The 143,541-nt window shown below is 39.6% G+C and overlaps 1 protein-coding gene across 1 annotated transcript; it reads right to left on the bottom strand.

Moving 5' to 3' along the window:
* Positions 1-21,938: 21,938 nt before the first annotated feature.
* LOC136874258 (uncharacterized) lies at positions 21,939-104,744 on the bottom strand. The gene is made up of 5 exons (XM_068227711.1): positions 104,623-104,744; positions 87,172-87,448; positions 47,449-47,707; positions 45,731-45,862; positions 21,939-22,144 (listed from the first exon to the last, which is right to left on the bottom strand). Exons 1-5 carry the CDS (start codon positions 104,742-104,744, stop codon positions 21,939-21,941), a joined length of 996 nt encoding a protein of 331 aa, XP_068083812.1.
* Positions 104,745-143,541: the final 38,797 nt, after the last annotated feature.

The following is a 143,541-nucleotide window of genomic DNA, read 5'->3' as shown; positions in this document are numbered from 1 at the left end:
TCGGGGCAGGTTTCACAAACATGCTTACATAAGAAACAAAATCCTATAGAAGGGGCAGAATGCCTTAAAAGTGAAACTCAAAAAAAAATATAACCTTCATATCCTTTCAAAATAATATGAAGCAAGTTAACACAGAAATTACACCGGTTTCACCTGGGACAGGTGAACCCTAAATATCCTCTCGGTGGCTGGATTACTTAGCAATAAGGTAACCGGCGTAAGAAAATCGAGAATGATACAAGGCCCATGAAATCTGGGGGCAAGCTTGCCCGCGGGAACAAAATTTTTGACCATAACCTGGTCGCCTACCTTCAAAGTGGTGGGTCTCCGTCCACGATCATACCTTTCCCTAACCTTTTCATGAGACACTTTAAGATTGGCTTTAGCCTTCTTCCAAAGATCTTTAATGTTATCCGGATCTATTGTCTCGGGTAGAATGTCATTCAAAGACCAGAGGTTAGAGAGCGGCGAGTTGGGAACAAACTTAAACATTAAAGAAGCTGGAGTAAACTTGTGAGATTCATGAACCGCCGAATTCAAAGCAAAAGCTATCCAATGCAGGGACGTGTCCCACCTGGAAGGATCTTCATGATGATAGGCAATGAGTGCGGACCTGAGATTACGGTTAACCCGTTCAGCCAGAGATGGTTGAGGATAATAAGCAGATGTAGTTACATGAGAGATGGACAAGTCAAAACAGAATTTACGAAATAAATTTGATGTAAAAGCCTTAGCATTATCAGATACAATATATTGACACGGACCAAAAGAAGCAAAAATAGAATTTAGGCAAGTAATGGTGGACTGAGCGGTAGCCAGCTTAGTCGGAAATAACCAGGAAAATCTTGTAAAACCATCTACACACACAAAGATGAACTTGTTGGCATTACCCTTTGACTGGGGGAAGGGTCCCACATAATCGATATACAGGCGTTCCATGGGGCGCGACGCTTGATGAGAAGACAAAAGGCCTACTTTAGTGGACATGGTGGGTTTACTGATCAAACAAGATTTACAAGCTTTTACAAGTTCCCGAATTTCACCGTCCATACCTTTCCATATGAACATTTCACGAATCTTTTCACGAGTTTTAAAGATTCCAAGATGCCCCCCCAATGGGGTCTCATGATAGTATTTGAAGATCATAGGTACAAGAACCGCTGGAACAACAACTTTCATCAACTTATCATGCCTCGAAGGGCAACATAGAACACCATTCCTCAGAACATAAGGGACAGCATGTTCCCCAGAAGAAAGGGTTTCCATTATCGGAGCCAGCGTCGGATCTTCACGTTGGTATTTCTCAATATCCCTAAAAAGCATGGGAGCATCTGTTAAGATGGCATTAACACCAGATAGTATGGACTCGGAAGGTGATGAACTGTCGACCGGTTCGTGGGTCTCTACGTCGTTATGAAACATACGGCTGAGTCCATCGGCAACAACATTTTCAGTACCTCTGATATGCCGTACATCGAATTGGAAGGCAGAAATACGGATGGCCCAACGGGCTATACGACCTGTACGACGCGGCCTACCTAAGACCCAGCTTAAGGCTTGATTATCTGTCTCCAGATCGAATTTGACGTGTTCCAGATAGAGACGGAACTTTTCTAAGGCGAATAAGACTGCCAAACCTTCAAGCTCATATATGGAGTACTTTGCTTCTTGAGCTGACAATGTCCTAGACGCATAGGCGATGGGTCGCCTCCCTAGTTCAGTTTCTTGAAGAAGAACTGCAGCTACTGCTGACGACGATGCGTCGGTTTGGACGATGAATTTCTTCGAGAAATCAGGCATAGCGAGTACAGGGGCATTACAGAGAGCTAATTTCAGATCTTCGAAAGCGGCTTGTTGAGAAGGTCCCCACTCGAATTTGATGCCTTTCCTACGAAGAAGGTTTAAGGGCGCCGCTCTATTAGCAAAGTTAGGAATAAACTTCCTGAAGAAATTCACCATACCAATGAATCTAGCGATACCTTTGATGTCCTTAGGAGGTTTAAAATCACGGATGGCCTGTGTTCTAGAATGATCGACAGCTACCCCATCGGGTGACACAATATGCCCTAGGAATGACATAGAGGGCTTAGCAAAGGCAACCTTGGACAACTTGACAGTTAACCCAGCCTTACGAAGGCGTTTCAGAACTTCTCGCAGATGATCTAGATGTTCTTCAAAAGTCTCGGAAAATACGACGACATCATCCAAGTAGTGATATAAGTACTCAAATTTGATGTCGGAGAAGACCCTATCTAGTAGCCTAGTGAGCACAGCTGCCCCCGTGGGGAGCCCGAAAGGCACGCGGTTGTATTCGTATAAATTCCAGTCCGTGGCAAACGCAGTAAGATGTTTAGACTCTTCGGCAAGGGGAATTTGATTATAGGCCTGATTCAAGTCCAAGATGGTGAAGAACTTGGCCTTACGAAACCATGAAAAGCAAGAATGAAGGTCGGGAAGGGGCACAGATTGCAACACCACCTTCCGATTGAGAGCCCTGTAATCAATGACAGGCCTGAAGCCTCCTTGGGGTTTCGGGACTAGAAAAATAGGCGAAGAATACGCTGACTTAGAGGGCCTAATAATACCATCCTTCAACATCTGATCGATGATTTCTTTCAGAGCCTTCATTTTAGGTGGAGATAGTCTATACGGTGGAAAGCGAACAGGAATCGAATCCGTGACCTCGATTTTGTATTCAATAAGGTCAGTAACACCAAGAGTATCAGAGAACACCTCGGGAAACGACTGACACAGTTTCCGAATACTATCAGCCTGCTCCTCAGGTAGATGTCTAAGGTCTAACAACATCTCATCCTGGGTAGGCGAAATAGATGAACATGATACAGAATTACACTTTAACAAGGGAATTCTACAATTGGACGCAAATTTGAATGTGCACGACCTACTCTGGAGATCGAGCACAAGACCAGTGTGAGAAATGAAGTCCGCTCCCAATATGATGGGGCAAGACAAACGCTTGGCCACAAACAATTTGATCTTCCATGTAAATTTAAAAACCCGAATTTTGACATGTAAGGAACCTAGAATTTCTAATGGAGATGAATTAGCCGAAACATATTTAACAGGAGATGAGTCATAGTCAGGGAGTTTACAAACCGATTTCAATTTAGAATATCAATCAGCCGAAATAATGGAACAAACACTGCCTGAATCTAAGAGAGCTGTTATAGGCTCGTTATTTAACTCAATCTTAAGAAAAGGAACAGGTGCGGGGGTATCCGCCGCAATCCTAAGACACTCTTTAGGGCATTCAAAAGATGAATTTGAAGGCTGGTCGTTCCCTGCATTTACAACCTGTTTACTAGGGGCTGAGTTTCGGGAATATGGATTAGTCGGCTCAGCCGACGCCACTAGTCACTTTTTATTATTGGCATAGCTGGAATTTGCACCAGAAGTTGAGCAGGAGGGGGTGCTATTTGAGTTTGGGCAATTCTTGGCGATATGTGAGAAGGCCCCACACTTAAAACAGCCTTGTGATGACCCTGCTCCATTCCTTGTCCCACTTGACTTGATCAGAGGACACTTATTCCGCAGATGGTCAGGCGACCCACAAGCATAACATTTACGGGGATTGACTGGTCGGCGAGGTGGGGGCCGAGTGCTACTAAAGGAAGGCGGGGGTTCTTTCGCCACACGCAAGGAATCGGCATACCTAACTCCTTCCGCAGAGACGGCTAATGCTTCCAGTTCAGAGAAGGTTTGCGGGCACGCCGCGAAACACAAATATGACCTGTAGGGTGGTGAAATCCCTTCGACAATAGCTTGCACGATCTGATCCTCAGGGAAGTGGAGAGCAAACACCCTAGTATAAAACTTAATATCTTGGATGAAGTCTGCCAGGTTTTCATCCAAGCGCTGTACCCGATAATAGTATTTCTGAATAAGGGAGGACCTGGCCCTAGCCGGGATGAAGTTAGCTAGCAAATGGGCATGGAAATCCTCAATAGAAGATTGCTCGGCAATGGCTCTAACTATTTTGTCAGATAGAACACCAATAGCATAAGGATAGATAATTTGCAAAATTTGACATGGGGAAAGAGAAAACACAAGGGCATGATCCTGAAATTCCACTAGAAATCTTAAAAATGAAATTACGTCACTGGTGGTGTTGACGGAAAACTTAGAGATACCTCTAAGCAACATTGCCAACGGATGAGGCAAGCTGCTGAACCCAGGTGACATAGTCGTTAAAGGTTTCAATGGCAAAGAAGTTAATTCAGAGCGGATGTTACTCAATGACGCACGGCGTTCAGATTCGTTGTTCGATGGGGCAGAGATAGTTTGAGCAGCAACGGTTATCCTATTGACTTCTCCCTGAGGAGGCTCTTCCTCGTTACCTACATTCACCGTGGCGGGTTGATCAGTTTTGGGAGGAACTTCGCCGGTTAGCAATTGAGTGACCTTATTAGACAATTCAGAAATAGTTTCAAGGAGCGTATTAGCGTCCTTCCTCTGGACGTCATTCACCTTTAGAGACAACAGATCATTAACTCTATTTGCAAAGTGATACAGCCTGCCTTGCACACGCTTAATTTGATTAGGAGACGGATCGTTTTCATCAAAAAAGCTGACTACCGATGCTAGCCCAGTAATATTCTCGACAATCGTGGAAAGAGAGTCATCAATTTCTTTCTCTCCCAAATTGGGGATGGAAATGGGCAAATCAAGGGACTCTCTAAGCTTGTTAGTATCTATTGCAACCGTGCCTCCAGATTGAACGTTTCTGATAGTTAACTCATATATCAACTCCTCTTTACGCAAGTAGTTAAGGAGGAGAACATCGCGAGGGCCGGGCATGATGACAGAACAATTTTGAAAAACTCAAAAATTCCAGCAACTAAGAAAATTGTTAGAGTTCGAATCAAAGCAATGTTTAGCCGTCAAAAGGGGCTAAATTGAGACCCATTCAACCACGCTCTGCTGCCACTTGTTACGGAGATATCCGTGGTAGGTAGAGGTGAAAGAAGGTGCGGGTGTGAATGGGTTTCAAGCTACGAAATTATAGTGCATGTAAAATTAACTTAAAATTTAACAAGGTTATATTTTCTTTTCAAAAACAAAGCAATAACAGACATGGCAGGTACAATGTAGCAAAACAAGGGGAGTTACAAAATTTACAGGTTTTGGGCTTCACGCCCTAACTTCAGCGATCAGCTCAGTTTTACCACAAACACAAGTTTTAACAGAGGGGCAGAAAACCCCGTTCATCCCTAGGAGCCCCTGGCTCCGAATTACACAGAAAAGCCTCCACGAGGCATATGACACTCCATTTCAAAAGAGCGATCCGCTCTCAAAATTTAAGCCTCTCAAAGGCCACACCAAACTCTACCTTCGAGCTGTCCTCTAAGGACGTATTTACAGGGGTAAAATACCCAAACTACGGAGGTCTATTACATGAAAAGAAGGTTGATTACATGACCTCTAAAATAACAATTTGAGAGGAGGCGAACTTGCACTCCTAATACACTTTGTTTTTAAAACCTAATCTGGCTCTGGGCCGCTAACGCAAGGGCTAATCCCATACTACAGAGGTGACTTCAGAAAATAACAATTTACATTACATCACGGAAGAATTGGTTTGAAAAATAAGTCCACCTCAAAACAATATGAGTGGGAACTCGAGAGGGTTAGCACTCTCTATCCCAATATGTGGTTTAGAAGATAGGATAGGTACCAGTAGTCTTTACATTTTAAAGGAAGGTTACATGGTGGAAGGCCTAGAACCCGCCCCGAAGATTAAACTGCTGAGCAAGCAAAGAAAGAAGTTATTACTTGGCCATTACCTTGTTGTAGACGCCGCCGAAGAAAGAGGCGCTTCCCGCCTCCTGCTATGTACTTAATACACTGAAAGATGGAACAGAAATGGCCCGGAGACCCCAAAATCAGCAGTTTATATCCTCTCGCGGAAGATTCTAGGCGTTAGGGGAAGGAAAACACCCTCCCACAAAATCTTTATTGGTTCGGGAAAAGAAACCCCTACATAGAGGAAGAAGAAACACATTATTGGTGGAAAATTAATTAAAGAAATTCGGGATTGGCTAGATCCAAAATAAGGGGAAAAAGAGGGGTATACAGCCAACTTAAACCATGACAGAAAGAAATTTAACAAAGAACAAACTCTTGAAATAAAAATTTCTCCAACAAAATAGTTCTTTAACTCCGCACTAGGTCGCACTATTGTTGATCTTCAGTAGTGTCCTCTAGAAGAGAAAGTTCACACTTCTTACTTCAAGCGAAACAAGAACACATCAAAAGTGACACAGTTCAAAAACTCAAAATTTTCCACGTGGTGACATCTTCTGAGAAAGTAGAGAATTAATAGAATAGATAAAGTTCAACCTTCCTCCAGAAGAGGAGTTTCAACTGGCGCAACTTTTAAATAAACAGAGTAGAGGTGTACCGCCCGGTACAATAATAATACAGTTGTAGTATTGTTGCTGTTTATTGGGAACTGAGGGGTAAAGTAAACTCGTGTGGTGCAGCTCTTTTCAGGCACACCCCCAATGGAGGTGAGCTGCGTGTACCATTTTAAGCTCCTGCCATTCTTAAATGTCTGGCAGTACCCGGGCCTGGGAGGACAGCAGCTAATAGTGCTAACCGTTGCACTATGGAGGCAGACAGAACTGAAGGGAAGAGATAATTTTTTTAGCAATTTGTAAGCAACTCTTCATTGACAAGTTGAGTCAATTATTAAGTCAGTCATGAATTTCATTCTTCCATCACTGAACGGTGAGAGGGCCGGGCACACAGCCATCTGGCTGTAAAATTGGGCATAATCCATTGACCTGAAGTCAGGAAGAAGACGACCTCCCCCTGTAGGTGAGGGCAGTATCTTCTGCCTGTCATAAGAGGCAACTAAAAGGGGCCCCAGGAGCTGTCCATTTGGGAGTGTGGGTTGGCAATCACAGGGACCTTAGTTGACTCCTGGCATTTCTTCCACTTACTTGTGCCAGGCTCCTCCCTTTCATCCGTCCTATCCGACGTCTGTTGGTCAACTTTTGTTCTTTCCCAACCCCAGTGCTATTAGTTTCCGAGCGCTAGGGAATCTTTCATTTTCACGCCCTTCATGGCCCTTGTCTTCCTTTGGCCGATACCTTCATTTTTTGAAGTGTCGGACCCCTTCCATTTTTCTCTCTGATCAGTGTTATATAGAGAATGGCTGCCTAGTTGTACTTCCTCTTAAAACAATAATCACCACCACCAGCAGCGAAGAAGACGACCTAGAGCAGGCATGTCAAGGTCACGAGCTGTTGAAGGGTTCATAACTACAGTACTCCGTACAATAAATGTGTTCAACACAGCGTTTGCATAAACAACATGCTTTGTAATCATTGTGTACCATAATGAAAATATTCCACAGCCTGTTTCCAGTCATTTAACCGGCACAGGGATGGCAGGAATGAAGCCCCTATCTAACGGCGATGATAGGAATCGTGCCGGCTGCCGAAGCCTGTGGTACTCCTCTGCAGCAATGGTTAATGAATGACAGATAAAATGAAATTATATTGGACAGTGTTGCTGGAATGAAATATGACAGGGAAAACCAAAGTACCCGGAGAAAAGCCTGTCCCACCTCCGCTTTGTCCAGCACAAATCTCACAGTGAGTGACCGCGATTTGATCCATGGAACCCATTGGTGAGACAAAGCATGCTGCCGCCTGAGCCATGGAGGCTCTACCGTGTATCATAATAATTACTTTAAATGTTGCCATAAGTAATGAAGTACAAAATAAAACAGTTCTGCTCTGCTCTCCTATATACAATTATGAAGCAGAAATATGCTGAATCAAATGCTATGCTGTTATTGTATCGCTTCTGTAGCAAAATTCATGTCTTTATATAAACTTATACAAAAGAAAATAGGCTGTGGTAAAAGTAACATCTCTTCAAGCAACCATGTTAATTCAAAAGTACACAAATAAAACACACTAACAAATTACTCTGTGAATCCTTATGCCACAGCCTACACAGCTGTATGTTTCAACCATTACGTGTAGACCAAAAGAGGTAACTGGAGCAGCACAAGCCGACTGGGAGGGAACCGACTTGCACCCTCGTGCAGTTATTTCTAGCAAGGGCACTGTGTTTACGGTGGGCGATCTTTGACACTCATGAAATAGAGTGTCCTCCTTCATCATGGAACACTTATGATACATTTCCTGACCTGTGTGTAATTAAGTCTTTCAGAGCCACAAATATTCAAAGAATTTTTCAAAATTATAAAATTTGAGCTTCCAACCGAGTGCTTGGAGTCTGGGAAATATCTTCAGATAATTCTTTTCATGCATTTGAAATTTCCTTATAGCCCCTTACCAAATCATTTGTGCCATCTGTTCTGGCAGACCAATGAGTTTCAGATGATTTCAATACAGTGGTGTTCTTTTGACCAAGATACAAGGCGTCTAGTATCAAAACCGGCCAAGTCACAAAATCTACGAAAATGAGTTAAGGTTATCAACGTGAAGTATAGTACTATCAGGTGAAACAAGAATATGCTTTGAAATCGTCCATGTCTTCACAGTACAGAGCACTGAATTCTTGGTCGTGCAACAGAATGGGCCAAGTCATGCAGGCAGTGAATTCAAAACTGGCCATGTCATGTTACACCATTATTCTCTGGAATCTTGTGTTGTTATATTATGCAACAATGTGATAATATCAGTAAGCAAAATCGTTCCTTATATTGTACAGTGTATTCTTTGAAGTCATCATATTTCGTATTTTGTTCGTTTGCAACACTGATTTACGTGTTCGCAGGCTTCTAACGTCATTTGCGCAAAAGCAATCCTATTTCCTGTGTGTCGTATTTTGTCATTATTGTGTAGTATAACGTGTATATTTTACCGAGTGGTGAACTGAAAAATTTATTTTCATACCTTGTCCTACATAATGGAAACATCAATAGATGAAACTTCCCAGATCAAGTGCAAGAAAGAGAACATGAGATACATCACATTGGAAATCACAACAACGAAAGCGAGAGTGGCAAGAATAATAAAGTTTCTCACACAAAATTCTGTTCATGTAAAAGGTGAGATATTTTACAATAATGATCTCGGGAAGTACCAAAATCTGCGTAATAGAGGAAAATCGCTGGTTCAAATGACACCTCACACAGTGATCAAAGGCATTACTCTTCCTGTCTCTAAAACACAATACATAAAAAATCCCTTGCAGAACCACTTCGACTCAACATGGCAAGATCATCCATCACTGCAGATTAATAAAACTATAATATTAGCGAGTGAAACAGTTTTCACTGTTCATGAGAGTTCCAACACCGTCTCTGAAATCTGCATCAGTAGTCTACGTAAGTGCCTGACATTGTATTATAAATAACAGCAAATTGAAGGCTTAAAACACGAATATTACTTAGTATGTGTGACCAGTACCTATCTTAGTAATGATTCTATTAATATAAGTGAGTATTATTGCTGATCATTTTCTTTTACTGTGTTCAAGATCTAAGTGAACTACAAACTTTTAGTCAGTCTAGCTCGAGCGGTCAAGGAGAGAGGTCGTGTAGAGTAGTGTGGTGAATATGGTTGGCATCGAGCAATACCGGGCCGCTATTGGCAAATGGCAGGCGAAACGGAAAAGGAGAACAAGAATGGATTGGTGATAAGTTAGGACGGATTAAAAATGAGTGAAACGGTGCTGGTAGTGGCAGTGGTAGCGGTGTTACTGGTTATTGGGGGGGTGGAATTAAACCCAGGCCCAAATACCAGTGGAAAATATAACACAGAGGATTTGGCCGCACTCAGGGTGGTTGTGAGTGAAGTCATGCAGGAGAAATGCCAGTGGGAGAAAGTGCAGGAAATAAAGGACATGATGGAGGAGCAGAGAAAGGAGATAGGCAACATGAAGAAATGGCTGGAAACGAGGACGGAGGAATCAAGCAGAAGAGTTGACAATAACGAGAAAGAAATCGAGTTATTGAGAGGGGAAGTGAAATATTTGAAAGAGGAGATGATGAGGATGAAGAAAGAAGGGGAGGAGTACAAGCAGGAGAGATGGAAGAAAGGCATATTTATATATGGAGTTGAGGAAGATGTGAGGGAGGACAAGTTGGAACTGATAGGCAAGGTGATCGAAGTTATACGTGATACAATGAAGATAAATTTCAGTAGTGGTGACATAGACGATGTAGAGAGAATTGGTAAAGCTAAAGGTCGGAGGCCAATTAGGGTAAAATTTTTATCTACCCTAATGGCGGAAATTGTGGTAGGTAACAGTAAGAATTTACAGGGACAGAAAATAAGGGTGAAAAGAGACATGGGAAGAGAAGGAAGTGAAAATATGAGGATCTTGAATAGGCACCTATGGAGAGCGAGGAACCAGGGGCTAAAGGCCCGAATAAGAGGTCTGAGGTTGGAGGTGACAAACGGGCGATGGGTTAGAGTACATTCAGTGATGAAGCTAAAGGAGATGGACGAAAACGAGAGGGTTGAGGGTGGTGAGATGACAAGGCAAGATGGGAAGAAGAAAGAAGAAAAGAAGAGGAGGAGAGACGTGGCAGGAGAGGAGAGCATCTCAGAAGAGAATGGGCAGTGCAGCCGGGAGACAGAAGATCAAGATAGTGAAGTGGACGGTGAGAGTGAGCAGCAAGAAACTGGGAGAGTAGAGTGTAGTGTTGCAGTGAGCAAGAAAGGACAGGGGAAGGTGGATTCAGAAGTCCAAAATAGTGAGGGGGTGAGTGGGGGTGAGCAGCAAGAATCGGTGAGAGCAGGGTGCAGTGGTGTAGTGAACAAGAAAGGACAAGTGGAGACAGATCGACAGGAAGGTAAAAAAATTATGAGTAAAGTCAGAAGTAGGAGCTTAAAAGACATATGGGGAAAAGTACGTAAAGGGATAGAGGATACAGAGGACATGGAACGGTATAGGTTGGTTAAAGAAGGAGGGATGGAGATGAGGGATGAGAGGTCGATAACTACTAGAAGTAAGAATAGAGGGGGAGACCTAGAAGGGAGGGAGGGAAAGTTATAACTATATTGGAAAATAGGATGTGTGAATATTGAGGAACTAAGGAACAAATTAGGAAACAAGAAAGTTCGGGAAGTAGTAGAAAGTTTTGATGTTGTGGCACTCTTGGAGACGTGGCTGGAAACAGGGAAGGAGATTTCATGGAAGGGGTTTGTGATAAAATATAAATATAGAAGAAAAGAGAGGAATAAGGGTCGAGCACCAGGAGGGATGATAGTTCTAATTAGGGAAGAAATTAGTGAAAGAGTAGAGGATATAGAGACCGATATGATGGAAACCATATGGTTGAGATTGAATATGGGAGGGGGTGAGGGAAGGAGGAAGAAAATAAATCTAGCTTTTGTTTACTGCCACCCTAGTAATTCAGCATATGCAAATAAATATTTTTTTGAAGAGTTATTGGTAGATATTGGTAGGATAAGGGGAATGTTTCCAGGTGAGGAGGATATGTTGTTATTCGGGGATTGGAACGCAAGAATAGGGGAACAGAGCCCAGTTTATAGTAGGGAGGATGGAATATGTTTGTTGGAAAGTAGAAGGAGTGAGGACAAAATTACAAATAGTTATGGAGAGAAGCTCCTAGAGATGTGTGCTGTGGGAAATTTGTATATTCTGAATGGGTGGATAGAGGGTGACAGGACGGGGAAATTGACATATGTTACTGAGAAGGGTGGTAGTGTGATAGATATGGTTTTAAGTTCGGAAGGGATGATTGAGGAAGTTGTAAGAATGGAAATAAGAGACTGGATTGAATCACACCATTTTCCGGTGAGGGTTATGCTGAAAAGGGGGGAAGAGAAGTGTACAATGAAGGAAGATGAGACAAATGATAAACGAGGGAGTGGTTATAATAAGTATAAACGGACAGAGAAGGTGGGCCAGGATTGGAATAGGGTAGTAAAAGAGGAGTTACAGCTTCTGAAATATGTGTGGGAAGGGGCGTTAGAAGAGAAGAATTCTGATAAAGCCTTGGAATTGTTGCTACATCCAATAAAGATAATAGCGCAGAAGGTGAAAGCTAGAAAGGGAAATAAGAAAGAGGGAGAAGAATGGTTTAATAGGGAGTGTGAAGGAATGTGGAGGAAGGTGATGGACGCGTTAGGAGAATATAGAAGGAAAGGTGGGAGCCAAGAAAGGGAGTTTTTCTGTAGATTGAGGAAGGAGTATAAAAAGAAAATTTGTGAGACAAAAAAGACGTGGTTAGAGGAACAAATGGAAGCCATAAATAATGACTGCAAGACAAATAATTTTGAGAGAGTTTGGGATAAGATTAATAAAATTATTAAGGGTGGAAGGAATATAGAGAAAACGAGTATTGAGGAAGTGCAATGGGTCAGACACTTTGATGAATTACTAGGGAATAAGGGGGATGAAAGATGGAGAGGTTCGGGAGAAGAAGTAATTTGGAGGAATTGGAGAGTGGCAATTTATGACCTGGATAAAGAAATCACAAGGGAGGAAATCCTGAGAGTGATAAGCAGAGCCAGAGCAAAGTCGGCCGGGGGGTGTAATGGTATAAATAACAAGTTTTGGAAGGAAATTAGCAAAAATGAGATAATGATAGAGGGCATGGTTAAACTATTCAATAGGATATTTGAGGGAGGTAATTACCCTAAGGAATGGGAAACAGGAATTATATGCCCTATATACAAGGGGAAGGGTAGTAGGAACAATGTGAACAGTTATAGAGGTATATCTCTGTTGGATTCTTTGAGTAAAATATATACTGGGGTGTTAGCGAACAGAATAAGCGGGTGGGCGGAAGAAAATGAAATTTTGACAGATTACCAAGGGGGATTTAGGAAAAAGAAAAGAACAGTGGATAATATAATGATAGTAAAGACTATTCTAGAAAAGTATAAGAATATGGCTAGAAGTACGGTTTATGTAGCAGCAATAGATTTTGAGAAAGCTTTTGACAAGGTGAATAGAGAGGCCCTATTAGAGAAATTAGGCAGGCTAGGGATTTCGGAGAAGATGTTGAGGGCAGTGGAAGGAATATATCGGGTTGTCAGGTTTTGTGTAAAACTGGGAGAAGGGAGACTGAGTGGACCATTAGAGTCCAAGGTGGGTTTAAAACAAGGATGCAAGTTATCGCCAATACTGTTTATTTTATTTATCAACGATATTTTAGAGGGGTGTGGGGCAGAAAATTGGGCTGTGCCAGTAATTAATGTTTTAGAAGTACCAGGACTGATATTTGCGGATGATGTGTTATTGATGACGCTAACTTCAGGGGCGATGAATAGGGCCTTAAAGTCAGTGACGCTATTTGCGAGGAAATGGGGATTGAGAATTAATGGAAATAAGTCTAAAATATTAATAGTCCAGGTGGACAAAAGAAGAAAGATAGAAGGTAATTGGATAATTCAGGGAGAAAGATTGGAACAGGTAAGGAAGTTGGAATATCTAGGAGTTATTTTTAATGATAAAGGAACTTGGAGTGACCAGATCAAAAGGGTGAAATATAGAGGATTGGCAGCCTTAGCCTCAGTTAGAAATTTGCTAGTCAAATACCCGGGGATCAGTTATAAAACACTGGGGCTAGTGTTCAGGTCGGTAATCGTTGGGAGGGTATTATACGGCTCAGAAGTTTGGGGGCTGGATGAGAAAAGAGAGGAACTAAGAAGGATTGTTAGTAGTTTTGCTAAGTTAGTAATGGGCTTACCGAGGTGTACAGCAAATGTAGGGGTGGAATTAATGTGTGGGGAGGATTTGGAATCAGAGGGTGTGAAAAGAATAGTTAGATACTGGATGAATTTAAAAAGACAGGAAGGTGGGAGGGTATTACAGGCAGCGTATGCACAGCAATGTAAGAGCATGTATAAGGGTGGATGGTTAGAAAAAATAAAGGGATATTTGGAGAGGATAGGATTAGGACACCTGTGGGGGGAGGTTTGGTCGAAGACAGAAGTGAGAGGTATGAATATACTGGAAAGGAGAATTAGAGATATCCATTGGCAGAAATTATTGGGGAAAAGCAGACTAAGAAATTCGCTGACTGTTTTGACAAAAATAGAGGAGATAGCAGGGTTGAATATTAGATACGTCGATAGGTCAAAACGGTATGGGATGATATGGTGGCTTTTAGGTTTGCAAAGGAATACAGGGTGGATACACGGGAGGGATAAGACAAGGTGTGTACTTTGCGGAGATGTGAATGATGATTTTCACTTGCTAAGAGACTGTGAGGTAACGAGGGGGTTAAGACATGGATTATTGAGTGCCGAGCATCGGGAAATATTGGGGAGAGGGGATGAGAACGCAATCCTGAGATGGATTATTAAACAATGGGAAAAAGGGGGTGAATTGAACAGGTATTTTTGTGCGACAAAAAAGGCCTGCAAGAGTAAAATGAAGGAGAGTGAGTTAGAGGGTGGGCAGGGGAATAGGGGGGTGGAATAGTTATGTATATAAGGGAAGGGGATAGTATGATAAAATTCTAATGGATTAGGGAATATAGGGACCGAGTACTTAGTTATGTGGAGTTGGGTAATAATACAGGATTGCATGGTCTGTTTGTTTTAAACTTAGCTGGAATGCAAGTGCTGAAATGCTGAGTGTTGTTGTTTGATTTATTGATTAGGTGTAGGTCAGGAACAATAATGTGACGTAAGTACAGAGCACAATAAGGACACTGGATGAATATGTTTGAACATTGAGTGAGTGACTGCTACAGCTAATGACTGCTAGAAGAATACTATATTATTCTTATTATTATCCTTCTTCTTCTTGTTTCGTATAGGCCAGCTAAGGACCACGACATTCAACTATTGCATTTTGGAATGGGCTTTGATGTTTGCCCAGTAGTTGCGCATCCTCAGGCTGTGTTGCTCCTTCCTCTCCTTTGTCCAAAGGGCGCCAGTCTTCTTTGTTGATAATCTGTCCTGGAACTTCTTATGTTTAAGCATCTTCCTGAGTGCTGTACGATCCTTTAAGATTCCTTCTGTTATTCCCAGTTCCTGTAGATCTTTATTCACTTCCATCAACCATGGTGACTTGGTCTTCCTATTTTGCCAGTAGCTGAGAATCCGGTTGGTCAACCTGGTAGGATGCATCCTGTAGACGTGCCCATAGAATGCTAGGCGTCTCTTCCTTGCTACATTCGTTATTCTTTCACAGTACTTGTAGAGCTCTTGGTTAGGCCGTCTTTTATAACTGTCCCCTTCCTTGACTGGCCCCAGTATCTTCCTCATTATCTTTCTTTCCTGGATTTCAAGTTTTTCCATGAGTCCCTTCCTGTTGAATGTTAGACATTCTGAAGCATATAAGGCTTCAGGGCGGATGACTGTCTGGTAGTGCTTCATCTTAGTATTACGAGAGAGACACTTTTTATTATACGTATTCTTGGTCAGTTGGTAGGCCATTTCAAGCCTGTTAACTCGAGTTGACAAAGCTGTTCCTTCAGAGAGATTGGATTCCAACCATTCTCCCAAGTACTTAAACCTATTGGTTTTCCTGATCTCTCCCTGTTCCAGATGCAACGTACAAGGAGATTCACCGATGTTCGTGATGAATTGTGTTTTTTCGAGAGACACATGTAGCCCAACCTTTGCTGCTTGTTGTCTGAGAACATTTAGTTGTTTCACTGAAGTTTCTATTGAATTAGATATCAGGGCCAGATCATCGGCATACGCCAGACAGTCAACATTGAGCTCATTGCGCTTATGTCCCAAATAAATGCCACTTGGAATCTCCATTCTAGCTAACTCCTTTCGCCACTCTCTTATTACTTTCTCCAAGGCACAGTTAAAGAGGAGAGGGGACAGACCATCTCCCTGTCTCACTCCTGATTTAATTTCAAAACTTTCTGATATGACTCCTCTGAACTTTACTCGTGACCTGGTGTTGCTTAAAGTCTGTTTGATTAGGTTATGGGTCTTCTCATCAAGTCCTAATTCCTGCAAAATCTTCATAAGAGTAGGTCTGTCTACCGAGTCATACGCCTTTGTAAAGTCGACGAAAATGACAACGTATTTCTTACCGGCCATTTTTGCTTGATGTAATACTGATTGCAGATTGAGGATCTGTTCTGTACAAGAGCGTCCTTTTCTAAATCCTGCCTGGTACTCTCCTAATTGTGGGTCTAGTTGAGGTTCGGCTCTATTTAATAAGGCTTTAGAGAAAATTTTGTATGTAACTGGTACCAATGAGATTCCTCGATAATTATTGATGTCAGTCAAGTCTCCTTTCTTGTGCAAGGGATGAATCAGTGCAGTGGTCCAGTCACTAGGTAATGTTTCGGTCTCCCAGATGTTTTGTAGAATTTCTGTCAGCTTGCTTACAGTCTTGTCTCCAGCCTGCTTCCATAGTTCGGCTACTATCGAATCTTCTCCGGATGCTTTGTTGTTTTTCAGAGACTGGATGATTTGTATTACTTCTTCTTTGGATGGTGGTTGCGAGTTTGGTTGCTTGATGTTGTCTTGGTAAACAAAAAAGGTATCAGGTGATTCACAATTAAGGAGATCCTCGAAGTACTTGGCGAGAAGGTGGCAATTGTCAGTGTCATTATAGGCTATCTTCCCATCTGGTCCACGGAAATGGAGACTGGGTGGACTGTAGTGACTAACGTTCCGTTTAAAGCCTCTGTAAAAGTTTCTGGTATTGTTCTTCTTGAAGTCATCATCCAACTGTGTCAATTGGTCTTTTGTGAATTGCCGTTTCACTTGTCTGATGATATTGGCAGTTATCTTCCGTTGCTCTATGAACTTCTGTCTGTTTTCTTGTGTCTTCTGTGAGTTCCACTTTAACCAGGCCATCTGCCTCTGCATTACCGCTTCTTCACATCTAGCTGTCCACCAGGCATGCTTCTTCTGTTTTAGTAATGGCGCAGTCTCTGTTGCTACTTTTACTAGATTTTTCCTCAATTCATCCCAATCTCTGCATTCTATTCTTTCCAATTTCTCTGTAAACTGTTTGCAAGTTGCAAGTTTTTCTAAATCAAACTTAGTAAGTTTAACTGACTTGGTTCTTTTAGTGTTCCTAGGTAGAAATTTCAGCTTTATTTTGGAGAGGTAGTGGTCGGAGTCCAAATTCGCTCCTCTTAACACTCTTACATTCTGGATCTCTCTATGGGCTTTCCTTGCAATGGCAACATGATCTATCTGAAATTCCCCTAAGAGATTGTTGGGTGACGTCCAGGTCTTCTGTTTCCTTGGTAGTTTCTTAAAGGCCGTTGACTTCATTACCAGGTTGAAAGCTTTGCAGAGTCCCACTAGACGCTCCCCATTTCTATTTGTTCGTAAGTGAGCTGGGTATTCTCCCACAATGTCTCTAAATTTGCGCTCTTTCCCTAACTGTGCGTTGAAGTCCCCGAGTAGAATGATTGTATGACGCTCTGGGACTTTGCTGATGATGTCCTCTAGTTCTTCCCAAAATTTGTCGGTACTTTCAGGGTTACGTTTATTGTCCTCATTGATAGGTGCGTGAACATTTACTGCAGTGTAGATCTTGTTTGTGCACCGGAAGGTTAGAAGGGACACTCGACTATTGGGCGAGTCGAAGTCAATTACCGAGTCCAGTATCTTATGGCTTACAATGAACCTAGTCCCCAGGTGTGGCACATTCTTCATTCTCCTGCGCCCTACCTTTCCCTTAAAAATACGGTACCCCTGCGAATCAAAGGCATTCTCATCTGTATACCTGGTTTCCTGTATTGCTGTGAGTAGTATCTTGTGGTGAGTCAAAGTATCAGTTAAATGCTTCAGTTTGCCTAGCTTAAGTAGTGAGTTTATGTTCAATGTGGCGAAATAGTTATGTTCCTTATATCGGATTTTATTGCTAGTAGTTCCAGGACGCTCCGACTCGTCCTCAAAGCATGTTGGTGTGGGCTCCCCAGAATCCGAAGGCCTACTAACACCGCCAAAGGCGGAGGTGGATTTGATACCACCTGGGGTAGTTACTTCCGTGAGTTTGACCTCCATGCTTTAGTTGAAAATTGTCTTAGGAGACCAGAGGTTAAACCCCCTGATCGAGATACTACCGAGGTTGTGAGCTCCGGTAGGTTTATTTAGGGTTTTCTCCCTTAGACTGGTTGCCTTCCCAGGCTTATAACGGAGACCAATCTTCCCCACATATGGTGTTTATTATTATATTATCACAGACCACCAAGATGGCTCCCAGCAGTAGGCTTAGATCTGTTGCCTTAGAGACGCCTCAATGGAAGAGTGGAATGATATATCTAGTTGGTAGTATCTATGGAGACCAAGAAAATTTAGCGAGTGGGTGGTTGTTAGGGCAAGGTTAGCAGCCAATATACACTCTTGGTAAGTTATCTATGGAGCAATTGTAGTTAAATCCAACATGGAGGCGTTTATGGCAATAAAATGAAATAAAATTATGCCCTCAAATCAATTAAAACAAGCTCTAGATTCCCAAGATAACACGTTCACACAACCACCACACCAATCAAATGCTCAAATACTCCCTGATACTCACCGACACTACACAGAACGCGAGAAAAGATGTCAAGATCGTGGAGCTCCACTTCATGACTCCAGCTTGGCGGCCATTATTATTATTATTATTATTATTATTATTATTATTATTATTATTATTATTATTATTATTATTATTATTATTATTATTATTATTATTATTATTATTATTATTATTATTCTTTATTATTTATTTTACTCTGCATGTGAACATGTATAGGGGCGAAGTCGCCTGTTATGTTCAATAAATGTATGTATGTATGTACAAACTTTTAGTGGGAGAAATCCTATTTTGTATTCTCCTCAGCTTTCTGATGTTCTTCCTATATATATTATTATCCCATGTGTGCTGAAATGCTTTTTTTTAAATTGCAATAAAGAAAAGTAATTACAATGTCAATTTATTTTCATTAAATTGCCTTTCTTCACAAGGGTTTGGAGTTTAAATTGAATACAATTTCAGAAAAAAGCCTAAAATTATACAAAATTGCAACAAAAACGGCCAAGTCAAAATTTATATTAACAAAAAAGATGGGTTCATTATAAGTCAGATTTCTCAAAACAGCAGAACTTAAATAATTTTCCATTAAGGATATAACTATGAAAAAAAAAATCTTTTGTGGCTATCATTGCTTTGTCTCTACAGGTTTTTCATCTATACTGAAAAATGTGCCTTCAGTGACTTGGCCGGTTTTGATACTAGACGCCTCAGTCACTTTTAGAATAGTCAATCTGTGGATTGATGTTGAGAAAAAATTATACAGCTCTTGAAAAAGCTCAAAAACTCTACTGGATCAGTACAGTGTTAGCAGCAACAGTTCCGATAAGATTCACACGTTCACCCTCTAGGTCACTGGTCAAGACCTAGTGAAAAACTAGCTGCTTCAGTATTTAGCATCCTAACCACAGAGCAGTGATGATACTGATCAGGAGGTGTGTGCAAGGTGGTGGTGTATGGGCCCAAGGGTTGGCCAGTTACAGGGAGAAGTGCACGTTATACAGGTCTCATGGAGTTTCTCTCCTTGAACACATAACAATGACATGATCTGGCAGAGAATGGAAGTTGTTTCCATTCAGGATAAAATGTGGGAGGTACATGGTACAGCCATGTCCCGAGACCAGCAACACGTGCCAGCATCTCCAGCGAGATGCATTAGTCTTTTGAAGAGTGAACGCTGCACCTGTGGGAAAATTCTAAGACAAAGATGTAGTAGTTCCGACAAGATTCAGTGGACAGACTGCTTCTGAACAGCCCAGATCCGTTTGTCTACTGTTTGTTAGAGTGAAGTGTAGGGCATCAAATCTAAATGCCTGCACACCGCCCTCTAACTAGAGAAATGCCACCCTTGATTGACATCTCATCGGATCTTAATGTTTTCTCTGTCCTATTTTCTAGCAAACTCTTTTTCTTGCTTAATTATGAACACAACCACGTTATTTCTGTGATCAGCTGATTGCACTTTCTTGTTTACTGATTGGATCAGGCAACAAGGAACACAAAAAACATTTCAAAATAACGAACAAGTGATAAATCAAGTCATAGATTGAGAGATAGAAACACAATTACAGACGAGGAGACGAGCAATCTTGATATCTTCACATCTCTTGTCAGCTGATTTCTGATTCCTGGCTTCATCAAGAGGGCAGAACTTGTCTTCTTGTGGGAAGAAGACGAATACAGGTGGTAAACACTACTGTCGCATTTTTAGTTATGGGCATTAATTACAGATCAACTGACAGGCCTATTTCAAAATGAGTCATACCAATATTTTCCTTGTTTAATTCTGCATTAGAACATATAAATTGTTTTTGAAGTCCATTAACTGTTTTTTTATTTGTGGTTGTAGTAAATATTGTCAGGGTTTTTGGATTCTTCTCCAGGAACCACTCAGTTAAAAGTATATACATGGGAAACTACTTGTGTGACGGTAATGAAATTTTTATACGCTATAGCCGCATGTATTCATAGTGTAATTCTCAAGTTACAATTTTTTTCACTGCCCCAAAAAGTGTTCTTGTCATTTTCCTACAGCAACTTTTTCTCAGCCCACGACAAACGTTCAACAGGAAACTTGGGCTTGTTTTGAAGCACTCGGGCACAGTTATCAGAAACTACAACCACTGTAAGCTTACATGCGATACTGAATTTATGAACAGTAATATTGTGCGCTGGACCGTGCAGGCAAAACCGGGTATGGGGTTGCCGCGTACACTCACCCCGGGCAGGTGTCCAATGTAATGCCACTGATCTCGATTTCTCCTCATGTTATTTTCATTCTGCCTGTGTTCTGCACATTAGTCACATCACTTCAAAATGCTTCTGAGACAAACATTGTCACAGGGCGAACTTGCAATGGTTTTGAGTGCTATTTGTTTCATTCAAAGTGAGGGGGAAATATAGGGTACACAGATTTCCTGTGTACCAGAAAGTGACAGAATAGGAAGTCATATATGCAATTTTTACAAGAATAAGCCATTCCCAACAATTAAAAGCCTCTGGAAATAATGTAGGTAAAAAAACACGCAAAGATAATGGGAGACTGCCACTGGGAGAAATATGGACTGTCTGAAAATATCCCTCATTTCAAGCCAGTCCTTATCAACATGAATGACCGCAGTTCCGATTCATCACAACATAGTGATTATTCAGATGAAGAATCTTGATGGAATTATATATTGTAAAGATATGTAAATAATGTAAATAGTAATGCAAATAACCATAGTAAAAATTCTACAGTCTGACATTTCTAAATTAGGAAACCAACCATTTGTAAAGCTGCAATCGAACGTCCAAAGACCTTATGAGAAAAGCTGATGTGAAGTGGAATTTGTATGAGGAAATGAAATCAAAAGCTGAAAGTAAACAAAACCTGTATTCATTGCGTGCTGTGTTTACGACTGAACGCGGCAATGCAGTACCCGATTTCACTGTCCCGCCTGCTGTTAATCCCACGGTCCAGTGCCCACGCAACTTCCCATCACACTGTACGCTTACAGTAGTTGTAGTCTCTGATAACCACGACTGAATGCTTCAAAACAAGCTCATGTTTCTTGTGGTACGTTTATCCCAGGCTGAGAAAATCTTGCTATAGAAAAATGATAAGAACTTTTTGGGGGGCATTTGAAAAAACATATATAATTTGAATATTATACTATGAATACATGTGGCTATAAGATACAAAAATTTCATTACATTTAGAGTAGTAGTAGTTTTCTTTGTATGTATTTTTTAATTGAGTGGTTCCTGGAGAAGAAGCCAAAAACCTAGACAATATTCACTACGACCACAAATAAAAAATAATGAATTTCAAAACAATTTGTCTTATACAGTCTAATGGAACTATTGGTATACGCCTGTTGGTTTCTTGCTAATTAATGCCTAAACTCGAGTGTCCATAATAAAAAATCCGACAGTAGATACACATGTTCCTATCTCTCTGTATATGACTATTTGTGTGTTCCTTGCCATTCCTTATGACATACTAGTTCAGTTGTGGTTTATTCAGAGCTCTTTGGTACAGCTGCGTTAGGACAGAAGTATTTGTAACTGGTCTTGAGAGTCAGCAACACCGGCCCTGGGTAGGCTGTTCTTGTGTTGAAAGGGTTGGGAAATACGGTGCTCATAGGACGGTGAAGATGGCTCTTCCACGGCAGGTGAGCCTTCATACTAGGACTCGCCTTGTCCTCGGGAGCAATGTGGATATCTGGAAATGAATAAGCAGTATATCAGCTACCGTGAGACTATGTAGTGTAGAAGACACAGATTATTTCCTGACGTTAACCCACCACGTAGGAAATTAGTATCTACTTGAAAATTCTCTTGAATGGACATTAATTTTCAACATTTTGGATTTCAGTTATCAAACGCCAGTTATCAGCCTCGTTCAGAGAAGTGTAGTGGTCAATGATCTATAATGCAAGGTGCACAGGTTTGAGTCTTGTGTACGTTATGGGGTTCTCGACATACTGAAATTGTGAAATTTATTTATTTTTGTTTATTCATAAACTACAATAATCACATACATACATTCATACATACATACATTATCATTATAGGCTGTTATGCCTTTCAGTGTTCAGTCTGCAAGCCTCTGTGAATTTACTAAACGTTGCCACAATCCTCGATTTGCAACTAGTGCTGTGGCCTCATTTAGTTCTATGCCTCTTATCTTTAAATTGTTAGAAACCGAGTCTAACCATCGTCGTCTTGGTCTCCCTCTACTTCTCTTACCCTCCATAGCAGAGTCCATTATTCTCCTAGGTAACATATCCTCCTCCATTCGCCTCACATGACCCCACCACCGAAGCCAGTTTATGCGTACAGCTTCATCCATCGAGTTCATTCCTAAATTAGCCTTTATCTCCTCATTCTGAGTACCCTCCTGCCATTGTTCCCACCTGTTTGTACCAGCAATCATTCTTGCTACTTTCATGTCTGTTACTTCTAACTTATGAATAAGATATCCTGAGTCCACCCAGCTTTCGCTCCCGTAAAGCAAAGTTGGTCTGAAAACAGACTGATGTAAAGATAGTTTCGTCTGGGAGCTGACTTCCTTCTTACAGAACACTGTTGATCGCAACTGTGAGTTTACTGCATTAGCTTTACGACACCTTGATTCAATCTCACTTACTATATTACCATCCTGGGAGAACACACAACCTAAATACTTGAAATTATCGACCTGTTCTAGCTTTGTATCACCAATCTGACATTCAATTCTGTTGAATTTCTTACCTATTGACATCAATTTAGTCTTCGAGAGACTAATTTTCATACCATACTCATTGCACCTATTTTCAAGTTCTAAGATATTAGACTGTAGGCTTTCGGCACAGTCTGCCATTAAGACCAAGTCGTCAGCATAGGCCAAACTGCTTACTACATTTCCACCTAACTGAATCCCTCCCTGCCATTTTATACCTTTCAGCACATGATCCATGTAAACTACGAACAGCAAAGGTGAAAGATAACAGCCTTGTCTAACCCCTGTAAGTACCCTGAACCAAAACCTCACTCTACCATCAATTCTCACTGAAGCCCAATTGTCAACAAAAATGCCTTTGATTGATTTTAATAATCTACCTTTAATTCCATAGTCCCACAGTATAGTGAACATCTTTTCCCTCGGTACCCTGTCATGTGCTTTCTCTAAATCTACGAAACATAAACACAACTGCCTATTCCCTCGTAGCATTTTTCAATTACCTGGCGCATACTGAAAATCTGATCCTGACAGCCTCTCTGTGGTCTGAAACCACACTGGTTTTCATCCAACTTCCTCTCAACGACTGATCGCACCCTACCTTCCAATGTGAATACTTTGCCTGGTATACTAATCAATGAGATACCTCGATAGTTGTTGCAATCCTTCCTGTTCCCTTGCTTATAGATAGGTGTAATTACTGCTTTTGTCCAATCTGAAGGTACCTTACCAACACTCCACGCTAATTTTACTACTCTCTAAAGCCATTTCATCACAGAGTAAAAATAATTAACTTCCTAAGAAAATGACTTGATGAAGACTTGAATCTGTGCACCTTAATCGAGCGATTTGACCACTGTGCTATGAGAACACTATTTTGAATGTTGGCTTATGACTTTCTTTCTTAACATTTATCTTTAAAAATGGTTTCCACTATATCTTTGCCATTTGACCTGGTCATGGAGATCTTGAAGGTACAGGCTGCAGGTCTTCTAGGATGTTATCCATCCATGGTTTTCAGAGGTCTCCCTCGAGGCCAGGGTCCTCCTTAGTCTAATGGGAGGATTGTATTATTACTGAAGTATTCTACAGTGCATAATATGAACATACCACTGAAACGAGCCTCTCTCGTCTTCTGGGGCCACATCAAGTTCCCTTTATACGCCTTGATTTCTAACATGACCAATCCTCGTGTTCATCTCCATAACATGGAGGATCTGCCTTTACTTCCGAGTCTGTTCCACAGAGAGCTACAGGTCAGATCACTTCTCGTCACAAGAGACCTCCACTAGGTGCCTTACTCTCAGCCTAGTGTCTGTGATGTAAGTACTAACTATTGATGGTGATGGTGCCATTGGTATAGGAGCCAGAATCTAAATCTTCAGTCTTTTGGGTATTTAATTACAGTTCATTTTCAGCCAACCTGCTGTTTGAGATTTGTGTTTGGAGCTGAAGTGTGAGACAACATTCCTGGAGAACTACTACTAAATGTTGTCATTCCTCCCCTGAAGGTGATGGCACACCGTCTCTCAGGCCAGGAGGTGAGGGGGTAGGCAGCCTACTAGGAACTGTCCCTGCATTCGCCTTAGTGCAGGACAACCAATGGTGGGAACTAGCCCATCTCCGCCTCTCCAATACAGAGCCGTGGCCGCAACCTATCCTTCTGCGAAAGTACCACTCATCCACATATGAGAGCAATGAATGGTGACTCACAATTGGTACTTGAAAACTAAAATACTAAAATCTTACAAATTAAAGCCCATTCAAGAGAATTTCCAAGTAGGTGCTTATTTTATACCGATCTCACTTAACCTCACAAGAGCTCGATTTCCCTTGCTTGTGCCACCTCATTTGTTTCCTTCTATATAATTGTGTATTCAGTACAGCTGTGTGCATGCTAGTTTTTTAAGTTAGCTCAGCCCCTCAGTCTGTTTAAAACTGCAACTTACAGCCCAGGGTCATGAATTCCAAGTGCTCATGATTTTCCTTGTCTGCTAGAGTCAGTTTTCTTGTGGGAAATTTGAATCAACATCATCTTTCAGATGTATAAACACTCCTATGAACGTTTGTTAATCTAGCACAACCTCTTCTTGGTGTTTGGATTTTTTTTCTGCCAGTGTATTTCCAACCAGACTCTTTAAAACCATAGCCAGTGATGGGAAAAGTACAAAATAGCCGTACTGGGAGTCACCAGAGAAATATTATAGTTAGTTTCAATTACTTATTACTTCACAGAATGCGAGTCTTTAGGAAATTACTGACATTCTATTTTCACATGGGGCTGGAATGATACGAAAGTTTGCAAGGGAAAATACATTACTCCATTTTGTGTTTTTTAGCATAGATCAGATCAAAAATTAGATGTATGGCTTTTCAGGCGTTTGCTCTATTAACCAGCGTTTTGTCTTAGGTCTGACACTAGACTCATCAGACCCTACCCACTGATGCTGGGGTGTATGCAGGCGAACTTATCAGAAGCCCTTTATAAGAGGCACAGTCTGATAACTGCATACGGGAGATAAACTCCACAATGGAATTAATGCCCGCCTAGCAATTCCATTCCATTTTAGCATAGAGACTTTAAGAGGCTATCATCACTAAGCGAGACTAAACATACTTTCAAAATGATTGCTCGCAAGCAAAGTTTGTATGTCACATTCATGTTTTCATTATTTTCAGGCCCAATGAATTCAAAATATTTAGGCCTACTGAAATAGGGGAATGGAAATTCCTTTACCTCTGCACCCTCACATGTTTATTCCGATTCCATTCTCGACAACATAGGGGAGACTCGGCAAATCAGGCAGTAATTTTAATAATTGGGCTGGTTTTACAATTACAGCCAGGCTGAATGGCTCAGACGGTAAAGGTGCTGGCCTTCTGACCCCAACTTGGCAGGTTCGATTTTGGCTTAGTCCGATGGTATTTAAAGGTGGTCAAATACGTCAGCCTCGTGACTGTACCTTGTTAGTACATTTCCTACTTCACTTGTTGTTTCATTCTCTCCAGAAATTCTTCCTGTACATTCTTATCTTTTAATTTCCACATTTTTACTTTACTATCTCTTATCTTCTTTAATTTTTCCATTTTTCTCTGCTCTCATGTTTGCTATCACAACTCAATGATCTCCACCAACTGCTTCTCCTGGTGAAGCTGTTACATCCAACAACTATCTGCGATTTGCCCTTGCAACCAGAAGTAATCAATTACAGATTTTTATTCTTCTGTCACAACAACTTGTAGTTTCCTGCTGTTTTTCTTCTGAAACCATCATTCCATTCCTCTCACAAATCTTATCTAGTTTCTCTCCTTGCATATCCACATGATCCGGTTACATCTTACTTTCCTTGTCTTTTGTTTCTTTCCCGTGCATTTAAGTCTCCCATTATAGTCACTTGCACATCAGTTTTCTTGTTTCTCCAGGAATTCCTCCTCTTTGTTCCCTGTCTGTGGTCCATATACTTGTATGAAGTTCTCCATTTTGTTCCTCATTCTCAGTTCAATTTTCATTATCCTGTCGCTGACGTGCTCCTCCAGCATTTGGAAATGATCAAGCCCACTCCATCTTTCACCTTTCTGCCCCCGCTCCAGTATGGTGTATATACTTTCCTTATTCTCTTCTTTCCTTTCCCCTTTCTTTCAACTTTGCTCTACCTCCTCATTTCTCTACCCTCTTTCTCCACAAAATTCACCACTTTTTCTGCTTTTCCTGTCGGAGTCATAAGGTTGGTTATACCCACCTCCATGATGCTGACTACTGGTACCCATTTCACACAGGGAACTGCACATCGCTTATAGGGTACGTCCTAACCTTTCCCGAGGCAAGTTTAAAAGTCCTGTGGGGTCACTGCTCCCAGACACATTCTATACCTACTGCCAGGTGTAACTTTTGGCTGCTCCTCATGAGTAGAGACGTCTTTTGCAACCACTTCACTGAAATACAGATGATGCTGACACCGGGGGAAGTTCTTCCATTTTATCTGCTGTTGGCACTGGGGTCCTTTTCCACCATCTAAACCAATTACCTTTCTGGTGAAAGGAGAAACATCATTAATCTTTTGAACTCCATTACCCTTCCTGTTCCACTCTGAATTAATGTCTGCACTATGAACATCTGCAGGAAGTGAACAATGCACAACTATTTAACACAAAATATGTTACACGTTATATACTTGCAGTTAGAACACAAATCCTTTTAACTTTTCATTTTGTGCCGTGTTTCCTTGAACACTTACTTGCTCCTGTTTGAACAGACACCAGTCTTTTTGTTGTTTTCCTGGTTGGTTGTTGATAATGTGCAGTTTACCATTCAAATGTTCTTCAACATCAGAAGGAGATGGTCTTTCTCGCTTGTGAACTTCATTGTGTACTTCGCCAGCCAGATCACATGTTTCTAGAAGGTTTGGTGCGATAGAATGTCCATAAAAATTGCGGTGCAAAACCTGTCGACTATTGCCACTTACAATAGTCAGAAGTGCAATTTCTGCCACCATTTCAAGCTTTTTACTATGAAAGCATAGTGGTCCAAGCGATCAATACCTTCCATCTTTAACGGGTAGCCAATAATTATGTTTAATTTCTCCAATTGTTCAACACAGTTTAGCTTCTTCTTGTCAATAACTGAGGTTGAATTCTTTCCAAATGTTGAAAGCATCAATACAATCAACTAACTGTTATAAAATATCCATTTCCATGAGCGAAAATGAAGCAGAAGCCAAGTTTACATTAATCTATATCATCAGTAAAACTGTCATAAACATTCGAGAATAACAGAATTTACAAAGTCATTACAATGCCTGCAAATACGGAAAGGTGTTATCTCAGAGATTGCTAGATAGATCTACAATACTGGAACACAGCACAGTCGTCATAGGAGCGCTGAAAGTACGAGCTATTGTCATGTCGAGTGTGATTGGACATCGGAACGCAAGTCTAATATTTTAATGTCAGTCCCACTTGACATAGAAGTGCAAAAGGTTAAAAGAAAAAGAAAAAAACAACTGTCCTATATGAGGGATAGTAGCTAACATTACAGTGAATGTTTGAAAGTAATGGTGGTACTGGAAGCATCATTTTAAGAAGAAATACAACTAGTGCAACTGGGCAAGTACCCCTTTGTAACACTGATCGGAAGGGAATAAGGGATAAAACCACCTAATCTAATATTGTCGGTATCAACAAGAACAAAAGTCAACCAAGGGGGTCAAATAGGAAAGGAAATCCATCGCATATCTACTTTTCATTTACCTGTTACATATGGAGATTTCAAAGATGTAAAATCATACAATTTGTCACAGTGTATAGAGAGAACACCTAGCTATCAGAAGAAGCCGAGGCTAGCTCATGTTTCATATGTAGTGTGAAACAAACAGGGCAGTGCAAATTTTTTTTGAATTTTGTGTTGCATGTAGCACATTTCTCTGTACCCTCTAATAGGTGAGTTACATGCAGCAGCCCTGTATGTTATTTAACTGGCTTGCCCTGTGCAGACCGCAAAGATGACCCTTAGTATGTTTGCAAGCATACTCGTACCCTAGAGACAGAGCGCCACGCTCAAATGACAGGTAGTGCAATGTCGACATGTGAACGTGTACGCATAATCACATTATGTCAACAAGGGTGCTTGTTTGAGTGGGGGGGCCATTATCAAAGTGAAGTGGTTCAAATATGGAAGCTCATAATGCAAATGCAGTAGAATTGTAAATGTTATATATATATATATATATTTATTCAGAATAACATATTAATATATAGATGTTAAATGAATACATATTCATAAATTCCAACCTAAATTTTCTTGGGAAAATTGACATATGCCTTTTTCTTTTTAATTCCTTATTAAACTTCTGGATGCTGTAAAAATAAGTTAATAGGTAAATGACTGTTTGTAATATCACTTTATATAATATAGTACACACAAAACTTAATAAGTAATAATTATCACATTGAGAAAATGTTCACTTTTTTTTCTTTTTCATTTCCACATTATTTTTGTCACTGAAGTTCTGTGTAAGATAATTATTGTAATTAATTACTAATGAAATGTTCTCCAGAGAATGTCAATTTATGTCTGTAGAAGTATCACTCATCGATAGGATATTCGTCGTCTTCTCCATAAGGGAGATTACTGTAAAATGCACAGGAAACAATAACAACATTCACAATAATGAGCAGACATCCTTGTTGTACTCCAGTAATAATAATAATAATAATAATAATAATAATAATAATAATAATAATAATAATAATAATAATAATAATAATAATAATAATAATAATAATAAGCTCTGAACTGAGTAGGAGTTAGGCATAACTCTATGTAAGACACTGGGGTGGGGGCCCTCAACCCCGACACGGTGCGTCCCAATGGCTGATAGGGAAAGTTCCTGTAGATATGCAGGACAGGTGCGAATAAGGCATAGCCAAATAAGCACCCGCGGATCAACTGAGGGAACAAGGAAAATGGACAACGGCCTCGACGGCATAAGAGGATTCATCCCGATGGCGGAGAGGGCGGAAGAACTGACTGAAATCCACTTCGCGTCTGACTTGCAGCAAGCGGCAAAGTGGTCAGCGTCTGTTCACCAGAGGTGCGGCTGGAAATGTATGTATGCAAGCATACTCGTACCCTAGAGACAGAGCGCCACGCTCAAATGACAGGTAGTGCAATGTCGACATGTGAACGTGTACGCATAATCACATTATGTCAACAAGGGTGCTTGTTTGAGTGGGGGGGCCATGTATGTATGTTCTGGAACTATCCACTCCAGTCCTATGAAACTGGACTACGGTCCAATACTTGGATAATCAAGTACCATGAGGCGTGGCAGAAAACAAATTTGTACCCCAGGTGGTAACCAATCCACTGCTGACATTAGCAGCACAACCAGACTATCGGATTCTGGGGAGTCTGGCTGGACACGCAAACAGAGGGAGTCGGAGACCTCTGGCCAACTTCGCCCAAACAGCAAAACATTTTTCGGAACACTGAACATAAATTCTCTCTTGCGGGCAGGGAAGTTGTACGAACTAGAGCAAACCCTAAATGATCAAAAAACAGAAATACTGGCACTCCAAGAAACGAGGCTGACTGGCGAACAGGCAATGGATTTCGGGAACTACAGACTCTTCAAAAGTAAAACAGACAAACGGATTCTCAAAAACACACCCCATTTAGGAGTTGCATTTGCAGTCAAGAAGAGCATACTTAACTCAGTAATAGGTGTGAAATGTGTAAACAATAGGCTAATGACAATCACCCTAAAGTGTGCAAACAAATCATACACACTGATCAATGCACATATGCCAGTCAATGAAGACAATAAAACAGATCGCGAGAAGGTAGACAAATCCTGGGAAATATTAGAAGAAACAGCATCAAAAATTCCTCAAAACCACGTCAAAATTCTGTTAGGAGATTTCAACGCTCAGCTAGGCAAGGAAAGGAAATACAGGAAAACAGTTGGAAAATTCCCAGCACATAAATGGATGAACCAAAATGGACGGAGATTAGTCGAATTCTGCAGGGCATTCAACCTTAAAGTCATGTTGACTCACTTCAGGAAGAAACCTTCTAAACAAATGACATGGAGATCACCCAACTCCCTCTTGGGCGAGTTTCAAATTGACCACGTGGCAATTTCGTACCCAAACCACAGAGAAATTATGAATGTCCAAGTAAGGAAGGGTGCAAACATAGACTCAGACCACTATCTGATAAGAGTCAAACTACAGTTGATACCCCAAAGGTTCAGAAGAAGGAAGCAAATAATTCCGAAATTTGATACCAGTCGGATCCAGCCATCTCTCACCGAAGAATTAGAGAAAAAGCAGTCCAACAATTGGCAGCAACTCAAGACCAAACTAATTGAAACAGCACAAACACTGATTCCTCTGCAGAAAAGAAAAAAACACCCTTGGTGGAACGCAGACTGTGAACAAGCCATCCAATCCCGGCAGAATGCATACAATAAGTGGAACAGCAAAAAGACCGATAAGAATCACAAAATGTTTCTGGCAGTCAGGAAAGAGGCAGCGAAATTAATCCGACAGACCAAAAGGAAATTCGAGAAAGATCAACTACTGGAAATTGAAAAGGACTTCGAAAAAAACCACACACGAAATTTCTACAAGAACTTCAAAACAAAGCTAACAGGGTATCAGCCACAAAACCTTTGCTTTAAGAAAGTAAATGGGCAATTTGCACTGAACAATCAAGAAAACTGCACCGAACTTGCAAGGTATTTTGAAGAACTGCTTAACTGCCCAGAGCCAACACAAAGATTTCCACCGCAGGAACCTGACTTCACAAACCCAAATTCAGTACCACCGGATGAAGAAGAAATTACCAGACAGATAAAACGACTTAAAATGAATAAAGCTGCAGGTGAGGATGGGATCATAGCAGAAATTCTCAAATCAGCAGGCCCAAATACTATAAAAGAATTCACCGGTATCATCCAAGAGATTTGGGAAACAGAACAAATTCCAGAAGATTGGAAAAGTGCACTAATTCATCCTTTACATAAGAAAGGAGACAGAACAGATGTAAATAACTACAGAGGAATCTCATTGGTATCTGTTGCCTACAAAATTTTATCTCAGTGCCTTCTCGATAGAGCCCAACAGTAACTAGAACCAACAATTGGAGAATATCAAGCAGGTTTCAGACCAGGCCGTTCATGTCCAGAGCAAATTTTGAACCTAAAGTTAATCCTAAGGCATCAGAGAATTTGTAGCAAAAATGTAGTTTGTACTTTTGTTGATTTCAAAAAGGCCTATGATTCAGTTGATCGTCAATCACTGTTTCAGATATTAAAAGAACAGGGTCTAGACCGGAAAACACTCGCAATTGTAAAAGAGACATTGACAGACACAAAATCTAAGGTTAAATTCATGGGGGAAATCTCAGACCCTTTTCCGATCAAAACAGGAGTAAGACAGGGAGATGGGCTCTCTCCACTACTCTAAAACTGCGTCCTTGAAAAGGTAATACAGGAATGGCGCAAACAGAAGTCTGTCCTCAAGATTGACCAACCAATCACTCTTGGTAGGGGCAAATTAGCAGTAGACTGCCTGGCATTTGCGGACGATCTGGCAATCTTAACTCGTGACGTTTCAACAGCCATAAACCAGATCGAACTCCTGAAAGAAACAGCGGAAAAAGTCGGCCTCCAAATATCGTTTGAAAAAACTGAATACATGACCTGCAGCAAAGAAGCCCCTAAATTCATGGAGACAAAATATGGCAAAATAAAACGGGTCCAGCAATTCAAATATCTCGGTGAAATAATTCAGGAGAATGGAATGGAAACAAAAGCCAATGAAGTTAGATGCCAAAAAATGGAAACTGCGTATAGACTCACCCAAAATATCTATAACAAAAAGTGTCTCTCCAAGCATGCTAAACTAAGACACTATAATACAGTTATTAAACCAGAATGCCTCTATGGATCAGAGACACTAATTTTGAACAGGAAAACTGATCTAGAAAATATTCAGAAAAAGGAACGCAAGATCATTAGAAAAATTTTAGGCCCAAAACTCGTAGATGAACAGTACCGCCTTAGAGGGAAACAGGAAATCAAACAATTTTCTAACATTCACAGCGACATCAGAAAACGCAGATTAAGATTCTTTGGACATATAAAAAGGATGAACCCAGATAGACTTACCAAGCAAATAGTTGAATTTTATGAAAACCGAAGTAAAGCTAAAACGGACACAATAAAATGGATTGGCGAAATTAAAACAGATCTCAAACTGGCAGGAATTACACCTGAAGACATCCAAAGCCGGGTTATCTTCAGAACCAAAGTTCATAAGTGGCAAGTTGACCAAGAGGAAAAACCAAAGAAGAAGACCGGAACAACATGGTCTCAAGAGAGAAAAGAAGCACACAGCAAACGAATGAAGGAAGTGTGGGCACAAAGAAAGGCAAATGCCTGTCTCTAAGTACTTTGTGTAGTCCTAATGGGCTCATTCGCAATATATAATAATAATAATAATAATAATAATAATAATAATAATAATAATAATAATAATAATCATAATAATAATAATAATAATAGTACCGGGCGGTACACCTCCATGCCGCTAATTTAAAATGTGCGCCAGTTGAAACTCCTCTGCTGGAGGAAGTATGAACTTTATTGACGGTATTAATTTTCAAGTTCCTCAGAAGATGTCACTACCTGGAAATTTTAGAGTTTTTGAACTGTGTCATTTTCGACATATTTTTGTTTTGCTTGTAGAAAGAAGTGTGAACTTTCTCTTCTAGAGGACACTACTGAAGATCAACAATAGTGCACCCTAGTGCGGAGTGAAAGAACTATTTTTTTGGAGAAATTTTTATTTCAAAAGTTTGTTTCTTGTTAAATTTCTTTCTGTTATTGTTTAAGTTGGCTGTATACCCCTCTCTTTCCCCTTGTTTTGTATTTAGCCAATCCCGAATTTCTTTTATTAATTTCTGACCAATCAGAGGTATTTTCCCCCAACTTGAATATGTTGCTGTATCCTACCCAATAAAGAGTTTGTGGGAGGGTGTTTTCATTCCCCTAATGCCTCGAACCTTCCGCGAGAGGATATAAACTGCTGATTTTAGGGTCTCCGGGCCACTTCTCTTCCATCTTTCAGTGTGTAAAGTACATAGCAGGGGGCGGGAAGCGCCTCTTTCTTCGGCAGCGGTCAACAACAAGGTAATGGCCAATTAATAACTTCTTTCTTTGCTAGCTCAGCAGTTTAACTCTCGGGGCGGGTCCGAAGTTTTTCCATTATGTAACCTTCCCTAAAATGTAAAGGAACTGGTATCTATTCCATCTTTTAAACTGCATATCGGGATAGAGAGTGCTTAACCCTCTCGAGTTCCCAATCATATTGTTTTGAGGTGAACTTATTGTTCTCAACCTATTCTTAGTTAACGTAAAACAAATTGTTCTTTTCTAAAGTCACCTCTGTAGTATGGGATCAGCCCTTGCATTAGTGGCCTAGAGCCAGATTAGGTTTTAAAAACAAAGTGTATTAGGAGTGCAGATCGCCTCCTCTCAAATTGTTATTTTAGAGGTCATTGTAATTACCCTTCTTCATTTAATTGACCTCAGTAGGTTGGGTATATTACCCCTGTGTCTATGTCCTGAGAGGACAACTTGAAGGTGGAGTTTGGTGTGGCCTTTGAGAGGCTTAAAGTTGAGAGCGAGTGGCTCTTTTTCGAAAATTGAGTGTTGTATGCCTCGTGGAGGCTTTTCGGTGTAATTTGGAGCAAGTGCTCCTGAGCATGAATGGGGTTTTCTGCCCCTCTGTTAATACTTATTTTGAAGTAAGGTTGGGCTGATTGCCCAAGCATTGTGAAGTCAGGGCTCGAAGCCCAAATTCTGTAAATATTGTAACTACCCTTTTGACTTGCTACTCTGTACCTGCCATGTTTGTTATTTCTTCATTTTAAAAAGAAAATATAACCTTGTTAAATTTTACATTAACTTTGATTCCGTAGTTTGAGACCCGTTCACGCCCGCACCTTCTTTCACCTCTACCTACCACTAAAACACGGTAACAAGTGGTAGCAGAGCGTGGTTGAATGGGTCTCAATTTAGCCCCTTTTGACGGCTAAACATTGTTTTGTTCCGAACTCTAACAATTTTCTCAGTTGCTGGAATTTTTTGATTTTTTCAAAATTGTTCTGTCATGCCCGGCCCTCGCGATGTTCTACATCTTAACTATTTGCGCAAGGAGGAGTTAATCTACGAATTAACTATTAGAAATGTGCAATCTGGAGGCACGGTTGCGATAGACACAAACAAGCTTAGAGAGTCCCTTGAGTTGCCTATTTCCATCCCCACCTTGGGAGAGAAAGAAGTTGACGACTCTCTTTCCACGATCGTCGAGAATATTACTGGGCTAGCTTCTGTAGTTAGTTTTTTTGATGAAAATGATCCTTCTCCTAATCAAATTAAGCGTGTGCAATCCAGGCTACATCACTTTTCAAATAGAGTTAACGATCTGTTGTCTCTGAAGTTGAATGACGTTCAGAGGAAGGAAGCTAGTACGCTGCTTGAAAATATTTCTGAATTGTCTAGCAAGGTCACTCAATTGTTAACGGGGGAGGTTCCTCCCAAAAGCGATCTACCCACCACAGTGAATGTAGGTAGTGAGGAAGAGCCTCCTAAGGGAGAAGCAAATAGGAAAACCATTGCTGCTCAAACAACCTCTGCCCCATTGGACGAGTCTGAACGCCGTAACTCATTAAATAATGTACGTTCTGAATTAACTTCCTTGCCATTGAAACCTTTACCTACTATGTCACCCGGGTTTAGTAGCTTGCCTCATCCATTGGCAATGTTGCTCAGAGGTATCTCTAAGTTTTCCGTTAATACCACCAGTGACGTAATTTCATTTTTAAGATTTCTAGTTGAATTTCAGGATCATGCCCTTGTGTTTTCTCTTTCTCCATGTCAAATTTTGCAAATTATCTATCCTTATGCAATTGGTATTCTCTCTGACAAAATAGTAAGAGCCATAGCTGAACAGTCATCTATTGAAGATTTTCATGCACACTTGCTTGCAAATTTTATTCCCGCCCGCGCGAGGTCATCTCTGATTCAGAAGTACTATTACCGTGTACAACGCTTGGATGAAAACTTGGCTGATTTCATACAGGACATTAAGTTTTATACTAGGGTGCTTGCTTTTCACTTCCCTGAGGATCAGATTGTACAAGCCATTGTGGAAGGTATCTCACCGTCCTATAGGTCATATTTGTGTTTCGCGGCGTGCCCGCAAACTTTCTCTGAACTTGAAGCATTGGCCGTCTCAGCGGAAGGAGTTAGATACGCCGATTCTTTGCGTGTCGCGAAAGAACCCCCTCCTTCTTTTAGTAATCCTCGGCCTCCACCTCGCCGACCAGTCAATTCCCGTAAATGTTATGCTTGCGGGTCGCCTGACCACCTTCGCAATAAGTGTCCACTGATCAAGTCGAGTGGGACAAGGAATGGGGCTGGTTCATCACAAGGCTGTTTTAAATGTGGGGCTTTCTCACATATCGCCAAGAATTGCCCAAACTCAAATAGCACCCCCTCCTGCTCAACTTCTGGTGCAAATTCCACCAATGCCAATAATAAAATGTGACTAGCGGCTTCGGCTGAGTCGACTAATTCTGCTTCCCAAGGCTCAGCCCCTGACAAAAAGGTCGTAAATTCAGGGAACGATCAGTCTTCAAATTCATCTTTTGAATGCCCTAAAGAATGTCTTAGGATTGCGGCGGATACCCCCGCACCTGTTCCTTTTCTTAAGATTGAGTTAAATAACGGGCCTATAACCGCTCTATTAGATTCAGGCAGTGTTTGTTCAATTATTTCGGACCAATGGTATTCAAAATTTAAGTCTGTTTGTAAATTACCTGAATATGATTCATCTCCTGTTCAATATGTTTCGGCTAATTCATCCCCATTAGAAATTCTAGGTTCTGTAAATGCCAAAATTCGTATTTTTAAATTTACATGGAAAATCAAACTGTTTGTGGCTAAGCACTTGTCTTGCCCCATCATTCTGGGAGCGGACTTCATTTCTCACACTGGTCTTGTGCTCGATCTCCAGAGTAAGTCGTGCACATTCAAGTTTGCGTCCAATTGTAAAATTCCCTTGTTAAAGTGTAATTCTGTATCATGTTCATCTATTTCGCCTACCCAGGATGAGATGTTGTTAGACCTTAGACATCTACCTGAGGAGCAGGCTGATAGTATTCGTAAATTATGTCAGTCATTTCCAGAGGTGTTCTCTGATACTCTTGGTGTTACTGACCTTATTGAATACAAAATTGAGGTCACGGATTCGATTCCTGTCTGTTTTCCACCATATAGGCTATCTCCACCTAAAATGAAGGCATTGAAAGAAATCATCGATCAAATGTTGAAGGATGGTATTATTAGGCCCTCTAAGTCGGCGTATTCTTCGCCTATTTTTCTAGTCCCGAAGCCCCAAGGAGGCTTCAGGCCTGTCATTGATTATAGGGCTCTCAATCGGACGGTGGTGTTACAATCTGTGCCCCTTCCTGACCTTCATTCTTGTTTTTCATGGTTTTGTAAGGCCAAGTTCTTTACTATCTTGGACTTGAATCAGGCCTACAATCAAATTCCCCTTGCCGAAGAGTCTAAACACCTTACAGCGTTTGCCACGGACTGGAACTTATACGAATACAACCGCGTGCCTTTCGGGCTCCCCACGGGAGCAGCTGTACTCACTAGGCTGCTAGATAGGGTCTTCTCCGACATCAAATTTGAGTACTTATATCACTACTTGGATGATGTCGTCGTATTTTCAGAGACTTTTGAAGAACATCTAGATCATCTGCGAGAAGTCCTCGATCGCCTTCGTAAGGCTGGGTTAACTGTCAAGTTGTCCAAGGTTGCCTTTGCTAAGCCCTCTATGTCATTCCTAGGGCATATTGTGTCACCTGATGGTGTAGCGGTCGATCATTCTAGAACACAGGCCATCCGTGATTTTAAACCTCCCAATGACATTAAAGGTATCGCCAGGTTCATTGGTATGGTGAATTTCTTCAGGAAGTTTATTCCTAACTTCGCTAATAGAGCGGCGCCCTTAAACCTTCTTTGTAGGAAAGGCATCAAATTCAAGTGGGGACCTTCTCAACAAGCCGGTTTTGAAGATCTTAAATTAGCTCTATGTAATGCCCCTGTACTTGCTATGCCTGATTTCTCGAAGAAATTCATCGTCCAAACCGACGCATCGTCGTCAGCAGTAGCTGCAGTCCTTCTTCAAGAGACTGAACTAGGGAGGCGACCCATCGCCTATGCATCTAGGACTCTATCGACTCAAGAAGCCAAGTATTCTATCTATGAGCTCGAAGGGTTGGCAGTCTTATTTGCCTTAGAGAAGTTCCGTCTCTATCTGGAACATGTCAAATTCGACCTGGAGACAGATAATCAAGCCTTAAGCTGGGTCTTAGGTAGGCCGCGTCGTACTGGTCGTATAGCCCGTTGGGCCATCCGTATTTCTGCCTTCCAATTCGATGTCAGGCATATCAGAGGTACCGAAAATGTTGTTGCTGATGGACTCAGCCGTATGTTTTCTAACGACGTCGAGACCCATGAACCGGTCGGCAGTTCATCACCTTCCGAGTCCATACTATCTGATGTTAATGCCATCTTAACAGATGCTCCCATGCTCTTTAGGGATATCGAGAAATACCAACGTGAAGATCCGACGCTGGCTCCGATAATGGAAACCCTTTCTTCTGGGGAACAGGTCGTCCCTTATGTTCTGAGGAATGGTGTTCTATGTTGCCCTTCGAGGCATGATAAGATGATGAAAGTTGTCGTTCCAGCTGTTCTTGTACCTATGATCTTCAAGTATTATCATGAGACCCCATTAGGAGGGCATCTTGGTATCTTTAAAACTCGTGAGAAGATTCGTGAAATGTTCATCTGGAAAGGTATGGACGGTGAAATCCGTGAACTAGTAAAAGCTTGTAAATCTTGTTTGCTCAGTAAACCCACCATGTCCACCAAGGTAGGCCTTTTGTCTTCGCATCAAGCGTCGCGCCCCATGGAACGCCTGTATATTGATTATGTAGGACCCTTCCCCCAGTCTAAGGGAAATGCCAACAAGTTCATCTTTGTATGCGTAGATGGCTTTACGAGATTTTCCTGGTTATTTCCGACTAAGCTGGCTACCGCTCAGTCTACCATTACTTGCTTAAATTCTATTTTTGCCTCTTTTGGTCCGTGCCAATATATTGTGTCTGATAATGCTAAGGCGTTCACATCTAATCTTTTTCGTAAATTCTGTTTCGACTTGTCCATCTCTCATGTAACTACTTCTGCTTATTACCCTCAACCATCTCTGGCTGAACGGGTTAACCGTAATCTCCGTAATCTCAGGTCCGCGCTTATTGCCTATCATCATGAAGATCATTCCAGGTGGGACACGTCCCTGCATTGGTTAGCTTTTGCTTTGAATTCGGCGGTTCATGAATCACATAAATTTACTCCAGCCTCTTTGATGTTCAAGTTTGTTCCCAACACGCCGCTCTCTAACCTCTGGTCTCTGAGTGACATTCTACCCGAGACAATAGATCCGGACAACATTAAAGATCTTTGGAAGAAGGCTAAAGCCAATCTTAAAGTGTCTCATGAAAAGGTTAGGGAAAGGTATGATCGTGGACGGAGACCCACCCCTTTGAAGGTAGGTGACCAAGTTATGGTCAAGAACTTTGTTCCCGCGGGCAAGCTTGCCCCCAGATTTCATGGGCCTTGTATCATTCTTGATTTTCTTACGCCGGTTATTACTTATTACTTATTAAGTAATCCAGCCACCGAGAGGATATTTAGGGTTCACCTGTCCCAGGTGAAACCAGTGTAAATTTTGTGTCAACTTGCTTCATATAATTTGAAAGGAATATGAAGGTTATATTTTTTTTTTGAGTTTCACTTTTAAGGCTTTCTGCCCCTTCTATAAAATTTAGTTTCATATGTAAGTATTTTTGTAAACCCTCCCCGCACCGTTAAACTGCCATTCTGTCCTTACCACGGCCATTACCACGCTCCCGTCTCATGCTATACACACTGTGGCTTGCTTATATTAAATGCCATGGATATCTGCACGCCGCTGGCCCCTCAACCTCTCCACCAAGCCTGTGCCCTCAAAAAATGATGATGGTCCAACAATTCTGCCGCCTAGTTTTAATGTTTCAGTGCCCCCGCAGCCGCGTGGCGCTGTGCCGCGACTGGGCTAGAGGAAGGACCCCCTCGACCCCAGCGAGGACGACATGTGCACGGCGAGCCGGAGCTCTCCTCCCGGCCAAGGCTGATGTGCGGCGCACGACCTGCTACTTGCCCGCAGCCTGTATATGTTCACCGCGGGCGCGGCGTGCTTCAACACCACTGCTCCCCTCATAGTGCGGGCGAGCGGTATCTCAGGGTACTTGAGGGGTCCGAGCGGCCTCCTTTGGACGCAAGCTGCAACGGCCGGTCTGGCCATCCAACTTAATCAACATCAGCTACATGGACAGTTACTATAAGCGATGACTACACTTGGGAATTCAACAACAAAATCTGGTGGACTTAGAAAATTTTTCCTCGACCTTAAAACTAAAGTTTTCCTTCTCAATTCAACCTTCTACAAACATTAAAACAGTACTTCCGCTGTTACTACAAAATTTTTTGAAACTGAATCAAACCAAATTAAGAAAATCTTATAAATGCTTCTGCAATCAATCTTCATACCCACATCATAACTTGGACCTTGTCTCAAACAAATTTCATGTGTCACCCCTGGAGGAACTTTTGGGGGGGGAGGTCTGTACCGGGCGGTACACCTCCACGCCGCTAATTTAAAATGTACGCCAGTTGAAACTCCTCTGCTGGAGGAAGTATGAACTTTATTGACGGTATTAATTTTCAAGTTTCTCAGAAGATGTCACTACCTGGAAATTTTAGAGTTTTTGAACTGTGTCATTTTCGACATATTTTTGTTTTGCTTGTAGAAAGAAGTGTGAACTTTCTCTTCTAGAGGACACTACTGAAGATCAACAATAGTGCACCCTAGTGCGGAGTGAAAGAACTATTTTTTTGGAGAAATTTTTATTTCAAAAGTTTGTTTCTTGTTAAATTTCTTTCTGTTATTGTTTAAGTTGGCTGTATACCCCTCTCTTTCCCCTTGTTTTGTATTTAGCCAATCCCGAATTTCTTTTATTAATTTCTGACCAATCAGAGGTATTTTCCCCCAACTTGATTATGTTGCTGTATCCTACGAGTTTGTGGGAGGGTGTTTTCATTCCCCTAACGCCTCGAACCTTCCGCGAGAGGATATAAACTGCTGATTTTAGGGTCTCCGGGCCACTTCTCTTCCATCTTTCAGTGTGTAAAGTACATAGCAGGGGGCGGGAAGCGCCTCTTTCTTCGGCAGCGGTCAACAACAAGGTAATGGCCAATTAATAACTTCTTTCTTTGCTAGCTCAGCAGTTTAACTCTCGGGGCGGGTCCAAAGTTTTTCCATTATGTAACCTTCCCTAAAATGTAAAGGAACTGGTATCTATTCCATCTTTTAAACTGCATATCGGGATAGAGAGTGCTTAACCCTCTCGAGTTCCCAATCATATTGTTCTGAGGTGAACTTATTGTTCTCAACCTATTTTTAGTTAACGTAAAACAAATTGTTCTTTTCTAAAGTCACCTCTGTAGTATGGGATCAGCCCTTGCATTAGTGGCCTAGAGCCAGATTAGGTTTTAAAAACAAAGTGTATTAGGAGTGCAGATCGCCTCCTCTCAAATTGTTATTTTAGAGGTCATTGTAATTACCCTTCTTCATTTAATTGACCTCAGTAGGTTGGGTATATTACCCCTGTGTCTATGTCCTGAGAGGACAACTTGAAGGTGGAGTTTGGTGTGGCCTTTGAGAGGCTTAAAGTTGAGAGCGAGTGGCTCTTTTTCGAAAATTGAGTGTTGTATGCCTCGTGGAGGCTTTTCGGTGTAATTTGGAGCAAGTGCTCCTGAGCATGAATGGGGTTTTCTGCCCCTCTGTTAATACTTATTTTGAAGTAAGGTTGGGCTGATTGCCCAAGCATTGTGAAGTCAGGGCTCGAAGCCCAAATTCTGTAAATATTGTAACTACCCTTTTGACTTGCTACTCTGTACCTGCCATGTTTGTTATTTCTTCATTTTAAAAAGAAAATATAACCTTGTTAAATTTTACATTAACTTTGATTCCGTAGTTTGAGACCCGTTCACGCCCGCACCTTCTTTCACCTCTACCTACCACTAAAACATGGTAATAATAATAATAATAATAATAATAATAATAATAATAATAATAATAATAATAATAATAATAATAATAATAATAATAATAATAATAATAATTGCATGGCCTCAGCTGTGCAGACATTTCAATTTGACACCATCTGGCTGTCTGCTCGTCAATTTCGATGTTCCGTTTTACTCTAGGCCCACTAGATGGCAGACCGAGTAAACCGAAACTCTCCTGGACGTCTATGGCTGAGATTTAATGAATTTTGTCGGGTAAACACCAAATGTGTCACCAGAGATCTTTTACATGCCGACATCGTACGACATGGAGTGTCGAATGGACTTTTTTCTCCACCCTTCAAAAATCCGACAACCTCTGCCGGGTTTGAACCCGCTATCTTGGGATTCGGAGGCCGACACTCTACCGCTGATCCACAGAGGCAGCTTGTACTCCAGTAATGTAGGCATAAGGCGAACATCCATTGATTCTTTCTTCCTGTGGATAAATTACTTAGAAGAAAAAATGCGGATGTCCCACATGTGCCTTTTCTGTCCTAAAAGCACTCTGGACTACCGCCTTTATGCCACACTCTAAATCCACAGGGAATGGCAACAGGACAACCACCTTTATTCCATAGGTGCGGTCGATTATATCGAACACAAAAATGGCTGTAATTCAGAATCACAAAAAAAAATGGACATACACCCTTTTGCCTCTCAGGTATGGATTTATGTCTTGCCTTAACTTTTAGATTTTGACTGATGATGGTCTTTAGCAAGACCAAAACTATTTTCAAACATATGTAACTTTTAAAAGGTTACAATAAATAGTATTAAATAGGTGGAAACCTTTAGCTTTTGTTTTATATTATATTACATTGATGAACTAGTGGCTAGAATGGCAATGCAAGGTGACGTGATATGCGTCTGCTACATTCAGTAACTCAAATGGAAAAAGCAAAGTTGTAGAGGCTCCCACTTGTGGTTTTTGAGCAATGAATCACACCAATATGGTACCTCTGTATGTGTCTCTTTCGTTTTTTTTTATTATAAAGAGTCAGGAACTCTTTGGTGCAAGATGATGCTAAACTTTTTGACGTGTGTATTGTACCAGTAAAAGAGTCCGACTTTAAGATTTATTTTCAATGCAAGCATGGAATAGTTCTCAGGGCTAAACTGGATGAATAACAGCTAGGGCTTGGTACAGGAGGCAGGGTCCTATCTACAAGAAAAATCTGAATCTGATTTGATAAGAGTTTATTCATGTAATACATGTTAAATTGCACATCACCTCATGGTATATAGGGGTTGTCTTCCACATTGTCCTTTAAATGGCCCGGGTCTCCAGCTCACCAGGCCGCACCGGCTAAAACACGTTCCAGAAGGTGCCCAGGCACTCCGTCAAGATGCGGGCGGACCATCCAGGTTGGCTGCATGGAATACGCCTCAAGTTCCCGATGCTCGTGATGACCTCTGCTGGTTCCTGACGATGTTGAGGGTAATCACATTACCCCAGTACAATGAGGTTGGTAGAATCGATGCAAACTCCGAAAATGTGCTCTTCGTCACTCGCAGAATAAATCAAAGTTCATGAAAACCTTGAGTAATGAGTTTCTCTCCACTAGTAAAATCACGAGACAAAGTTCATAAAGACTTTCAAGAATCCACTCTTTAACACTCATGGAAGTGACAAGTCTGTGGTCATGAAGACCTTCAATAATGTTATAGTTCATCAATGAAAAAAAAATACAATTCTTTAAGTAATCACTGGCAAAGATCACAAGTCTATGCTCATGGAAACTTCGAATAAATTTAGAGTTCATCACTCGTGAATATGACAAGTCTTTGAATAATCACTGGTGAAAAGTTAGAGTCCATCACTGCTAAATATGACAAGTATTTGAATAATCACTGGTGAAAAGTTAAAGTCCAACACTGGTATTACAAGTCTTACTGGCGAAAAGTTAGAGTCCATCACTGCTAAATATGACAAGTCTTTGAATAATTACTGGTGAAAAGTTAAAGTCCAACACTGATAAGTATTACAAGTCTTACTGGCGAAAAGTTAGAGTCCATCACTGGTACAGATCACAAGTCTTTGAATAATTACTGGCGAAAAGTCAAAGTTCAACACTGGTAAATATTGCAAGTCCCATTTATAGAGACTTAGAAAAATTCAGAGTTCCACAACACTCGTAAATATTGCAAGTCTCATTTATAAAGACTTAGAAAAATTCAGAGTTCCACAACACTCGTAAATATTTAGAAAAATTCAGAGTTCCTCAGCAAACATAACCACACGAAGATAGCTTCCGACGATACTGGCAGCGAGTAGGGCCACATTGACTATTCGACTGTCACTGACTGACTGAAATATCAGGCTATACTGAGCCCTCCTTATATTTGGTTTGGGGACATTACATCACATATGCCGTGAAGCTGGATATCTCCCGAATCCCTTGACGGATTTTCTTGAAATTCAAGCATTGCGACGTTTAGGTAATTCCCTTTACAATTACACGTTGATCAAGTTGCTACCACAATTATTATAGGAGTTTTAAATTTTTTCTCCATCGAATGTTCTGGAAGATGTGACGCTTGAATCTGGAACCTACGAGTTCAGGCTAGTTGCACGTGGTATGACAGGTGGGTGATCTAACTAGCATACAGCTGTTCTCAGCTTGCTCGCTCGTCCTGCTGAACGTAAACAAACCAGGCTCGCACGGAGTAATACGCGTGGTGATAAAATACGATCAACTCTCAAAAAAATATGCATGTACAGTATGAGATGCCAAAAATTGTATTGAACTTATGAGCCTTTCTAAAATATCCTACCAATGTATTTTACCTTCCTGAATAAGTAACTGAATCTACAGAATTTCCTTCCAATGAAAAAAAAAAAAAAAAAAAAAAAAAAAAAAAAAAAAAAAAAAAAAAAACCCCATGGTGCAATAGCCCCCAAAGGGCCTTGGCCTGCCAAGCAACCGCTGCTCAGCCTGAAGGCTTGCAGATTATGAGGTGTCATGTGGTCAGCACGACGGCTCTTCTCGGCCGTTATTCTTAGCTTTCTAGACCGGGGCCGCCATCTCATCATCAGATAGCTCCTCAACTGCAATCATGTAGGCTGAGTGGATCTTGAACCAGCCCTCAAATGCAGGTAAAAATCCCCGTCCTGGCCGGGAATCGACCCCGGGGCCTCCGAGTAAGAGGCAAGCACGCTACCGCTACACCGCGGGGCCGGCTTCCTTCCAATAAATGCCGCTCTAACTCAAGCCATTTTAACATGGTATTGAAACGAACTGCACTATTTTCATGGTGCTCACTACAGCCTTTTAGTACTAGAGAAGTTTGGAACTTTGTTGTATTTATAAATAATCTGGGCAAGGCACATAGATGAAGAAGAATTCTAGCTAATATAGTAGCAGGGAAATCTTTTCAGTTTTTAATTATAATCTTCAGAACACATTAAAAACACCGTATCAGCGATTTATTTCACTCTGTTTGGGTGACTAGCTTCATAACAACCAAGTGACTGAATTGTGGAAATGAACCAACAATCGTAGTATTAATTCAAGATTGGAGATTGCGGTGACTTAACCACGTGTGCTGAATGACCAAATTGCTCTACCACACCAATTACTTTGGTGACAGAAACTTACACATTGGAGAGTTCAAAGAATGGCTCCCAAGAAAACATGGGCAAAGCAGATTGACCTCAAAAGCTGAAGGTTAGCCTTCTCGGCACCATACATGAAGCCAGATGTGGACCTGCAAAATTGTTTTACATTACATTTTAGGTGAGAGTCATCCAACTGTTAGCTGCTTCACTCACCTGAAAGACATGCATCAAGGTGTCTCATATTTATTTGTTTCATCCGGGACTGTAGCTCGCAGAAGTAGTTAAGGGCCTCCATGGGACGTACATGACCATGTGGCAAAAGCTTCAGACCAGGTTTCAGGACAACTGCAGGCAAAGAAAAGTTAATATTTTAATTGCCTTGTTTGAATGAAGTGATAACCCTGGTATATTAAGCAAAATCAATCATTTCAAAGGGCAAGAAATCAAGAACTAAAGGAACAATGTGAGAAAGCAAAATGAAGTTCTGAAATAAAAAGAACCGGGCGAGTTGGTCGTGCGGCTGTGAGCTTGCATCCGGGAGATAGGGGGTTCGAATCCCACTGTCGGTAGCCCTGAAGATGGTGCAAATGCTGGGGCTGTACCTTAATTAAGGCCACGGCCGCTTCCTTCCAACTCCTAGGCCATTCCTATCCCATCGTCGCCATAAGACCTATCTGTGTTGGTGCGACGTAAAGCCCCTAGCAAAAAAAAAAAAAGAAAAGAAAAAAAAGATGTGATGAAGACCTAACACAACAGTACCAAGGAAGAAAAAATGGGTGGGAATGGTGTATGTCTTTGTTATCATAGGTAAATTTCATACTTTGTTAGCATTAGTCCCTCCTCTACCTCAAAAAGTGTAGATGCCCTGATGAAGATGGAAGGTGGAAACGAGGTCATCAGGGTTGAGAAGAAATGGGACTGATGAGGAGATTGTAGCACAGGCACAGAATGACATCAAAGACACAGTCCCCTAACATTAAACTTGCAACATGTGCTACAAGACATACAGAATATGTAGGATAAAGACTGTGGGAAGAGCAAGAAGAACAATCTCCACATCTTCAATTGGACGTGCCAGTTCTCCTACTTCCCTGATGACGACGGCTTCAACACTCGTCAGTCTTGATGTGAGAAGTGCGGGACACAAAGAAAGCTGTACAATCACAAGAATGAGGAAGAGATCATATCAGGTAATAAAACACTAGAAACACGCACAGATTAGTAAAAGTAACAGAAAGGAATGAACAAGGGACAAATTAAGTTGCCCTGTGATATTACAGTAACTTCCTGTTTGCTTATAGCTAGACATCAAGTAAGAAACAACTCAAAGAAAGGGACAATAGAGAGAGAAATATAAGGAAAACAGAAAAGGACAATCCTACTTTCTGACTTGTTCCTGCAGTTGCATTACCCTAGTCTTTTATCTGATTTACCTTTATCCCACACTTCTCACATCAAGACTGCAAATATACGAAGATGAGTGTCCTGATGAAGCTGGGAAGCTCGTCGGGGACTCACAAGAACTGGGATTGATGAGCCCGTTTATTTGAAATGCTTGGCTGAACAGTCAACATCGTGACCTTCAGTTCAGAGGGCCTCAGGTTCAATTCCTGGCAGGGTCAGGAATTTTACTTGCATGTCATTAATTCCTCTGACTTGGAGGCCGAGTGTTCTCGTCCTCATAAACTAAGAAGAGCCACCACAGGAACACGAGGTATGAGAAAGGCAGCAGTAGTAGAAGAAGAAAAGCCCATCTGTTTGAAGAAGATGTGGAGAGCATCCTAGTCCTCTTGTTTTCTTTCTATTTCTCCATCTTCCCTCACTCACCTGCCACTGTGTTTATCCTTATTGTTTTATACATAACTTGAATGTCTTTTTCATTGTTTTATCCCTTTTCTATAACTCTAATAATAAAACATGTCATAATTCACCTGTCATCTCCGTAATATTTCTCTCGAGGTCAATATCCACAATCCTGCGACGAATTGCTCCCTTTAAAACTAACGGAATTCCAATATGTGGATCATTCAAATGGGGAACAATTGTCGGGAGTAACTTTTTCTTATGGCTTGTATCATGAAGTCTGACCTGTTCTCTTGGCTGTACATCTATCATTTCACCTGCTATGTCATCAGGTGGTGGACTTCCATCTCCATCTATTGGGGGAATCGGCTCGTCATGTGCCTCCAGCTGAAACAGCAAACAAACAAATACTGTATCACACTGGTGCCTGCCTGCCAAAGGAGTCAGTTTGGCTGCTAAGTGTTCTCTGCCTGCTCGTTGCATATCCCATACACATGCAGATTTCTGTGGAGCTTCCCTGTACAGATTTGTCTCCTCAAGGCAGATCAGAAGTATGCAGCTGCCCACACACGCTCAGACTTCTTGATTTGCCGAGAGGCTGTTGAAGCTACATGTTTTATGATTTAAAAATTTGGATATTTAATATATTTGAATTTTAAGGATGGACGAGGAAACACATGGTGAGCTCCTTTAGAGGGTAAAACCAAATATTGCGAAGGAAAACAGTAATGACAAACCCCATAATCATTTTCCTATTGCATTAAGCTTTCTCGCTGCAGGCCAAAATTATAAGGATCTGAAATTCTCCATCCCATATTTGCAAATTTCCCAAAGATAAATGGATAACATGAATTGTGCAATGAACTGCACAAGGAATTCACGAGAATAATTCCTCAAGCCAATAGAACAAATCGCTCCTGCCATCATCATTTGGTGTGAATAGGTGAAAATAAGCAAATCAAACACAATCCCTAGACCACTGACTGGGCGTGTAAATGCTGCCTGAAAGGGCCTGCTTGCAGTTTCATATTCATACGTTATGTCTTCATTTCTTATCACCTTCTCAGAGAGAGCTTTTGTTGGAAAGTCTCTGTCTGAAATCAATGCTGGAGACTTGCCTGGGGACTTCTTGTCAGCAGACTTACCGGCTATACAAATAGAGGCTTGTCTGAAGAGACTGGTATGCGTACACTTACCTCTGGCTAAATGTATGGGAGCCTTAACAGACAGACCTGCGAAACACTAAAATCAGGGACAAAATCTACTCACCAAAAATCAAAGACAACTACTGCAACATATGAACTGGCTGGCGGAAACTGGATGGAAATATGCCGTGGAAATTAACATTGAGAAATCAAAAGTGATTAGGATATCAAAATGAGAGAAACCTCTGAGTGTAACTGTTCACAATCGAGAACTGGAGAATGTGAAGCAGTTCAAGTACTCGGGAAGCTTGCTGACAAAGGATGCCCACTGCACAAATAAAATTCGAGCAAGAATCGCAGTGGCCAAAGTCGCATTCAACAGGAAGAGGACTCTGTCGACCATCAACTTGAGCTTGGAACTGGTAAAGTGCTACATCTGGAGCATTTCCCTGTATGGAGCAGAGATGTGGGCCATGAAAAAGAGGGAGAAAGGTACCTAGAAAGTTTTGAAATGTGGTGTTGGAGGAGAATCGGGTAACAAATGATGATGTACTGAGAAGAGTAGGAGAATACAATTCTTCAGAGGAAGGCCAACTGGATTGGACACATACTTAGACATGAGGGGCTCATACATTACATCATTGAAGGGAAGAACAAAGGAACTTCAGGGTGAGGAAGAAGAACTCAACATCTGGATGATATGGAGGATGGAAGGAGATACAGCAGACTGAATGAAGAAGTTGAAAACAGGGAACACTGGCATCAGAAATTCTCCGCATGAAGACACAGGCAGAATACTGTATATATAATAATAATAAAATCTGAGAATACTATATACTAATAATAATAATAATAATAATAAAATCTGAGTAACTGGACGAGTTGGCCTTGCGGTTAGGTGCACGTGGATGTGAGCTTGCATCTGGGATTTCGTGGGTTCAAACCCCACTGTCGGCAGCCCTGAAGATGGTTTTCTGTGGTTTCCCATTTTCACACCAGGCAAATGCTGGGGCTGTACCTCAATTAAGGCCATGGCCGCTTCCTTCCCACTTCTAGGCCTTTCCTATTCCTTTGTCGCCATAAGACCTATCTGTGTTGGTGCGACATAAAAGCAAATTAAAAAAAAATCTGAGTAAAGGATGTAGGAAGCTGATATAGCAAGAATAGAATCGATGAAGTACGTAGGTGCTTTGAAAAGTTCTCAGAATGTACTAGAATTAAGTATCTTACCTCGGTGGAACAGCTCTTATTTTTCAACATAGTCTCCCTGGAGACTAATGGATTTGGTCCAGCGATGTTCCAATGCCTTGATCCCATCTCAAAAATGAGATTCCTCCAGGCCTGCAAAATACTTCTCCAATTCGGCTATCAGTTCTTCCCTTGTAGAAAATCTCCGTCCACCGAGGAAAATTTTCAGCTTGGGAAATAGATGAAAGTCTGATGGTGCCAAATCAGGTGAATAAGGTGGATGTGGCAACAATTCTTACCCCAGTTCATGAAGTTTTGCCATGGCAATAACACTTGTGTGCGGCGAAGCGTTGTCCTGATGAAAGATGACTTTTTTTCCTTGCCAAACCAGGCCTTGTTTCGCGTATCTTTTCCTGTAGTTGGTCTAGGAGGTTTGCATAATATTGCCCCACGATTGTTTGGCCAGTAGGAAGATAATTTATCAGCAGAATGTCCGGCTGAACGCACTGCCTATGCTTTCTTTGGTGGTGGTGAATCAGCATGTTTCCACTGTTTTGACTGCTGTTTTGTCTCTGGGGTATAGTAGTGGACCCAAGTTTCATCTGTAGTCACAAACTGGCACAAAAAATCTTGTTGGTTGCACTGAAAATGGGCCAGACTTTGTTCGGACATTTCCAATCTCGTGCGTTTATTGTCCAATGTCAAGAGCCGCGGCACCCATCTTGCGGATAATTTTTTCTACCCAATTCTTCAGTTAAAATATAATATACCCATTCAGGAGACATCCCTACAGCTTCAGCAATCTCCCGCAGTTTCAGTCGACGATCCTCCATGACCATTTTATGCACTTTTGCGATAAATTCTGGGGTCGTAACACTTTTTGGCCGTCCACTACGTGGATCATCATCCAAGTTCTCCCGACCAAATTTAAACTCGCTGGTCCACTTGGCAACAGTTGAAAATGAAGGAGCAGAGTCCCCCAGTGTGTTCTGAAAGTCGGCATGAATTTCCTTCGCTTTCATACCTTTCTTTACAAAGTATTTAATCACTGCTCGAATCTCAGTTTTTTCCATTGTCACAAATCACTACGTGGGAACAACAACAAAGAGTCGTCATTACCACACTCCTGCAGCTAGAGCACTGACGCGCCGCGTGTTCACTCACAAAGGATGTGTGATTATTGCGCGGGAACCTCGTTGCTCTAGCACTGACATCTAGCGCTGATTCTGAGAACTTTTCAAACCGTCCTCGTAGACAAGGGTACCCCAGAGATGGACAACAAACCAGATGGTCTTCTTCTTCTACAAATATTTCCACACCCTGGTGGAGTCGCAGGTATGAACTATGTTAAACGAATAGACCTGGTCCTGATCTGGAGGGATGTATTTACTATTAGCTGTTTCTGTGGTGTGTTGGGACAGATACAAACACCTAGTCCCCAAGTCAGAGGAATTAACCAGATACAATAAAAATGTCCAATGCAGACAGGAATCAAACCCAGGACCCTCTGAACCAAAGGCCTCAATGCTGATCATTAGCCAGATCTGATGTCCCGATCCAGGCTGCAGGACCAATTTCGATGAGCAATCTGGAAGAAGCTTGGAGGGAGGGGGGCACTAGAACAGAACAGGCACTGACCGCACCTTGCACACCAACAATGTTTTCCTGGCCAGTGAAGAACGGAAGAGCCTCGTGAAACAGATCAAGGAATGGGAAGTCAGGTTGGCTGAAAATGTATTCAGATGAAATGCTGAGTGCGGATTTGAGACGAGTGGTCAATGGCCATAATTTAAACAAGGCTGATTTCTTCAAATACCTTGGCTCGCTCTTCTCTGCAAATGGTAATACTCTTCCCAACGGTGAGTCGATGCAGCCTCACTGAAATGAAGTTCTGGGTGATCATTTACGTGAACGTGAAGATCTACAAGAACACTGTATATCCAGCTGCTGGCCAGCCTCCATGAAGCATGAAAACACCTTGCTATGTGCCAGAACTGTGTCAGAAATGATGAGGAACAAGGAGTCCTAGACTGATATAAATGTTGATTCCCATAGGGAACCTGAAATATTTGTCCTGAATGAGTAAATTTATAATACCAATTGTACCATTACATTACACTCGAGGCGCTCATACACACGGAAAATGAGTGGACAAAATGGCGTGCGGCAGCTTCAAGCAGCACAAATGCATATTATAAATTCTCACCGAGATGCAAATTAATCTTAGTTTAGAAGGCGTAGAATCATAGAGACCTTGCAAAGGAGTTTCAAGATGGAACTATTGTTTTAGAAAATAATTGAAACCAATTCATTCTTAATACTATAAGAAAAGGACCACACAGAAAAATCAACTTAGAAGCAAGAAGAGACAAACTTTTATCGGTCAGGAAGAAAACAGCAGATTAAATACAAATATTTGAGTAGAATTCCGAGATACATAACTGTAGACCAAGTTAAGTTGTGGAGAGGGTCAAATATCTTTTAATTCGAAATATTAGAGAGAGGAGATATTCAAGCCACTGGAAGAAAACAAGAAATCTATTATACTGAAGAATATTTAAAATAGTACTTGGAAGCAGTAATTAGCCTGAGAAAAAGATATATTCAATAAAATAGGCCACATTTGAATAATTATACAGGCACAGTTTGGAGATAAAGACACCAATATATAGCCTATATTAATAATAAGTGAAATGTGCACAAATGTGCAAAGACTTATTTGTCTTTACTGTACTCGTTGATTGATCTTGTTCTTTTTTTGCACTTAAGTATGTGGTAGCGATCACACACTTTCTCATATAGAGAGCACACACACTCGTTGTTCACCTCATGGAATCGCTTAGTTGCACACAGCTTATGGTGGAAGCCATGGACTGCCATCCTTGTAACTACATGTCGCTGTTTGTACTTCGCTTCTGTCCATTTTCGCTCCAGCATGGCGTCGGTGGCATAGAATTCGTGCTCGATTTGGGCTCGTTTCATTCTTCTCTCTTCAATTATCTTTGCGCTTCGTCTTGTGAATGGCAGAACTAGACTGATTCATAGATCCTCAATATAGAATGGCTCTTTACAAAGTTCGTATACTAGTCTGGACTTTGTGTATGTAGACACACCTAATACTCGCTTTAGAAATTTGGCTTTTAGGTTCTCTAGGGCCCTAAGGTCAGCCACGGATAACTTTTCCCAAATAATTTCAATGCCTATATGGCATTTGGGCTTATTGCAGCATGAAATAGCTCTATTGATGTTTTTAAAGATAGTTTTTGGAGGTCTTTAATTCTGTATATCGCTTTGATGGTTGTTGTTGCCCTTTCCTTTATGTGCATTCTGTAGGAGTTGATTGTCGTTTGTAAGGTTATTCCAAGGTATTTGAAGGAATTCGTTTTGTTTAGGTCTCTGTTCTGAAATTTAATTTTGTCCTTTTTTGCAGGTCTTCCTCCTTTTCTGAAGGTCATCATTACTGTCTTAGATTCATTTATCTGCAGATCATTTTCTTCTGCCCATGTTTCCAGCTTGTTCACTACTTCCAGGTTGGGTGACCCAATTACCACGTTGTGAGCATATATGTGTTGTGATACTGTTTCACTGGATTCTACTATTTTCGATATGTCCGCAGTTGCAATGTTGAATAGTATTGGACTAATTGGGTCACCCTGCATTACTCCATTGGTCTGGTACATATCTTGGGAAAGAGAGATGCCATCACTTATGTTAACTATGTTGTATTCTAGGATGTTCTTCAGAAGGACTGTAATGTTGTGTGTTTCTCCAATCACTATTTTTCTGTTTAGGGTGTCGAAGGCTTTTGTGTAGTCGATGAATACTGTGTAGTATTTTCCTTTTGGAAATCTTAAGGCCTGTTCTATTTCACTTATTAGGTTCGTTATTGCCTGCAGTGTCGAGCGATGTTTTCTGAAGCCATACTGACGTTCAGGGAGGAGATGGTCTGTTTCCCTCACTAATTGGTCCATGATTATTCTCGTAAAGATCTTGAAAGAATTGTTTTCTAGGGTGATGCCTTTGAATGAGTTTGGGTCCATGTTGTCTTCTTTTCCTTTATAGATTATTTTCATCATGGACCTCCTCTAAGATTCAGGTATTTGTGCGCTGTCTAGACACCCATTAAATAACTCAGTCCACACATCTAGGAGTATGTCTTCAGTTGCCTTGATAAGTTCATTGTAGATCTCATTAGGACCAGCAGCTTTCCGGCTTTTGGCTTTTGATATAGCTTGTTTCACCTCATGAGTCGTTATTGGGATTGGGTGCAACTTTGGTTGACTTCCTGTTCGTGTTGATACACTTGTGGTTGGAGTGGTACACTTCAGGTTGAGGATGCTATTGAAATGGTTTTCCCACACGTCTATTTGTACTGTTTTGCTGGACATTGTTCCGTTTTAAGACGACAAACGGGTCTCTGTTCACCTCTTCGACTAATTTTTCTGCTTCTTGTTCCTGATGATGCCGTTTTTTATCTTTTAGAGTGAGTTTGTACTTTTTTCGTTTCATTGAGTATTCTTTAATGTCCTCTGTTTCTCCGCTATGTCTCGCTTTATGGAGGACTTGCAGTGTTATGCGTCTTAGTTCATAGCATTCCCTGACAAACCATGGCTTCACATGTCTTTTCTTATAGGGGACAGTGACTGACCTAATGCTGACTTCTATGGTTTTCACAGCCAGATCAAGGTTGTTGGTTTTAAGGTGGTGCACTGCTTCCTCCGCACCCTTCCGTAAGTTCTCCGTCCTGTTTTCAGTGATTTTTCTCGCCAGTGTGGGTGCCGTGTTGGTATTTTGTGTTTCCTTCACTGTTGATTTGATTTCAATGTATGTCTTAATGGGAATGTGCTTCCTGGCCGATGACCAGAGTCTACCTTGTGATATAGAGCTTAGTGATCTTCCCTTGATAAATACTAGATCTATGACACTTGCACCGTTGTGCGCAAAGTACGTTAGAAGGTCTTTGCTGTTTACCAGTTTGAAATTCTCTTCTGTCATTAGTTTAAAGATTAACTCGCTTTTATGGTCTGGCTTGTCTAGCCTGCAGTTTAGATCCCCAGCTATTATAACATTTCCTTCAGATTCGATTAGAGAGATTGCTTGGGCAACTGACTCGAACGCATCTTCCGTTGATGATTGTGGCTGTATGTAAAGTCCTACAATTGTGATATTTGCTGTGAAGGCAATAACCATGTTGTCCTCCGTGTGTGTTTTTGTTACTTTGCCCATTTTGTTGTTATAAAGACAGGACACACCCCCTGAGTGTCGGCCTTCCTTCTTTTGGGTTGCCAGAGCGTGTACTCTGTAGTGGCCCGGAACGTCCATGGGTTCAGTTAGGAAGGTTTCTGTTAGGATAACTATATCACTTGTGAAAAGTACTTGACTAGGAGAGATCTTTGCTATGCTTTTCAATCCTTCGATGTTGCATAGTAGGATGGTCAGCTTTTGGCTGGTATCTATTTTATTATCCTCTGTTGAGCGAGACCCCATGATGTTGTGAAGGGCGAAACGATATCTTCGCACTGTGACGTCTTTTGGCCAGAAGGACGGTTCATAAGCTTTTTCCTTTCCCTGAAAGTCTATTTCAATCAGAAAAGCTTTATTGTGACCCAGTGTTGTCAACTCTTTGCATGTTATGCATCCTTGGATTCCTCCGTCTTTCACATGTCGTGTTATGTCTTCTGCGGTTGTTGTTTCATGCAGTTTCCCCGCGTATAGCCAGGCATTTCTTGATCCGGCTTTGAGGTTGCTTGGATTGGGTCTTTGAACCTGAGGTTGTTGGCACGTTCCTCCTTACAGCTTCTGTCCAAACATGCTCGTTGTCATTTGTTGATCTTGCCCGATTGAGTCCTCTCGTGTGTGAAGAGTGAGCAGGGATTGCAGGGCCTGAATCTCTTCTGGTATATTCTCCTTCAGGGGGCTTTGAACCGGGGGCTTTTGGTGCTTCCTTCCTTGCTTCTGTTCATTCATTCGCCCTGTTGGTCCTTGCCTCTGGTTTATCAGATGTTACCGTACGCGAGTGGATTACGAAGATTTTGGAATCAGCTTCGTTTCTGTCGTATTTTACTTGCCGATCGTTTTCCCTTAGGATTTTAGGGTGTATTCCTGTGGAAGTTTTCACCGTAAGTTCTCACGAATCACACTGCTGGGATTTAGTTTTGTTTAGTGTCTTCTCGTGTTTTCTTAAGAGATTGACGTATCTGTGTCCTGGGGTGGTGGGGATTTGTCATTATTGGTATCACGGGTTTCTCCTATGGTTTTGGGCAGTATGTTCCTTGCGTAAGACCCTTTTCATTTAAAATAACCTTTATCCTTCCCTCAAAATGTCAATCAAGCTGTGAGTTAAAATATTTAAGAAGTAACTCTTATCTTTTGGTCAATTTCAGGTACTTTTTTATTTGAGTCTCAATTTTCTCTCGTTTCTTATTTATTTATTTCAGACTGTCTTTCAGGTTCTTAGCATTCATATTTATGAGTGTCTTGCATTGGGGACACATCCACAACAGAGAGCAAGATTTTCGTTTTAAAATATCAAATTCGCCACTGGATATCCCAGCACAATCCTTATGAAACCATGAGTTACGATCTCTGTCTCTCTCAGGTCTTTCTTGCAAACTCCACAGAGTGTGTCGTCAGCGCTGCTATTTTTTGCTGGCATGGTCAGCTGGGAGAAGGTACTTTTGGAGACGCTTTACGCGCTCTCTTTATTTAATGATACCTACAATAAATATATCTTCACTGTGCTAATCTGGGTTGTATTTCTTATCTCTCATGACACATGTCGTACTTCACCTGGATCTGTATCAGTCGTGTCCACAGTAACAAGGAAATGCACTTTTTAATTTTCCGTAATTTCAGTCTGTCTGTATGTATGTACACGCATCACGTGAAAACGGCTGAAGATAATTTAATGAAAATTGGTATTAAAATCGGGGAATAAGTCGCTGCAATCTAGGCCATAAAACATTGTATTCACGCTGACTGAAATGGTAGTTTAGGGGAAGGCCTAAATTTTAATTCTCAAATATTTACATTAGTAGTAGTCGTATCTTAACGAAAATTGGTAGACACAGTCGGGAAATAAATTGCTACAAGCTAGGCCTTAAATAATTGTATTCACACTGAGAAAAATGGTAGTTTAGGGGAAGGCCTAACTTTAATTCTCAAATATTTATGTTATTAGTGGTCCTATCTTAATGAAAATCGGCATGCAAAGTGGGGGGAAAAGTCGCTATAATCAAGGCCATAAATAATTTTATTCATGCTGAGTGAAATGATAGTTAAGGGAAGGTCTAAAATTGTATTCTCAAATATTTATGTTATTAGTGGTGGTATAAAGTTTAAAGTTAAAGTTTTTAGACCTTTATGGCTTAATTTTTGCACTGCTTGGCTCATTGGCTAATGATGACACTTCAAATGTGTTGAAACCGGTCCCAAATGAACAGGTTGTAACTTCTATTTGGTTCAACTAACAACAGAGTATTGAAAGGTGGATCCTTCCTTCTATTTAATATTGTAAATTTCTCTATTCAACATGGAACAATCTTGAATTTTTAACTTTAAATGATAACGCTTACCAAGGAAAATCTAAAGCCTATAACTACTTAGGTCTTAAAATCAAGATTGCTAAGCTGGGCAAAGATATTAATTTTCTCAAACAGTGTATAGCGCAAAATTTAACCCCTAATTTTCTTTAACCTACCATTTTTAGACATCGCAATTCTTCTGATTGTTCAAGAACACAAATAAAAGTCAACAAGATTTGGTTAACCAACGAAATGAAATTCCTTAATAAGAAGAAATCTTTCCTGAACAGTTGTCCTTATGAGTCTCACATCGAAGCAACTCGCCTATTATCAAGCGCTCAATGGGACTTATTTCAAACCCAGAAGATAAGTTATTCATTAAACTTTCCAAAAAACAATCAACTTTAGATAGAAAGCTCAACAATCTCAAAAACATCTCTATGACAAGAAAACCTTTTACTAAATTATCTAAAGAACCGAAAAATCACGACAATATAATTAGTAAGTTCCACCCCCCTGTTGTCAACTTATCCAAAACAATCCTAGATAATAATGACAACTTAATCCTATCGAAAGACCCTAAACATAACTGGCCTAACTTTAAAAAAACACTGTATTTAATATAATCACTGAATCAGAATTAGCTATCAATAAAATGCTCTTAGAATTACAAGACGAAATTAGACTTGACATAAAAAGAAAACTTAATAAGATTTACACCCCTAACGATAATAGCAACACTATTCCCTTCACTGAACGTAAATACATTCTTAACCTTAAAAAGGAAATTAAAGATCATAACCTCATTATCACAAAAGCTGACAAAGGTAGCACTACAGTAATAATGGATAAAGTTGATTATATCGAAGAAAAAAAAAAAAATTCTTCAGTAATAATTCCTTTTCTATAATAAAGAAAGATCCTACTCAACAGATTCAATGTCCCCTTAAATAAACCCTAAAGAACTCTTCTTTCTTATTTACTGAACATGAAAAAACAAGATTATTAAGCATGAATCCAGGCCTGCCAACTGCAAAATCTCTCCCTAAAATTCATGACTGATGTCTCCATTCATCCAATTATTAATTAGAGACCCAGCCCACTTTACAAATTAGCACAATTCATTCAAAAATTTCTTAAGAATAATTACAAGTTTTTATCAAATAAGTCTGTAAAAAACACAATAGAACTAGTTTAGAAATTGAATAACTTTAAAATCCAACCACACCATTCTCTACACTCTTTCTATATTGTCAATATGTACCCCAGCATTAATATCAAAACATTATTTCCTATTACTGAGAAGAATTTAAACACACATAGTTGCTTAAGCAAACTTGAAATTAATGATTTTATGACCATCTTAAAATTAGTAGTTAATAACAACTTCTTCATCTTCGACAATATAATTTATCAACAAGATGGTTTGGCTATGGGTTTTCCAGCCTCAGGGATCCTAGTGGAAATATACCTAGACTTTTTTGAACACAATTTCATTGATAACTGCGACAACTTAAAACACGCATTATTTTGGGCCAGATATGTAGATGACACATTTGTGATCCTAGATGATAGAGTTATTATTGCAGAATCTACTCGTAATAGCCTCAATAAAATTGATCCACATATTAAATTCACTCTTGAAACAGAATCAAACAAATCAATCAATTTTCTAGATATAGCAATAAGCAGATTACATTCCTCATTATCACATATGATTTATAGAAAACCCACACATACAGCTAATACCATAAAACAAGACTCTTTTCACCCACAGACACATAAACGTGCCTCGTACAACAGTATGGTTAACCGTGCCTTCCAAATTCCGATATCAAAAGATAACTTAAATAAAGAACTTAATATCACTTTACAAAAGAAAATATTTATAAAATCCTCCTATCAATACAAGTCAAGTCATCTGTTAGATGAAGCAAAGTCTATACATGTTTCAGCCTAATCTCAAGGCCATCTTCAGTAGTAAAACAATGATTACATAATATACAAACAAATTAAAAATTGTAATGATGTGAAGTGACAGTGATCATGATTGGTGAGTTAAAAACACGTTGAGGTACAAAGTCCTCTCGTCTAATAGATCTTGCTGACTGTTAAATAAAAACACTATGCTGAGGAGTGTAGTGAGACCGTCAATACTGCGAATAAAACGTGTATAACATCTGTAATGAGAAAAAAGGAATATATGAGTGGATGAAGAAACAAGTTAAAATGATGTACGAAAAGAAAACTCATATGACTTACTTGTAACTAAAAGTTGTCATCTCGAATGGAGATGACCTTGTTGGTCTCAAGTCACATTGACAACTAAGCCTGTGTGTGGCTTACTGTGTATCTGTGTCGATGTGGTTGGGAGGGGTAATGGAGGGGGAGGTGCAGGGAGGGAGGGACGTTGTGATTCGCGGAAGGAGGGTGTTGATGGAAGGGCGGGTCTTGTTCTAGAATGTCGGTAGTGAAACTCTTTTTTATTAATGAACTGTTCGCAGATGAGCGGGACAAAGGTTTCCAATAAAATATTTTTCTTTTCGTTGATTTCATTTAAGTTATAGACGGGATTGTTATATTGGTCGATATCTATATATTCTCTAGTATATTAAGTAAGGGACCTTTCTGTTCGTAATGCAGGATCTTTAAGTCTTGATCAATTGTTGTGTATTTATGATTTTTCTCTCTACAATGTTCGCTCATGGCTGAGTAGCGATTATACTTTAGGGCATTAAGATGTTCAGATTATCTTACATTGAAACTACGTCCTGTTTGCCCAATATACATTGAAAGACATGATTGGCATTTTAATTTGTATATTCCAGAGTTAGAAAATTTTTTGCTGTTGACAGTATGAGAATTAAAAAACATTTTTGTATTGGTGTGAACGGTCTTGAAGGCTACTTTTAACTTGTGCTTTTTAAAGATGTTTGAAACAGGATATATATTATTATTATTAAAGGTAAATGTGGTGAACTTCTCTTTATGGGAAGATTGTTTTTCTAAGGTGGTCTTGGGTTTATTTCTAAATTTATTGAGAATTTTATTCACAAAAGCTTTACTGAAACCATTACTTTCGGCTATAGCATAAATGGTGTTGATTTCCTTTCTAAAATTCTTACGGGATAAAGGAACATTAAGAGCTCTGAAAATCATACTATTGTAAGCTGTCTTCTTCTGTGTCCCTGGGTGTACAGAAGTTTGGTGGATTGTGTTTATTGTGTGAGTGGGCTTCCTGTAAATATTAAAAGAAATGGTTTTATTCTGATTGCGAGTAATAGTTAAATTGAGATAATTAAGGGAATTGTTGTTCTCGGATTCTATCGTAAACTTATGTGTGGATCCAGGTTATTAAGTAATTCAAGAACGGTGCTGCTGTCAGTAATGTGAGAATCCAGGATATCATCCACATACCGAGTCCAATGTTTGATCCCATTAATTTTACCTATAATGTGAGTGTATTCGAGGAAATCTACGTAAATATCAGCGAGGATTCCCGAGGCCGGTGACCCCATAGGAAGCCCCTTCTGTTGGTATATGATGTTATTAAAAGTAAAGAAGCCATTATTTAATGTAAACTGGAGAATCTGAATAAACTCTTCCATCTCCCCTATAGTCAATTTACTGAATTTGGAAAGATTGTTTTCTACTATTTCGATGGTTTTATTGATGGGTACATTCGCGTACATATTTACTATGTCAAAGGAGTGAAGGGTGTAATGTTTCGGTAATGTGAGATTTTTTATTCTATTGCAGAATTCCAGGGAATTTTTAACACTATTTCGTCTCGAAGCAATTCCAGTTGATGTTCATAACACAATGATCACAGTCAAAAGAGTAAAAAGAACACCATTATTTTGTGCCGAAACAAATGCAGTTGAAGTTCATTGTAATTTATTTTAAAATTTCTACCTATTTTTTATATATTTTTATTTGGTTTTATTCAACGATTTAAATTATTTTAAAAATTTATATATCCCCTTTGAATTGTTGAAATTAAGTCCTACACTGTTTTCCTAAGACTTCAATTACGTCACATTTTACTCTTCAGCCGGAGAAACAAATGCCTACAAGACCTGCCTAGCAACATAACTGCATATCACAAGTTCAATTTCATAACGAGTTATCCTTCAAGTTTGCATATTAGAACAGGTCCTTTAACTCGTTATCGATCTCAAATACAACATCATCTTATGTCTTCATATGTGAATGCGGCATAACAGGATTGTACTAGACCTGTTTATGAACTTCAACTGCATTTGTTTCGGCACAAAATAATGGTGTTCTTTTTACTCTTTTGACTGTGATCATTGTGTTATGAACATCAACTGGAATTGCTTCGAGATGAAATAGTGTTAAATTTTTGCCTTGATCATTGTGTTAGTTGTTTTTAGACCTTTATGACTTAATTTTTGCACTGCTTTGCTCATTGGCTGATGATGACACTTCAGATGTGTTGAAACCACTCCCAAATGAACAGGTTGTAACTTCTATTTGGTTTAATTTAACAACGGAGTATTGAAAGATGGATCCTTCCTTCTATTCAATATTGTATATTAGTGGTGGTATCGATAAATACCACATAACTGAAATTATATAGTATTAAATTTCCGATCATTTATGTCTGATACATTGTTATCGTACCGGCTATGATCACAGATATATTCATGAATTTGGATTTTTGTTACTAAGTCCATATCAGCGCCAAGTCGCGAGAAAACAGGTAAAGAGAAATGAATGAAAATCAGTATGTAAACTTGGAGAATAAGGAACTACAGTCCACACCAAAAATAATTTTATAAGATGCCTTAATATCACAAAGTTGAAAGAAAACTAAACGTGAGGGCCTACAATATAGAAAGCTCATAAAACTGATCAACAATAACATTATGTCGACCATTGTTTGTTGTGATGTGCTTTGTGTCTTCTGTTGCCACTCAACTCCGATAGATAGGATTACTGCTGCGTAACGAGTACTTTTTAAATTTGCCTTACGTCTTATGGTGACGATGGGATAGGAAAAAGCTAGGAGTGTGAAGGAATTGGTCTTGGCCTCAATTAAGGTACAAACCCAGCATTTGCCTGGTGTGTAAATGGGAAACCACGGAATACCATTTTCAGTGCTGCCGACAGTGGGGTTCGAATCCACTATCTCCTGGATGCAAACTCACAGCTGCGCGCCCCTAACCACATGGCTAACTCCCCCGATCGTACCAAGTATACCAGCCTGCCTGAATATTGGCGGGAAGTAGCTGGGGATTTAGATAACTTTCTTCTTTAGCATGCCATTCATCTGGTTCATAAATTTTCCGATACTACTAGTATGTAACACACTGGTCCATCATAGCATTCGAGTTATTCAATCGCTACTCTGAGGCACTGATTGAAATGAGCAATGTGCACACTTAACGGAATAATGGCAGAGAAGTGTTCGCGGCTGTCTGCGGCCTGGTCATTCCAGCTCTGGAACTTTGTACTGTTAGAACGGCACCGTAGTACTGTTCATTAAAAGTGAGAAAATTATTTTATATTTTATATGATAATGTTGCTTTTAATCGCTACTTTCCTACTGATGTTTTTGTAATGACCCATGTTGACTTCAGTTAGGAAAACCACAAAGTCAGTCTTTCTGAGAATCCCATAGTGAAGCACGGGTACTTCAGCTAGTAATCACATAAATATGATTGTTAATAAAGGGTACAGATCTCTGCACATGGTTATGAGGGTATTTAGAGGTTGTAGTAAGGATGTAAAGGAGAGGGCATATAAGTCTCTGGTAAGACCCCACCTAGAGTACGGTTCCAGTGTATGGGACCCTCACCAGGATACTTGATTCAAGAACTGGAAAAAATCCAAAGAAAAGCAGCTCGATTTGTTCTGGGTGATTTCCGACAATAGAGTAGCGTTACAAAAATGTTGCAAAGTTTGGGCTGGAAAACATTGGGAGAAAGGAGACGAGCTGCTCGATTAAGTGGTATGTTCTGAACTGTCAGTGGAGAGATGGCGTGGGAGGACATCAGTAGACGAATAAGTTTGAGTGGTGTCTTTAAAAGTAGGAAAGATCACAATATGAAGATAAAGTTGGAATTCAAGAGGACAAATTGGGGCAAATATTCGTTTATAGGAAGGGGAGTTACTTACCAAGGGAAATGTTCAATAATTTTCCAATTTCTTTGCGATCATTAAAAAAAAGGCTAGGAAAACAACAGATAGGGAATCTGCCACCTGGGCGACTGCCCTAAATGCAGATCAGTAGTGACTGATTGATTGATGAAATTAAATGTAGGTGAACTTTAGAAATTGCTGTGTAGCTGACTGTTAAGTGGTGTGTGACAGTGCTGACTTTGGCAGCAGCAAGACATTGTTTCCATCAACAGTGCACTATGAAAGAGCGCTGCGCTCACCCTTGACCTGCGGTGTTACCATATTTTTACACTCTGTCACCGGTGGTGGGACGTTAATAACATGGAAAGTGTCAATTTATCAAGATGTGATCATTTAATTCTTCTCTTGTCATTATTCTAATATTTTGTAAACTTGCCATTGCTTAAACAAAGGAACATTCAAAGACATTTTTGAAGAAGTCAATGAAACATTTGTTTTGTATGTAAGTGTTAATGTTTTCAGTACTCACAAGAAAGGCATTTAATTATATTTATTTAATCGTTATGATTGTTGGTCAAACGAATTATTATTTTGGTATTTGAAATCTCCTGTAGTTGTGCTTGTAACTTGCAATCTATTAAACAACCTTTTGTATCACCCTGTGTTTTCTACATGGAGGTTTCGATAACGAAATCGCTGCATTTTGCAATTGAAACTTTTAGAACTTGTCTATATTTGGTAAGCTGTTTTTATTGGTCAGAATAACAACCTTCTTCATTGGCGAAAATTTTGGGTCGAATTGTAGTAAGCTTCCCTGATTGGCTGTTTGTGCGTTTCTCGATTTCCAGCCTTTGGCTCCTCGGTAGGAGCAGGGCCCTTGTCTGTGTCTTTGGTTTTCGCACGTCCTCACAGATTCACCGCAAATAAAGCCATAAAGAATTCCGTAGAATTCACTAAAGAATTAATTAAATTTCGATTACAGGATCACCACACAATGCATTCTTTTGATATAGTAAATATGTTCCCTAATATCAAAACTAATAAATTGCTTCCCATTGTAGCTAAGAATTTGAAAAAAAATACAGCCGCTTAAGCAAACTTGAAATTGACGAATTCATGGCAATTTTAAAATTACTGATCAATAACAACCATTTCACATTCGATCAAACCATTTATAAACAGAATGGCCTTGCAATGGGATCTCCGGTCTCAGGAATTTTGGCAGAGATTTATTTGGATTTCTTGGAGGACACACAAATAATTAATAATGAAAAATTTAAAAATGTTCTATTTTGGTCTAGGTATGTAGATGATGCGTTTGTTATCCTGGATGAAAGCATAACCAACGCATCTACGACTCTTAGTAATCTTAACACGATAGATACGGATATAAAATTTACTTTAGAATCCGAAATAGATAAATCCATTAATTATCTGGACCTAAAGATCAATAGGCATGCCTCTTCATTTTCTTTTAGTATTTACAGAAAACCCACACAAACTGTAGCCACAATACGAAATGATTCGATACACCCCTCACCTCACAAATGCGCGTCTTATAACAGCTTGGTGAATCACGCTTTAAACATACCAATGTCCAAACAAAACTTGGACAAGGAACTAAATATCATTCGAGCTATGGCTAAAGCCAACGGTTTTAAAGAGAATTTCATAGAACGAATAATAAACAAATTCAAATATCGCCCTCAAACGAGCCTGATGAAAAATAAACCAGAAGCTAAGGAAATCGCAACCTTCACGTTTAATAAAGATGTACATAGAATTACAAATATTTTCAAGAAACGTAACATCAGGATCGCATTCAAGACAGATAATAGAAGTACAACAGTTTTACATAATGCTTCAGTTGTCAACAAAATCAACCCATATTCTAAATCAGGGGTATATAGATTTGAATGTAATGACTGTTCAAGCGGAAACATAGGACAAACTGGGCGCAGCTTCAACGTCAGATATCAGGAACACCTTAACGCTATAAAATATCACAGATTCTCAGCGGTAGGTCAACATATTCATGAGTACAAACATAAGTTCACAGACATTGATAAAGACCTCGAGATCATGGAAATACTTTCTAAAGGACAGAAGCTTGACATTACTGAAGCATGTCTAATACATATTGACCAATACTATAACGCTAACCTTAATCTAAATGAAATTTCGGAAAAACCCAAGGTACTGTTTGACATTTTGATTCTATTACTTAACAAGCTAAAAATTCCAGAAAATTCAATAGCGTTCCGAATGCTACGTAACAACTTTGCGTACTATTGTCTTCGTCCACAACGCCCCCCGGACCCTCTCCTAAAAGTTTATGTTTCTAGAAACATCCCCTTTGCCGCCCCTACTTCTCCTTCACTAGCGCTGCGTCACACAGCACAAGATACTAGCACACACACTCATCACGCGGTAGCCGTCACGCGAAGTACACAGCTGTAGAGGTGAGTCAACCGTATCAACAGTTAGATTTATTCAGCTTCTTTATCAATTTTCTCGCTTTTTAATATTGGGTTTCATCATTGCAGTGTTCCCATTGAACTGAGAAGATAATTCCGCATAACAACTGTAGGACAAATTACAGTTCCAACCACGCACAAAGCAATAAAAATACGAAGTTTTAGTACTTAACAAATATAAGAAGACGGCTCATTTTTCAACAATTATATATAATGAATTTCATCCAACAAAAACAGCTAATATACAAAGGAAATGAACATTTTTAACATCAAATAGACTACATGCAATTTTAATTCCTCAATTTTAAGTGTGCATTCTAATTAGACAGCACGAGAGCATAGGATTTCAGACATTAAAGAATGTTTAAGACAAATCATCAACCAGATGAATAAATTTTAGAATTATGACTTACAAGAATTTTCTTGTTACATATTAGGGAAATTTAATATAACATAATAGATGTTTAGGATTTAATCAATAAATATTCTGTTGTAAATATGTATATATATGAATTAATTATGACAACATTTTGTTTAATATTTAATATTTATATCGCCAAGTTTTTTCACATTTTCTAAATCAGCTGATGATGGTGACTTAATAGAGCACCGAAACATGTACTGTAATAATAAATAATGTTGTAAATATCATCCAACAACATTGTATTAGTATTGAAAAGGTGGAACTTGATAGACTTTAAATTATTGTGCTCACGGTCGGATGCACTTTGGGTGTGGTCCCGTCAGCAGCTCCGGCCACCTCAGGGTAAGCATGTTTCCTTTTCTGGAACTTTAATTCAACATGTAAATTTCTTTGTTTCGTAGTTTATCTTGGACCCTGGTTTTTGCCGTTTTGTTTTGTGATGCCTTAGCTCGTCAGCTAGGCATATTCTTTTCATTTTGGAGGTAATTCCCTTTCATTAACAGTTTTAATTGTGTCATGTAAAAGTTAATTTTCCATCCGGGGTTGCCTCCTGTAGTCCTGCTTCAATTTAATGTACGTTGTTTGGAGCTATGCGTCTCTCACTGATGTGTTTTAGGAAGGCAGCAATTCTAAAGGCCTCTGCATTAGATTTTAAATTCCTTGTCAATTTTCCTTGTAAATCAAATGTAATAGTCTTTAATCTCCTTTTATATTTTCCTTGTAAAATTGTTGTAACTGATTTTAAAATCCCTGTTAAATTTTCCTTGTAAATTTTAATTGCAGAACTTGATCTTATTTTCTTAATTGTAATCTTAATATTTTATCGTTTGCCGCTGAACAGATTCTTGTGGAGATGAACTTGTAATATAAAATTTTGGTTTTCTGAAGAACCGTAGATAGGAACCTCATGGTTGATCATGCTACTTTATTTTAAATTGCTGCTGTTCAATTATGCTAAGCTTTCCTTATTTGTTAGTAAATGCAGACTGAAGGGTGACCGTGTCCACGTCTTTTTTTCCCTACAACGTCACGTAAGATTACATCCTCTTAGGGATCCCAGTCCACTTTCCCACATCCTTTCCCTAGTTGTCATGTTGGTAATCCTGCTTATCTTTGCTTCTAGCCATGTGTGTGTTTTTGAAACTTGCGATGTGTCTTATCAGTTGACATATGTTCCTTCAAGTTTATTACTTTGACTTAATGTGTTCTTAAAATTAATGTTACCTAATAAAGAAGGTGGGGGAGGGGGGCACACGCTCAATTACTGTCCAGAATTTTCTGTTTTACTGTTCATTCCTGAAAATTTGATAGTGAAGGTTGGCTCAAGACAAAAATGTTAGATAGTGGCTGTTAGATGATGATGTTACCGAGGATACTCACTGACCGCCTAACAAATAGCTGGTACGTATAACAGTGGTGACACATCTCGGCATGGAAGCAACGAGGCCTTGTTAGATCACTGGAGGGAGTTGGCACCACATCTGCACACACAAGTCACCTAATTCCTGTAAATTCGGGGAGGGGGGATGAGCTCTGATGCCACATTCAATCACATCCCAGATGTGTTTGATCTAGTTAATATCTGGCGAGTTGGGGAGCCAGAAGATCAATTGCAACTCTCCATTGTGTTCCTCGAACCACTCCATCACACTCCTGGCCTTGTGACATGGTGCATTATCTTGTTAAAAAATGCCACTGCTGTTGTGAAACATGATCATCATGAAAGGATATAAATAGTGTTCAACCAGTGTACAATACTTCTCGGCTGTCATGGTGTCTTGGATGAGCTCCACTGGATCCAAGGATGCCCACGTGAGTGTCCCCCAAAGCATAATTGAGCCGTCGCCAGCTTGTCTCCATCCCGCAGAACATATGTCAAGGAGCTGTTCACCTGGAAGACAACAAATTCACACCCTCCCATCAACATGATGAAGAAGGTATCGTGATTCATCGGACCATACAACGCTCTGCCACTGCACCAATGTCCAGTGTCATAGTTGCCGATGTCGTGATGTCAACATTGGCATATGCACGGGTTGTCGGCTGCGGAGGTTCATCCTTAGGAGTGTTGGTGCACTGTGTGTTCAGACACACTTGTACTCTGCCCAGCATTACAGTCTGATGTTAGTTCCGCCACAGTTTGCCACCTGTCCTGTTTTACCAGTATGCCCAGCCTACGATGTCCGACACCTGTAATGAGTGCTGGCCGCCCAACCCTTCAACGTTTGGACGTGGCTTCACCTTGGTTTTGCCACTTGTTGAAGACACTCACCACAGCACTCCAATCGTGCAGTTTCTGAAATGCTCGTGCCGAGCCTCCGGGCCACCACAATCTGCCCTCGGTCAAACTCAGACAGATCACGCGCCTTCCCCATTCTACACACGGACAGCAAGTTCACAGATACTACATGCACCGTACATGTGTCTGACTAGCAGAAATTCCTCGTCAGGTGATGCTGCTATTGCCTGGATGGGTTTATATCGATAGTAGGTAGGTGGTCATAATGTTCCGGCTGATCAGTGTATATGCCAAGGGAATATTGATGAATCGGAGGATTCGTATACAGAACAGCCTGCGAATAGTTCTTTATTGAAATATTAAACATTTTCACATTCATTGCTGTGAGATACAGATGATGTCTGATAAGTGAGGAGTGTTTCAAAGCACCAAGTCTGCTAATGAGTAGGCTAAGTACTGGACTCAATACACTGAATGATGTTGCTTCTATAGTAGATATTATTACTGTTTGATTGTGTTGTTTGTATTAATATCCTTCAGTGACATTTCTGTTATTCGAAGGCAGTTTTTCTTCAACCTCCGATCGCGCTCGTAAAGAACCACACAAGCTGTGGGAACTATTCGCGCATGGAAAGTGACTGCACAAGTCCTCCCATCTACTCATGGTCACAGCCAGCTTCCTCACACCACTGTGAGCCGAGATATTGGCAAGGAAACATGGCCACCACTATTGACGCTCCTGCCTAATGTGAGGTGCGTAGTGTGACACGTTTCCTTCAAGCAGAAGGGAATAGTGCAGCCGACATTCATCGACGAATGAGTCGAGCATACGATCCAAACGTTATGAGTGATGGTGTTATGCGTGAATGGTGCAGGAAGTTCAAAGAAGGCCGGACCGATGTTCACGATGAAGGGGGGCAAGGACGCAAGTCTGTCGTACAGATGACATTGTTCACGAAATTGACCAAGATGTTCACAAGAACTGAAGTTTTACCGTAAGCGAGTTGTGTGAGAAATTTCCTGCAGTTTCAAGGTCATGTGCTACAGGAAATTGTGCGTCCGATGGATTCCGAAGATGTCTGATGACCACAAGTCGCCGGATGGCAGCAGCGTTGACGTTTCTTACCCGTTATGAGGCTGAAGGTGGCAGTTTGTTGATGAAAATTGTGACTGGCGATGAGACTTGGGTTTCGTACGTCACCACCGAAACAAAACAACAATTACGTCAATGGATGCACATGCACTCACCAAACAAACCGAAGAAGTTTAAGCAAACCTTCAATGAAAGGAAGATGATGGCTACAGTCTTTTGGGACCAACAAGGTGTGTTGCTTGTTGAGTTCATCATGAAACGGGGGTCTACGATCAATGCAGCTGTTTATTGCCAGACTTTACGACGACTGCGGAGGGACATACAGAACAAATGACGAGGCATGCTGACGTCTGGAATCCTCTTCATTCATGACAACGCACACCCTTACAGTGCTCATGTCAGCCAACAACTTCTGCAGGAGGAATTTCGGTGGGACGTTTTTGACCACCCACTGTACAGTCCCAATTTAGCGCCGAGTGACTTCCACCTCTTCCCGGGACTGAAAAAGTGGCTGCGAGAGCAGAGATTCCAGGAGGATGAAGATCTTCAAACCAACGTTTGGGCCTATCTGAACTCACTGGCGGCAACATACTGTGCAGAGGGGATTGAAAAGCTTGTCCACAGGTATGACAAATGCCTCAACCTTCATGGTGATTATGTTGAAAAGTAACCACATTTGTTCCTAACATTTGGTAATAAATTAATTTGCATATGTACACTTGTCTTTCATTTATGACCCTCCGGAGGTTGAAATAAAACCTGCCCTCGTAATATCTTAATGTTGTATGTTTCTTTTAGCCAAAACTCTTTTATAACAACATATTTAATTTTGAAGTTGTGCCAAACTTTCAGTGTTATGTTACATATGTAAATTAAAGGTATTTTCAATCAAGTCTCAACTTATGAACTAAACTTATGAAAAACCAAGAAAACAATTAAATACAACAGCATATAATAATAAGTTCAATGAAGGTAGCAAAAATGTAGAATACCCAAGAGCAAGCGCCAGAGCTCACCTTCAAGCAACACCGTTATGAAAAATGGTTGGACCACTGGACAGGATGGAACCCACCATCTGGAGCCCAGAAGGTTCAGTGCTCTGAGCTACTCAGCCTGGCATTTAATGACCCATGCTGTTACAGTACATGTGTTGTTGTAAGTCTACAGACAGTTTTGATGTAGCTCTCTATGTCACTATATCCTGTGCTAGTCTTTCATTTCTGCATTTACTACATCATGCCTGAGCCAACCCCCACAATTTTTACTCTCCTTACTTTTCTCAAAAGCCAACTGAACCAGTTCTGGGTGTGTTTAGATGTGTCCTATCATTCTATCTCTTCTTCTGGTCAAATTTAATCAAATTGTTCTCTTCTCGCCAATTTGATTCAGTACCTCTCCATTCGTGATCCGATCTACTCATCTCACCTTCAGTGCTCCTCTGTGACACCACATTTCAAAAGCTTCTATTCTTTCTAACTCAGTTAGTTATTATCCATGTTCCACTTTTCAAAAAAGTCTTTCTAATATGCATGCCTATGTCTGAAATGAAAGGCCTTCCTTGCTTCTTCCATCGTTACCAGTAGTTATTCTACCACGTAAGTAACAGTATCATCTACTTCCTTTCCTAATCTGTTCTGATGAATTTAATTTCTGTCAACTGGATTTTACTCTTAGCATTGTTATGAGGGGTACAAGTTTCGAGTTCATAGGTGAGAACTGGAATGAAGTAGGCATGAAACATGGTCAATTTTGCTTTCTGGGGTATTTTATCATCTCAGTTTCTCACTTGAAAATAAAATTGAGAAGCTTTCTGAATTCTATTTATCATTTCTTGGTTTATTGTGTTATCTTTTGAAATTATACTTCCAAGGTATTTGAAGTTAGAAACTGAGTTCCCTCCAGGAAAATGTTTGAATCTATGCCTTGCAACAGTATTTGTTTTACTGATGTTTAGTCCAACTTGCCATTTCAAAGATTTAGTTTCTCCTGTACTTCTGCTTCATTTTCTCCCCAGATCAGAACATCATCTGTAAATATTAGAGTGTTAGGCTCTTTGCAATGTTCTTTGATGGATTTTGTGATCCAATCCATGACAATGATGAACAGGAATGTTGACAAGGCACTTCCTTGCTGGACTCCTGATTTTCCATCCCCTACTTTGACACAGCTTAAGCACTTTTGATAGAGCATCTTTACTTTATCAGTCAGGAAGTTTGGCACACCTATACCTTCGAGGGCTTCCTGATGTCCGTAAGAATCATCACTAAGTTGTTACCATATTCCCAGTGCTTCTCTGTTAGCATTTTGACAGCAAATATCAGGACTGTAGTGCTTTGGCTCTTCCTGAACCCATGTTGCTCCTCCTCCAGTAGTGGTTCTACTATATTCCTGATTCTTCTTTCAGTTATCTTCTCCAGAATTATAAGTAGATTGATGCCCCTATAATTTGCACATTTCTTCCTTTTCCCCTTTTTATGCAGGGGGATAATGATACCTTTCATCCAGTCCTGTGGTATGCTGTTCTCTTTCCAGATGACAGAGAGTACTCTATACTACCACTGTATGTGTTGTGCTCTAGCTGCCTTTATCATGTCAGCAGTGAGTCTTCAAACCCTGGAGACTTACCATTTCTTGTGTTCTTCAGCTGAGACTCCACTTCTAGCCATGTTATCTGGTGTTGTGCTCCATCACTCACACTTAAGCTGCAATCTTCAGTGATATAATTTTAGAGACTTTCTTCATTTAATAAAGTACTGAAATAGTTCTTCATTTGTTCTCTGATACCTTGATCAGTCTTCTCCAGGTTCCCATCATCTGTTTTTTTTTTTTTTTTTTTTTTTGCTAGGGGCTTTATGTCGCACCGACACAGATAGGTCTTATGGCGACGATGGGATAGGAAAGGCCTAGGAGTTGGAAGGAAGCGGCCGTGGCCTTAATTAAGGTACAGCCCCAGCATTTGCCTGGTGTGAATCATCTGTTTTCAGTGCAAGGATGTTGTCATACTCACTTCTCCTATTCTTGACTAATTTATGAAGCAACTTCCTATTATTTTCATAGTCTTCCATTAGCCTGGTACTGAACTTGTCCCAACATTTTTCCTTTCCTTCTTTAATCAGTCACTTCACAAATAATTTCTTGTTTCAGTACTCCTGTGCCATGTACTGAATTTCATCGTCTTGGTAGACTGATTTCTGTTTTTCGTTATCTAGCCTCTTCTTTGCTGCATTTCTTACTTTCACAGCACTCTTATTCCACCATGGTGTTTCTTGCTCGCTGCATATTGCACTTGTCTTTCCACATAGTGATTTGGCTTCTGAAACTAGGGTGTTCTTAATGACAGCCACTCTTCTTCTACTTCTCTTTTTTCATTCTTTGGTAATTTGGCTGAACTTTTTTTGGTATTCTTCTTTCTTCCCATCTTCTCCTAGCACTTGACATTCTGCACACGGTCATTTCCAATGTGTGTGACCAAAAGCCGATGGTCACCATCGAGACTTTTACCTGGAATAACCTCAACATCAGTGATGAACTGGCTAGCACATTTATCAGTTACTATATGGTCTATTACTGTCCTCTGTTTCCTATCCCACCTGTACTCTGTGATTTTATGGCTGTCTTTCTTCTGAAGCCAAGAGTTTTGTGTGCTCAGGTTACTCCGTGCACAGAAGTCTATTAGGTTTTCTCCCTCCTGGTTTCTGCCACCATCGCCATGGGGGGCCTTGCCCATCTGTCCCAAATTGGGCATTCAGGTCTCCCACAACTGTGATGTTGTCTTACTTTATTTGGTCCTATAGATCTACAAGGAACTGATCTTTTTCATCTGTAGAGCAGCCTTCCTGTGGGGCATATACTTGGAGAAAGGTATGGAATACCTGGCCAACACGTAATTTTATTTTAGAGTCTGTCACTCATATAACTTATGTCCGACTGCACATGAACATCTTTGTGGAGAACAAAAGCAAGTCCATTTCTGGCTTCATTAGGGTTCCCACTCCAGTACCATATATAACCATTTTGTAAGGTTTTCTTTCTTGAACTTTTCCAATTCGTCTCGCTCAATCCTAAAATCCCGAGTGTGTGTCTGCCCATGAGGTCTACAGTTTCTTTGCATTTATCAGTAAGGGTCAGGTTACCGAGCTGTTTCTTCCTGCATCTCCGATGTTGGCCGACATAAGTTTGTGAGTTGACTCCTGAGGCTTGTTTTTGTTTTGAAAGCAATGAATTCGTCAGATGGCTTGCTAGGCCTAACATTGTAGGCAGCAGCGTGTCATTTCCTACACACAGGCTTCACCAAACTTCCTAAGGGAGAACTGCTCTGTGCTTAGTTTGTTGGGTTTGGGTCTGGCTGCCAGACAGTCACAGGTAGTATCATAGCTGCAATTATTTAGCAGAGAGACATCAAAATTGCTTCAAAAGCTGAGGCATGGGGTAGAGTAATCAAGCATATCAAACAAACGCACAGTGAGGTGGTGAAATATGTTGGAGAATATGCTGCTGTTGAAAATAAAAGAACACGAATGGTGTGGCTGTAGGAGATACAATACAGTATTCGAGTAAATTCCAATAGCATTTGTTATTTCTAGCATATTGTGTAGTAGCGATCTCTGTTATTTTCAATATTAATTTGATGATAATAAGCTCCCTCTGTACTGTCAGTGGTTAGCCACTGGCTTCTCAGCTGAAGTACCAATCCCGGTCAATCCATGTGAGATTTGTGATAGGACAGGTTTTCTCAGGATACTCTGCTTTCCTCCTGTCAATTTCATTCCGAAACACTCTACATACTTCATTTCAACTCTTATCCACTCCTCTCTGAGGTCAGGAAGGGCATCCAGCCATAAAATGTCGTCACATTGGAATTGCATCATCTCACTCTTGAATCAGCAAATCAAAATGGGACTGGACACGGAAAATAATACTAATTAGAGGGTAGTGTACGGGCAAATTCTCGTGGTGCTCCCCGACATAAAAAGGTTGAGAACCGTTTCATTAAAGGATTGTCAGCAAATCCCAAAGCACCTCAACGAAGTGCGAGACGGATGGCAGACAAACAAATTGTATTGATCATCCTCCAAAGGAACCATCACAAAGACCGTAATCATAATTACACCACAATAGATCAAGATCTAAAAATTCTACAACATGAACAAAAAGGTCCACTACTCAACATCTTAGAGAATTTTTACAAGAATCCAGCCCTCAATTTAAAACCATCCATCCATTATCTAAAGGCTAAGCCTTGTCGCTGCAGCCACATCCCACAGTCTTCAGCAGTCCTTTTCATTGTGACATACGAAGCAAAAGCCAGCTGAGTGATTATGTTCCTAAGGTATGACAGACGTGGTCTTCCTCTCGACTTCTTCTCTAAGATCTTTCCTTCAAAGACATTCTGGAGAAAGGTGTCATGTTGTAGGACGTGTCCAAGAAATTTAGTTTTCCTTTGCTCTATCGAATAAATTAAGGTCCATTTCTCATCAACGTCATTCAAGATTTGGATATTAGTTTCTTTTTTCTTTTTCTGTCCAACTCATTCCTGTCAGTCTTATCCAGAACCACATTTCAGCAGCTTCTAGTGTTGATTGTGCTTGTTTTCCCAAAGTCCAGGTCTCACAACCATAAGTTAGCACACTCCAAACAAAGGTTTTAACAAATTTCTTCCTGGTTTCAATTCCTATGTGCTTATTTAACAATAGATTTTCCCTGTTTAGAAACACTTGTTTTGCCATAGCAATTCTTCTTTTGTCTTCTGTCAGGCACTGATTATCACTGGTAACAACACTACCCAGATAACAAAATTCTTTAACCTGATCTCACAGCCTAATTTAATGTTTGTTTTCAATTCAGTCTTCTTTTGAACGATCATCATTTTCGTTTTCTTTGTGTTTATTTTTAGCCTGAACTTCTCTAACGTGCTGTTTAGTATACCGAGCATCCTAGTCATTTTGTGCTTGACCAAGCTCGATAGCTGCAATTGCTTAAGTGCGGCCAGTATCCAGTATTCGGGAGATAGTAGGTTCGAACACCACTGTCGGCAGCCCTGAAAATGGTTTTCTGTGGTTTCCCATTTTCACACCAGGCTGTACCTTAATTAAGGCCAGGGCCGCTTCCTTCCTACTCCTAGCCCTTTCCCATCCCATCGTCGCCATAAGACCTATCTGTGTCGGTGCGACATAAAGCAACTAGAAAAAATAAATAAAAAAGTGCTCGGAATCAGCTATCAATGCAATATCATCTGCAAAGCGAATACTATGAATTTGTTTACCACTAAAATTTATCCCTTTGGTTTTTTCTTTTACTGTTCTAATAGCGAATTCTATGAAAATATTAAACAGATAAGGTGATAAGGGACAGCCTTGCCACACTCCTCTTCTTATTCTTGCTTCTCTTGTCATTCTATTGATGTTTATTTCTGTGCTTTGGGCTCAATACAGGTTAAAAAGCAAACCTGTCCTTCCAATCAAGATCCAATGTTCTCAGAGTTTGAAACAATAACTTCCAGTCTTCTCTCCAGGATTTGACGCAGAGGTAGAATTGCTTCTCTAGTACCCTTACCTGCTCTGAAGCCATATTGGTAGTCATCTAAATTATGTTCAATTTTCGTGCAGATTCGACCTTTAAGTATTGTCAGTAGGATTTTAGAAGCATGGGATAGAATGGCTACTGTTCTGTAATCTGAACAGTTCTTGGCATTTTCTTTCTTTGGGAGTGTTATTGTCTGGCTCTTTATGAAATCAGGTGGTATGATTCCTTCTTCATAGCAGTTTATAATGATATCAAACAATTTCTCTTTCATGATGTCTCCACAGTTCTTTAGGAGCTCTGCTGAAATGTTATCAACACCTACGGCTTTTTTATCCTTTAATAAGTGTAGAGCCATATTGAACTCACTTTTTGTAATTGGTGAGCCTTTCCTTTCTACCTCAGTCAGGCTCTCATCCTTTACATAATCTCGAATGTTATCTATTTCCTGACCTTCATATAGATCTTCAATATAGTGCTTCCAGCAGTCACCTACTTGCTCATTTTCAAAAAGAATCTTTCCTGCTTTGTTTTTAACCACATTACTTCTGGTTATTTTCTTGTTCTGCAATGATTTTATTTTAAAGTATGCCTTATCAGATTTCCCTGCTTTTAAATCTCTTTCAATGTCCTCGCCAATTTTATTCATTCAGCTGCCTTTTGCTAAGCGACACTTGTCTGTTATTAAATATTATGCTCTATATTGTTCAAAATCCCTGCTTCTCATTTTATTCCTCTGTTCAGTGAGATCTAAAATTTCTTGAGTCATCCAAGGCGTTTTTGGTTCCAATTTTCTTTTACCCAATATTTCTGAAGCGGCTGTCAGTAAGCTGTTCTTGACATTTTCCCATCCAGTACTTTCACTGCTCAGTTGATTAGTTTTCTCTTTGAATTTTGAAGTCAAATCTGCAATGTGTAAGTTATTCAAACACCATTTCTTCGACCCATACGCTTTATGTATTCTGAATCTAATACTGCACTTCGCTGCAACTAATATATATCGCTGTCTACATCAACCCCTAGGTAACTGTGACTGGTAAGCACTTGGTTTCTGTACCTCTGTCTTACTATTATGTAATCTAACAGATGTCTTCTACTATCTCCAGGAGCCTTCCATGAATAACGTCGTCTTTTGTGAACATCAAAGCATGTATTAGTTATTAATAGTTCATGTTGTTCACAAAACTCGAGCAATTTTTCTCCTCTCGAGTTTGTTTTGCGAAGTCCAAATTTACCAGTATGTTTAAGATTTTCATGACTACCAACTGAAGCACTGAAGTCTCCCATTAAGATAATATTAGCTTTGGTGTCTACTAACTCAAAGAGTTCTTGAATACAATCACACATTTCTTCTACAACATCGTCTTCACTGTTTGTGGTTGGAAAACATACTTGAATAATGACTACATCAACATGGTCAGCTTTTATCTTAACTGATATGAAGGGTATTCATCACCTTTATCATTTCCGGTGTGTATTACCCTGAAATTCCCTGATTGAAAGTCTCCCTTTCCTGCACATCCACATCTTTCTTGATCACTGAGTTCTTTACTTCTTCCAATTTTCCAAGCTTACTTAGTGTTCTCACATTCCATGTACCTAAGTTGAACTTACTGTTCTCTTTGCACGGATTTTGAATGATGACGACCGGAGAGGCTTTGCTGCTGTTTCCACTCCTGCCGAATCTTGGTTTCCGACTTCCATGATTAGTAACTACAATTCTATTACCTCAACTTGGCATGGCTGCTATACAGGGGATATCCCTAGGATCCTTAATGCAGTGGTTTCCCGTTGCCTTCTGCATCCTAATGTCGTTGACCAGATCAAGCCAGTTCATCCGCCTTTAGGGATGATTTCTCATCCCAAGAAGAAGAGGTGCCCTGGACTTCTACCTGCTCATCTGCCTCTGAGGAGGCTGTTGGCACTTGGTAATAAAAAACAAGACAAGAAGATTTCACAGTATTATACTCGGTTTCAGTTAGCACCCCCATAATCCCGCAAGTCCCGCCCCACCTCCACATCGGTGGACAGCTGGACTCCGTAGACAAAGAACAAAAGTAATACAACGTAATGTAAGTTTACTTTCAGTTATCAAATCTGAACTTAAATGTTTTCTGTCAGTCACCATTTTCTGATTCTTAATTTGATTTTTATTATCCACTCTACAGACGGTTCAACTTCAATAACAACAACTTATGACTGAACAGTGTACAAATATCAGGTGAACTGCATCAGAAGACAACACGAATATCACAACAAAAAGGCCTCCAGCTCAACAACCACCACTTCACATTGTTAATTTTCATCATGTTTTTTAAGGAAAAACTTTTTAACAAGCACTTCATATTGTGTGTCTAATGTTTTTAGTGTCATCACCATCATCATCATCATCATCATCATCATTTCCCCTCACCCAACTCCTGCCAGGTCGGGGTATTTATGGCACTTCTCCATCTTCGTCTTTCCTTCCACCATTCCTCTTCCACGATCTTGTCCCAGTCTAAATTTCATCTTCTTATATCGCTCTTCACTGATTCAATCCATCTTCTTCGCCCTTGCACTTTGCCTCCAGCATCTGATTGGAATTCCATTCTCCTCCATCCTCTCTACATGTCCAAACCACCTTAGTTTATTCTTTTCAACTCTCTCATTTAGCTTTCCTATCCTAACTTCCTTCCTAACATCTTCATTTCTCACTCTGTCCTTGTCTTTCCTATCATACCACTTAGGAATTTCATCTCACTGGCTTGAATTCTACTCTCTTGCCTGTTAGTCAAAGTCCAAGTCTCAGCTGTGCAAGTCAGTACATTATCTCCTTACATTTCCTTGGTACTTCTTTGCTCCAAAACAAGTTTTCTTACACTTTGGTAGAATGCATTGCCCTGTTGTACCCTCCTGCTATTCTCCATCTCCATTAATTCACTTCCTCGGTATTTAAAGCTGTCCACAGTTTACAGACTCTGACTTCCAATTTTCACAGAGCCTTTCCTTGCATTTCCTCTCTCGACATCAGCATAGTCTTGCTTTTCTCTGTACTGATTTTCATGCCATACTTCTAGTTGTTGTTGCACTTCTTTGCAGGTCACAACGTCATCTATAAACAGCAGTATCTTCATCTCCTTTGTTTCCTTTACAATTTTGTCCATGACCATAATAAACAAAAGAGGTGACAGCGCACTCCCCTGTCTTAATCCAGTCTTATTCCTAAACCATTCTGTCCTTCCAACTGGGGTCAGTACTCTGCTAACACAGTTGTTGTACGCTGCTTGCACCATATCTAACATTTCTCTTCCAAGTCTCTTTTTAACCATTGTTTCCCAAACCTTCCCTCTGGTGACACTATCATATGCCTTTTTCTATATCTATGAAAGTCATGACTTCCCTTCCATATTCCCAGTTCTTTTCCATCAGCTGTCTCATGCTAAAGATTGGGTTGACTGTAGATCTTCCACTCCTCAAGTCTTGTAACTCTCCTTCAATCTTTCTTCTCATTCTTCTTTCTAATAACCTTTCCAGTATTTTAACTACCTGCAATATAAGTGTGATTCCTCTATATTTTCCACAAACTTTCTTGTCCCCTTTCTTAAACACTGGTATTATTATCCCTTTTTTCCAGTCTTCTGGTTTCCACATAAACTTTAGTGAAAATGAAAATCCACACCCAAGTTTCCAGTCATTTGACCAGGTCAAGAGTGGAATGAATGAAGCCCCCATCTAGCGGCGAGGATAGGAATTGTGCCAGCTGCCGAAGCCTGTCACACTCCTCTGGAGCAGCGATTAATGAATGATAGATGAAATGAAATTATATTGGAGAGTGTTGCTGGAATGGATTATGACAGGGAAAACTGGAGTACCCAGAGAAAAACCTGTCCCACCTCTGCTTTGTCCAGCACAAATCTCACGTGGAACGACTGGGATTTGAACAACGGAACGCAGCGGTGAGAGGCCGACGCCCTGCCGCCTGAGCCACGAAGGCTCTATACACTTTAGTAGTCGGTACAACCATTGCATACCAACAGGTCCAGCAGTCTTTATCATTTCCACACTGATTTCATCCATCCCTGTTGCTTTTCCCATCTTCATCTTTTGCACCACTAACTTCACCTCTGTTGTTGAGTTCTCACACTGTATTGCTTCTGTCTCCCCCGTACAGTTGTTCACATTCAATAGCTTATCAAAATACTCCTTCCATCTTCTCTTTATCTCTTCTGGGTGTGTTAACAATTCCCATCTTCTTTTTTCACCAACTTTGTGGTAACTCTTTCTGTCCTCTTACTTCTTGTAAGTCCATACAGCATCCTTTTACTGCCACATACATCTGCTTCCATTTTTTGTGTAAATTCTTCCCACTCTTCTTCTTTTCTTCTCCTACCACCTTCTTAGATCTCCATTTGCTGTTGAGATACTTCCTTTTGCTTTCTTCTGTTTGATCTCGGTTCCATTCTCACTAAGCTGTCTTCTTTTCTTTCACCACATTCCACCACAGTGTCTCCTTTTCCTTTACTCTTGTAGATATCCTGCCACAAGCACTCTCTGCTGCACTAACAAATGCCTTTCTAAATTGGCACACTTCTCTTCTACATTTTCCACTTGCGTAAGTGGGATTTGTTGCTGCAATCTCTCCTGAAAATCTCCTTGTACATTTTTGTCTTTCAATTTCCATACTTTTATTTTGCTTTCTCTTATCTCCTTTAGTTTTTCCATTTTTTCCCACCCGTAATTTTGCCACCACAACTCTATGGTCCCCATCAATTGCCTCTCCTGGTAAAGCTCACATCCATCAACTTCCTATGATTTGTCCTTTCCACTGAAAAGTAGTCAATTACTTATTTTTTCTTTTGTCACCCCACCCATATCTCATACTTTTCCTGCTGTTTTTATTTCCAAACCATGTATTCCCCACTGTAAGTCCATTCCTTTCACAGAAGTCCACTAGTTCCTCTTCTTCGCGATTCTTTTTTCCCATATCCATAGGGTCCTGCCAACGGCCGTGTTGAAACACTGGATCCCGTGTTTTCTCTGAAGTTAAGCAACATTGGGCATGGTCAAGATTTGGATGGGTTGCCACACGCTGTTGGTGGGGGTAAGGGAATGGAGGAGGGAAAAGGAACTGGCCACCCTACCGTACGTAAACTCCGGCTCAGGCACACCTCTTCAGAGGTTCGGACCTGCCTTCGGGCAGAAAACACCCTTACCTTACCATATGGTCCAATAACTTCTTCCTTTCCTTGTCTCTTGTTTCCAACCTGTCCATTCAGATCTCCCATAATAACCACTTCCACACCTGAAATTTCTCTTTCTACTTTCTCCAAGAATCCTTCAATATCTTCTTCCCTGTTTCCAATCTGTGGTGCATACACTTGTATGAAGTCCATCACTTCTTCTTTATCTTTAGTCTCATCTTCATTATTCTGTCACTCACATATTGTACCACTTCGACATACTCCTCCAATTGCTTCGAAATAAAGTCTCACTCCATTTATTGCCTCTTGGCCACCACTCCAGCACAATGTGTATCCTTTCCTCAATTTCTTCCATCCGTTACCTTTCCATTTCACTTCATTCATCCCCATCGTTTCCACCTTCTCCTTCCCCATGAAATCTACTACCTCCTCCACTTTTCCTGTCAGGGTCATAAGATTTACTATTGCTATCTTAATGTTATTTACTGGTCGCCCATTTCTCACAGTTCCCCCAGTACCCTGAGAACTGCACGTCGCTTTAAAGCATGGGGCACTCTAGCCTTTTCCTGAGGTTGGTTTCCTAGTACCATACCACATATAGGCTATTATTATGATGGGGTTGCCACTCCCAAAGGCATTTTATACCTACTGCCAGGTGTTACTCTAGGGCGCTCCACTGGAGTACAGACGTCTTCTATAGCCACTCCTCTGGGTACAGATGCTACAAGTTTCCCTTTTCTGCCACCAATGTAGTACCCAAGTCCACCTTCTCCACCACTGCTGCCGTTGGGGTCTTCATCCATACCCTGAGCTTTGCCCCTCCATATTTGAGACCCCTGGAGAGAGGGTGTCCCTGTATTTTAAAGCCCCCAGGAACTGGGCTGCCTGTTGGTCCGCGGGTTGAATTTAGTATTTCAACCAGCCCTACTTAACTGTAAGGTCCCCCTATCCGCCACCCAGGGATGCGCCCTTTAGTGGTTAACAGGCTCCCCCGAGGATGACCCTATGCCGGGTCGAAATGTGTCTATTTAAAATGTCATCTTAATTGGATGTAATGTTGAGTATTGACTAGGAGGATAATCAACACAATTTTGTACAATTTGTAAGAAGTTTAACTGTTAATATGGATCTAACATTAGATTTATAGTCTGTAAAGACAATGGTAAGCTGAAAAACAGTATGAAAAATCAGGCTGTAAGTTTCACCAAGTAGAAGTCTGGTTCCATGGCTAAATGGTTAGTGTGCTAGCCTTTGATCACAGGGGTCCCGGGTTTAATTCCCGGCAGGTCGGGAATTTTAACCATAATTGGTTAATTCCTCTGGCACGGGGACTGGGTGTATGTATCGTCTTCATCATCATTTCATCCTCATCACTGGTGTCAAATCAAAAGACCTGCACCAGGCCTTACCGGAGGCTACACATCATTATTTTTACCAAGTAGAAAACTCCCTTCTGTTTTAATTACTGTGTTGATACAGTGATTGTACTTCATGGGAACTGCTGTAAGCACCTAGGTGATAATACAAGGCATGTTTATTTTAGTAAGTACTGTTTTGATATAGAAAAAAAAGTAATGCAATTTTGTAAACAATTCTTTTTTCTACACGTAAGTCTGTACTACTTCTCAATATATGTTTGAAATATATTAAGGAACTTTCCACATCATGGTAGCAGCTTCTAAATTCCATCCTCATAAAATTCTGACACCTGATGTGCCAGCCACCGCAGCACGGTCATTGTTGTAGCACTATTTAAAATGTCATCTTAATTGGATGTAATGTTGAGTATTGACTAGGAGGATAATCAACACAATTTTGTACAATTTGTAAGAAGTTTAACTTTTAATATGGATCTAACATTAGATTTATAGTCTGTAAAGACAATGGTAAGTGCAGGAACAAGGTGCTAGGTCAGGACTATATGGAGGATTATCAAATTGTTCCTAACCAAATGAAGCGATGAGGTCTCGGGTTTGATTAGCCGTGTGAGGTTGCACACTGTCATGAAGCAAAAGAATTCCCCAGTGTGAGCATCCCACACCACTTATTTTGGGTTGAATGACGAAGTTTATGTAAGGTCTCACAATAAGTCTTGGCATTTACTGAGTCACCCTGGTGCAAGCAACACATCCTGCCTGTCCTAAAACACAGCACACACGAGTTTGTGAGCTGAAATTGTTTTCTTGCGCTTCACTTTCTTGGGTGAAGTTGAGTATCTCCATTCCATGGATTGCTGTTTTGATCCGGTGTAACACAAGCCATCCATGTTTCCTTGCTGGTAACAATTCGGCTTACGAATGCATCATCTTCATTACTGTACCGCTCAAGGAAAGTCAAAGCACTACCTAGCGCTTGGTTTTGAGCACCTCTGTCAGCATCCTCAGTACCCAGCATGAACACAACTTCCGATAATCTAAGCGTCCTGACATAAAGAACACGCCTTGACATTGCAGGCAATTCATAACTTAATGACAAAATTGTAAAGTGTCTGTTTTCTCGAAACTTTGCATCAACTTTTTGCACCAAATCTTCAGTAATGATAGACGGTCACCCACTGTGCTTCTTGTCGTGCACATTAGTACAGCCTTCTATAAATGCTCTAACCCATTTTCTTATCAGTCCTTCACTTATAGTGTGTTCTCCATACACTTCACTAATCTGCCAATTAATTTCAACAGCTTTCACATCGTTTGCATTTAGAAAATGAATCACAGTGCATACTTCACACTCTTCAATTCACAGGTTTAAAGGTTGGATATTTCCACCTAATCAATACTGTGTATAATAATGAATATATGTACAGTATTTATATTCTAAAAATACATTACAGGACTAGTTTTGATCTTCAGCTGACTGCTCTTCTTGTCTTAAAATACTATAGTAAATTCACAGTCCAATCCTTCTGTTGTTCTAAATCAATGTCATAGAAAAATAGGTCACCAAAACTGTTTGCACCAGTCAACACATGTGAACCACAATTATTTTATCTTAGGTCTAGTTGTGGAGGAGCTAGTTGCTAGTTGTTGTAGATTTTTGTGTAGTTTTAACTAGGGGGAAACATCTCAGATTTTGTTGTTCAGTTTTCTATAGCTTGTAGCTTGTATAGATATGAACTGTAGAATAACAAGTTGTATCTATTGCATGGAATATGGTAGATGTATGATGCCTGAAAAAAGGAAAGGAAAAATAGTATTGGATAATGCCCCATCAATGTGAATGTAAGTGAAAGGAATACTAGTTTTGAGTCCGCGTGGGCTTGCTTACTGCAGCCTTGCTGGTGATGAACTGCATTCTGTCTCTCACTTGCTTGGAGTGTGGGAAGGGAGGCTACAGGGGCATGAGGTGTGATCTGGAAAGATCAGAGCACGTGCTTTTGGTGTTGATTGCTACTTTTATTGGAATAAAAGTTTTTAATTAGGGGAATAATGGTATTATAAAACATTTTTGGCTTTTTTGTTATTTCACTGAGGTTGTGGTTGGGATTAGTGTATTGGTCTAAGTGTATAAAACTTTCTTCAGTGATAACAAGTAGGGTATATTTTGATATAATTTTTAGAATTTTCATGTCTTGTTCGATGTTGGAAAAATTGTGTTTATTATCAACCATATGTTGACCGACTGCAGAAAAATGGTTATGTTTAATTGCATTTGTGTGTTTGGTGTAGCGGATATTGAAATTTCTGCCTGTTTGTCCGATGTAGCTGGCTTTGCAGTTGGTACACTTTAGTCTATAAATGTGTGATTGATTGTATTTGTTGGTTTTATTGAATGTTTTCAAGTTATGGAAAATAGAAGAATTATTGTTGACTGTTTCAAACACAAATCACACAATCAAAAACTAACAGAATTTGGTTAGAAGATGATTTACATTTTTTATACAGTATGAAACTAATATCATACTTCACAGTCGGTGAGACCGTTAATTGTCAGAGGCATTTTCAATACTCACAAACAAACATAAATACTGGCGAATGCTTGTCGCTAGCCTACAGATGTATGTACTGAGCATGCATGCTCTAAACGATGACTGGAGCGCTGCAGCGTCCATATTAAAAAAACAAGCTTCGTATAAGGACAATCTTTGCTGGGGTAATCACATTAACAAAATTTAAATCAGTTTACTTTTATCCTGTATTTTCTTAATAATTTTCTTGATTTGGTTTTCAGCAAGTCCGGTTCCACTGAAGTAAAATCTAGTGTTTATTGGCTCCCTTGGTAGATATCATTCAGTACTGTATAAGAGATTTATTCACCAAATAATTGAGATGTACAATTCCTTATCTGCTGTTCGTTATTATTTTCACTTTTAAAATTGAGATGATGATGGATTAAATTATTACCTGTCTCATTTAAGTTGGAAGGTGAAGTTTCGGAACACATCAACTGATGAAGCAGTAGAACCCTTCTATTTAGTACCACATTATCACATGGAATTTTACATCCCTATACAGAACTTTAAGAACCCCAAATTCCTGAAGTGGTATGCTCATGAATTGAAATAGCAAATTACTGAAATGAAGAAAGCACACAAGTTGTACAAAATATCAAGTCTCAATACTGATTATCGGCATTTTTCTAAATGAAGAAATTAGTGTAAGTCTGAATCCAAATCTTACTATATCTTTAACTGTGAACAAAGTATTCATTCCAACTCATAAAAATGATGTCAATATCTAAGTTCTTTTTTTTTTTTTGCTAGGGGCTTTACGTCGCACCGACACAGATAGGTCTTATGGCGACGATGGGATAGGAAAGACCTAGGAGTTGGAAGGAAGCGGCCGTGGCCTTAATTAAGGTACAGCCCCAGCATTTGCCTGGTGTGAAAATGGGAAACCACGGAAAACCATTTTCAGGGCTGCCGATAGTGGGATTCGAACCCACTATCTCCTGGATGCACGGCCAACTCGCCCGGTTATCTAAGTTCTAAGAGGTCGGATAACAATGTTCCTTCACCACATGAAGTGAGAACAATGTCCAATACTAAACCTGCTCATTTATTTTATGTATTTTATTTATTTTTTATTTTATCTGTTTAGCTTATCACTGAACCAATGTGTTTTCCCAGAGGAATGGAAGAAAGCACTTATTAGCCCAGCATTCAAAAATGGTGATAAAACTAGCATAAAACAATATACGATGGGCATTCAATATATAATTCAACACATTTTTTTTCTCGGCCAATTTCATTTTAAAATAATTGGTATCTTTTGGGGACATATTCCTGCTTCATCTCTTAGAATTTCATTAATTTCCGATAGGTGGCAGTGCTATAACTATCCTTCAAAATGGCGTCTGTATCGGAGGTGCGTACCAAATAGAGGGCAGTTGTTGAGTTTCGTTTGGTGGAAAAACAGGAGCATCACAGATATTCATAGGCGCTTGGAGACCTGGCAGTGGACAAATGCACGGTGAGCCTTCTATACCACAACGCAGGACCTCACACGAGTCTGTGCACCCGACAGCAGCTCACAAAACTTCAGTGGACTGTTGTTCCCCATCCACCCTACAGCCTGACATCCATCTCTTTGGCCCAATGAAGGATGCAATCTGCGAGAAGCATTACGTGGACGATGGGGCAGTTATCGATGCAGGACGACGTTGGTTTCAACATCGACCAGTCGACTGGTACCATGCAGACATACAGTCACTCACATTATGGTGATGTAAGGCCGTAGCACTGATCGGAGAGTACATTGAAAAATAGGGTATTGTAGCAAAAGGCTTGGGGAATAACATGGTGTGTTGCATTATACACTGAACTCCCTTCGAATATTGGTTACTATTTCGTCTCATATTTCATACATTCACAGCTCTCTTTAGAAATATTGTTGCTGATGAGCAACATGCAATATGGCTTGTACAAGCCTCCCCACCGTGTCAGGCCTTCAGAGCTGTGACTAAGCTGCAAGAGAGGAAAGTGTGCACCAAAACACAACAAAGCCAGGCACTGACCTGCAGAGAGGTGTCCAGGATACTCTCTAGCCGGTGCAGGGCTGCACTGTCAATCTCTGTGGTGAGTTCTCCATCCTGGATCTGCGATATCACCAGATTCACATGGTATGCCAGAGTCTGCATCCAGTGTAGCAACCAAGACGTCACCAAGGCACACATTTTCTCGAAGTCTGACTCCTTGTGAGCTACCTCCTTGTACCAGTTCTTGAGATGGGCAGGCAGTATACTATCGGGGTCACGGAGTCCCATCTCTTTTAGGAACTGTGATACTATATTCCTGTAGAAGAAACAGCATTAGAGATTTCTTTACCTATAAATAAGATTACTGTTATTAATTATTTAAAGGTCCACCTTGTCAATACAATTAAAAATCTAGTGTATTTACTAATACTACAAATATATACATGTATATAAGTACAGGTTTCGAGAATTCATTAATATTCTCTTCTTCAGCTTATAGATTAAAATCACATACGCGTAAAAGACATTATTTAAAAAATTTATGTCCTAACAAAAAACTGGTTAAAAACAACAATACAATTAAAAATTTAAAAAAATTAGAAGTTCAGACATGAATATGATTCATGTTATGTCCAGTTTGTCCTATAAAGTGTTAACATTATTGAATGTTGTTGTGGTGACATTCATAGTCCCAACGGCCTTAATGGGTCTCAAGCTAACAGTGCCAAAACATCCGCACGGCCAACGTAAGTCACTTTTAATTTCATGCGTTCGGTTCTTGTTTCGTAATGTTATGTTAGAAACATTAGTTTAGTTTTTTCCCCCCCTTTTCTTACAGATAAAGAAAGTTCAATTTAATCTGGCAGGTTTGATCTTCAAATAATATGAATATAATCATTTCTGTTGGATGCATCGTGACAATAGTTTTGGTATCAGTAATACAACTTGCCTCACCACAACAACATTTGAAGGGTTCACGGGAAATTGGGGGAATGTCAATGTAAAACAAAAAATGAAATAACACTACCCATATATACTTTATGGTCAGGAGAATAGTTTAAGACAATGTACAACCAAGTAAAGGGAATTGTCACGGAAATATAACAAGTTTAAGAATAGATGTACAATTGAAGAAAGGGGAATGTCACCACAGAACAAGAAACAAAGGGGGAATGTCAGTTTGGTATGTGGCAATAGCGATGGATTTCCAAAAGAATCTATGCATACCTAATTTATCCACTAACAACGTGATTACCGTAGACAGCTGTCGCTGTTCTCCTTCAATATACATGTTTTGTCTAATGGACACTCGGTATTCTACACATACCCAGAGACAGTTGTACACAAAGCAGCAGATGAAGTGTGTTCTGTGTTACATCATTTTATATTTTGTGAACTTGGGGACGAGATAAAACACTTGACAATCTTCTGTGATTCTGCATGTGGACAAAACAAGAACTGGACTGTTTTTAGATTTCTCCACTTTCTTCTTCTTCTTCTTCTTCTTCTTCTTCTTCTTCTTCTTCTTCTTCTTTTATGACCACATAGGATCACTTTAGTCAGTCCGTCGTTCAGGTCTCTTTGAAGGGATTGTTCGGGCTTTGCGGTCCTCCCAGTACTTCTTCAGACGCTCCGATCTTCGTGCCCTTTCCTCAGTTGAAAATGTGCGTGTTGTTGGTTTGTTTTGTGTAAGGGTAAAGCGGAGGTTTGTATTCTTGAGTTTTGTATTCAATTTTATCTTATTTTTGGTGTCTTCTGTTGTAAGGCCTACTTCCTTCAGATCCTCTCTTACTTCTCTGATCCATTTACATCCTGTTGTGGTATTTTTTGAGACGAGATTGTGTTATACTAGTTGTTTCAGAAGACTCGAGTCCTGCATCCTCATGATATGTCCAAAGAATCCCAGTCTCCTCTTACGCATAGTATCTGTAATGGGTTCTAGCTCTTTGTACACGACTTTGTTAGGTATTAACCGCCACTGTCCATCTTTCTGATATTTTTTGTTGATACAGGTTCTTCCAATCCTCCTTTCAATTTTCTGAAGTCTGTCAGTCTTTGATTGTTTATTCAGGTAAAAGAGTGTTTCTGCTGCATATGTAGCTTCCGGTTTTATAACTGTGTTGTAGTGTTTTATTTTTGTATTTATTGATAGACATTTCTTTTTGTAGATATCCCATGTTAATTTTTGTGCTTTAGCTAATCTATTTGTTCTTACTTGGATTGAGATTTTTTCATTTAAGTTATGTGTTATTACTTCTCCAAGATATTTAAACTGAGTTACTATTTTGATTTTATTACCATTTATGGTGACTTCTTTTAGCTGTGTTGGTTTTTGGGGCATAATTTCTGTTTTTTCAAATGATATTTTGAGGCCAGTTTTATTTGCAATGTTTTGAAGTTCTGATATCTGGGTTTTTGCTTCTTTTATGTCCACTGCTAGTAATGCTAAATCGTCAGCAAAACCCAGGCAATTTGTTTTGATTTTTCGGCCAATCTTTATTTTGGGGGGACATTTTCTAAACCATTCCCTCATTACCATTTCTAGAGCACAGTTAAATAATAGTGGTGAGAGCCCATCTCCCTGCCGTAGTCCAGTTTTAATTTCAAATGTCTGATGTTTCACCCCTAAACTTCACTTTTGACTTGGTATTGGTGAGAGTCAATTTTATCATGTTTATTAATTTGGGGTGTAGTCCAAGGTGTCTTAAAATTTTAAACAGAGATTCTCTATGGATGCAATCATAAGCTTTCTTGAAATCTACAAATGTTATCGCCATATCTCTGTTTCTTCTCCTGTTATAGTCCATTATCAACTTAAGACTCATGATCTGATCAGGACAGCTCCTCCAGGGTCGGAAACCTCCTTGATATTCTCCTAGTTCTTTCTCAAGTTGTAAACTTATCCTATTAAGGATGATTATTGAAAATATTTTGTATGTTATGTCTAGGAGAGAGATTCCCCTGTAGTTATTAGGGTCAGTTTTGTCCCCTTTTTTGTGCAGGGGATGAATGAGGGCTGTTGTCCAGTGTTCTGGTAGTTCTTCTTTAATCCAGATAGAGACAAGTTGTTGATGGAGGGCAACTTTTGCTGAGGTTCCTGCATATTTCCAGATTTCCGCAAAGGTCTGATCTTCTCCTGGCGCTTTGTAGTTTTTTAATTTATTCAGAGCTTGGTAGACTTCCTTTATTGTGGGGGGATTGATGTTTTCTGGTGATGTTTTTATCGGGATGTTGGTGTCCAAATGAAGGAGTTCTGTAGGTTCCTCACAATTTAAAAGCTTGTTGAAATGTTTAGCCAGAATTTCTGCATTGTCTTTATTGTTATGGGCCAGCTTACCATCTTCATCCTTCATCAGTAGGGTCGGGGGTTCATTTTTTTGGAGCTGCTTTCTGAAGGTTTTGTAGTAGTCCCTTGATTTAGTTTTACTGAACTGTTCTTCAATTAACTGCAGGGTGTCCTTATGATGTTGTCTTTTTATTCTTCTTAAGACTTGGGTAGTTTCTTTTCTCTGTTTTACTAGCTTTTGATAGGATATTTCTGTCTTTTGGGACTGATGTAATAGCCATGCCTGATGGTGTTTTTTACGTGGTTTAGGTCTTCTGCAATTTGTTTAAGTCTTCAGTTGCTTTTGTTGTTCTCCACTTTATAGTACGTCATGCCCAACGCCTCTAGTCTGTGAAAATCGTATTTTCAATTCGTGGGCACTCGTACTTAGAGTGCGATAGAAACCTGGCACTAATTAATCAGAAATTTGCAGCTGAAATGCCAGAAGACTGGGCGGATCATTTTAGAACTGCCGGAAATAAGCCCTTCCCTTTCCATGTAATCGACGTTGATCAACCAATGATTCGTCTGTGGACCAATTTTTTTATTCCCTTGTACAGAAAAGTTTGCTCTTTTAAAACAAGATCTATAAGGCAACTTGTCATCTCCATTGAGCATCCACGATTCATAGTATACAGAGACAGTTACAATGGCCATTAGGAACGGCCTGTTGTAAATGCTCCAGAATCAGCTCCACACTTCCCAGAAACCCCTGTTAGTGAGTTTGTTCTTCCAGTGACATCTTTTGAACGTAAGTGCAAAAGTTAGTGTACGTGAAGTTGCTCTACATTCGCAAACATGTTGGCAAGATTGAGATTTTAAATATGTAATTTATTTCTATTTCAGGTTTATATCCAATCTCTACAGCAAAATTTTCAGATCTGCGCATCCTTAGATCATTTTGTGGACCAGAGGAAAGATCATTCATTGATACACTTCATCACTATTAATTGACAGTTTATTTGTTAGGTTTTGTTAAAAGTGACATTCCCCTTTATTTCCGTGACAAATGTGTATTTACTTCATTTCCCATTTTTTTAAATTATAAATTTTAATTCTGCATTTTCATTATTATCTTTTTACAATACCAATACATTAGGCTAACGTTACATAATATAATACTTTATGTACATGTATTATTGTAGACAGTATTAAAGGTTGAAACTTTCAAATTTAATTATCACAGTTTGTAGAAGATATGACACTCCCCCTTTTTCCCATGTACCCTTCATTTGATAATACAGTAGAGTCTCGATTATCCGACCTAAACGGGACCTGGAGTACATCGGATAATACAGAATATGAACTGAAACAAACAGGAAGGCTATACTGTATTACTATGTTTTACGGCACTTATCCATTCAACTGTACAGTAGTCTGACTCGTTGGCTGAATGGTCAGCGTACTGGCCTTCGGTTCAGAGGGTCCCGGGTTCGATTCCCAGCTGAGTCAGAGATTTTAACCTTCCTTAGTTAATTCCAGTGGCTCGGGGGCTGGGTGTTTGTGCTGTCCCCAACATCCCTGCAACTCACACACCACACATAACACTATCCTCCACCACAATAACACGCAGTTACCTAAACATGGCAGATGCTGCCCACCCTCATCGGAGGGTCTGCCTTACAAGGGCTGCACTCGGCTAGAAATAGCCACATGAAATAATAAATTGTACAGTAGATGCAGTATTGAACGAAAACATCCAAATGTCTTACGAAAAGAAACTTGTCAACAATGTCTACTTGCCTGCTGATTCACGTTTTCTTGCTGCGAGATCCCGCCATCGACGTTAATCCTTCACTGTGAGTCATCATTTTCTCCTTTTTTTCTGCATTGCCTCATTCTTCTTCTTCATCATCCTCATTTTCATTAGCATTCACAAAACCAATAATATCAGGATCAGTTAGTTCAAACAGCTGATCTTGTGCACACCACTTACTCACATCTTGAGTCGTAGCATCCTCACAGCCAGGAATGCAATTCAGTAAGGGCACAACATTTTCCATGTCTTCTTGTACCACCTCCTCTCGATGTTCAACCTCACTCAACAATATGTTCCAAGACTTTCTAATGTCATTGTTTCAACTTCTTCCCAAGACTGCGCAATCCAGTATGCCACGTCTTTCATGTTGTTTCATTTTAACTTTTCTATCATGTCGTTGCATTGTCCATTTTCTCTATGAGGGATAAAAGGAGTTTCCGCCGATATTTCCTCTTCAGTGTTTCCAGCACACCTTGGTCCATTGGTGGCATAATGATGTCACGTTAGAAGGGAGGAACATGACTTTGATATCACCATTTCTACATTGCTCTTCATTTGGGTGTGATGGAGCATGGTCTAGTAGAAGAAAGGCTTTTCTAGGAAGATTGTTTGAGGCTAGAAATTTTTCTACATCTGGAACGAACTATGTAAATAACAGTCTTTTAAGAAGTCAGAAGACATCCATGCAGCCTTATGATTCATGTAATGTACTGGAAGAGCATCAACAGAAATGTTTTTAAATATCCTAGGCTTCTTTGCTTTACCGATCATAAGCAATTTTGCTTTTAAGTTCCCAGCAATATTACTACAGGCAAGAACAGTAACTCTTCCCTTACTACGCTTGTAACCAGGTGCAGACGTCTTGGCTTGGGCTGCAAGAGTTTTGATGGCAGCATCTTGAAATTCAGCTCAGTCTCATCACAATTAAAAATCTGATCACCGGTTAATCCTTCAGCAAGAATTATTTCTTGAAATTCCCTTTTAAATTTCACAACCTCATTAGATTTAGCTGAGAGTTTTTCTCCACAGATATTAAGCTGCCCAATACCGTACCGTTTTTTCCACCGATCAAGCCACCCAGCACTGGCAGTAAAATTAGGGCCCCTTCATTAAACTCCTTCTGGAAATACACCGTCATTTCTTGCAGAATGAGGCCAGATATTGACAAGCCCTTTTCCCAGTTTTGAGTGAACCAAAGAAATAGTGCTTCACTTACTTCTTCGTACTCACATTTTTCATTGTTTTTTTAAATTTTCAGTGCATTACTTGTTGCTCTGGTAGAGCACCACTTTTCAATTTCTTCTCTCTAATGTTTCCAGTCTCCTACTGCAACACGTCCATCACCATAATCTAAAGCCACTTTTTGAAGAGTTTCCCCTTTGTCCAGTCTCTTTAATGCACTCAACTTGTCTTCCACAGAAACAATCACTTTCTTCAGTTTACTCACCGTACTCACAGAAGATATGAAAACTATAACATCCGCGTTTAACCAATACTACACTGAACAATTCTACCGCATGACTGCCGGTGCTTGTCCCACGTTCGCACACTCCATACCGGGTGTCCTACAATTGCCTCCATCTAAAGTTCAAATTAAGCCTACCAGTGTCGGGTAACATGGAATGTCGGATAAGCGAAGGTCGGTTGAGCGAGACTCTACTGTATTGTTAACCAGCTCAATTTTAGTACCATAAATAAACTCTTTACAGGACAAACTGGACATAACATGAATGATATTCATGTTTGAACTTTAATTTTTTAAATTTTTATTGTACTGTTGTTTTTAACCAGTTTTATGTTAGGACATAAATTTTTAAATGTCTTTTACATGCATGTGATTTTAATCTATAAGCTGAAGAAGATAATATTAATGAATCCTCAAAACATGTACTTATATACATGTATATATTTGATGTATTAGTAAATATACTAGATTTTGAATTGCATTGACTAGGCAGATCTTTAAATAATTGGTAAGTAATTTAAGTCAATACGTACCATTGGTGGCCATTATGGTCAAGCGTATGGATATTACAAATGAGATTACAAATCCTTATCAGTTATTATTTTGATTTTAAAAATTGAGATTAAGATGGATTAAATGATTACCTGTCTCGAGTAAGTTCAAAGGTGAAATAGGATGTATAAAGGCTCAGATATCTAGTGAACTGTGGTCATCAACTTCTTGTTTGTATATTAGGTCATCAGCCCAGAGGTTCTCGAGAAACCGTAAACGAATGGCAGCACCAGAATTAGGCAAGATGAGGAGTGAGGTAGTTTGCCATTGTTTTCTTCACTGGGCCAGAAAGGGTTATCACAGCACCTTTTATAACAGTTGCGTGGGTCATACCAGGTGTCCACAGTTAAACTGACGGTGTTCAGCATGGCACAGCGAGGACTGTAATGATCGTAGGAGTCTGGTATTTCATAGATATGCTAACTAAGCAATGTGCTTGTGCATTATGCCACAGAAATGATTAGTTCCATGTCTTGCCACCAGGTGAAAATATAGCTGTGTAAGCACATGTAGGGTCACAGAAGAAGGCAGAAAATATCAAACACATAATGACGGTGGTTCTGGCACGTTCATTAGGATTAATGGTTACAAACACTGTTTGATATGGCCTCCCAGTTGCCCGCAGCATATTGGGTGAAATCAGGGTGACATTAAAAAAACCAAACCAAACCCCATGGCACTACAGCCCTTGAAGGGCCTTGGCCTACCAAGCGACCGCTGCTCAGCCCGAAGGCCTGCAGATTACGAGGTGTCGTGTGGTCAGCACGACGAATCCTCTCGGCCGTTATTCTTGGCTTTCTAGACCGGGGCCACTATCTCACCGTCAGATAGGTCCTCAATTCAAATCACGTAGGCTGAGTGGACCTCGAACCAGCCCTCAGGTCCAGGTAAAAATCCGTGACCTGGCCGGGAATCGAACCCGGGGCCTCCGGGTAAGAGGCAGGCACGCTACCCCTACACCACGGGGCCGGCACTCAGGGTGACATTACATAAAATAAATTTCATCGTAAAGTCCGTATCGTCGTACGTATACTTTTGGGTTAAGTCAATATTCCACCTTTACAATACCATAAGTTAATTGTTTATTTATTTAAACAACATTAACTATGACGGGACATGTTTTGTCTAACTTGTAGACATCATCAGCCGTAAGATATTTAAGAAAAAGCACAAAAAAGACAAGGACAGAACAACACATTAAAATAAATCGGGTTGCCGAATACGTCAACCAAAATAGCGAGTATGTTCCAGTATGTTCCAAGTACAAACATTCAAAAGCTGTTGATGAACAAAGTTAAAATCATACACATGAGATGATACAGTAAAGCTTGTTGTTAAAGTTCTTCTTGAGGGTGTCATTGACATGCACATTCGGGTGCGTTGCCAAAAGCTGATAATGAAGTGCATAATGTTATTTGTAGCAGAAAAAAGACGATCAACGAGCATGTGTAGGGAATCCAGTGAGATGATGTAAGATATTGGTGCAAGGTTCACATTTCTTATTAAAACTAGGTGGAATATCAGATCGTATGACGTATGTAAAAATACAGTGGACGGCCCTAGAATGAGAATAAAGATTATTATAAAAATTGAAAAAATTGAAATTAAGCAAGCTTTTACGATATAAAAACAAAAGAATGAAAAAAGGAAGATTCTGACACATCTGATTACTTGCGTTCTCACTGGATTCCCTACACATGCTCGTTGATCGTCTTTTTTCTGCTACAAATAACATTATGCACTTCATTATCAGCTCTTGTCGACGCACCTGAATGCTGCATGTCAACGACACCCTCAAGAAGAACTTTAACAACAAGCTTTACTGTATCATCTCATGTGTATGATTTTAACTTTGTTCATCAACAGCTTTTGAATGTTTGTACTTGGAACAATCTGGAACATACTCGCTATTTTGGTTGACGTGTTCGGCAACCCGATTTATTTTAATGTGTTGTTCTGTCCTTGTCTTTTTGTGCTTTTTCGTAAATATCTTACGGCTGATGATGTCTACAAGTTAGAGAAAACATGTTCCGTCATAGTTAATGTTGTTTAAATAAATAGACAATAAACTTATGGTATTGTAAAGGTGGAATATTGACTTAACCTAAAAGTATCAGGGTGACATGTCATTGTATGCTAGCATTTAAATCACACAGAGATTGGACATGTCCCTGATAGACACAATCCTTCAAATATCCCCACAGCCAGAAGTCATGTGAATTTATGTTGGGGGATATTGAAGGCCACGCATCTGGAAAATGCCCAGAGATAACACAGTCATTACTGAAGGTTTCTCGCAGCAAATCTTTAGTTGGTGAGGAATATACAGTGTTTCCCCATCTTGCATGAAATAATGGATGACCTAGATGTTAGGCCTCTTTAAACAACAAGCATCATCATCATAAAAATAACAGTGTGGTCACAATTGTATTCTTGCAAAGCTGGAATCACTTGTTGCACAAGGAGGTCCCTATAACGTGCACATGTCAGAGAAAAACGGACCAAGATGGAAGGAACGTGTAAAACCACACCAATCAGTCATCTGAGTTGGAAGCAACAACCAAGGAACTGACATAATGGAATTCCTCGGAAAAAAATTCTGACATCAGAGTTATGGAAAATTGCACGTTCTGACTGCTTGTAACACCTTATTTTCGCCAGGTGGCTTAATTCGTATTCGCATTGCTTAGTCAGCACTTCTAGGAAATCTCATACTCCTACGATCGTGCCTCGCTGGAAACCCGGTCATTACTCAGCACCACCCATACCTCCGCAGCTTCCCTACTGTCACAGCCATGAGACTTTGGTGGGAGTGTTGAAACTGGCCCTCCTCATTAAGTGTTTCTGTTTCTCTTTCTTCCCACTCTGTTCTGTCACCTGTATTTATCTTTGTCGTGTTTCCTGTACTTGTCCGGCTTTCTTATTATCCCACATGAGAACTCCTGATGAAGGTGGAAAGCAGAAACAAGCTCGCTTGTGGCTGAGAAGAGATGAACATAGTATTGGGATTGATGAAGAGACATTGTTTGTTGGGTATTCAGCCCGAAGGCTGGTTTGATCCTCCACAGCTCCGCCAACAGCTGTCAGAGATGGCCTAGGTGTCAATGAAGAGGCATACTAGGGAAATAAGGAGTGAGGCAGTTTCCTGTTGTTTTCCTCACCGGGCCAGAAGTTGCTGTTATATATCAGTCAGCCAGGCCTACTGAAATGCACACACCAATTGACCCTATGGGCGATATTTCACACCATTCATAGCAGGGACTGGCTGCATAAGGGATGGTATTATTAGCATCCCTTATACCTCGGTCACTTTCATATTGTCAAAGCAAGGACGAGACAGGTCAATGAAAATAACAAATTTATTCTAGTCCATACCAGAAGACACAGTGCATTGTAAACACCACATCTCACCAGCAAAGGCATGATGAAGAAAGAATGCATCTATTCGAAGACGACAGTGTATGACGAGTTGTTTTATTTATTTATTTTATTTATGAAAGATAAAAAGGGATCGTAGAAGCGGCATATTCAAGTGCTGGGCAACAAGAGGTAAATCGTGGATGGTACAAAGGGAGAAGATTTAAATAGCAATGTACAAGTGGTCAGCAAAATACAAGGACACTAGGGGATGAACAAGAATTGGCAAGTTTGGATGAAGAAAACCAGATGTACTGAAACACACGTCACAACAAGTTAGGAATAGTACAGCACCAAAATATCAAAAGATTAGAACACTTTTCACAACAAACCGCAAAGGAAATATTGTAAAGCTCGGTGATAGGGACTGATTAACATTTACAATGACATTCTTTAAACAGAAGAGATATTTCCCAACCAACTGCACAAAGATAAATAAAAGGGATTAGGGAAGTTCAAGGTAAGACTATTATACAGTAGAAGAAGGTATGCTAATTTGAAGTACTAGAAATTTTCGAGAGTATTGACACACAGAAAGTTCACTGTCTCATAACTTAAAAATAGCATTCCAAACAAAGGAATTAGACATCCAGCTGCTCCCTTATGGATACATAATCAAGTACAACCACTCAAGAACACAGTCATGCGAAGTTTACAATACCTCATGGTCGAAGAATATACAGATGTAACACAAAGATATTGCCCTCTCTCCAACAGCAGAAGAATGCCTCTAAGTAGTAGGCAAAGAGAGCTGCCAGTTGGCGAGGGGAGGTACAGAGGAAACCATGACACATGGCACTAGAATTGCCGAGAACATCCATGAAGAGTGTAGAGTTGACGACATCTTCCAAGTTAAGTAAAATTCTTTCAAGAATAAAATTTACTGTGTCCACCTATTCAATGCAATTATATTCTGTAGTGATTAAATCCTACATGAATTACATACACTAATTAGGGACATGTTTCGCCCTAGTTTTGGGCATCTTCAGCCTAATAATCTCTAGGTCAAGTCTTTAAACCAATTAAACATTAGAACTTAAAAGTAAATACAATGGTCTTATGCTTAAAAATTGTTTTTACAAAAAGTTGTGCTTAGGTGATATTTACATAGATTTACAATGCGTACATTAACTAAATCCAGAATTTGTGACAAGGAAGCAATTCAAATTATCATACAATGACTAGAAAATGTCCAAAGCGTTAATTGGAACTTCTCCAACTGTATGGATGAATCATTAGGTTGACAGTTTATACAACTGTGTTCATTCAAAGGTGGTGATGGTCACCTATGTCATAAGTATACAGCTACAAAACTGGAACCATGGTATAATGTCGATCTTGTTGGGCTTGGATATCCCATTAGAAAGAAACATGGCTGGATGGTAATATTTTAGAGGTTAAAAACGTGTATGTTGGAACATATTGTCAATATCATTCATTATTCAGGTGCTCATCTGATAAAATGTTTCTTGGAATTTTGTGCCATTCTTGTCGGATTACTGTTCCCGTTGGTACATTGTTCTACCTTTGGGAGGATTTATGAGTATTGTCTGTAACTGAATAAGAGAAAAAAAGGAATTTAGAATGATGAATGTAGAGCCCACATAATAATTGTAAAGATGAAAGTGTTATACCCCATAAATGTGGACGAACTTACTTGTCCAGTCAGATGTTAGCTGGATCCAGTTGTTCCGGTTGTGTCTGAACGACTAACCTTGTTACTTCTAGTGAAGTATTGATGCGGTAATGGAGGGGCAGAGCGTAAATGGGAAAGGGGAGTGAGTTTTAACTTGTGCGCCTGTGTTATTGCTTGAGAGGCGTTACTCAATTTGGATTGGGCGGGCCTAGCATTAGGTGTGGTAATTGGAGCGCACGCGTGCTGTGACTGAAACATACTGGGAATTTTACTCTGACTTACAGCCTGGATTAACCTTGGAGTTGCCTCATATAACGGATTTTTGTTGTCAATGACGTCATTAAGATTATTATTTTTATTATAAGTTTGCTCCAAATAAATGTACAAGTTTTCCGTCTCACTCAATAATTTCCCCTTACCTAGGCTTCTAACGATCGTCAAATCTTTCTCTATTGAGGTGAATTTATGTCCCGTTTCACTCATATGCTGGCTCATGGCTGAATACTTGTTATGTTTGGAAGCATTGTAATGTTCCAGATACCTTGTGTAAAAGCTTCCCCCTGTTTGACCGAGATACGTGAACCCACACTGTGTACACTTTAACCTATAAACATTAGATCTTGAGTAAACGTTGTTATTATTATTATTGACCTTTTTATTGTTGAGGAATATGTTCTGGTTATTATTTACTGGCCTGGAGGCTATGTTGATGTTGTGTTTTTTTAAAACATTAGTGATTTGATGAATAGCCGGGCTGTTACATGTAAATGTGGCACAACTATTATTCTTTGATTTCTCTGGGGCTAGGTTGGAAGATAGCCTAATTTTGATCTTATTAATTAACTGAATGATTATACTTATTTTAAAGCCATTGAATGGAGCTAACTGTCTTACATAAGTCAGTTCTATTTCCAAACTTTTTGGCGAAAGAGGAAGTTTTAGTGCCCTATATATTAGACTATGATAGGCAGCTAGTTTTTGGGTCTTAGGATGCAAGGATGAATCTTTAATAGTTACGGGTGAATGAGTAGTTTTCCTAAAAATTTGAAATTCAAAAGTGTTATTCAAGTGTTTAATTGTTAAAACTAAAAAATTTAAAGAATTTTTGACCTCATCTTCTTTGGTAAATTTGATACTAGGATCTATTTTGTTTAGTGAAACTAATATATCGTCACTATTACTAATGTCTTTATTGATGATCACGAAAGTATCGTCAACAAATCTGAGCCATAAACAAATACCCTTTATTTGTGAAATAATTTTTGTATGTTCTATTGAATCCATGTAAATATCTGCTAGAATACCATCAATAAAGACAGTATGTTTCAGTCACAGCACGCATGCGCTCCAATTACCACGACTAATGCTAGGCCTGCCGAATCCAAATCGAGTAACGCCTCTCAAGCAATAACACAGGCGCACAAGTTAAAACTCACTCCCCTTTCCCATCTACGCTCTGCCCCTCCATTACCACATCAATACTTCACTAGAAGTAACAAGGTTAGTTGTTCAGACACAACCAGAACAACTGGATCCAGCTAACATCTGACTGGACAAGTAAGTTCGTCCACATTTATGGGGTATAACACTTTCATCTTTACAATTATTATGTGGGCTCTACATTCATCATTCTAAATTCCTTTTTTTCTCTTATTCAGTTACAGACAATACTCATAAATCCTCCCAAAGGTAGAACAATGTACCAACGGGAACAGTAATCCGACAAGAATGGCACAAAATTCCAAGAAACATTTTATCAGATGAGCACCTGAATAATGAATGATATTGACAATATGTTCCAACATACACGTTTTTAACCTCTAAAATATTACCATCCAGCCATGTTTCTTTCTAATGGGATATCCAAGCCCAACAAGATCGACATTATACCATGGTTCCAGTTTTGTAGCTGTATACTTATGACATAGGTGACCATCACCACCTTTGAATGAACACAGTTGTATAAACTGTCAACCTAATGATTCATCCATACAGTTGGAGAAGTTCCAATTAACGCTTTGGACAATTTCTAGTCATTGTGTGATAATTTGAATTGCTTCCTTGTCACAAATTCTGGATTTAGTTAATGTACACATTGTAAATCTATGTAAATATCACCTAAGCACAACTTTTTGTAAAAACAATTTTTAAGCATAAGACCATTGTATTTACTTTTAAGTTCTAATGTTTAATTGGTTTAAAGACTTGACCTAGAGATTATTAGGCTGAAGATGCCCAAAACTAGGGCGAAACATGTCCCTAATTAGTATATGTAATTCATGTAGGATTTAATCACTACAGAATATAATTGCATTGAATAAGTGGACACAGTAAATTTTATTCTTGAAAGAATTTTACTTTTGTTATCTTCAATATGGAACAGATATGAGATTAGTTACTTGTAAGTCATCCAAGTTTGACGCAGATGATCGGCTGACATTAGCTGTGGCAGTGGGTGGATGTCAAACATTGGGAAGAAGGCAGCGCAGGTGAGTTGACAATGTTACAAGTGTATGGAGATGTGGAGATTATTCTTGTCCTTTTGTGTTTCCATGTTTGTCATCATCTCCTATTTCTGTTCCTCCCACACTCACCTGCCACTGTGTTTGTCCTATTGTATGCGTTCCTCTCCTCTCCTCTCTCTAACTTGCCGTGTTCTTGTTCGTGTTTGTGGATGACATCACAATATAACGTATACTCACTCACTACAACTGATACATTACTTGATAGACTTTCTCTCCATCATATGAAGCACAATCATTGTCACTATAGTGTCCACGTCACTCAAATTCAAGTCCTTGATTGTGTTAACAGCATTCCTGAACGCTTTGTTATTGTTCCTCGATTCATACACGGTGCGAAGGAGGGTCTCTTTAATCTGAAAGAGAAATAAAATGTACAACACAAATTGGACAAGAAGTCCTACCATCTATCTATCTATCAGTGAAACATTTCAGTGTTCCATGTTTGAGGGATGACAGGAGATTGTATGGATTATCTGACTACTTTTTATTTTTCAGCAATACAAAGTAAAAAGTGTTAGCTCGAAATAGCATTGTTTGGAAACTCACTGGCAGTAATTGGGGAGCTCAGCCTCAAGTCATCAGAACTTCCGCCATGACACTCTGTTTCTCCGTAGGGGAATATGTACGTCCTGTACGACATAGCTCCGCTCATGCAAAGCAAGTGGATGTCGTGCTAAATGATTCTGTCAGGATGATGACTGGGTCCTGAAACCAGCACCTGCTTAGCAGGTATTGCATCACCTGATATATGGCAGAAAGTAGATGCAGATGCTGAGAGAAAGAAGGCTGAAATAGATCAGTTACACCCACTCCATGGCCATCAACTACCTAGATCTAGGTTGAAATCCAGAAAAGGTTCCCTCAGTTCAACTTCATTGCTAACTATGTCTCCGCAAACACCCAGAGAACAACTGTGGCCTGCTAGATATGACCATCTTGAAACGTGGATGAAACTTGCTGAATGTTTACCTCCTGGACGTACTTTAGACTGGTTAACCTGGAGATCAGGTGGACAACATTGTCAAATGGGGCGAATACAATGTGACTGCAGAGAAGACAATGCCCACTGTCCTGAATCATGCAATGATGGAGAGTTAATGCCTGATTCTGGGTGAATATTACTTATATTACTTCACTTTCTTCCCTTAGAGATGGAATTACTTAATCGCTGTTTTGCAATATTCTATTATTTTACACAATTATGTAACGTTAAAATTTGTACAGCTTCTGACTAGAGTAAATAAATAAATTTATCAGAAACAAGTTCACCAACTGTAACTTAAATGTTATAATAATAAATATCCAAAGTATCTTGGGGTCATATTTAACAGAACACTGTCTTTCAAAGAACATGTGACAACAGTTGCTAAACTGATGACAAGACGTAACATCTTTCAAAGGCTATGTGGTACTATATGGGGTTCTACAGCTTTCATCTTAAGATCATAAGCTCTTGGCCTTGCCTACTCCATTGCACAGTATTGGCTAATTAGTTGCCACATAAAATTGATCGAAATCTAACTGAATCAAAGTTCATGCTTCAAACAGGCATATGAAATCCACTCGAACGTTCTGGCTGCCAGCTATGAGTAATATTCCTCCACCTCAATGATCGTCCTTGTGATCTGACACCACGGTTAGCCAGTTCGAGTCCCACTGTTGGAAAAAATTTCACCATCAGAATACTGGCTGGTAGGGTAGGGGGTGGTGACATAAAATTTCTAATCCCTACATTTTGTGCCAAAAGTCTGGCTCCATGGCTAAATGGTTAGCATGCTGGCCTTTGGTTACAGGGGTCCTGGGTTCAATTCCCGGCAGGGTCTGGAATTTTAATCATCATTGGTTAATTTTTCTGGCACGGAGGCTGGGTGTATGTGTCGTCTTCATCATCATTTCATCCTTATCATGACTCGCAGGTCGCCTATGGGAGTCAAATCAAAAGACCTGCATCTGGGGAGCTGAACTTGTCCTTGGACATCCTTGGCACTAAAAGCCGTACACCATTTTTGATGCCAAAAGCCTGGATCCAATTCCAAACCTCTCCACAGCATTTATACAGAGTGTTGATAATGATTCGTCTCAAGTCTCAAGCAGACCCCTTACTGTTTTCAACCAGAGTAGGCTATGTGCCGACACCAGTCTCATTGTCATCAACACCACCAGCTGCTTCTGTGGATCAGTGTTACAGTAGCCTCCAGATCCAAAGATAGTGGGTTCAAATCTGGCAGAGGTATTCAGATTTTTGAAGGGCAGACAAATGTCCATTGGACACACTATGTCGTACGAGGTTTACCCGACAAAGTTCATTAAATCTCAGCAACAGACGCCCAAGAGAGACTCGGTTTACTCGGCCTGCTATATAGTAGTCCTAGAGAAAAAACAGAACGTCGAAATTGACGAGCAGACAGCCAGATGGCGTCAAATTAAATTAAAATGACTGTAGACGGTAGCTGAGGCCATACAATTATTATTATCATTATTATGTTCCCCTCCATAGCGTTATTAGCCACCGCACTCGCAGGCCCAGGTTCGATTCCTGGTACTGGCAGAAATTTAAGAATGGCAGGAGGTTAAAATGGTACATGCAGCTCATCTCCATTGGAAAAGAGCTGCACCACCTCGGACGGAGGACACGAGTTTCATTTCATTTCATTATTATTATTATTATCATTATTATTTCTTTCACTATTTATTATAGGCCACTAATGTGTCTACTTGATGTGAGGTTTCCTAAGGTGCCATACTTCTTTCATCTTCTCACTGTGTGCTTTCTTCCTTTCTTCAGACCAAGTTGTTCCAGTCTTCAATTACTTGACCTCCAGGCCCACTTTCCTCTCATGCAATTTTTGTCTGAATATCCGTCTGTCGTGCATGTCCGAGTCTGTGATGCCAGCATCCTTCAAGTCTTCTCTAACTTTGGCGATCCACTTCATGTTCTTTATGCTTTAAAGATCTGTTTAGTCAGTCAGCTGTCCGACATTCTCTTGATGATACCAATGTACGAGTATTTCGTCCGTTATTGGACATTATAAATTTTCCAGCTAACTCATTCCTGGTTGCCAGCGTTTCACCCCATTGTGCTAAGTTGGGCTCATCAGTTGGTAAATAGCACACCTACCAATATGCATGGCTAGTGCATTCCCTTAGGGAATCAACATCTATATCATCTGATGGCCAGGCAGGCATCAATTTTGGAAATGAGACAAAGTCTCAATCAATCAATCAATCAATCAATCAATCAATCAATCAATCAATCAATCAATCAATCAATCAATCAATCAATCAATCAATCAATCAATCAATCAATCAATCAATCAATCAATCAATCAATCAATCAATCAATCAATCAATCAATCAATCAATCAATCAATCACTCAATCAATCAATCAATCAATCAATCAATCAATCAATCAATCAATCAATCAATCAATCAATCAATCAATCAATACTGATCTGCATTTAGGGCAGTTGCCCAGGTGACAGATTCCCTATCTGTTGTTTTCCTAGCCTTTTCCTAAATGATTACAAAGAAATTGGAAATTTATTGAACGTCTTCCTTGGTATGTTATTCCAATCCCTAACTCCCCTTCCTATAAATGAATATTTGCCCCAGTTTGTCCTCTTGAATTCCAACTTTATCTTCATATTGTGATCTTTCCTACTTTTATAAACGCCACTCAAACTTATTCGTCTACTAATGTCATTCCACGCCACCTCTCCGCTGACAGCTCGGAACATACCACTTAATAATACCAATATAAATGGTCCATTATTGGACATTATAAATTTTCCAGCTAGCTCATTCTTGGTTGCCAGCGTTTCGCCCTCGTGTGCTAGGGTGGGCTCATCAGTTGGTACCTAGCACACCTACCAATACGCTGGCTAGTGCATACCGTGGAGGCCACTGCGTAGGCTATTCCCTATGGGAATCAACATCTATATCAACATACCACTTAGTCGAGCTGCTCTTCTTCTTTCTCTCAATTCTTCCCAACCCAAACTTTGTAACATTTTTGTAACGCTACTCTTTTGTCGGAAATCACCCAGAACAAATTGAGCTGTTTTTCTTTGGATTTTTTCCAATTCTTGAATCAGGTAATCCTGGTGAGGGTCCCATACACTGGAACCATACTCTAGTTGGGGTCTTACCAGAGACTTATATGCCCTCTCCTTTACATCCTTACTACAACCCCTAAACACCCTCATAACCATGTGCAGAGATCTGTACCCTTTATTTACAATCCCATTTATGTGATTACCCCAATGAAGGTCTTTCCTTATATTAACACCTAGGCACTTACAATGATCCCCAACAGGAACTTTCACCCCATCAATGCAGTAATTAAAACTGAGAGGACTTTTTCTATTTGTGAAACTCACAACCTGACTTTTAACCCCGTTTATCAACATACCATTGCCTGCTGTCAATCTCACAACATTATCGAGGTCATGTTGCAGTTGTTCAGAATCTTGTAAATTATTTATTACTCTATACAGAATAACATCATCCGAAAAAAGCCTTACCTCCAATTCCACTCCTTTACTCATATCATTTATATATATAAGAAAACATAAAGGTCTGATAATACTGCCTTGAGGAATTCCCCTCTTAATTATTACAGGATCAGATAAAGCTTCACCTACTCTAATTCTCTAAGATCTATTTTCTAGAAATATAGCCACCCATTCAGTCACTCTTTTGTCTAGTCCAATTGCACTCATTTTTGCCAGTAGTCTCCCAAGATCCACCCTATCAAATGCTTTAGACAGGTCAATCGCGATACAGTCCATTTGACCTCCTGAATCCAAGATATCTGCTATATCTTGCTGGAATCCTACAAGTTGAGCTTCAGTGGAATAACCTTTCCTAAAACCGAACTGCCTTCTATCGAACCAGTTATTAATTTCACAAACATGTCTAATATAATCAGAAAGAATGCCTTCCCAAAGCTTACATACAACGCATGTCAAACTTACTGGCCTGTAATTTTCAGCTTTATGTCTATCACCCTTTCCTTTATACACAGGGGCTACAATAGCAACTCTCCATCTGGTATAGCTCCTCCGACCAAACAATAATCAAATAAGTACCTCAGATATGGTACTATATCCCAACCCATTGTCTTTAGTATATCCCCAGAAATCTGATCAATTCCAGTCGCTTTTCTAGTTTTCAACTTTTGTATCTTATTGTAAATGTCATTATTATCATATGTAAATTTTAATACTTGATTGGCCTTAGTCTCCTCCTCTATCTCGACATTTTTCTTGTAACCTACCATCTTTACATACTGCTGACTGAATACTTCTGCCTTTTGAAGATCCTCACATACACACTCCCCTTGTTCATTAATTATTCCTGGAATGTCCTTCTTGGAACCTGTTTCTGCCTTAAAATACCTATACATACCCTTCCATTTTTCACTAAAATTTGTATGACTGCCAATTATGCTTGCCATCATGTTATCCTTAGCTGCCTTCTTTGCTAGATTCAATTTTCTAGTAAGTTCCTTCAATTTCTCCTTACTTCCACAGCCATGTCTAACTCTATGTCTTTCCAGTCTGCACCTCCTTCTTAGTCTCTTTATTTCTCTATTATGATAAGGTGGGTCTTTACCATTCCTTACCTCCCTTATATGTACAAACCTGTTTATGCATTCCTCAACAATTTCTTTAAACCCATCCCAGAGTCTGTTTACATTTTTATTTACCGTTTTCCACCGATCATAGTTACTTTTTAGAAACTGCCTCATGCCTGCTTTATCAGCCATACGGTACTGCCTAATAGTCCTACTTTTAAGACCTTCCTTTCTATCACAAATTTTTTTTGACTACGACAAAAACAGCTTCATGATCACTAATACCATCTATTACTTCAGTTTCCCTATAGAGCTCATCTGGTTTTATCATCACCACATCCAGGATATTTTTCCCTCTGGTTGGTTCCATCACTTTCTGAATCAGCTGTCCTTCCCATATTAAGTTATTTGCCATTTGTTGGCCATGCTTCCTGTCGTTCGCATTTCCTTCCCAATTGACATCTGGCAAGTTTAGATCTTTGATGGTTATGAATTTCATGTTTTTGGTCCGTATTGAACTGAGAATAATATATAAGTAATAATAATAACAACGTAAACGTTTCCACCTTTTCAATACTAAAATATATTCACAAAATTATAAATTACACGGTACTAGTTTCGACCCATCTAGGGGTCATCATCAGCCGTATTGGAGCAAAGATCATTTTTTACATACTGCTCTAATACGGCTGATGATGACCTCTAGATGGGTCGAAACTAGTACCGTGTAATTTATAATTTTGTGAATATATTTTAGTATTGAAAAGGTGGAAACGTTTATGTTGTTATTATTATTACTTATATATTAAATTTAGATCTCCCGCTACAATCACATTTCTTTCCATGTCATTTCCCACATAGCCGACTATCCTATCAAATAATTCCGAATCCGCGTCTGTGCTACCTTTTCCCGGTCTGTACACTCCAAATATATCAAGTTGCCTATTATCTTTAGAAATGAGCCTTACACCTAGAATTTCATGTGTCTCATCTTTAACTTTTTCGTAGCTTACAAATTATTCTTTCACCAGAATGAATACTCCCCCTCCCACCATTCCTATCCTATCTCTACGATACACACTCCAGTACTATTATTATTATTAACCCAAACTCCAACTTGAACGAAAACACAGACAGAAACAATATTCTTTTTCACGCAGTTATTCCCCTCCAAAAAGATTATTACTTAAAAAGAATTAATAAACAAAAATCCATACATACAAATCAACCGCTCCAAGACCTCCCCTCCTCTAACCCCACTCCCGTCACAAGCGCTCCACCCATCCCTTCAAACCTCCCCTCTACTGCCGCAAACTATAACCTCAGAACAACACGCAATAGATCTCAACAGGTTTTAAATTGCCCGTACGGCAGTTCGCGCTGGTTCCCGGTGGCGAGTGGACGTGACTATCGGTGCTAGCGTATTAATCGGTATAGTGTGCGAGTAGGTTTGGTGTTGGTAAGGTGTTCAAGTTTCTTCGCTTCCTTGGGAGTGGTGTGGGAGTCTTGTGAGTAACTATATGTATTAATTTCTCAACTCCCTCCGAACCTCATGGCGGAGTCGAGTGGGGGACAGCGTATGGAGGAGGAGTCAATTGAGGTAGATAGTCGTGAGTTTTCTTTGGATAACACCCTCGTGTTAAATGACCCACCCCCACCTGATAGTAACCGTGCTCCCTCTCCTAAAGTTGATGTGTATTCTCTGAAACCTGACACACAGACATATGATGAGACACATACGGGACCCTACGTAGTATTTGTGGAGGCCCTTGCTGACGGTAAGAAATTGGGCAGCATCCATCCCATGGCTTTGGGAAAAAATTTTTATGATCGTAAATTTGAGGGTGTTACTCAAATTCCTCGGCGAGGTCGCCATAGGATCCAAATTGAGTTTAATTCACGAACAAAAGCTAACGATTTTCTCACCAACCCTATTTTAAAGAAAAAAAACCTGAAAGCGTTTATTCCTTCTGCGTCAATCTATAAGATAGGCGTTATTCGAGGGGTTGATAAAGATTTATCGGTCGAGGAACTTTGTAAGGTTGCTGAATCTACTGCCCCATTAGTCGAAGCACAGAGAATGAACCGACGCTCCTTTCAGGATGGCCGCGTCAGTTACATTCCCACTGGTACCATTAGACTCACGTTTCGCAGCCAGACTCTCCCTGCTTTCATTTCCGTCTACCGAGTTCGTACCCAGGTCGAACCATTTGTTTTCCAGCCGACGATTTGCCGGCGATGCCAACGATACGGCCACACCAGAAAAAACTGTAGGGCTCAACACCCTCGTTGCGCTAATTGCGCACATGAACATGAAACTACAGAATGTAAGAATTCTACCCGCCGTTGTCTCAATTGTTCCGGAGAACATTCCGTAGGTTCACTTCAATGCCCAGAACAAAAACGGCAACAGGAACTGAAAAAACAGCAGGCGTTGGCCGTCCCTCAGTTATCCTCAGAGTTCTTTTTTACTCCGACAGCCAATAGATTCAACCCCCTTTTGACCTTGCACAACTTTCCTCCGCTTCCGAGCACTTCGTCGTTTCCTCAACCCCAGCCGCCGAGAAAGCGAAAATTTACGGCCGTTGTTTCATCGCCTCCACCTAGTCCGGATCGTTCGCCAGGTTACGATGTCAAGGGATATCGTGCTCTTCTCAAACAGCCTCCCTCTGTCACCACTGCTATACATCCTATACCTTCCATATCGGGGACGAACCTCCCGGCCACTTCCAGGCATGTAGATTCTACTGTATACTCAAAGCAAGACAGTTCCCGGGCCTCGAACCCGGCATCGGCTACCATTACAGCTATTTCAAACAAACTCTCTGCCTATGCCCGGGCGGCTGAAAACGATGCTAAATGGTCTAAAATGCTCCTCACCATGCAAGAGGAAGTTCAGTCACTACTCCATTCATTAGTATCAATTATATCGTTACATGATCATTCTTCAGTGGAATGCACGGAGCGTAGTTCACAAGAGACATGAAGTATTCTTACTTATTGATTCTTACAAACCTCATATCATTTTCCTTAGTGAAACTTGGTTGGCTCCGGCCAAACATTTTCATATACCCCATTATACTGTTATTCGTCATGACAATTATGGTTTTGACGGGGCGTGTATTTTGGTCCATAACAGCCTATCATACTCGTCGGTATCATTAACGTATAAAATACCTGGTACACAGGCGGTCGCCATTGTGATCAACAACATCCATTTTATTTCCATCTATTGCCCCCCGAGAATTCAAGGCACTTATGCTGATTGGGCGACTTTTTTCTCACACCTGCCGCACCCCTTTCTTCTGGGGGGCGATTTAAACGGGCACCATCGGAGTTGGGGATGTGACGTTTCGTGCCCTAAGGGCAATAAAATAGCTAAATTAGCGGCATCACATCATTTACGGATTTTGAATGATGGGTCACCTACTCGCGTTACGCCCCCTTCTACAAATAAAAGTGCTGTGGACTTAACTATCTGTTCGAGTAATCTGGCGCACCGTGTGGAATGGGAGGTCGTCAAGGACACCCATTCCAGTGACCATTTCCCTATCTTTATTGGGTTGGCTGACGGTCTCCCCGCCGCTCAACCCCAGGTTAAAGTAAGCAGACGAATGCGCAACTTCAATTCTTCTCAGTTTCAACATTTTTTAGCCCACAAGTTTGCAGCCTTAGGAGGTCAACCGGTGTCCTACAGTTCCTTCACAGCTATTATCACTGAATATCTCGATCTCTACCATCCACTACAACCATATTTCCCACCTAAATCTATCGTTTATGCCCGCTGGTGGGACGCGGAATGCACCGCCTTAATATCACGCCGGAAAGCAGCATTGCGCTCTTTTCGACGTTTGGGTACGTTCCAATCTTATTTACATTATAAAGTCATAGTAGCACAATCGAAAAAAGGTTTTTAATGATAAACGCCGCCGAGCTTGGAAAACATTCATTGCCTCGTTAAATAGGCAGACACCGTCCAAACATATATGGAGAGCAATCGCTGGGCTATCGAACCGCCTCCTTAATCCACCGTCTACTATACATTTCAATATGGATGCTTTGATTAACTTTTTTCATCACCTCACGCCGGATTAGGTAGACCCTCAGTATGGTTTCGTTATCCCTCCTAGTTCCAATACTTTTTCGTCGCTCATGAGCCCAATTGACATAGACGAATTAAATCTGGTTATCAATACTTCCAACAATTCGACACCTGGACGGGATGCGATTTCGTATTCCGTATTAAAGCAACTCCCCCTTCTAGCTAGGCAACATTTACTTCACATTTTCAATCATTGCCTTGAGACGGCTCGAACCCCTTCCACATGGAATGACTTTTATCTCGTACCCCTGTTGAAACCAGGTAAAAATCCTCTCCTCACTGATAGTTACCGGGGTATCTACCTGGGCCAATGCCTTAGGAAACTTTTCCAAAAAATTCTCCTGGAACGCCTCAAATGGTCTCTCGATTTTTATAACCTGTTACCAAAATATCAATTTGCCTTCCTCCCGGGTCGTTCTGCCTCTGATGCCATTCATCTTTTGGTTACAGATATCAGTTTAGCACGCTGTCGGAAGGAACCGTTGTTGGCAATTTTCTTTGACTTACGGGGAGCATATGATCATGTTGACCTAAAAATTTTACTCCAAAAATTGCTAAATTATAAGTTTCCGCCGCTCTTTATTAATCTCCTTTTGAATATGCTAAGGCACAGATCACTTCAACTCAAACACTTCCCACAAATCTCAGCACGTCTAACCTCTACGGGGCTCCCTCAGGGGGATATCCTAAGTCCTATTCTCTTCTCAATTTATTCGATGTCCCTCGAGAACATTATTACACGCAGAGCCCGTATGATCCAATTTGCTGACGATCTCGTGATATATCTCAGTCTTCCACAACTTGACGAGGTTTATAAGCAATTACATCTGACGTTACTGGATTTTGGAAAGTGGCTCCATGATCATAACTTAGAGGTATCTTTTGCCAAATGTCGTGCGATGATTTTCTCTTGGGCTCGGCGTACAGATCACCCGCCTATTCGCTTCCAAGGGTTTTCGATCCCGATAGTCCAGTCTACTAAATATCTTGGTATTTACCTTGACCGGAAATTACTATGGCACTCTCACATCAAATACCTGGTGGATAAGTCCTTTCCAAAAAAATCACTCTTTGTTGCCCTACGACATAGATCTTGGGGATCCGATCCTACTACGATGCTTCTGTTATATCGTAACATTCTTTGATCGTCTTTGGATTATGGCTCGGGGTTTATCGACACGGCGGCCAAGACCAAACTTAATCACTTGGATTCACTGCAAGTACAGTTTGTTAAACTTTGTCTTGGGGCTCTACCATCTTCCCCCAACAATGCCACCCTGGTTGAAGCTGCGGAATTCCCCTTAAATCTGCGGCGAAAATTGCTAGCAACCAAGTTTCTTCTACGGACTTTATCTCTAAACTCTCACCCTCTCATTCCTAAATTATCTTTACTCGTTCGCTATTATCACGATATGGGTACTCCGTTACACAGATTCCCCGCGCTGGCTTGGGCTTATTGGAAATTTAGCTATCTTCGCAACTCTATTCTGCGTAACCCGTCCACAGCTAACTACATCTTTCCCTTTCAGGCAAACTACTATGTCCCTGACATGATACTCCCCACGTCAGGGGAGGTCCCATCTTTTGGCCCGGCCCGGACACAAAGTGCTCGGAAATATGTCTATCACATTTTGGCACAGGATGTTCACACATTAGCACCAGTCTTCTATACGGATGGGTCCAAAATTTGTACCCCCCCAGGTGTGGGGGCGGCCTTTTTCTCCCCAGATCTTGTCCTAGGTAAACAATTCTCCCTCCCGTCGGAGACTTCTATCTTTACGGCTGAAGCTTTCGCCATCCGTCAAGCCCTCTTATACGTTAAGTACTCCCGCCTCGAAACTGCCACTATTGCTTCTGATTCCTTGAGTGTACTTCAGGCTTTACACAATCCCAATTACCGCTCTCATTGGTACATTCAGAATCTCAGAAAAATTTGTTTCGATCTTCATCAACGAGGTAAACAGCTTAAATTTCTCTGGGTTCCGGGTCATTCCCATATCACTGGTAATGAACAGGCTGATCGCTTAGCCCAGGCTGCTGCGCATGGTCAGGGTGTGGCGTTTTATTTGATGTTGCCCTACATGGAATTTTGGAGCGGTTGTTGCGAGACTCTACGACAGATTTGGCAGACTGAGTGGAGTAACCCCGCGTGTCGAAAAGGACGGAACTTACTCACAATTCTCCCGAATGTCCCACGTTCTCCGTGGTTTACAAAACATCCTTACACTCGACGTCATATTACGAATCTTGTCCGTTTGCGGCTTAACCACATGTGCACGCCGGATCAATTATTTCGGATGAAGTTGGTCGCGTCTAACCTCTGTCAGTGTCGAACGTCGATTGCTACCATTAATCATCTACTTTTTCAATGTCCGTTACTCGAAATTAGTAGGCGTAAATGGTTACAACCTTTTTTTAGTACACACTTCGCGTTACCCACTCAATTGACGTGTTGGATACTCGATCCCACGCCTACTACGGTAATTGCCCTCTCGAATTTCCTTCATGACACTAATTGTTTACTGTAGGTTCGGTGTTGTTGTTTTTCCTTTTCCCCTTATGTGTCGACCTGGTCTTGTTTGTGATTGGTAGAAGTCGCCAAGTATCGGTCACTCTGGCGTGAAGTCTAGTACCTTGTGTCCTTGTGCTTTTTCTGTGTGGTAGATATGTAGTTGAATTCCTTATTCCCTTTTTTTACATTTTACATATTCCTTTTCATCTTCTCCATCTTTTGGGTTTGTTTAGAGGATGCGTGGCTGGGTATACCGCTCCCAAGCGAAGCCCATTAAATTATTCGATCAAGACAAGAGACAAGATCTCAACAGGCAGCCACACAAAGTGCACGGTCTCAACATCTAACGTAAGTGATACGACATATAACTTACTACCACATTTCTATATTACATCATCTTATATACTTATTATTTCTACTTACAGATACATTATTTTACAACACGAATGCCTCCACGGTACAACTAACGTGCAACTCAATTAGGACATATGACATTTAAAACGCACTTCATCTCATAATTGTCACCAACCTAACCTGAAACGACACGCGACAAGAAGAGAATGCTTTCTTAATAATATTCAGGATTTCAAGACAGCTATAACAACAGCAGCAATCTACAAAATTGCCAGATATTACTATCAAAACATCACGCAATTCACTCGTAAAGCACACAGTACAAATACGTATTCGTTCCTATTTATGTAAACTTTCATATATTTCTAATAGACCAATTATTGAACTATAACAACTAATCATAACAACCCATAGTACTGTCGTCAAACTATGTTAACCCCATTTTACGTCCGAAGAATGTGCATATAGCACCACATATTAGTACTTTTAATGTAAAGTATTTTAACAGGTATCTCATACCAGTATTTTAGTCCTAAGGGTTCATTTTAACAAGATTTTTACATGTCTGCACCTAACAAAACAAACAGTGTCAAGGTACAACTCTATTTTAAGACATAAAACAAGAATATCTAAAGTAATTCCTAAACCTAAATTCGAAACAAAGTACACGTAGCTAGCCTACTTAACCTAGAAAACGTAATCTACTGAACATTGAATGAATTACTTGTTATAAAATTCAATAAATAACACTACTCCCAATTTCTACCAACAAACACTAAACACCAATATACAAATAGCACTAAATGGAACGCACACACACAAAATTTAAATAATTTCAATAGGTTTTTACTACTTTTTCACTACAATAATGCAAGAGCTCTCTCAACAGCCAACCGTTCACAAGCGCATCCAACAATGATCCTTGGAGCCACCGGCACAAGCTATGCATATTTACCAACTGATGAGCCCAACTTAGCACAATGGGGTGAAACGCTGGCAATCAGGAATGAGTTAGCTGGGAAATTTATAATGTCCAATAACAGACCAACTACATTGGTATTATTATCATTAGACAAAAGAGAAAAGAAACGACGTAAAGATGGTTGGGCTAAAATGGCGTCCCCTTTACATCTTTGGGCACTATTTGAAGCTTACTTGTTGCTTTCTCCTAGCAACCATCTATACGTCGTTTCTTTTCTCTTTTGTCTCCTGATGAAGAAAGGCAAGGTTCCTTTTGAAACGTTGAGTGTGTTTATAATTATTTACACGGCATAAGCCCAAAAATTATAACTCTTACATTGGTATTATAAATTAACTCATTCGGGACAAATATTTCAGGTTCCCTATGGGAATCAGCATCTATATCATTCTCTTGATGTGACCATACAATTTCAGTTGATGTTTCATCATTTCGTGTGCGATGTTGGATATCTGCTCATTCTCCTGTGTACTGTGTCCTTTTGGGTCCTAGAATTTATCTGACAATTTTTCTCTGTAGTTTCTTGATGTTTTCTAGTTCACCTTTTCGATTCAAGACCAATGTTTCAGATGCGTACAGGGTTTCAGGTTTGATGACCGTGTTATAATGTCTAACTTTGGTGTTACGTGATAGACATGATTTATTGTAGATGTTCCCAGTCTTCCAGAATTTTCTGGTCATCATTTGTCTTCTCTGCTTGTAAGCTGATTTCTCCATCCCACTGGCCTGTATCATCTATCCGAGGTACTTGAATGTGTGAATCCTCTTGATATTCCCGTATTTTGTAGTAATTTCCTGCGCTGCGTCTTTCAGGTTCGACAGATATTTTGTTTTATCGAAGAAAACCTGCAGTCCCACTTTCCCAGCCATCTCTTTCAGAATTTTGATTTGTTTTGTTGCTGTTTCTATGGTTTCTGCAAATATTGGTAAATCACCAGAACATGCTAGACAACTGCTATCTATTCCCTAATTATTATTACAGTGTATATGATAATAAAGTTGGAATTCAAGGAGACGAACTGAGGTAAACATTTGTTTATGGGAAGAGCAATTAGGGATTAGAATAATTTTCCAATGGAGATCTTCTTGAAACCACTTAAGAAAAGTCATGGTTAAACAACTGATAAGGAATCTGCAATGTGGCTGACAGCCCTAAATGCAGATTAGTGTTCAATGACTGATTAAAGTTTTTCTTATTGTTAGTTCAAGTTCTGAGTGTAGCTCATGTGTGACTGTGAACCTGAAGAATATACATTTAAATTTTTTAAAGATGAAAACCAGATTGACATTGCAAGGAATGTGCTTTTGTAGTGGTGGTGATTAGTGCTTTAAGATGCAACAAGCCTATATCAGTGGCGGCTCGTGGGTTGTAAGTTTGGTGCAGCCCAGCACTCGCATCTGCAGTAAATGTGTAGCCTACATTTTGAATAGGTTTGTTGGATAATCTAGCTAGGAGGAAATAAGGGATCGGGGAGATCTTTTGATATGATAATGGTCTACAAATATCCGCTGTGTAATTTTCATGCAATTGCTTTAAAAAGCACAATGTGACTATAACATTAACTAAGAAACAAATATTACATTCGGTAACGTATATTGCTTGTACATTAAATCTATTCTTCGGTCCTTTGAAGCAGCGAGCTTGTCAATGATGTCATCGTAAAAGGGCATTGTATCCATCAAGTCGCTGAGCAGTGACTTCTCCAGGGGTATGGTTGCCAGCGCAGTCAACCTCTCCTTCGATGTTGAATTCCTTAAGTAGGTTTTTATCCGCATAAGGCACGAAAAGCTTCTTTCTACTGAGGAGCTGGTAGACGGTATGGTAAGTATTAATTAAATAATTTATACGCTTCTTTGAAAACGTCCGTGACTTCATTTTTATTGAGCGACAGAATTATTTCCTCCAAACTGGAATTTTTTAGGTGAATCAGAATAGATAAACTGAAGTTCATTTTTTAACCTGTGTGTGTCAAATGTCGTGGGATAAGACATTTTTAAGTTCTCTAGACCATCAAGAGGGAGGATTTTAGAAAATTCTTCAAACTTAGAGCTATCGCCTAAGCAAATAAATTGGAGCTTCTGCATATCTTGAAATCTTGTATCAGTCTCTACGGAGATTAAATCCAATATCTGAAAATAAAGTACTCGATACTTTAGAAAAAATTCACTTCCTGTTTTTAAACCAGAATGTCTTTTTAGTTCAATTTTGGTTTCCTTCTCAGCCGTACGAAAACTGGTTTTAAATGTTTCTTCATTCCTTTTACCTAGTATCAGTTGCCGTGTGGGTCTTACTTTTGAGAATCAGAACTAAACGACCAGAGACTTCTTTTGGAGCACGTTAAATAATATATTAGCAAGCTCAAAAATGTCATTGAATACTATTGATAAAAATGTGAACTGGAAGCTACTGAAGTTATTAAACAACCCCTCTGATTGGCGAATGGTTTTTTCGTCTGACTGAGGATCGTACATGAGTCTTTCAAAAATTTATTTCAATCCCTCCCACTCCTCGATAACCACGCTCAAATGTTTCCCATGTGACGACCAACGTGCATCCACACCAGATGGTATTCGCTTCGCTATTACTGAATCAGCGACGAAAGTTCTTTTGGCTGATGAATGAATAAATGAAAGAATACCACCAAGACTCGCAGAAAAAAATACGGCACTCTGATATGTTGGTAATACTTTGCTGTACCACTAGATTTAATCAGTGTGTCGAACAATGTACAAATAATTCTTGAGGGGCATCCTCCTTGATCTAAGTTTGAAGACCATTTAGATGACCTGCCATGACACTAGCTCCGTCATAACACTGGGCAATCAATTTAGTTTTGTAGGAAATTTCACTCAATACAATCTGCACAAGTTGAATAAAGTAATCACCGTACGGTCCGAACTAACTTCAAAAAACCAAGAAAGCGTTCAACTAGCGCACCTTTGTGCATAATATACCGAAGTATCACCGAACACTGCGATTTTTTGTGATATCAGTTGTATCATCGACCTGAATTGAAAAGAAAGAGGTTTCTAAAATTTCTTTTTTCACAGTATCCCTAATGAAGGTATATATGCAGTCTATTAACTCACATTGTATAGTTTTCGATTCTGCGCTAAAAACTTTCTTTATAGAAGCATAATGCTGCTGCATTTCTAATGAGCTGTTGGAAACTAGAAGTTTCAACAGTTATTTGAAATTCCCTCTATTTAAGGAGTCGCCGCTCTCATCATGGCCTCTAAATGTCATTTCCTGCTTAGAAAGAAATAAAACTGCATCGATTTGCAATCGCATGAAAAGTCTGTTAAGCCTCAGATTCTCATTAAATTTTGTGATGTATAGACGAGCATTTTTTCTTAGAGCACCTGCAATTTGATTCTGATTCTTCTTAAGTTCTTTAAATCCCATTTTTATATGCTCCGAGGAACCTTCGTGCTTTTGGAAAGACCTAGTAGCACAGGACATATTTTCAAATCCTGTGTGATTCCAGACTCCCTGTTTCACTCCAACAATAAGACACAGCCAATAAAAGTGTTTCTGCAAATAATGACTACCGCATAACCACGGATAACTACTATACCAAGATGCTTGGAAAGTTCGTGTGTGCATCTTTCCGGAGGCAGTACCTGTTATTTTCTGATAAGTCAAATCTGGCTGGGGACGACTGACTGATAAAATTTCTCTTTTATCCTCCTCCTTCCATTTCGAAAACGGAGTTTCTCTTAAAATACAAACTAAATCCACGGAGAGTTCCATGTTAAAGCACGCTTTGGAGGGAACACTATTCTTTCACACTATAAGAAAAGATTTAAATACTGTAATACTACATATTTATATCCCTAATGAATTTCAAACGCGCTTCCTCTCCAAACATCCATACGACAATAATTATTCTACGCTTCACATAGTAACCATGAAAACGCCAAGAGCTCACCGTGTGAGCTGTGCTACTAAATGCTCTTCAAATGCGCTTTTGTTATTTACAGTTCACTCATAATTAATCCGCCACACGGCCACGATTCACATTACAACAACGGACATTTATTTTCAATATGAAAGAATACTCCGTGCACCACACGTTCAAATTTATAACAAGCTTCTTGTTACAGCTGGTGTAAAAGTAGCCACAACTCTCGCGACAAAATATACTAGTAAATGTGTCTTTGTTTGATCGTGTTTTAGCGTGAGATTGAGATACCAATATTGGCAGCAATGCTGTAGGAGCCCGCATGTGTTCAACCTAAGCAGAGAGGGCGGGTTACACGTTCGGTTGGATTCGGATAATATCGTCCCAGCTCGGGCCAAGCAGCCGAATATCCCAGAGACTCGCTGGGCTGCACCACGCAAAATACAACCGTATGCGTACTCATGACAGTCTTGAGCGTTGTCATGGCAACCGTTGTGTTACACGTAACAAGTCAATGCTTTGAGCATTGAGAGGGCTGCACTCGGTTCGCAGAACTCGTAAGTGAAGCGAACAGCGGTGGTTGCTTAACTATGAGCGCTACGCATGTTGAGTAATCACAACATATAGAGCGCACTCTTCGGTTTTTTCAACGAATATGTTTAAAAACAGAAAATGTAGGGATACAGAAAATGATAGACAATTGTTTTGAGAAATGTTAGTGCAGCCGGGCTGTACCTGATGCACCTGAAAAGCCGCTACTGGCCTATATAATGTACTTTTGAAGAATACAAATCTTCTATGCAATCATGAACTCCAATCAGAAACTTGTTGATGTGTCTTGAGGTCTTATAGGTGCTACTTTACGGTGTCAAAGGATGAATACTAAAAGCTTCACCAAAGAACCGACTGAAAAGTGGACATATCAGAGAATGTTCAAGATCCCACTTCGCCACAGCGGAGGTACTCTGTAGTGCCGGGAAATCAGTTGAAATCTTAACCTTCACAAAAACAAAGGAAAGCAGCTTATTTTGGTCATCATCATCATCAGTTTCCAGCTGTTGGCCAGGTCTGGTTGGAACATAAGGCTCTCCATCTCCTCTTGTCTTCCCACTGCTTCTCCCCCTCCATTCTTGCCCAGTCCTCTGCTCTTCTCTGCACACACTTTTCGACTGCTTTTATCCACCTCTCTCTTGGTTGTTTTCCTGTTATCTCCCTTTCATACATCCTTCTGAGTATACTTTCCTCTGTCATTCTCTTCATGTGTCCATACCATCTAAGTCTAGATGCCTCTATCCTGTTCTGTAGTGGCTCTTCTTTAACTATATCTCTAAACTTCTCGTTTCTCACCTTATCCATTCTTGTCATTCCTATACTGCTTCTCAGAAATTCCATTTCACTCGCCCGTATCCTAGCCACAGCTCCCTGCCTCATTACCCAAGTTTCTGTCAGAATAGGTACATAGTACATCCTGTATATCACACTGAGGGACATCCTTGCTCTGACACTTTACAGGTATGCTCCTGCTTGTCTTCCGTGCTCGATTGTTTCCTTATCACTTCTTCCACTTTCCTTTATAATATTTCCCAGTACTTTATAAACCCTCTACTTTCCTAAGCTGTTCCCTTCCAAGCATTACCCCTTTCGAAGGTCTCTCCTTTCTAGTTGTGATCACTACCGCGCTCTTTTTGGCATTAAATTTCATCTGCAAACATCATCACTTTCATTTTTCCTTCCCCAATTTTCCTTGCCAGTTTTGCTAATAACTCGTCCATTACTACAATGAAGAGCAAAGATGACAGAGCATTTCCTTGTCTAAATCCACGTTTTTGCTCAAACGAGTCTGTTCTCTCTCCTTCTACTTTCACACCACTGACGTGCGCATGGTACATCTCCCTCACTCTTTCTGTTGTCTGCTTCTCAACACCTTTTTTCTGTAAGGCTTCCCATACCTTGTTTCTGCACACACGATCATATGCTTTCTCAAAATCCATGAAGGCGAGAAGTGGAGGTAGCACTGGACAAGATGGAAAGCCCCAGATTTAGATGAAGTACTGATGCTCTTGCAGTTGTCTGACTGCAAATTTAAGGTCTACTGTGCACCTTCTCAATGTCAAGCCATACTGTTCTTCTCTTAGCTTTTCTTCCACCCTTTTTTCTAATTCTATTCACCAGAATCTTCTCAAACGTCTTTGCACAGCGACATATCAATGTGACTCCACTATAGTTTTTAAATTTTTCCAATTTCCCTTCTTGAAGATGGGTATAATTATCCTCTTCTTCCAGTCTTCAGGGAAGACCCCTCCAGAATAGGTACATAGTACGTCCATACTACTTACAACACATGACAAAGCTGCTGTTTCCCTACTTCTCCTTCTGCTTTCACCATCCCAGTACTTCATCTAAATCTGGGGCTTTCCCTCTTTACATCTTGCCCAGTGCTACCTCCACTTCACCCCATGTTAAGCCTTTCTTCTTTTTTCCAGGTTTCTTCCTTCCTCCATGCTTATACTTCCCTCTACAATGGATGCTTCTGAGTTTAGTAAATCTTCAAAATACTCCTTCCACATTCCTTTGAGTTTCTCTCCTTTCCTGCACTCCATATACATTTTATCTATCGTGGTAACATCTGCCCTCTTGCCTTTCCTCTTACTCTTGCATAAAATGGCGCGTGGTAATGACGACGTAGTGTTTTACCCTCTGAGTAAATTAACCGTAAAATGTGACGAAAAGTGCAGAAAATGTCGAAGATTAGTGAAAAATGGAATGTTGTGTGATTTATGTGATCGATGATGGCATTATAAGTGCAGAAATTGCCCTAGAGATGTAAAAACTAATGAAAATGTTGACCGGACTTGTGAGCAGTGTGTTCGGAATGTTGTAGTTGGCTACGGCGTTGACAATGAAGCACCGAAAATAAATGATGAGGAATACGATGATGATGCTTGTTGTTTTAAGGGGCCTAATATCGAAGGTCATCGGCCCAAGAGGAATACAAAAGTGCATTAGAAATTATAAACATTATACAAAAGGACAATGAGGCTCTTAAAGTAGAAAATCAAGAATTAAAAGAAAGACTGCGATTGCTAGAATTCGGGACTGACCGGTATCAGTAACAAACTCGAGCAGGTAGTGTCAAGTAGTTCATGGTTGGCCGGCTAAGAAGAAATCTACAGCTGAATTTCTGGACATAAACATCAGAAATAGGTTTTCCGCCCTAAATAATTTAATTCTGGAAGAAAGTAATCGCGCGCATGAAACCAAATCATCGCGATCCGCTGCCGTTGCCTTGTCAAGGTTAAAAATTAGGCCTAGATTTCAGAATCAAGACCCAACTAGGCATATATCAGCAAAGGTAGCTGTGTTTGGTGATAGCCAAGGAAGGGGAATTGCGGGAGTGATTAACGACGAGAATATAGCAGCAACCAGAGAAATATATCCAGGCGTTTCTATCAGCAATCTCCTGGAAAACGTAGAAGAAGCAACTAGGAACTTCGGGAGTAGCGATGCAGTGCTTATCATCGGTGGTACGAACGACGTAGCTCACGACAACGCCAAGAATGTAATGTCACAACTTAAGTATACACTAGGGAAGCTGACTCACACTAACGTCTTTGTAGTGAACGTGCCCCACAGGCATGATTTGAGTAGAGACTCGTGTGTGAGCATTGAAGTGGACAAAGTCAATACAGATATTGTTAAAATTTGTAAACATTTTCATAATAATCATGTTATTGAATGCAGCAGTTTCGAGAGACACTGTTACACAAAACATGGCCTCCATCTAAACAATTCAGGTACCTAAACGAAAGTTTGCTAATATTGTTCACGATTTTATTAATCATAAGATATGTACCGGTGTGTACTTTGAAAAGTGCTACTCCCTTAGGTTATAATAACCACCAAGGAAACTAGTAGAAAGAGCCAGCTGTTCTTCAAGCTGGCTCAGTCAACTAGAAAATGTTACGAATTTTAAGAGGCCACGTAAACCAAAACTAGCATCTGTGACCGAATCAGATCGGTCACCAAATCAAAGTGTTATGAAAGATAGTTTAGTAAGTAGCCATGCTGAGGTACCGTATGTTATTCTCCTATTCATAAAATACCAGTACATGAAACATCAGGTCAGAAATCTCCACCAATAATGAGTGATAAAAAAAGTAGTTGCCGAGAGGTAAATGGCATCCAAAAGAAGGATAGCAAGGGTAAATCCCTCAATTTATTGCAAGTGAATATCCAGTGCATTAGAAATAAGTTGTTAGAATTAGAACACTTTTGCCAAACCGAGAAAGTTGATGTGATTTGTGTGTCGGGGCATTGACTTTCTGAAAATCAAGTAGAATATTTTGTGCCCCATGGATATACTGTTGCAGATATATTTTGTAGGAGTAAAAAGAAAAAAAATGGGGGAGCTGGGATCTTAGTTAGAGAGTGTTTTAAATTTGCCAAGATTGATTTAAGTCAATATTGTGTGGAGAGAGGGGGAATTTAGTTGTATGAAGCTGGTTGATCAGAATTTAATAATGGTTACTTTGTATAGATCTCCAAAAATTTTGAAGTTTAAGGCCTAAGTTGCTGTTTGTAATGATTTTTACATAGCGATGGAATATTCAGATGGGCAGATTTCTAGAAATTTTCTGAATTTACCAAGAACTCTGAATTTAACTCACACAAACATGCTACCTACACGTAATAATGCATGCTTGATTAATATCATGGTAAATGTTTTGAGAGATTTGTATAAACTTAGACTTGTTGGTGGGGGTTTCACAGATCATGACCCCTTGCTTATATCATTATATCTTAACCAGTCTGACAAAATTTACAATGACGAACCTGTTCTGATGTGGGTAAAAAGTCAGGATGATGATTATATCAACATATTTATTGAAAATCTAACAAATTAACTGGGGCTTTGTATTTGAATTTCAAATGGGAGAAAATGATATTGCAACTGTATTTGAAAACTTTATAGATCAATTAGTTGAATTGTGGCATTTATGTTCACCACTGGTAAAAATTAGTCATAATGGTAAACTTAAAAGCAAGAAATTGGACTGGTATACTGATGAATTGACTCAGTATAGAGAAAGAATGCTTTTGCTGTATAGAATTTATAAAAACTTTTGTCAAGGAGGAACCGAACAGAATGGCGTGTATAAAGCTTATCTTAATTGTAAAAAGTTATATAAAAGAAAACTTATTCATGCCAAAACTTTAGCTTGTGAAAAATATATTGAGAATGCACGCAACAAATGCAAGGCGGCATGGGATGTTACAGAACAAGAAAACATCCGTACTCGTACTCAAGACACATTTCTTGATCCTGAAGAACTGAATAATTATTTCTTAAACTATGTAAAAGAAATCAGAGATAAAATTAAGGCAACAGATACAGCTGCGAATGACTTTCTTCACAATCAACCTCCCTGCCGGTACTTTCCTTTGGGTTGAAATCACATCTGATGAAGTAATTAAAGTTAGCTTAAAATTATCAAACTCTAAGAGTATGGATTGTTATTGGTTATCTAATTACATCATCAAAAGAATAATACATTTTATTTCTGAACCTCTAGCTTTTATTTTTAATAAGTGTTTAGAGTTTGGAGTTTTTCCTGATTTACTTAAAATTTCTAAACTCATTCCAGTATTTAAAAGTGGGGACAAACAATTTCTTCAGAACTATTATGCAGTCTCAACTGTTCCAATAGCTTCTAAAATATTTGAATCACTTTTGTACAATCAACTTATCAACTATTTTGAAACTTGCAATCTCCTATCCAACAATCAGTTTGGGTTTTGGCATGGTAAATGTACTACTACTGCTGTTCTTCAAACTGGTAATCAGATCTTAACAGCTTTTGAAAACGAGCAGGCCAACTCTTTGGTGTTATGTGATCTAAGTAAATCTTTTGATTGTATTAATCATGAAATTTTACTTGCAAAGCTTGAGATGTATGGTGTCAAATATCCCTCACTGCTCATAACTAAGTCATACTTAAATAACAGATATCAGTTTGTCTCAATTAAAAATAGGTATTCCACTTTGAAGAAAGTTACAACTGGTGTGCCACAGGGCTCTGTCCTTGGTCCATTTTTATTCATTCTGAGAGTCAATGATTTACCACAAAATGTCACAGCTCATGCTCTTGTATCCTATGCAGACAATACAACGTTAATTACGAAACACCAGAGCATCTCAGTTTTGCATCAATGTCGCAGGAAGCTCTTGCAACTGCAGTGCATTGGTTTTCATCCAATAGGCTGTTGTGCAATAAGGATAAAATTCAATTTCTCACACCAGAATTATCCAAAGATATTGAAAGTCACTCAGTCAAACTTTTGGGTTTTCATATCGATGCCAAACTGAACTGGGAAACACACATTGATCATGTTTGTAAAAAAAATTACGAGTGGCCTATTTGATATGGAAATTGAGGGATTTAGTGACTACCTAAGTCACACATTACTTATGGACTGTTATTATGGGGGAATTCTTCATATGTATATAATATTCTTCTAATACAGAAAAAGGTTGTCCGAACAATGTGTAGGGCTGGTGCAAATGAACATTGTTGACCTCTCGAAACAGACTTTCAACCTATTAGGTCGTGTTACGTACACTCAGTACATGTTGAAGAGATGTTAGGTACAGAACAAAAATGGCCAACTGGACACCAGTGGGATCTGAGCAACCAACGCGAAATCGGGAGGTTGTGGGTTCGGATCCCACTGGTGTCCGGTTGGCCATTTTTGTTCTGTATGCCTTTGCTGGCAGGACGTAGTGTTTACAGTGCACTATGTCTTCTGGTATGGGCTAGAGCAATATTGTTACTTTCATTGATCTGTCTCAGGTTTATCCTTGGCTTTGACAAGGTGAAAGTGACTGAGGTATGAGTGATGCTAGTAATGCCATTCCTTATGCAGCCAGTCCCTGCTATGAATGGTGTGAAAATGTTGCTCATAGGGTCAGTTGGTGCATGCATTTCAGTGGGCTTGGCAGACTGATATGTAATAGCAACTTCTGGCTCGGTGAGGAAAGCAACGGGAAACTACCTCACTCCTCATTTCCCTAGTACGCCTCTTCAGTGATGCCTAGGCCATTTATGACAGCTGATGGCGGAGCTGTTGAGGATCCAACCAGCCTTCGGGCTGAGGACTAAACATACCTACATACCAAACATCTCTTCAGCACGTACTGAGTGTACGTAACACAACCTAATAGGTTGAAAGTCTGTTTCGATTACAATACGGTCATGAAAATTCAATGTTCATGGTTGACTTCTCTTCAGTAAGCTTAAAATACTGACAATTATAAATTAGTATATTCATATATCTTTGACATATCTTAAAAACAACATAAATGAATTCAGTACTAGGGAAAACATTCACCTTCATGATACTCGGGGCAAAGAAGACATTGACATCCCAATTCACAGGCTGTCAAAAAATGCTCACTCACATAAAATTATTTAATAAATTACCACATTCTGTGTGATCCACTACTTAATGTAATTTTAAAAGAAAAATGTAGATTGGTTAATAGAAAATCCATTTTATAATACCTCTGAATTCTTAGAAATGCATACTGTTAAGTATTAAGTTTTAATAAAAGGTGTATGTTCATTTAGCCTTAGTAATATGAAGTACTAAATTATTATCAGTTGATGAAGTCTATTTCATTGGGTATGGTCAATAGCAAATAAAGATTCTTGATTCTATACAGTACTCTTGTATATCATTTGCTATTTTCTTCTATCATGTTTGTGCACTTTTCCATCCATTTCTTCTCCTCTGCTAGAACCTTTTTAGCTTCTTCCTTTTTGGTCTTATACTTGTCTCCATTGTCCTCTGTTTAAACCACACTCTAAAAGCTTTATTCTTGTCCCTAAATGCCACTTTGACTCTATCGTTCCACCGTGGGGTCTCCTTGTATCTTTTCCTGGTACTAGTTCTCCCACAGACTTCCTCTGCAACTTTTACTAATGTCTTCTTGAACCTCTCCTCTTCCTTCTCTCCTGCTCTGTATTATCTGTTGGTTTTAATTTTGTGTGGCTATTTCTAGCCGAGTGCAGCCCTTGTAAGGCAGACCCTCCGATGAGGGTTGGCGGCGTCTGCCGTGTGTAGGTAACTGCGTGTTATTGTGGTAGAGGATAGTGTTATGTGTGGTGTGTGAGTTGGAGGTATGTTGGGGACAGCACAAACACCCAGCCGCCAGGCCATTGGAATTAACCAATGAAGGTTATAATCCCCGACCCGGCTGGGAATTGAACCCTGGACCCTTTGAACCGAAGGCCAGTACGCTGACCATTCAGCCAACGAGTCCGAAATCTCTTGGTAAGTACAATCTTATTTTTTCCTGATATTCTTCCTTTATTTTTCTTCTCTTTGAGTTTTCATATTCTGATCTGTCTTTCTTGATTCTCTGTCCTTTTTCTTTCTCTCATTGTCCTCAGTTTCATTACCACTATGTGGTCACTATGTAGGGCCTCTGATGGTATTACCCTTGCATCTGTAACAATCCTCTTCATTTCATAGGTGTAGATCACGTAATCCACAGTGGATTTCCTCGACCAGTCATTGCTGTACCAGGTTATCTTATGGTTCTCTCTCTTTTTTGGACCACAAGTTCCCAGCCATCATCCCATTTCTTTTGCAAAAATCCAGTAACTTTCCCCCCTCTTTATTTCTATTTTCCCATCCTTCTGCTCCAAGTACGTTCTCATATCCTTTCCTTTCCATGCCTATATTCGCATTCAAGTCTCCCATTACTATGTTGTTTTGGCCATTCAACTGTCTGTCAAATTGTTCCTAAACATCATCTTTATTCTGTTGCGTGCAGCCTACTTGTGGAGCATATACTTGTACTATTACCCAGCTTTTTCCTTTAACTATTACTTTGACCTCCATCAACCTGTTACTTATCCATTTACTTTTTTCAATGCATTTCTTTGTCTTAACTCCATTTCGCTTTCCTTCGTCATTTCCTACAGTACAACCAAAAACCATTCCGCAGCTCTCTCGGTCTCATCTTCCAAAAAAAAAAAGAAAAAAAAGAAATGCAGCTTGATACAGAAGGGCAGAGAAGAGAGAGCCTCTGACAGTAGTTTGATATCCAAGACACGGCAACTCTGACACTAGAAAACTAAGGAAAACAAACATTCTATGAGGAGAAGACAAGAGAAGAGGTGTTCATTCTGACCTGAGTGAGGGTTATAATTGAGGGTGCACCAACATGCATGATACACAGTGCACAGAGAGGTACCAGTGAAGAAATAGTGGAAATTTGTTACAGACCAGCAAGTTTCACTGCTAAGAGTGTGAGTTCTAGACCAATCACATGTTATGAAACCCTCCTTGAATCTTAGGAACAAACTTACCAATGGCTGAAGATCATCTTGCTCTGTATATAGTATTTTAGCAGCAGTCAGCAGAGCAGTATCAGTCTTTGAGGCATCTGCCAACTTCCTTGCCAGGTATTCTATGCAAACAGATGATCCTTTTTCATCTCCCTGCAAGAAAATGGTACAGTACAGGCTGTCATGTCTAGTTATTGGCTGAATACACTGGTGGAAAAAGAATAATTATTGCAACTCCATGTCTCCCAGTACACCCAAGACCTGGTAGAAGAAGAGTGGATGAATCAGGTACAAAAAGACCTGGTTAAGAGAAAACTCTAAAAGGAGATCATCATCATCATCATCATCATCATCATCATCATCATCATCATCATCGTCATCATCATAATCATTTTACAGTTCATCTTTAAGATGTCCATCCAGAGGGTATTTTGGTCTTCCCACCAACCGTTTTCCTGCTACATGTCTCTCCATGTTAACATGAGCTATCCTTGTTGGCTCAATCCTCATTACATGCCCAAACCATCTCAGTCAGGACATGCTGACCCAATCTAACAACAATGTAACAAACTCTACACCATTCATTAACTTGTCCAGTTTGGTTTTTTGATTTGTGGACCTATACAACTTCATCTCAGAAGCCTGCAACCTTGATGAGTCTGTCTTTGTGATGGTATAGGTTTCGATACCATAGTTTAAGATTGGTATGCAGTACTGATTGAACATCACCAGCTTTGATTTTGATGGTACTTTGGTACTGTGGTACTAATTTTGTTGATACTTTTGTTGGTACTGGAGAAGATACTGGGGAGAATTGGGATCAAAACAGGAATCTACGGTGGAGGCTTGTTCATTCATCACATGACTTGCTGGAGTGAAGGAAAATGATCATCTAACAGGTCAGCCCTGCGGTGTATCATGCCTGCCTCTCACCTGGTTCTTTCACCAATTCATTGTCACAATTTTAAGACTATGGTCCTAGTTGACTTGCAGTCCAATTTGTTTAGATACTATGTTCTATCTTAGATTATCTTACTAAGAATAGCTGAAGATGACCGTTCTTATTGGTTGAAACTAGTCTTAGTTACAAATATTGTATTGATTAGGTGGTTAATAAAATAACCTTCATTAAGAAAGAAGTCATATGAAATGCACGAACTTCCCTGTTCAATCCTTTTACTGATCTCCATGTCCAGTCCTATATCCTGTTTCCTAAACACTTGAAGATCTCCACCATTTCAAGGTTTTGTTCCTTTATTTTTATCATTTATTTCCTCCTCCTCTAATCAACATTGTGTTACTCCTTTCGGTGCGATTTTCATTCCATAATTTTCAATAATCTCTCTCAACATATCAAGTAGCCCTTGTATGTCCTCTCTGTTTGCTCCACACACCACAATATCATCTACACCTTCACCTTCAGCTCACTGTTCCCATGTATATATATATATATATTGAAACAGGAACGCCTGTACTTCAGCTTTGTGGAGAGCATGGATTGCGTAAAGGCGTGTACGGTTCATGCTTTAGAGAGTACGAGAGAAGGGTAGTGAAATGAGTTCATATTTAAAGTGGAACTTGCAGTTTATTAAAAAAAATGCATGGAAATTAGATCACCTTTTACAGACGAATGGTTTGAATGTTCTCGAAGATGTGGAGAAGGCGTCGTTCTGCGGCGTCAGCGTCGTCCTACCTCGTCGAAGTTGTCCCACGTTGTCGGCGTCGTCCCACGGCGGTTGTTAGCCCTTGATGTTGAAGGACACTCGAACCTGGGGCGGTCGTCTGATGATAGTGCAGCGTGGAATAGTTGTTGAGTTTTCTATTCCACTAAGTCCCATGAAGGGAGCAGAGAAATGCAACACTTTCGCACAGAATGTCAATAGAATCTGATGCGACACTTCTCTACAGCACTGCACTGCAAATTATGGCGAGACACTGTTTACTGATCGAACAAGTTCCACCGGGAATGGTGTTGGACGCACATTACTTTTGGAAAAGAGATGAACTCAAAATCGCAGTTCTATGAAAATGATTAATATTGTTCGTGCAATAGTCACTGTCGAACTCAAAGTGATAGATAATGAAAATAAACTGGAATTTTCTGAGATACAACCGTTTATCACTTCATGTAATCTCAGTGCAAAAGAAAATAAATTACGGTAAGTAATATTGTGTTTGCATATATATTCTTCCAGTGACAGAGATCGTTATAGTACTTCATAATCTTCTGACCTGCTCGACCCATATTTTAACTGGCTTAAAATGTAATACGCATATTTTATTGTATAGTGCAGCTGTTAACCTTCAATACCGATGTGTTGTTGTAGGTGTGATCTGTGGGTTTTGAAATGTCACATAAGTGATTTGGATAAGGTGTACAAGAAAGAAGGGACGTTACGCTTATATAAGAATTATAAGATCTGTTCAGATCATTTCCAGGCCAGCGACTTTAAAAATCTTCGACTATACAGCCAAGGATATGTTACATTTTTACTCTAATTGTACGTAAATATTCCTCAAAGAATCACTATCAACAACATTTTCATACTTTTCTTTCTTTTATCCCTCTTCTCAGATTAAAGCCGGGATTTTATGGATTTTCTTTCTGTTAGTAGGCTTCATGTTAAGAGGAAAATTGTCCAGCTATTAAATGTTAATTCATTGCATCATATGTGTAAGGAATGTGCCGATATTTTTATTGACAAGTGTCTTAATGTGATGATACAATGTTTTTAAATGAGAAAAAAAGACAAATCCAACTGTAAGAGTTCAGGCAGGAATGCTAAAGCTAAGAAGGTAACGCATAAATGAAAGATCAAGCCATTTCACAGCAGTCCATTTCACATCTTGCTTGTATGTCTAATTTCAGTCTTTGAATAATAACCTTTTAAATAATTCCTCATTCATTTATCCAGAATTGCTTTAGCAACTTCGAAGTTAATATCTCAATAACACTTTCTTTCTAGACGTAATTTATTTATCCATTTCCGTATATACATTTCCATTGAATTTAGCGCGATTTTTTCAGGTCAAGTCACTAGGAGCGCCACTGTCGAATTGTGCGCCACCGTCAAATTGTCTCCCATGTATTTGGTATGGCTTGAGACTGGGAAAAAGGACACTTCAATCCCAAACAACCTCCTCAAGAAAGAAAAGAAAAGAAAATATCGTGTGAAAAATCTGTTTATAGGGACATTCTGAATAGGAATACTGTGGTAAGTACTATCATTCATAACACAGAAAGCTTTTCTAATGCCATAAATATTTTTATAGTTATATTTACGAACATACGATCCATCATAACCTAATTTTTATCACGACATGTATATTCTGCCGCCATGAGGGTTTACTTTGCACCACAACAGAAGTGGAGCAAAGTATCCCCGGCGGTACTTCAAGACCTTCAATGAATGTAACATTTTTTCCTTTTTTTTAAGATGCCTCGAGTGTACCAAAGGAAGTTGGGGGCAAGAATATATGCTGACTATTCAGCTGAAACACTACAAGAATGTCTGACAACAATAAGAAATGAAACCATGTCACAAAGAAAGGCTTCATTACATTACGGAATCCCACGCAGGAGTATAATAAACTTTGAAATGTTCACTCTCAGTCACCTGGGCCTCCACCGATATTTACAAAAGCAGAAGAAGACTCATTTGCAGCCTATGTGGAGTCTATGAGTGCTTTCGGTTTCCCGTTGACTGTAACTGATTTGAGATTTATTATCCAGACCTACCTTGAACGTACTGGAAGGAAGGTGAAAAAGTTCAAAGGGAACATGCCAGGGAATGACTGTATAAAAGGTTTTTTGAAGAGAAACCCGCAGTTAAATTTTAGATTTGCAGCTAATATTAAAAGAGAAAGAGCAGCATTGGACAGAGATACAATTGTTAATTTTTTTGAGAATTTGAAGCCATTTGCAGATGATGTTCCACTGGAAAATGAAACAAATTTAACGGATGAGCCGGGTAAGAAGAAAGTCGTTGTGCATCGTGGGGCAAAGTATGGTAACTCTTCAAAGAGTTCTACTTCCATCATGATGTGTGGTAAAGCTGCTGGAGAACTCATTCTGCCGTATGTGGTCTATAGGTCTCAACATATGTGGTCAACATGGCCAGAAAATGGTCCGAAAGACTGTCGTTACTGTAACGGACTCTTCACTTCATCAGCAACTACTGTTATGAAACTCGCCACGCACATAACCTTTTTTCTACGATTAGTATGGACTTACCCTCATCATGATATAACTGCATTTTTCTCCAACTGGAATTTGCATACTTCATACCTTGCATGAACTCTACTCTATTCATCTTCACCATCTTCGATAAACTAACTTCCTTTTTGCCGGCTGAAGTCATGTGACCGCCTGGTTTATTCGCGCATGCTTCACTAATCTCTGGAATCTTCCAGATAAATTTTTCATTCTACTCCACACTATAAATACCTGGCCTTCCTCTGGAAACATTGAGATGGACTTAGGCCTGTGTGGAGGGAGCACCATTCTACGTCAACTTCGTCCTTAATTATATGTGCCCAGAAGACTTCATGTGCGGGCAGTTCAATTTGTTCCAGATGAGGTATGACAAACTGATTTCTTTACTGTAAATACTTTTAATCGCATTGGGATAGACTTTGCCTGTAAAATTAAGCTGGGAGCATGGCATTTCCAGGCCGAAATTTCACTTGCCCTTTTTGGATTTAAAACTTTTCATTCACGACCTTTCGTAACAACTTTCTTTTGAAATGTGCGTGTGGTGTATTGGCAACTGTGCGACTTCTATTGTACACGTACTTCTATTCGTTCAGTGCTTCAGAATATTGTGAAACTGGTTCTATGAAACTACTTGGTGATTACTCGGCTGTAGAACTACGTTACCTAGTGTTAATCTGTGGATAACTGAAGTAATGGTGACCTGGATATTGTATTTGCATTTTGTTCAGATAATTTTTTCTGCTGGTGTACTCGAATTTGCTAACTGAACATCTTCCCTTTCTTGTCGTTCTCGATTTCTCTTTTATCGCAGTATTCATTCTTTCTTTGTTTGCCCTTTTCCTTTTCCTGCGGCATCTTCACTTTTTCCTTTCTTTCTCTTGCATATCTTATCTCCTTTTTTGTTGTTGTTGTTGTTGATATATGAATTTGTAATCCGTGTAAGTGGTTGGGAAAATTTTATATTTATATAGTTCTCATTTCATGAAAATTGTCAGATGTTCGATTTATTGTTTCAATATATATATATATATCTATTTTTAAATCTTATACTGGTTTCTGATCTATTTTCACTTATGTCCCTTATTCCTTCGTATATTTCTCTTTAACTTTCCAGGTTATGTAGCATACTCCCTTTGCCCAATGTCTTGTAACTCTGCAATGCTCGTTGGAGATTTCTAAGTCCACGGCCTCCATTCTTAATTTGATTGTTACTCCACTGCATAAATTTTACTACTCGAGGGAAACTATTCTTAGATTTTCCATTGGCACTATTATACATAATATATGTGTATTACTCCCATGGGCCCAGTTACATTACAATCATACCACCTCAGGATGGTTTGATTCAGCTACATTTGAGGATTGGTTCTTTTCTTTAGTGCTACCTAAAGAAACAGAGTGGCAAAAAAGTGCTTATTACATAAAATAAACTTCATTATAAAGCCCGTATTGTCGTGAGTATACGTTGAAGGTTAGGTCAAATGTTCCACCTTTACAATACTACGATTCTTTATTATCTAAATATTTACATGATTTTTAATTATATCGGGACATGTTTCGTCTACCTTGTAGACATCATCAGCCATAAAAACTTTTGAGAAAAAGCTACAAGGACAAGGACAAAGTAACACATTAAAATAATTCGGATAACCGAATATGTCATTTAAAATGGTGAAGAATTCAGAACTGTTTTGAGCACAGCACTTAAGAATACCGTTGACATTAAAATTAAAATTGTCCACATGGGATGATTCAGTAAAAACTTTGCGTTAAAATTCTTCCTTTTTGTGTGATGTGTTAATATATAATATTCTGTTATGTCGTGCAGGCTTGATAATGAATTGCACAATGTTCATTCCAATAGGATAATAACGATGTATAAGAAATCCAGCGAGCATATGTTAAAGCCGTCTTATTGGTGTAGTATTGGCATTTCCTGTTGAGAAGTTTATTTTATGTAATGATTATGCCAACCAGGCAAACAAAGCTAACACCTACTTGAATTTTAAGATTAAGCTATCAAAAATAGGCAAGGACATTGCTTTCTTGAAGAAATGTTTACATAATGGACTCATTCCAAATTTTTTGAAGTTCAATCAAAATAAGAACAACAGTTCTTATTGGCACAGAAAAACCCAATCTAGGTCTAATTCATTATGGATCAGGAATGAAATTAAGTTTCTACACAGGAAAAAATCTTTACTTAACACAAAGTTATATGAAGCACATCTGTTTGCTTCGTCCTCCCTAACCCCTCTAGAATGGGATTCTTTTCAGAAATTCGCTCTTACGAAGATAGAGAATGTAATTGTCAAAAAACAGGCCACTTTAGACAACAAATTCAACTCACTTTTGCGTAATAATAGTCACAATAAAAACTTCCTTCCATACAATAGGCACATCAACGATTCCGACTCGGAAGACGTGAAGTTTCATGATCCGGTTATAAATCTTTCTGATGCCCAACTTAGCGCTTCGGATATCGAAATTTTAGAGAAGGGCCCTAAATTCAATTGGCCTACTGTTTTTAAGTTGAAAGATGCCATTACTATCACTGCCGAAACTGAAAACGCCATACAAAAACTACCAATTGACAGCCAAACAGAAATTAGACTTAATATTCGAAAAAAAATTCTAATTTAACTAAAGTCTGCAAATCTACAGCTCCTTTATTTCCCAAAAAAGCCATAGACTCGTTAAAAAGAAGATTAACGAAAATGATCTAATAGTTACGAAAGCGGACAAAGGCAATGCCACAGTTATTATGAACAAAGAAACTTACGTGCAAAATACTGAAACCTTCTTTTCTGATAACTCTTTTAAACTGATAAAAAAAGATCCTACTAACAATATCCAAAAAAACTAAAAACAATTATTGAAACAAACGTCCTTTATTCTTCCTGAACATGATTCTCAAAAACTCATTAATATGAATCCCAGTATCCCCACAGCTAAAGCATTGCCTAAAGTCCACAAAATAGATATTCCCATAAGACCCATAGTTAACTACAGGAACAGCCCGACTTACAAAACTTCCAAATTTATTCATAATTTCTTGAAGAAATACTACAAATTTGAAAATCCCAACTCCATCAAGAATTCTATAGAATTTTGTAATTTGACAAAAAACCTAGAATTACAGCCGCAACAAAAAATGTACTCATTTGACATTAAAAACATGTATTCCAATATACCAGTCAAGAAAACTTTAAAGATCATCAAGGATAATTTTCTAAAACACAGAAAATTAAGCATACAAGAAATAGAAGAATTTTTAAATATTTTAGAATTTGTAACTTCCAACAACTATTTCACTTTTAATGGGAAAATTTATAAGCAGGATAGTCTTCCTATGGGCTCCCCGGCTTCAGGAATAATGGCAGAAATTTATTTAGACCACTTGGAAAATTCCAAAATTCTTAACAAAATTAAAGGTATCGTATTCTGGACACGCTTTGTTGATGATACATTTACCTTAATAGATCACAACGTCTCCAACGGCGATATCGTTCTTGAACAGTTGAATGCAGTTGATCCATGGATCAAGTTTACTTCCGAAGTGGAAGTCAATAATTCATTAAACTTCTTAGATGTCACTATTAACAATAGCTCCAACAAATTCTCTTATACCATATTTAGGAAGCCCACCCAAACTATTAATAATATTCGACAAGTCTCAACGCATCCGGAATCTTAAAAAAGAGCAACATTTTATAGTTTAATCCACAGAGCTTTTCACGTCCCTTTATCAAATGCTAATCGTAAAAAAGAACTTGAATTTATCCGCTTAATAGCGAGTAAAAATGGTTTTAGCAGGCATTTCATTGACAGGATAATCAATAAAGTTACTAACAAATCCAGTTCAACTTTACTTAGAGAAAAAAAAAGAAAAACAGACAAATATGCCACTTTCACTTATACAAATAGTAAGATTTATGATATCACCAACACCCTCAAGAAACATAAGATCAACATTGCTTTTAAAACAGTCAACAATAATACTAATCTTTTTTACAACCAACATAAAATTAACAACACTACCAATAAATATAATAGGTCGGGCGTTTATAAGTTAAAGTGTAACCAATGTTCCGCGAGCTACATTGGGCAAACCGGAAGAGGCTTTTCAGTTAGATATAAGGAACATATCAACGCCGCTAAACATAGAAGGTACTCCGCCATGAGTACTCACATGACAGAATCCAATCATTCCTTCACTTCCATAGAACAGGACTTAAAAATTCTTTATTTTCATAATAAAAGCACTTTACTCAATGTTTTAGAAAACATCTATATTAATATAGATCATAAATGCAATCCCTTTCACAATTTGAATGAAATTTCCGAAACTGCGAACGTAATTTTTGAGGCATTGCTCAATAGTTCTTACTTTGACAAATCCAATAACAAGCTTCCATGTGACGGCTTCCCGCCTACTGATCCTAACCTTCCCCTAATTTCCCCTCATGGCGGCTCCCTTCACACACGACCTCCATAGTTCGCTCTCAGTCAACCACACGCTTCCACACTGAACTAGTCGCTGTCAGACAGGCGAGAACGTAAGTAATCAGATCTGCCGCACTTCTCATTTTTCATTACTTTACATCTCAAGACACAAAAACCTGCCTATTTTAACACTAACAACAGCTATCTTTCTTATTCTAGGGCCCTCTACTGCACATTCCACATTACGTCATCACGTTCAAATTTTCCACCTAACTTCTCAACAGGAAATGCCAATACTACACCAATAAGACGGCTTTAACATATGCTCGCTGGATTTCTTATACATCGTTATTATCCTATTGGAATGAACATTGTGCAATTCATTATCAAGCCTTCACGACATAACAGAATATTATATATTAACACATCACACAAAAAGGAAGAATTTTAACGCAAAGTTTTTACTGAATCATCCCATGTGGACAATTTTAATTTTAATGTCAACGGTATTCTTAAGTGCTGTGCTCAAAACAGTTCTGAATTCTTCACCATTTTAAATGACATATTCGGTTATCCGAATTATTTTAATGTGTTACTTTGTCCTTGTCCTTGTAGCTTTTTCTCAAAAGTTTTTATGGCTGATGATGTCTACAAGGTAAACGAAACATGTCCCGATATAATTAAAAATCATGTAAATATTTAGTTAATAAAGAATCTTAGTATTGTAAAGGTGGAACGTTTGACCTAACCTTCAACAAAAAAGTGCTTATCGGAGACAACTTAAACTCTCATATTTCTCTCACAGTTTTGCAACGATGCCGTGAAGAGAATATTTATTTTGTGTGCCTACCTCCCAACAGCACGCATATGACACAACCTCTCGATGTGGCCTTCTTCCATCCTCTGAAGGTGGTATGGAGGAGACTATTAACAAATTGGAAAGAGACATCAGAAGGTTTACGACAATCAGTCCTTCCAAAGGATACTTTCCCAAGACTTGTGAAAGAATTGATGGAAGCCATTTCCAGCAAGACAACTGAAACTTTGAAGTCTGGATTTCGTAAGTGTGAGATATATCCTTTAATGCATCTGAGGTGTTGGAAAGAATCCCTTCTCCTGGAGATTTTCGGGAAGCTGTGGATACATCATTTCTTGAAAACCTTCAGGTAAAAAGGGGGGAGTCTACTGATGGGAAGGTTGCTAAGAAACGGAGAAAGTGACTTCATGTTCCAGCCGGAAAGAGCATTGCTCATGAAGATATCATTGATAAGGTTGCGGCTGCAAATGGTAACACCCAGGAAAGTGCAGCTTCTTCTTTAAGACCACTGTCTATAAAGAAGACAAAAACAGTCGTTACAAGTAGTGATGAAGAGTCAACTGATAAAATGTCATTGCACCCAGCTTCTCAGACTTAGGCATGGCTGAGTTTCAGGTACAAGTTCTGCGCGAAGCTGAAGAGGAACTCGAAGAAGGGGAAGCAGAACATCCGAATTTCATGGAATTTGAACGAGCTGTTGGTGTCCACATGGTCTTTCCTTATGATAAAGAGTTATATCCAGGAATTATAATTGACTGTAATGATAAGGGAGCAAGAATTAGTGCAATGTCTCGTTCTTGCAAATCTTGGAAATGGCCATCCCGAAAAGACGAGATGTTCTATGAATGGGATGATATTATTGGTGGAATAAACCCACCAAAAATGGTTTCAAAGAGGGGATTTTTCCTGTTCCAGAACTTGACTGTATTTGGTGATTAAGGGTCTGTAAAGTGATAATACAATGTTAGGTTTCACTGACTCTTATTGTGATAAATTTAACCTCTCTAATTATTATTTTCTATATGAGGTATCATTATCAAGAAACATTCTTACTTTTAATTCGGTACATGCTGTTGTTATGGGCTCTGTTTCTTCTTTCCCATACCCTGATTGAAATACTTTGGTGCAATGTGATACGCTGTGGTGAGTATCTTGACAGCACTCACTGAAAGCTGTGGAAAGAACATTAGTTTTTTTAAAGTGGAGCACCGAGCTTGATAGCTGCAGTCACTTAAGTGCGGCCAGTATCCAGTAATCGGGAGATAGTGGGTTTGAGCCCCACTGTCGGCAGCCCTGAAGATGGTTTTCCATGGTTTACCATTTTCACACCAGGCAAATGCCGGGGCTGTACCTTAATTAAGGCCACGGCCGCTTCCTTCCAATTCCTAGGCCTTTCCTATCCCATCGTCGCCATAAGACATATCTGTGTCGGTGCGTCGTAAAGCAAAAAAAAAGTGGAGCAATGTATCCCTTCTCTATGGGATACTTTGCTCCAAAAATTTACCCCACAAAAAGAGTACTTCCGCTCTATGTATGAAGTTTAATCAGCCACACATTCATCACTGTAACTTATATTGCCTACCTAAATATCCCAACTTAAAGAAAAATAACTCCTTCGAATGTTTCATAAAGAAATGCTGAGGTGGTGCACTAAAGTGGTGCAAAGTTGACGGTATTTCTGTACCTTTACTGATCACAATTACTGGTGACCTCTCTTTTGTCCACAACATACGCTCTGATATCAAATGTAACCTGTGCCGGTCATACAGCACATGATAAACAAGAATAATGATAATAAACTTTAAGAATGAACGAATATTAAACACCTTCAAAGAAAATAAAATGCATACAAGGTTAATAGACAAGAAACTGCATTTAAAAGAATCAGGTTAACCAACGTGATAACTATAAGAAAAAGATGTGGGAAGCAGGCGTGGAAATCCTGTAAGGTCCATGTGAACGTATATTGCTGTGGCGAAAACGAGATACACGATAATCACCTCAAACTCTAAATTTAGTGAATTAACAAACAGAAGAAAAGTTCCAAAGTAATTGACAACAAAATAAACAAGTTAAACATTAAATGAAAATTAAAGAAATGAATGTGCCAGGAAACACGAGGTTCATACCAATGACATATAAAAATATAAAAACCGTTACAGACGATGGCAATTTAAAATTACATTGAGGTACGTAAAATAGATGACTTTGCTGGCAAGACCTGGTTTTTACAGTTGCACTAGGTCTTTTGGTATAGGCTAGAGCAGTTTTGTTACTTACATTAATCTGTCTCAGTCTCATCCTTGGCTTTGACAATATGAAAGTGAATGAGGTGTGAGCGAGGCTAGTAATGCCTTTCCTTATGCAGCCAGTTCCTGTTATGAATGGTGTGAAAATTTTGTTGATAGGGTCGGTTGGTGTATGGCAGACTGATATGTAGGCATAGATATCAAGGATAATTTAATAAAAAACACCTATTCAATACTTTCCATGTTTAATGTTGTTATTATCTACACGATTTTATGTAGACTTATTTAGGTCAGGTACATGTTTCACCCATTATTTTCGGCATCTTCAGCCTGTATACAACATTTAGGTCAAGGTTTGGGACTTTTTAACCAATATAAACATAACAATATATACAATATATACAATATATACAATATATACAAACATTAATGAACTCTTAAAACGGGTAACATAAGTTAATACAGTTAAGTTTTTTGGTCCTAATGTATCTAATTGGAAAATGTCCAAAACTAAAATGGATTTTCTTTTTGGTAAAAAGGATTACATACCGGGGTTTATGTGACCCCTATATCATATCATGTTCTTGACGTACCGTGTCTGTTGACAGGATGTGTCGTCAACAATAAGTGAAGATTTGAACTGATTGTTGATTGTAGGTTGGTCAAGATTGAAAATATAAATTTAAATTAAATGTGTTTTAACTTGGCAGTTCTATTCTGGTTAACTTAAAATGTTCAAAAATAAAATGAAATGGATCTTCCTTTTCATCATAAGTCTTGAGAAAGGGTGATATTAAAACTGGGGCTTATTTGACCCACGATTTTCATTTTCATGTTCTTGACGTAACTAATATTTAAATGTGTTGTCATGTACAAGTGGAGATTTAAAAAACCGATTGTTGTAGGTAGACTGGTCAAGAACGTTGTTGTGAGTGAAACTGTTAGTGTCTTAACTTTGGGTCTCACGTAACGTCACGGAATTGACAAGAGTACAATATTAAGCTGTTTCTTAGTTTTAGGCTGCTGCTTAATTGAGAAGGAACACCCTAGACACTTGATACAGTCTTGTATGAATATTGTTCCTGTTGATGTGTTGCTTGGTCTTTGGGAGGGATCTTCAGAATATCTGTAATGAAGTAGAAAAGTAATATTGAATTAAAAATTTAGAGCACACGTTGTGATAAAATGTATTAAACTAACACCTCTTAACTGTAAAATGACTTACTTGTTCAGTTCATACTAGATGGACCTGTCTGTTCCAGCAGCGCCTGTCTTATCAACATGTCTACTCCTGGTGTTGTACTGGTGCGGTAATGGAGGGGCGGGGCATGGAGGGAGAGTGGGGGCAGGCTGGTCTATGGGCGTATGTGCTATTGCTGGAGGGGAGTTTCTAGAAGCGATAAGGGCGGGTTTAACTTTTGGCATGGTGGATGAAGCATTTGAGTGTGGAGATTTAAAAAATTGAGGGATTTTGTTTTAATTTGAATTCTCGATATTAATTAATCTAGGTGTTAATTCGTACAAAGGATTTTTAATTTCATTGACAACGTTAAGATTTTTATTTTTATTGTTGGTTTGGTCTAAAAAGATGTGTAGATTTTCCAGTTCATTCATTAATTTCCCTTTACCTATGCTTCTAATGATGGTAAGATCTTTCTCTATGGATGTAAAGTGATGGCCCGTTTTTCTCATATGTTGGCTCATCGCTGAGTACTTATTGTGTTTTTGAGCGTTATAATGTTCTAGATATCTCATGTTAAAGCTCCGGCCAGTTTGGCTGATATAAGAAAAATCACATTGTGTACATGTTAGTTTATATATGCCGGACCTTGAATAATGGTTGCTATTTATAATCATTATAAAATATCAAAGCCATTTTGACAGTGCTGATATAATTATTTTATTATTATTATTGATATATACAGTCGTATCAGCACACACGTTTTTAAAACATAACCGGTTTTCGGACACTAAGGTCCACTGATGATGGACCTTAGTGTCCGAAAACCGGTTATGTTTTAAAAACGTGTGTGCTGATACGACTGTATATATCAATAATAATAATAAAATGGTTGCTATTGTGATTGACCTTGTTGTCGTTAAAAATATGTTTCGATTGGTGTTAACTGTCCTGAAGGCTATATTAATATTGTGCTTCTTTAAAGTATTTGCGATCTGATGGACGACTGGGTTGTTATATGTAAATGTGGTGAAACTAGTTTTTTTAGGTTTTTCTGGGACGAGATTAGTGGACAATTTAATTTTGATTTTATAAATCAAACGGTTGACCATATCTATTTTAAACCCATTGAGTTGAGCAAGATTCCTTATGTACTTCAGTTCAATTTTTAAATTGTTGGGAGAAAGAGGAAGTTTAAAAGCTCTGTATATTAAATTATAGAAAGAGACTTGTTTTTGGGACTTGGGGTGTAGGGATGAATTCATAATAGTTAAGAGAGAGTGTGTAGGTTTCCTGTATATTCGAAAATCGAAGGTATTATATCCGCGTGTAACAAAAAGTTTAATGAGTTCCTAACCTCATCCTCTTTAGTAAACTTAACACTGGGATCAATTTTGTTTAGGGACTCCAGGATCTCGTCACTATTAGTGACATTTTTGTCGAAAATTACGAAAGTACCGCCTACAAATCTGAGCCATAAACATACACCTTTTATTTGTGTTATAATTTGTGTGTGTTCTATTGTGTCCATATAAATGTCTGCTAAGATGCCAGAAAGACGGTCGCCCATCGCTAAACCTTTTTGTTGGTAAAACTTTCCATTGAAAGAGAAAAAGTTGTTGCTTAAGACAAAATTTAATATCTTCATGAATTCTTCAATTTCCATCTTACTAAGGCCGCTGTGTTTATTGATATTATCACTGATGATTCTTACAATTTCTTTGGTAGGAATGTTTGGGTACATATTTACGACATCATAGGAGCACACTGAGTGATTGGGTTACAGCTTAAACTTGTTTAGAATTTCGCAAAAAGTGACTGAATTTTTTAAAGGATGTTTATTATTGAATACGTAATGTTTTTTAGGAAGCCGTGAATGAATTTTGATACCCACTTTATAAGAAGTTCTAACTTTCTTTTCAATGAACAAGAACAACAAAAACTTTTTGACATGAACCCTAGTATTCCGACAGCCAGAGCCTTACCAAAGATTCATAAGAAGGACATTCCAATACGCCCTATCATAAACTGTAGA

The sequence above is a fragment of the Anabrus simplex genome, chromosome 5 (genome assembly GCF_040414725.1).
Source record: "Anabrus simplex isolate iqAnaSimp1 chromosome 5, ASM4041472v1, whole genome shotgun sequence".
Lineage (NCBI taxonomy): Eukaryota > Metazoa > Arthropoda > Insecta > Orthoptera > Tettigoniidae > Anabrus > Anabrus simplex.
This window is presented reverse-complemented; position numbering and strand designations above follow the sequence as displayed.

Excerpts from the sequence above, each read along its gene's own strand:
- LOC136874258 (XM_068227711.1), bottom strand. The coding sequence starts at position 104,744 with ATGAAGTGGATCGCCAAAGTTAGAGAAGACTTGAAGGATGCTGGCATC. Across the intron at positions 87,449-104,622 it reads AAAGTGGGCCTGGAGGTCAA|GAATATAGTATCACAGTTCC; the intron begins GTAATTGAAGAC and ends TTTCTTCTACAG. Across the intron at positions 47,708-87,171 it reads TCCTGGACACCTCTCTGCAG|CTGGAGGCACATGACGAGCC; the intron begins GTCAGTGCCTGG and ends TTGCTGTTTCAG.